General features: G+C 35.2%; 4 protein-coding genes and 1 long non-coding RNA gene across 11 annotated transcripts; 1 reads left to right on the top strand and 4 right to left on the bottom strand.

The window, feature by feature from the left end:
- Nucleotides 1-22,798: 22,798 nt before the first annotated feature.
- LOC123545553 (trans-L-3-hydroxyproline dehydratase-like) lies at nucleotides 22,799-38,642 on the bottom strand. 2 transcript variants are annotated; one of them, XM_053548793.1, is made up of 5 exons: nucleotides 36,224-38,641; nucleotides 30,029-30,181; nucleotides 29,719-29,852; nucleotides 27,953-28,208; nucleotides 22,799-26,111 (listed from the first exon to the last, which is right to left on the bottom strand). In XM_053548793.1, the coding sequence occupies exons 1-5, from the start codon at nucleotides 36,672-36,674 to the stop codon at nucleotides 26,107-26,109; spliced, it is 999 nt and encodes a 332-aa protein (XP_053404768.1). In that variant the 5' UTR covers nucleotides 36,675-38,641; the 3' UTR covers nucleotides 22,799-26,106. The 2 variants fall into 2 exon arrangements, with proteins under 2 accessions (XP_053404768.1, XP_053404759.1); XM_053548784.1 differs by lacking the exon at nucleotides 22,799-26,111 and having other exon boundaries at nucleotides 27,918-28,208; nucleotides 36,224-38,642.
- On the bottom strand, nucleotides 22,799-65,043 carry LOC123536542 (trans-L-3-hydroxyproline dehydratase-like). 6 transcript variants are annotated; one of them, XM_053548808.1, is made up of 5 exons: nucleotides 64,116-65,043; nucleotides 58,119-58,271; nucleotides 57,701-57,834; nucleotides 55,857-56,139; nucleotides 22,799-26,084 (listed from the first exon to the last, which is right to left on the bottom strand). In XM_053548808.1, the coding sequence occupies exons 1-4, from the start codon at nucleotides 64,564-64,566 to the stop codon at nucleotides 55,879-55,881; spliced, it is 999 nt and encodes a 332-aa protein (XP_053404783.1). In that variant the 5' UTR covers nucleotides 64,567-65,043; the 3' UTR covers nucleotides 22,799-26,084; nucleotides 55,857-55,878. The 6 variants fall into 6 exon arrangements, with proteins under 6 accessions (XP_053404783.1, XP_045175739.1, XP_045175749.1 ...); XM_045319804.2 differs by lacking the exon at nucleotides 22,799-26,084 and having other exon boundaries at nucleotides 55,862-56,139; nucleotides 64,116-64,578; nucleotides 64,888-65,043; XM_045319814.2 differs by lacking the exon at nucleotides 22,799-26,084 and having other exon boundaries at nucleotides 55,862-56,139; nucleotides 64,116-64,575; nucleotides 64,888-65,042.
- A 1,529-nt stretch (nucleotides 65,044-66,572) lies between these two features.
- Nucleotides 66,573-68,755, bottom strand: LOC123536559 (uncharacterized). The gene is made up of 3 exons (XR_006683359.2): nucleotides 68,619-68,755; nucleotides 68,167-68,264; nucleotides 66,573-67,674 (listed from the first exon to the last, which is right to left on the bottom strand). It is a non-coding gene; the product is annotated as an uncharacterized LOC123536559 (long non-coding RNA).
- Nucleotides 68,756-82,253: 13,498 nt separating this feature from the next.
- Nucleotides 82,254-87,749, bottom strand: LOC123536541 (trans-L-3-hydroxyproline dehydratase-like). The gene is made up of 4 exons (XM_045319788.2): nucleotides 87,019-87,749; nucleotides 86,042-86,194; nucleotides 83,583-83,722; nucleotides 82,254-82,528 (listed from the first exon to the last, which is right to left on the bottom strand). The coding sequence occupies exons 1-4, from the start codon at nucleotides 87,473-87,475 to the stop codon at nucleotides 82,268-82,270; spliced, it is 1,011 nt and encodes a 336-aa protein (XP_045175723.2). The 5' UTR covers nucleotides 87,476-87,749; the 3' UTR covers nucleotides 82,254-82,267.
- An 11,438-nt stretch (nucleotides 87,750-99,187) lies between these two features.
- On the top strand, nucleotides 99,188-126,026 carry LOC123536561 (uncharacterized). Its single transcript, XM_045319864.2, has 5 exons — nucleotides 99,188-99,857; nucleotides 108,081-108,621; nucleotides 109,247-109,502; nucleotides 110,290-110,415; nucleotides 115,733-126,026. The coding sequence occupies exons 1-5, from the start codon at nucleotides 99,376-99,378 to the stop codon at nucleotides 116,044-116,046; spliced, it is 1,719 nt and encodes a 572-aa protein (XP_045175799.2). The 5' UTR covers nucleotides 99,188-99,375; the 3' UTR covers nucleotides 116,047-126,026.
- Nucleotides 126,027-126,752: the final 726 nt, after the last annotated feature.

The raw sequence follows: 126,752 nt of genomic DNA, 5'->3' as shown, positions 1-126,752 counted from the left end.
TAGCATTTTGTCGTGTCCTCGTGTTGTCATGTGGCGCCCGGCTAATACGTGGACGCGACAAAAATGGACGCCAACACAGAGAAATGTGTCGTGACGTCGCCCTCATGGCGTATCCTCTTGCAGGCGTGAAGACAACGGGCGTGCCATCGTGTTGTCATTCCGGCGGGGGCGATAACACGACAGCAAGACATGGCAGAATCGAGTCACCACTAAACGCATACACTATAAGATTTTTATGAAATAATCAAGGATGAATATCCAGAATGCACAGCCATGTTCCAAAAACGCTGCCTCGCAAAGCACGGGAGTGCACAAGACTATCACACACAGACACACAAAGAAAAAGCAAACGTACGAGGACAAAACGAACAAATAAAAAACACAATGGGACACCGCCGGCAAAAGAAGAATCACTACCCTCCCGTTTATTGTTATTGTTATTATTTATTATTACTTTTTTTGATAGCGTTGTCTTAAAACAGATTCTGGGCGGTCATGTTTCGGGGGACCCGGGTTCTAAACCTTTGCGCTATTTGGAATTTGGAAACGGCAACGATCTTTCATATTTCTTACTCCAGTTAATTCATATCACCGGGTTATGTTTCAATGACGTTATTCAGATCTAAAAAGAATACACATACTGATAAAAATGGTGGAAGTTTTATCCTAGTGTTAAATATGAATACGGTCAAATGCTGAAAAAAGTCTTAGCCATATTTTACCCTAACCATTAACAGATTTTATTTGGCTTCAAGGTTTGATGGAAAAGAATACATGTATATCAGAAAATATATCTAAAGTAGGCAGTAGTTATAGCTACTCCTAGAGTAGATGTTTGAGTGTTTGAATATGAAGAATAAAACTGAATGCGAAATGAAATCTTTAGCATACAAGCTGTTTCGCGTCAACGATTAGAACGCAAAGACGTAGCGTCGTCAGGCGTGATATTTGACGTTCCGTTAGATGGCGCTCTATTACGCCTTCTTCTTCGTGGCGTTTACCTGTGCACCTTCTTGACCATAACGTACTTTACGTACGTCGTCCTCTCTTACTGTTTTTCGGCGACGCCGTCTAAATTCGTTTTCGTTACCTATGCCACGTGACTTCAGTTTGCAAATCAAACTACTTGATAACGCATTATAGATAATTTATCAAAATGGAAGATTTATGCAACACTCTGCCTGATTGGACGAGAGTGTCAATTTCTTTCACTCTGTTGATTGTGCTACGCGGAGTGAAATGTAGACAAAGCGTTTATTCTAAATGACGCTGTTCACAGTTTTAAAGCTAACTTTGGCTCAGTACATTTAGCAAGAATATTGATATATCTCAAAATGATAAGTAAGTTTAATAAATATGATAAAAACCTGTTCAAATACCAACATATATCAAATTAAAGAAAGAGCTGAATACGGTCTGCGTATCACATGAATAAGGGTGTGATAAGAATCTTTTATGTAGAGAAGTGCTTTTTAAAAACATTTCCTTGTTACAGTTGTCGTCTGTATATGAAAAGGTTTCTTGCTTTTATGACTTATTCAGATTGCATATTAAAATGAGTACTTGTTTGCTTTGATATATTTGTTATAAATTATTTAACTGATTTATTATATATGAATATTTTTTTTTAGTATGGTATGCAAATATTGAACTCAGCTGAAATCTGTTTCATTATATATATGCTATATAATGACTGAATCTCATTACACTGAAATGAAGGTACGTTGCCTACAGTTATCTATGTGATATGACTACGGTCAAACTTTGCTTATGAAACAGAAATATTGAAATAATTACAATTGTATGTATTGCTTGACCTTCACTTTTTTATAGGTGTGACGTCATTGTCCAAAGATTCACAAATAGCGAATATGCATTTGTTAAAGCGGAATTAGTTGGCCTATTTTAGAAATAAATAAAAATAATAAATAAAAAAATCTTTTAATTGATTTTTTCTCATGTATTCTAATCAAACTTGATTTGTAGCATCTTTATTAGGCCCGCAGCCAACTTTGTTCAGCTGGGATATTTGGCCCCTTTTAGGGGCTGCTAGAGCTAAAACTAGAAATGCCTTTATACAGCGTCTCATGAACAGCTTGGTGGATCTTTGTCATACTTGGTCTGGAGCATCATTATAAGGTCCTCTTCCAAATTTATTTATATAGGAACTTGGGCCTTATTAGGGACCACTATAGCTAAAAGTAGATATGCCTTTCTTCGCATTAACCATTAAAATGTAATGGATTTTTATCAAACTCGATGTGTAACAATATTGTAAGGTCGCCTGCTATTTTGTTACAAATGGGGATAGGGACCAATTTAGCTAAAAATATAAACACGTTTAATGACCTCTTCTCATGAACCGCTTCATGAATCTTCATCAAACTACTGCTGTAATTATTCGTCTAAGGATAAACGAAACAAAATTGCAACCCTACGAAACCTTTGCGAAAAATTAAAAGAGATCCATTTAGATTGTTAAAGTGCGGTGTTTAGTTTTGCAATTTGAAAAATGTTAGATGAAAGATGAATGTTAGATAAAAAAAATCATAAACTTCTTTCCTTATTACAATTCGCCGACTATCATTTTTAAAAATATTTATTGTTTAATTATAAGTTAAAATGATGTAATATGTTTACGTTTTGTCCAGAATTAGGTTTTAACAGCGCGAAATTTGATCTTAAGATATTAGACCCATAATAAAGTACCTTCTTTGTGAAGAGTATTCAATTCTTACTATAAACCTACTTTGACTGCAATTTTCATGGGGGCGTAGGTTCAAGTCATCACTTTGAACTTTGTCTCTACTTGAGCGTGAGGAAATACCATAAATTATACAAAATTGATAAAAAACGGCACGGTAAAAGTTGTTTTAAAATTGCAACATAGTGCGAGCATGGTCAGCTATAAGAATATACCAAGCAAATGCCATTTTTAAACATTACTATTACATGTATTAGGGGTCTTATACCTTAAAGCTTTGAGTAAACGTAAAAATTCTTATCCAGGAGGAACATTTTGTCATGAATTTGGTGCCGATTTTTCAAGATTTTGACCGCGTTTTCGACTAAATATCGTCGATCGCTGGGACACAATATGCACCAATGTTCCGGAAAAAAAACACAGTTATCATTGTAAAGCCGATAGAAACGAAAAAAGGAAGAATGAACTTCATGAATAATGTTCGTTAATTCCCGGATTCCAAACTTGCAGCCGTGCACTTGGTATTCCCGGCCCAACTTCCCTCACCCCACTCCCACAAACGAAAATGCAACGGATTTACATCGATCTCAATGCTTAACCTTAATAGCGCGCTCTCGTATTCTATAAATAGAACACACCACAGAGATAACATAATGCAACGCGCGAATTGCGGACAAGGGACCGTTGTTTATATATAACGTATATATACTAAACTAATATATTAACCTTTCAGTAAACTTCGAAGAGAATTTAAAAAGTAAAATACGGAAAATTCACTTTGCCTGCACAAAATTCCTTGATAAACCTGCTAAATAAAGGAATCAATAAGCATATATATTGAAATAAATGTAGGAAATATATAGATATATTATTTGAGCGTTTCGTTAGACCGGGGCCATTAAAAAGATGTGTTCAAGTAAAAAAAAATTAAAAAGTACAATACATTGCATACAAATTACTCAATATTCTGCAAATTACATCAATAAAGTATAGCATCAGAAGGACTGGCTTAAAGTCTTTATCACAAATATACAATATTTTTAGATTAGAAACACCGGCGGTCGAAAAAGTAAGTGCAAGATTATAATTTTGATTCATGATTTTCAAAGCATATATCAGCACAATCATTAACACATGTACTTCTTTCTATACATTTAGTTCACACAACACCGCGCTGAGCCTCAATATGAGGTACTTGAAAGCGTGGTCCATTAAATACTGCATAAGTGAAAAAATATATGACAGGACGTAGGTAGAAATGTATGGTGTTGCATTAAATTAGCACCATATTTTATCAGATCACATCTAAATATCATTGCTTAAAGTCAAATATCGACATGTCACACTAAGGTGTCATTTGTAACATATCATTACAGATGCATTTCACAGGGATGTTAATTGTTTCAATGAAGAACTATAGATCTAAGTTGTGAAATATTGCTGACTTTCAGTTATACATATTGTTCATGACATTTCGAAATTTCAATCGGATTACTAGGATGTGATCATGTGATATCGTATATTTACATTTTGCAAAATACGCAGAATAGTGATAAATGTTTGAACACTTGCGAATGAGGTAAATAGCAAATAGATATAATTATATTGATATATGACCGTAACTGGAAATGTGTAAAAAAAATAGTAGAACAACATCATCCTTTCATATACTGATGACAATTCGATGTGTTATTACTGACGTGGATTTTAAAAATTCAAAACTGTGCTGTCAACATTTTTAAGAATTTTATTGCATTGGAAGAACTGTTCAGTATTTAGGCGTAGTATATAGAAATTGAAACACATTCGTTTGATATGCATCAATTTTAAAATACACGAGGAGATAAATGCAAAATCTGTGAATTACTGATGCTAATATACAGGGAAAGCACCGATTGTTTGTCCGCACATTGAGACCTGTGTTATTTTTAGATAGCAGACATTGTCAGTGACATCACAGATCCTTACATACGAGACAGCGCTAACAGCCTGTACAAATAATGTGATAACATAAGATAAGAATAATTAGTATAGTTGCAGTGGTGCTGACTTTATAATCAAGCTAATTGCTAGCAATCATATGCCCTCAGTAAGAATCTAATTAACACCTTGGTGTGAGAAGGAACGAGATTTTGTAGTATTTTTGCTTTTCCTGGGCTTGTTCCATAGACTGTATACTGTTCCATGAATTATTTGAAGATGGGACCTAACTATAAACGGAGAACTAATGATAGAAAGTCGATATCAAAATTTGTATCCACGAATGAGTTTATTACGTTGAACAGCAATTCAAAGCATTATAACGACTTAATGACATATTTTGAATTAAATTTGAGTATGTAAAGGTTCTCCTTAGAGTGAAATTATCATTTGTTTTGTCGTTTTTTGATTTCTTACATCACTAAATCTAGTATATAATTTTCTTAAACAGTCGTTTTTTTTATTACAATTTAAAAGTGTTCTTAAAATTAGCCAATAAATCCAAACTTTTCTGCACGTTTATTGACTACCAGAGGGCTTTTGACACCGTCAATCATGATGCATTGTGGAATAAGTTAATTCATACGAGAATAAGCTGTAAAATGATCAACATGATCAAGTCTATTTATAATAAAGTCCAGTCTTGTGTTAAGCTATCAAACTTTAGTTGTATGCTCCTTTCGGACTTTTTCGATGTAACTATTGGATTGAAACAAGGGGAACCACTCTCACCTCTTTTTTTATTCTATTCATAAATGACATTGTAGATAATATAGATTTTAATCTTTTAACCGATAAAGATCTAGATCTAGATCTATTATCTATGTATCTAATACTTTTTGCAGACGACATTGTTCTGTTCACTATTGATCCTGTAAGCCTTCAGGCGCAAATTGATTGTATATATCAGTATTCCATAAAATGGGGTTTAAACATTAATATCAACAAAACAAAAGTTTTTATTTTCGAAAAACGCAGACAGTTCCACCATGGTAACTTTTTTATCAATGGAGAACAAATAGAAATTGTTGATAGTTTCACATATCTTGGTGTTAGATTTTCGTATACTGGGAATATGAATCATGCCATAAAAAGTCTTCATGATCAAGCATTTAGAGCCTACCATAACTTAATGATACTATTTGATAAAATATTTCTAGATGTAAAAACAAAACTTCGCTTATTTGATACAATGATTGTGCCAATTCTGTTATACGGTTCCGAAGTTTGGGGTGTATACAACCCAAAAGATGTTGACAAATTACATTTAAGATTTTGTAAGTATGTTTTAGGAGTTAAATCTCAAACTTCAAATGCTGCCGTATTTGGAGAATTGGGAAGATTTCCTCTATCTATCATCTGCAAGCAACGGTCTATTAAGTTCTGGTTAAAAATAATGAAGAACGTTGATTCCCCACTCTACAGTATGTATTACGACCTTTTGAATAATGTAAACAATTCATGCTGGTCAACTCGTATTAATTCAATTATTGATCATTTGGGTTTTACAAATATTAGAAATAACTTCGACGAAAACTTTAATTATTTACCCATGTTTATAAACAGATAACAAGATCAATATATTCAAGACTGGTCTGCCTCAGTTAATACTATGCCTAAACTCGAATACTACTGCAAATAAGTTCAAGTTTATTTATTAGATCCATTAGGCTCATAAGCCCATGAGGACAACAGTTCAATACTTGTATGACAAACAGTGAAAAATGCAAATACATAGTACATACATATATCATACATTGCATGTCGGAGAAGGTTACATTCATATCAATAACAAAGTGTTATATACTAATACGTTATTAACATTTTTAGAAAATTATTAAATTAAAAGGAACAGGAAAATACGTAATTCTAATATGACGTAAAAGGTGTATCTAGCGTATAATGGGAATAGTACTCCAAACTACAGTCGACCTTTATCGAAAACGAAACACATAAAGGTTAACATGTTGGCTATTCTCATATGTATCATTAATCTTTAAGGGATGTGTCTCACAGAGACAATGAAGTAATAACATATTTTTAAAACGATATGACTAAGTCTTTGCAACCGGGGTAATATTTCCATACAACCAAAACATCTAACGTAATTACATAACACACAAAATATATATAGATATAAACATGTTTACAACAATTTCTAGCCCTAACGTCTAAACATATATTCATTTCTTACGGTAAATGCATTGTGAACATACATTCCTAACTTCTTTATCACGATTCTATTTTCAGACTTAATCTTCATCATGTTTGGTCTTTTCCAAAAGTAAGACGGTATGAATTGTTTTCGTAAGTCATTGTATAATGGACATTCAATTACAAAATGAAATTCATCTTCAAGCACATTACAAATGCAACATTTTCTTTCATTTACAGGAATACGTATTGGTTTTATCCATCTTCCAGACTCGATTTGTAACCTATGCGAAGAAACTCTTAACCTAGCTAATGCTTGACAAAATTTATTTACTGAAAAGCAGTCTAAATATGTTTGAAAATTGAAAGACGCAATATTTTTGTAAAACAAAGCTCTACTAGAATCATTTAATCTACTATGCCAATTTTGAATAAATTGATCTGTTAATCTTTGTTTAACTAAATTTAAAAATAAATCTACATCACCAACATTTTGTTCCAACCACGCTTCATAAAAACCAAGCGTACATAGTAAATTTTTGACCGGGACTTCCGGTAACATGGCTGCCATGTAAAATAACAAAAAACGGTCAAGCCATTTGAAAATCAACAATCTTTGTAGATACATCTTAAAGAAGTCAAAAAATTGCTACAGATGCGTATAAAAGGGACATTATTGTACTAGCTTGATAAAAACAAATGAAAATATACATAATAGTGTAGTATCGGACGATCAGCCATTCCCTTTGTTTGAGAATCTTCGCGGGTCAGTTGATCCGAAAACAATCAACAAATATCTGTCCTAATATCTACTACGGATAATGTCTGAAACCCTCAGTACTCCAAATCTAAAGAGGGGTCATATGGAGACCGTAAGTCCATCTGAACAGGACCAGGATCACGCTGGAGCTCCAGACCCGACCCGCTCCAGATTGTTGTCCCCCGACATGTACCCTCATGCGCCACAACAAATACCTGTGCCGCTTGATCCAAATCAACAGCCACCTCCAGGTGCCACTATGCTAAACATCGTCGATATAATTACGTCGGTGGTATCAAGCCCTCAGATAACAGAACAAATAAAATTTGCCATGACCCCAGTCATATCAACCATAGTAGAAGCCATAGTTAAACCTGTTGCTGAAAATTTGAACAAATGTTTGTCTGACATAGAAGAAATAAAACAGAAACAATCAAACTTATCTGACCTCCAGTCTAACAAAATAAAAAGCCTAGAAGCAGAAAATAAAAAAATGAAAATACAAATACAAAACCAGCAGGAAGATATCACTGAACTGTCAAATAAACTTTCAGACCAGGAACAATATAGCAGGAGAAATAATCTCAGATTTCACAACGTTAACCTTAATGAAACAGGTGTAAAGTCTGGTGGATCTACTGGGACTAGTAAAAAATCAACAGATGATGCAGTAGTTGAAATCTGCCAAAAAATGGGCCTCACCAATATTAAAAAATCAGACATAGACAGAAGTCATATCATTGGAAAAGTTAACAAGAATGGCAATTACCAAATTATATGTAAATTTGTGAGCTACAGAAGCAAAAATGACATCTACAAAAACAAATCTGAACTTAAGAAAGCAAAAACAGAAGCATTCAGTGTATTTGTCACAGAAGACCTAACAAAATCCAAACAATTCATTGTAAATAGACTGGGGGATCTGAGAAAACTCAAGAAAGTTCACTCCTATTGGACAATAGATGGTAGAATTTTCTACAAAATCACAGAAGATGGTTCAGTCAACATGGTCAGATTCATTGAGGAACTGAACCATCTTATGCCAGATGGAGCTGCCAGACCTGATGAGGAGTCTATGTACTGAATTGTTACTAATTTGTTAATTAAAGTCAGTCTTCCAGATACAATATGTTTTGGTACAATATAAAAAAAATATCAATTTGTATATGAAATTTACCTACCCACATTTGTTTGTTTACATTTGCCTATATACAATTTGTTTGAACTTATTTGGACCATTTGGTTAATGAAAATGTCTGTGTTATTGACATAATATTTTGTGTACTACATGCATAAAATATCAATTTGTATATCAAATTATTCATTTAAATTTACTTAGTATTTTGCCACCACACAACTTGCTTGACACATGAACATATTTAACTATGCTGTTTATGGAAAAAAGTATTTCTTCTTGATACACCATGTTTGGTTTCTACATACATAAATTACCAATCTGTATATCAAATTTATTAATCTAAATCTATTTTAATTTTTGCCATGTTACTAGTTCTTAGAAACATGAATATATTTGGCTATATATGTTATCATTGATAAAGTATGTTTTCTTGACATAATATGTCTTGCACTATCTAATACATTCATTGGTCTTACCTAACTTTGTGCCACAACACAATTAGCTTGACACATATATTTGACAATATATTTTTGCCAATGTTGTTTATAAAAAAAGTATGTCTTCTTGATATACCATGTTGGGTTTAGCTATCTGTAAATCAATTTTACTTGGTTAAATTCATTTATAATTTTTTGCCCAATTACTACTTGTTTGAAACATGAACATATATTTGGTTTTACATGTTGTTTTTGAAAAGTATGTTTTCTTGACATAATATGCTTGGCACAACATACATAACTGAAAAACTTTTATTCAGCTTTATTAATTCAAATCAAATTTTCTTCTTACATTACACAATTTGCTTGATATATGAACCAACCTGACCATGTTGTAATTATTATACAATATCCATGATATATGCACTCACCTGACTATGTTGTTATCATTATACAATATCCATGATATATGCACTCACCTGACTATGTTGTTATTATTATACAATATCCATGATACATGCACTCACCTGACTATGTTGTTATTATTATACAATATCCATGATACATGCACTCACCTGACTATGTTGTTATTATAATTTATTATACAATATCCATGATACATGCACTCACCTGACTATGTTATTATTATTATACAATATCCATGATACATGCACTCAACTGACTATATTGTTATTTTAATACAATTTCCATGATACATGCACTCACCTGACTATGCTGTTATTTTTATACAATATCCATGATACATGCACTCACTTGACTATGTTATTATTATTATACAATATCCATGATACATGTACTCACCTGACTATGCTGTTATTTTTATACAATATCCATGATACATGCACTTACTTGACTATGTTATTATTATTATACAATATCCATGATACATGCACTCACCTGACTATGTTGTTATTCTTATATAATATCCATGATACATGCACTCACCTGATTATGTTGTAATCATTATACAATATCCATGATACATGCACTTACCTGACTATATTGTTATTTTTATACAATTTGCTTGATACATGCACTCACCTTACAATGCTGTTATTGTTAAAAAATCTACTTGTTGCAAAAAACTATCTGACTATGTTGTTATTATTATTCAGTCTGCTTGATAATGTACTGATCTGACTATGTTGTTATTATAACACAATTTGCTTGACACATGCACTCACCTGACTATGCTGTTATTATTGTACAATTTGCTTGATACAAGAAACCATCTGACTATGTTGTTAGTATTATGCAATTTGCTTGTTACATATAATTATCTGACAATGTTGTTATTATTACACAATTTGCTTGATACATATACTCATCTGACAATGTTGTTATTAAATTACACAATTTGCTTGATACATATACTCATCTGACTATGTTGTTATCATTATACAATTTGCTTGAAAAAGGACCTATTTGACTATGTTGTTATTATTATACAAGCTGCTTGATACATGTACTCACCTGACTATGATGTTATTATTATACAATTTGCTTGACAAAAGAACCCATCTGATTATGTTGTTTTTATTATATAATCTGCTTGATACATGTACTCACCTGACTATGCTTTATTATTGTACAATGTGCATGATTCAAGAACTCATCTGACTATGATGTTATTATAATACAGTTTGCTTGATACACAAACCTATCTGACTATGTTATTATTATTTTACAATCTGCTTGATACATGTACTAATCTGACTTTGCTGTTATTATTATACTATATGCATGATACAAGAACCCATCTGACTATGTTGTTATAATTATACAATCTGCTTGATACATGTACTCATCTGACTATGTTATTATTATTATACATTTTGCTTGATACATGCAGTCACCTGACTATGATGTTATTATTATACAGTTTGATTGATACAAGAACCCATCTGACTATGCTGGTACTATTATACAATTTGCTTGATTCATATACTCACCTGACTACGTTATTATTACCATACTATTTGCTTGATACATATACTCACCTGACTATGTTGTCATCATTATAGAATTTGCTTGATATATGTACTCACCTGACTATGTTGTCATCATTATAGAATTTGCTCGATACATGTACTCATCTGACTATGTTGTTATCATTATACTATTTGCTTGATATATGTACTCATTTGACTACGAATATATTTAAAGTCATTTATCTTTATTCACCATACTATTTGTTTTATACATGAATCAGTCGGCCAAATTGTTAATGAATTAGTCTGTTTTATTGATTTATTATTTGAGGCACTACCTACATTAACTATCAATTTATTTATCAAATTTATTTACTTTTCTGCCACCATACAATTTGTTTGATACCTAAACTTATTTGAATTTGTTGTTAATGAAACGATCTATTTAATTGGCTTAACATATTGTGTACTTCATACATGAAAAATCAAATTGTATATATTTCATTACCGAATTCATTTATTTTAAATACATGAGCTAATTTGACCTTTGTACAATTTGTTCATACACAAACTCATTTGGACCTATTGTTAATGAAAATGTCTGTTGATCTGTCTGTTCTATTTATCGTTTATATAACGTGTCAGGTACTACAAACATATAATTTATCAATGTGTATTTTATTATTATTATTACTATTTATTTATTTTACTCAGCTAATTGTCATAATACTTTTTGACAAATTCTTCTTTTTTACCATCAATTAAAATCCAATGTAACTCATCCTGAATGATTACCAGTAGCCTAAACCAAAATGTACATAAATTAGCAAACATACAATAAACAACATCAAAGTTCACTCTAAACTCCATTTTTTCCACTATCTAAAATCCAATATAACGAACACTATATAATACACAATGTAAAACGAAAATTTTTCACTGAAAACAAAAATTCCATTTAAAAGGCAACAACCCAACTGCAAACAACTGAAATACACAAAATATAGTCTCGATCACACGTTGAAAACCTATTTTTCTATACAAACTCTGTAAATTTACCTACAATATATCACGGAAAACATGTGGACGACGTCTGTATTAAACTAATTGTCAAACTTTATGTCATTACTACACCAATACTGACTTCCTACAAAACCATGCATGATTATCATGCGCAAAAACTTTTCAACATTTATCTTCTAATACACATGTAGTATGTATACATTAAATAGCCGTAATGCTAGCGAGCTAATAATTCAAGTTTCTTAAAAAAAAAGTCACCTTTATTTTTAAACATCTCTTGCCTATTTTAAGCAAGGGTCTCTTAAAATTAGCCCGAAATTAAAATAGCGCGATTCACTACATACTTTGAACTGAAAATGTTAATCTAATCTATACAAACATCTACTCGAAGTACGTTAATATTTCCAACGGCAGTCTTGCAATTTCTTTTCGTGCAAGAACTGCAGTGTTTGGAACATTGATTTCGTTGGAATAACTTGCATTATGCCTTTACATGTATCACTACGATCTCAAATTAAAAAGTTATCAATAATGAACGGTTACGTAGCTTTAATCAAACGAAAATTTCTCGTTGTAAGCAAGTGTACAATATAAGGGAGAATACTCGTAACACCGTCTCATTATGCTTGCTGGAGTAATCTCCCATTTTATACTCGTATATAAATTATTGTTGTCTTTTTTTCCTTTTTTTTTTAAACATCTCTAAGGTCTATAAAGTATTTACAGTCTATAACTAGCCAATGAACCATAGGTACCAACACTTCATGTGAGACAACGTATCACATATTCGCAAATGTAAAGATCAGAATCTTATTTCATACATTAAGCAGTTAAGTTTCAATGGCGATGACCAAAACGTTTCGGAAATTAACATGAACTCTCGATTGTACATATTCACTTTTACACGTCTTTCACTAATTAGTTTAAAACTTGTAATTTATGCACGTTCCATTCTCTCGTCGTCGGAGGGGCGGATCCGCCCTATTGCAGCAAAATACCTCTATCGAAGACTGGTGGCTAAACTACAGATATTAATCACATATCAGCCTCCTTGATATCATGGAAATTCATGACTCAAACAAAAAGCGCCATCCAGTCACACTTTTCTTATGCAATCACTTAAACATACATGTACATTCTGTTACGGTCAGTACTTTCATTCGAACATACATATCTTCTCAACTGTTGCCTCTACTTCTCATAATCTCTGGAAATGTACACCCACATCCAGGACCCAATAGTACAATTTCATCAGAAAACTCATCTTTATCCGCATACAGTGAAATATTGCAAAGTGGTCTTTCTGTTATGCATCTAAATATTCAAAGTCTCAAGCCTAAAATTGACATTTTAGAAATAGAAGCTCAGCCTTACGATATTCTTATCTTCACAGAATCCTGGCTATCTCCTGCAATATCAAATGACGATCTTCTTATACCTAACTTTCAAACACCGTTTCGCTGTGATCGTAATGATCGCATAGGTGGAGGAGTCACTATCTACATTCGAGATGGCCTTCTCGCCAAACATCGTGACGACCTTTCCGTTGCTGGAATAGAGGCTCTCTGGCTTGAAATAAATTTCAGACATCGTGTCATCCTTGTAGGAGGCATCTATCGTCCTCCGGATTCAAATAATCAGCAATGGCTTCTTCTTGAACAGTCCATAGACCAAGCTTTTAACCAACCTTGTGATAATATCCTAGTTGCTGGTGACTTTAACATCAACATCCTAAACACTCAGACAAACAAGATATCAAATTTAATTTCCTCTTACCAGGCAGAACAATTAATTTCATCACCAACACATTTCACAGAAAACTCATCCTCTCTTATTGATCTCATTTTTGTTAAAAATAATAATCATGTACTAACAAGCTTTGTTGCCGATCCATTCATTCCTGACATGATTCGATTTCACTGCCCTATTGTTGCTGTTCTTAAACTAGACAAACCTATAAATACTACATTCAAAAGAAAAGTATGGTTGTACGACAAAGGTAACTATGATCAATACAAAACAATACTGCATAATACTACCTGGGACACCATAATAGAAAACACTGACCTTAACAAAGCCACTGAAGACATCACACACGCAATATTAACTGCAGCACAACAATCAATTCCAAATAAAACAGTCACAATAAGACCAAACGACATTCCTTGGCTAAATAACACGATAAGAAAGGCTATTAGGAAGCGCAAGAAGTTACACAAAACAGCAAAACGACTTAACACTGAACAAGCTTGGACAATGTTTAAAACAATACGTAACGAGGTTACAAAACTTATACGAATATCAAAACAAAACTACCAAAATAAACTCATTGAACAAGTAAATTCAAACACAATAACAGCGAAACTCTGGTTCAAAACTGCTAAAAAACTAACAAATAAAACAACAGCTCAAACAATTCCAACGCTACTAGACCAAAATACACAAGCATCTACAGACCAAGAAAAGACAGAACTCCTTAACCATTTCTTTTGCTCACAATCCACCATAGATGACACTAATGAAATTTTGCCACCATGCCCATCCTCTACTACAGCTACCCTAACGAATATTCTTATTACACCAACAGACGTCTCTGATGCTATATCCCTCATTGATCCATCTAAAGCATGTGGTCCTGATCTCATCAGCCCTAAACTTCTTCGAGAAGGTAAGGCAGAACTTTCTGAACCTCTTTCCAAGTTTTTCAATAAGTTATTGTCGCATGCCTTCTTCCCCTCGTCCTGGAAACTAGCAAACGTTACTCCAGTTTTTAAAAAATCAGATCCCTCAAAACCTTCGAACTATCGACCAATCTCCCTTCTAAGCTGCATAGGCAAACTTATGGAACGGTGTATTCACAAATATCTCTACAACTATCTCACTCAAAACAATCTTCTTACTTCTCTTCAATCAGGCTTTATCAAAGGTGACTCTACAGTGAACCAACTGGTATATCTTCATAACGACATCTGCAATGCTCTCGATAACGGCAAAGAAGTTCGAGCCGTGTTCTGTGACGTTTCAAAGGCCTTCGACAGGGTGTGGCATCGCGGACTTCTTCATAAGCTATCCTCTCTAGGTATTAAGGGCTTACTTCTTGACTGGATAACCTCATACCTTTCCACGCGTAAGCAGCGAGTTGTGTACGCAAATGCATTTTCCTCTTGGTCGACAATCAACGCTGGTGTCCCGCAAGGATCTATTCTAGGACCTTTGTTATTCCTAACATACATTAACGACATTGTTTCAAACATCGGTTCTAAAATTCGTCTTTTTGCAGATGATACTAGTCTTTATATCATCGTAGATGATCCAGCTTTAGCCAGTACCACTCTGAACACTGATCTTGAAACTATACACTCTTGGTCCAAAGCATGGCTTGTGACATTCAACCCATCAAAAACAGAATCCATGATCTTTTCAAGAAAACTCTACAAACCCAATCATCCTCAATTATATATGAACAATATACCAATCACTGAAGTGACTGAACACAAACATCTCGGTCTCACCTTTTCCTCGGATCTAAAATGGTCCTCACATATATCTATTACTTTGAAAAAAGCTTGGCAACGAATTGGAATAATGAGATCCCTTAAATTTCTATTAAATCGACAAAGTCTCGAACGAATGTACTTTTCATTTATTCGTCCAATCCTGGAATATTCTGATGTTGTTTGGGACAACTGTACAGAAGCTCTTAAGAATGAAATCGAGGCCGTCCAGAACGAGGCTGCACGTATAGTCACCGGTGCCACTAAACTCTGTAACATCCAGAAACTCTTATTCGATCTCGGTTGGGAACCTCTGACAGAACGACGAAAAAAACATCGCCTTGTTTTGTTCTATAAAATGGTCAATGGTCTATCACCCGCCTACCTGTCTTCACTAATTCCTGAAAACCAACATAATATCAATACTAGATTTAATCAAAGAAACATCAGAAATATCCTTTGCCAGTCACATTCATACAAATCTTCCTTTCTTCCTAAGACAATAAATGACTGGAACTTACTTCCTCAACATATCAAATCATCTCCTTCAGTCAATGCCTTCAAATCAAATCTGAATAAAAACCTACCGAAATCAAATCCTTTATTTAATGCTGGATCCAGAAAAGGCCAAATTCTTCATGCTCGATTACGTCTAGGTTGTAGCTCCCTTAACTATGACCTCAACCGCCGAGGAATCACAAACACCGCTAGATGTGATTGTGGTGAGATAGAAACTGTCGACCATTATCTGCTCCATTGTCGAAAATACCAAAATCTTCGAACTGACATATTTTCCAATCTCCAATGCGCTCTAACTCTTAACAATCTACTGTATGGTGATGAACATCTATCTTATCAACATAATATTTCCCTATTCACTGACGTTCAACGATTTATCATCTCAACAAATAGATTCAGTACATAAGCTGCGACAATCAACATCTCTCCTCTCCCACCCCCAAACGACGACGAGAGACAATAGCATAAAAATGCTCGTTAATTATTCAATCATCATTAAAAACACACACACACACACACACACACACACACACACACACACACAAAAAAACCATAAAAAAACCCACCCCAAAAAAACACACACACACAAAAACTTTGCATTATGCATTTATTTTTCACATTCATATTCCGATTAACACAACATGACACACATACTTACACAGCCTAGTTACTATTCTTCATCTAACCTCTGTTTTTCTTATGGAGCGGAATTCATATAAGTTTTAAGTAGCTTGTTTTCCAATCCATTCGATTGAAAATTTCTTTGTTTGTTTGTTTGTACTATTTTGATTGATGTATGTCTTTTTATCAAACTTTGTTAATTTCAATATAGTACTCATGTTTGTATATACAATTTGTGGAAATAAATACAGTTTTAAACTAAATTTTTGACCATAGAACACCAATTCACATTTCGGTGATCACTTTCAAGATCAGCTTTTAACATATTATATACCATTCTAATATATTTGTTTTCTGGTGTTTGTACAATTTTCAACCAATATTTAATAATTTTATAACTATGTGTAACTTTCACAGATGTTCTGCCCAACTCACCATATACAAAATCATTTTGTGTTGTTTTTTTCACACCTAAAAGACTTTTACAAAATTGTAAATGCACTCAAGGCTTTCTAAAGACAAATCGTTTGCGAAACCACATACTTCACTACAATAGCTTAATATCGGCATTACTAGTTTATCAAATAACTCCAATTTATGTTTAGGCGGTATATATGCAAATTTGTACAAGTATTTGTCCAACTTAAATATGGCCTTCTGTGCCTGACCAGCTAAAGTACTTTGGGCCGCATGTAAATACTACTCCTAGATATGAGAATTTATTAACAATTTCAATTGGTTCACCCTCATAATAAAAACATAAATTTCTTGGTAACATACCACCTTTTCTGAAAATCATAACTTTTGTTTTTGCTGTATTTACTTTAAGTTGCCATGTTCTACAATAATCACTTAAAACAAATAGACTATGTTGTAATTCTTCTGCTGAATTAGAAAAAATAACAATGTCATCTGCATACAGTAGGAGAAATATCTTAAACATATTAACATCAATCCCCTCTGTGCCACTGCGAATAAAGACGTCTTCTAGATCATTTATGAAAAGTGTAAAGAGAAAGGGAGATAAGCACTCCCCTTGTCTGACCCCGAGCATACATGTATATTCTTCACTAAGTTTATTTAAATATTTAACACGTGACTTGACTGATTGGTACATGGATTTTATGATATCTAAAATTTTACCACGAAGTCCTAATTGTATAATTTTATACCATAAATTATCTCTAACAACATAATCAAACGCTTTTGTGTAGTCTATAAACACTGTAAAAAGTTGTTTCCCCTGATTCAAAACATGATTGATCAAACCGTTCAATACAAAGACATTGTCAATGGTACTCATATTAGGTCTAAATCCAGCCTGTGCCTCTACATATACATTGTAATATTCAGCCCAACTTTTCAACCGGTTGTTAATGATACGTGTAAAGAGTTTTCCAAGACAACTCAACAATGTTATACCACGATAATTATCAACAGTATTAATACTACCTTTCTTGTGTAGTGGAATGACATAACCATCTGACCACTTTTCAGGAAAATAACGCATTTCAAAAATCTTATTAAAAAGTATATACAAGACAGGAACAAGTGTGTTTTTACCAACAATAAAAAACTCGTTTAACAATAAATCTGGACCTCCGGACTTATTATTTTTCAGTTGTTTAATAGCTGACAGTATTTCATCAGTAGAAATCGAGTCATTAAGCTCTTCAAACATAATACTAAATTCCTCATTTTGATACCTTTCATTGAAGAATAAAATATCTTCATTCGGACAGAAAAATCTATCATCCGGATTGTTAACCGCTTTAAAATATTTTTCAAAGGTTGACAATGGTATATTTGATTGTTTCACACCTGCCGCATCTTTTAACATAGACCAGTATAATTTCGCATTCTTAACTCTAGCATTTAACAACTTTGAAGTTTTCTCTTTATCACGATTAAATCTACATTTTCTAATATAAGTCTTGTACTCCGTTCTAGCTGTTACCATATTCACTCGGTTAGCGTCCGTTGGATTTTGACGAAACTTATTCAACATCTTAAAAAATACATGTTTTTTCTCGTAGCACTCTTCGTTAAACCAAGGCTGATTTTTTATCAATGTATTAGAAATATTCTGATTCTTTGTACTATTAACATTTTTCATATAATGCGGCATAGCCACCTGACCAACAATACCTTGAAATTCATTCAAACATGTATCTATATCACTATGAGAAATACATGACGATATTTCATTTGATAAGACAACGAGTTTTTCTGTAATATCAGTACTCGCTAATTGTTCAAGAAAATGCTCATTCATATCAGATTTCCATACATATTTTGAATTTACACTTTCACATTCCTCACTACAGTTACCATCTAATAGTGTATTTTCTAAGCTATTCAAACAAAATGAACAAGATACAAGACAATGGTCCGACAAAATATTTGGATCATCGATCTCAAATTTTTCAATACAGTTAAATAATTCTTGTTTGCATAAGACATAATCAATCACACTGCATCCACGGTTATTTATAAAAGTAAATTTACCTATGTCAGAATCTTTTCCTATTCTACCGTTCAAAATTCTTAAACCAGTCTGTTTACAAAAATCCAGCAATAAGAGACCATTATTATTTACATGACCTTGATCTTGTGATTTTCTCTGTATTTCTGTGTCAGAGATATAATCATCCGGTAGCATTTCCATATGGCTAATATTATCATTTGTTACATAATCAGGAAGGCTGGAAGTCCGTGCATTGTAATCACCAAACAAGAAATAATAACAATTACCATCTGATTTATTTTCAACATTTATAACTGAGTCTGTAAGCCTGTCAAAAATATTATTTTCGACCACAGATTGTCTACTGCTGTCATCGGGTAAAACATAACACAATCCTAAGTATAAATCTTTGTTAATATTCAGTTTACTCGCAGACAACTTAACCCATAATATATCATCTTGACTTGTATAGAATAAAGTATCTTCATCTACCAAATTACTTCTCAGATATATTATAATGCCTCCGGAGTTTCTTTTACATGTACTTTTAATCAAAGTTCTATGTAATACAAAATATTCAAAGGAATCTTTATCTAAAACAGAAAACTGGTCCGTCCAACTTTCCGTGAACATCACAATATCATTTTCTCTGAAAATATTGTTCAAAAATTCAGAATTCAATTTATTTGTACGTTTTGTAACAAGACCTTGAGCATTTAATAAGGCGCATCTTAACCGAACCTTCTCCTCAACGTCCTACTTATTATCCTCTGATGCATTTGATCTCGGGTTTTCCCTCTGTCTATTTTTAGAAACAGGGGAATTCATACTTCTTCCACGTGAAATACTCCGATTGTATGGATTTGCTGATTCAGATCTTTTCACGCTGCGGTTATTTGCACGTGATATGTGTACAATTCCCTTTTGTTCACCGGACTGTGTATTAGTTTGTATGGATTTTGATTGAACACTGTTATTTTCATTCAAGTTTAATGTGGGATTTACTTTTGGATTATTATGTAACTGTGACATGTTTTCTGAGGACACATCTGGATTAGCAGTTACTGTAGACAGACATTCTTTATTTCCTCCAATAAGAAGAGCATGCTATTTACAAATAATACAAATATATACATGTACAACGTTACAATTACATTAGAAATACAAATTTACAATATTCACGGGAAAATATATATCACTATGTATATTCTATAAGAGAGTCAAAATAACCAAGCTTACATGTATGTTAACATAAATTATGTCTAATACAAATATGTCATATGGTCACTGTGGTATACATAATTGCATACAATCTTATAAAAGGATATTATAAAGTGGATGCGACACATAATGAGTGAACTTGGATACAATTTTAAAGGTATTTAAGGTGAGAATTTTATTAATATCTTGGTGATCATTACTTTTTGACACTGTATTTAAGCTGGTAATTGCCAGTACTGCCGTTTCAGACAGCGACGTGCCTTGGGAAACAGTCGCACATTCTTTTGTAGCGGTCATTTCAGTTAACGGTTGTATATGGGTGACAGACTTCACTGTTACATCTGGAACACAGGATCCATTTATTGATGAATGACTGAGATTCTGAGTTTTTTCATTACAGTATAAATCATTTGTATATGAAGTGCTTACACTTAGTCCTTGAGATAAAAGTCCTTCAGGTACTGATGGGGTTACATGATCGGTAGGGAAACTTTGAGAATTTTGACACAGAGTGTTTATTCTATCATCCGGGGCACTGACGGTTGTGGGGTATTGGATATCATGTATTGTTCTTTCTAAAAGGGACTGGTCACTGTCTGTGTGAGCATTTCTACTAGATGTGCCCGCAGAATTTTCCGATGAGCCGTTTAAAAACAAAGATCTATTCGTGTCTGGTGCTCCTTTCCATTCGCGGGTGTATTCTGGTCGCTGGGCATTACCTGATGTGGTTCCTGTTTGTTGACTGGCATGAGATCGAGCAGAAGGGTATACATTACTCATTTCAGCTCCGGATGAGAATCCCTGGTGCGTAGCTGGCACCCCTTGAGTGTTTGGAATTGTCGGGTATATATATGACTGGGGCGGGGCATGTATGTCTTTGTTATAGGGAACATATCCGGTACCATATGGGTCCTGATGAATATAAGAAAACATTTTGTTTTGAAAATTATATAGAAATTATACCAAACGATAATTTAAGAAAGTGTTTGACGTCCTTAAGACTATCCTCTCATAAATTAGAAATTGAAGTAGAAAGATATACTGGTGTAGATAGAAATGAAAGAGTATGCAAATTATGTACCCAAAATGTAACTGAATCGGAGTATCAATTTTTAAAGTGTTGTGACAAATATAGAGATATTAGACGTAAATATCTGGGCAATGTTTCTTGGTCCTCTTTAAGTAAATTTGTTTCTGTTATGTCTAGTATGAGAAAGAAACATCTTAAACCTGTGTAAATTTATAAAAGAAGCTATGCTTCAACGCAACAATACCCTGTCAAATATTACTGTTTCCTAGTATTTTTTTTTTGTTATTTATGTGTACATGTATATATTGTTATGATTTTGTAAAATTGTGTCTTTGCCATATTTCTATTACAATGTAAATGGCCAAAGGCAAGTACTTTGCTGATTTGCCAATAAAATTTGAACTTTGAACTTCGAGCTAATATGTTTCCCTGGGAAATGAACATCCCCCTATACTGTTCCATGAATTATTTGAAGATCGGGCCTAACTATAAACGGAGAACTAATGATAGAAAGTCGATATCAAAATTTGTATCCACGAATGTGTTTATTACGTTGAACAGCAATTCAAAGCATTATAACGACTTAATGACATGTTTTGAATTAAATTTGAGTATGTAAAGGTTCTCCTTAGAGTGAAATTATCATTTGTTTTGTCGTTTTTTGATTTCTTACATCACTAAATCTAGTATATAATTTTCTTAAACAGTCGTTTTTTTTTATTACAATTTAAAAGTGTTCTTGAAATTAAGATATTTGAGTTAGGTGTAGCATTTATGGTCATTCGCCATTCTTTCACATACTGATCCCTAAATTCTTTGTACAGACGGAAAATAGCTACATCTAATACCCATACATGTTTGTATTAAAATTATCAAACAAATTACTAAAGCCTAACTGGTTACGTTTATCATTGATACATCTTCATCGCCCAGCAGATTCCAGTTCTATAAATTTAAGTACAGTATCCTAAATATACATGTGAAGCATCTAAGTTTCATTTCGTTTTATTTTGATCCAATAGTAATATGTGGTAAAGTTCAATATTTTATTCTTCCTATTCTTTTATTCTGTCCTCCAGGCTTTTATCAGCAAATACTTCTAAAATTTTGTTTCCCCCAACTTTAGAAGTTCTAGAGTCGTCCGGTACAATTCAAGAATTACTAGAATTCTTATAATGCTGTTTCAGCTTTCCTTGCCAAATCCGACAACATGTTTCTAACCGAAACCAGAAACTGCCCTGCGTTAGAAAAAGCTGGCACATTTCTTCCATTTCTAAAAAAACAACAACAAAAAAAAGACATATTTATATTTAATCTATATTCTGATAACAGATATACAATGCTTCGTGCGATTGAAAATGCCGACTGTATTGGAGTGTAATAACAGAATAAACGATTAGCCAATGAAAACCCGTGGAAAACATAAGTTCTCGACCCAGAACATACCTTTTCCAAGTCAGAACCTATGTTCTCTGAAAAACTTGTGATCTGGAGTGAGAACCTAGGTTCTCACCTGAGAACATATGTTCTTGGATTTACTGTGCAATTCGCATGCCATAAACGCGCATATATAAAAAGGTGTTATAACAGCACGTGAGCGCGAAAATCTCTCTATTTATCGATATGGCATATACAATAAGCATGTATTCTATAGATAAACCAGCTGTGTACGGACAGATATCGGTCTAAATAAGGTGTTTTTTTTTTAAACTGCGTTTTTGTAAGTTTTATATAATTTGAAGGTTTAAATGTTATTATATTAAAAAGTAGGGTATAGATGTAGTTCATGGTCAGTGGCATTTTTCACCTTTGATGTTTTTTTGGGGAACCGCGGGTCTCTTTATAGTCGATTTTGTTACATAATTACTTCGAAAACACAACAATCGTACATAGCATGACTTAATTTATTTATCTTTTGAAAATTTAGACAAAATTAATAGGATAATAACATGAAACATTACCAAATAAATAAATAAAAAAAAAAATTAAAACACCTCCAGGCATCGACCTGTATTTGATATCAGGGGCCATATTCATAAAGCAACTTTAGTATAAGTATAAGAAATTGATTATTTACTTAAGTTTCAATTTCAGTTTCAGTTTTATTTTATTTATTCCATAAGGCTATTAGCCCATCATGGCATAACAAGCATACATACAGATATGACGAACAGTGAAAACATATATATAATTACATACACTTCAATGTGGAGAAGGTCTGACAAATATTTTTTGCAACCATTTCATTTAACATAAATGATTTAGATTATGTTAATACAATATTTCTTTTAATATATCAACTACACTTGTATATAAAATATTGATATAGTAGACACATTCATTCTGATAAAATTTAAGGAATTATACAATCTATAAATTCTGCATTTCTTAGTGAAAATTGACAGTTATGCAGTTGCATAACATTTGTATTGAGTATTACTTAGGTTAGAAATTTATTTTACTTAAGTATATTTGTTATTCATAAAACAACTTAATAAGTATTCTTGTTTTTATTGTGGACGAAAACATTAAAAAAGAACATTAATTTTAGACAGATACAACATGCACAATTATGTTTAAAGTGCTTTTATCTGAAAACAACACGTTAATCGTACTCACCACGCTATTTTATTTTCCGACTTAAGTCATTTCTTACGTATCTTAAGTTTTATCTGTTTTATGACTAGAACTTAAGTTTTTACTTAGACTTAAGTTGAAATGACCACAAACTTAAGTAAAATCTTAAACTTAAGTCAAAACTTATACTTAAGATGCTTTATGAATACGGCCCCTGGTCTCAAAGTTCAAATTTCGCTGAGCCTACGATTGATTAGTTTGGCCGGAAACGGCCGAAACTACGCAGCGCAACGTAATCAAATAAAAATGAATATAACAAAACAAAATCACTATGTCATTTTTCAGCCAAGGGGGTTTTGACTGAGGAGATTTTGAGCGTCTCCCTGTAAACATAACACTTAACAGATTACTCCCCCATTTGAAGTTAAATTAAACTATGGTCATTAAATATGCTGATACGTCACACTTTCGTTTGGTCGGAGACCCCAAAGAACCCAGATATTAACACTAAACTTGTATAAACTATACATATACCGAATGTCGCGTCACATATACCCCACCGGATATAAGCCATAAACCTTTTCAAAGAGCTATAAAAATATTTTATACTTCAGCGGCTTTGACCTGTTGTATAAATAATAGACATATAACGTATCAGCAATTTACCCTAAGGTCATTAGCGCTGACACTTGATTAGGTACGAAATTATGTTAATTGTATATTGGTACTGGTCTACATTTTACTCAATTTCATTCAATTTTGTAGAATTCAGGAAACTTTAAACATGTTAGAAAAAATAACATAATGACTCTACAAGCGTGCAAGCTGGAAATTTGTAAAACCACTGTTTCTCTCGAATTTCAGGGATATTCCTTGCAACCAAGTGTCAAAGAAATCTTGTGTCCAATTCACTAGAACGATCTAATTTACTGTGATTCAAAATTTGCAACGAGTATTCTGAAATGGGAGCACATCTTGCGCTGCATGCCGTCATTGACAATAATTTCAAAATAACAGATAAAGACAATCTCACCGAAAATCACCCAGAACCGCTCCTTTTGATATGAGATTATCCAGCATCTTAAAGGGAAAGGCAACCTTGTTTTTACGTTTATTTCGTCTGCTGAGATTTCTTAAATCATTTAAAGAAGTGAAAGAATTTTCAAAATCTGAGTAAAAATGAGAAAGTTATGAGCACTTAAATATTTGTTCAAATTGGCGGCCATTTTGTTTCCATGGCAACAAAAAAACAAAATGGCGGATTTATGAAATTTTAGACACACATTTGAACTGTATTTACTTATTTTTGTAAAACAATTTCTGTACTTTTTCCAGCTATAATAAAAGAAATTATCATACTTTACACCTTACACTCAAGAAACATATGAAAATTAATCTATTTAAAAGATAATTTGCTAAATAAGAATTCAGCAGTGTGTAAATGACGTCATAAACACACTACAATGGCTGCCTCCATGATTAGCCATTTTCTTAAATTTAAACTTCCATATCTTTTTCAATAGTAATCCGATTTTAAAAATTCTTCCAGCATTATGAATGGCTTGAAGACGGCTTTCATATAAAATTAATTGTCAGGCTTTCCTAACCCTTTAAAGTAACCATTGGACACTGTGGATACTATCATATCATTTCATATTTTAATGACCTAAACCCAGTCTTGAAAAGAAAAGTAAAATAGTGAATGTCCGAAATATACAAACGAGCTGATTTCGTTCCAAGGAAAGCCCATATATCAGATAGGTCTCAAAATATAGTCCCCTCATTCACAGAAACAACATATTCGGCGGGGATATAAATTCACTGAATTTGCTTGTTATTTCTAAATCCAGCTGGATTGCAATATTTTGGGAGTTTCTGTACAGTAACACAGTCCTTTATTTGAGTTTAGAAGATAGGGAGTGTAGTCCTTGCAACTTGTAAGATGAAGTGATGAAAACTTTATTTCATCAAGCATTAGGTGTTCGGCTGCAAAAAAAACCCCAAAGCCTGCATCGAACATTTGCAGATTTTATTAGCCCACCATCATGATGATGGTGGGCTATTAAAATCACTCTGCGTCCGTGGTCCGTCCGTCCGTCATTCCGTCCGTCCGTCCGTCCGTTAACAATTTCTCGTTATCGCATCTCCTCAGAAACTACTGGGGGGATTTTGACCAAACTTTGTCAGAATGATGTATTGGTACCCTAGTTGTGTCCCCCTGAAAAACAGACTGGTTCAACAATTTATGAGTGAGTTATGGCCCTTTGTTTATTTCTATAATTTATATAGATTTATATAGGGAAAAACTTTGAAAACCTTCTTGTCCAAAACCACAGAGCGTAGGGCTTTGATATTTGGTATGAAGCATCATCTAGTGGTCCTCTACCAAGATGATTCAAATTATTTTTCTGGGGTCAAATATGGCCCCGCCCTGGGGGTCACATGGTTTATATAGACTTATATAGGGAAAAACTTTGAATAACCTCTTGTCCAAAACCACAGGGCCTAGGGCTTTGATTTTTTGTATGTGACATCATCTAGTGGTCTTCAACTAAGATTGTTCAAATTATACCCCAAGGGTCAAATATGGCCCCGCCCTGGGGGTCATATGGTTTACATAGACTTATATAGGGAAAAACTTTGAAAATCTTCTTGTCCAAACCACAAAGCCTAGGGCTTTGATACTTGTAATGTAGCATCATCTAGTGGTTCTCTACCAAGTTTCTTCAAATTATCCTCCTAGGGTTAAATATGGCCCCGCCCCGGGGGTCACATGGTTCATATAGACTTATATAGGGAAAAGCTTTTAAAATGTTCTTGTCAGTAACTACAACATTCAAACTTGGACCACATGTATATTTTTGAGTGGCAAGATGAACCTTGACATGAGTTGACCTTGATTTTGACCTAGTGACCTACTTTCACATTTCTGTAGCTACAGCCTTCAAATTTGGACCACATGCATAGTTTTGTGCACTGGAAAAAACTTTGACCTTTATTTTGACCTAGTGACCTACTTTCACATTTTTGAAGGTACAGGCATCAAATTTGGACCATATGCATAGTTTCCTGTTTCAAAATGAAATTTGACATTGATTTTGACCTAGTGACCTACTTTTACATTTCTCAAGCTACAGCCTTCAAATTTAGACTACATGCATAGTTTTGTGTACCGAAAAAAACTTTGACCTTGACATTGACCTAGTGACCTACTTTCACATTTTTGAAGGTACAGGCTTCAAATTTGGACCACATGCATAGTTCTGTATTCTGAAATAAAATTTGACCTTGATTTTGACCTAGTGACCTACTTTTACATTTCTCAAGCTACAGCCTTCAAATTTGGACCACTTGCATAGTTTTGTGTACTGAAATGACCTTTGACCTATACATTGACCTAGTGACCTACTTTCACATTTTTAAGGTACAGGCTTCAAATTTGGACCACATGCATAGTTTTGTATTCCGAAATAAAATTTGACCTTGATTTTAACCTAGTGACCTACTTTTACATTTCTCAAGCTACAGCCTTCAGATTTGGACCACATGCATAGTTTTGTGTACCGAAACAAACTTTGACCTAAAGGACAAAAACATTGACCTAGTAACCTACTTTCACATTTTTGAAGGTACAGGCTTCAAATTTGGACCACATGCATAGTTTGTATTCCAAAGTAAAATTTGACCTTGATTTTGACCTAGTGACCTACTTTTACATTTCTCAAGCTACAGCCTTCAAATTTGGACCACTTGCATAGATTTGTGTTGTGTACGGAAATGAAATTTGACCTTGAGCTAGTCAGTAAGTCTTGAAATTTGGAACACTCAAAAATGGCACATTGGTGGGCGCCAAGATCACTCTGTGATCTCTTGTTTCAACAAATATCCTTTCCCTATTTCGTCGTCCGCTTCGAGTGTAAAGACGCTGGACCCCATGTAGTGTCCTTTGCCGGACACTTCAACAATTACCGCGTCATGTGAGCCAACATTCACTTGTTTAACGACCCTTGCGACAAACTTTGATCCGGCAGGACCTCTGAATGTACGTTTCTGACCGAGTTTGATCAACCCCCGATGAAACTGTAGTGCGATACGTGCTGTAGATCCCGATCCGCACGGTGACCTGTCAACCTGAAAACAATCAATTACAGGCATAAGCATAACAGTAACCTGTGTTTTTAGTTTTGGTACTTTTCCTTAAAGGTTTTTACCAGATTCTGATGTTATTCTGCTATGGCGAAAGGGGCCTCGGTGGCCGAGTGGTTAAGCTCGTTGTCTCCGACTCACATATCATTCGAAGCGAAGGAAACCTCGTGGGTTCGAAACCTCGCTTTGGGTGTATTGAATTCAGTCTTTCAAGTGTGGAAGCCATCCAGTTGGTTTACGGGATATCGGTGGGTCTACCCAGGTTTCCACTCGTGATCAAATGATAGCCGGAAGAACAACTGGGGTCACCTTACCTGCCAACAAAAATCGCCATATGACCTACAATTGTGTTGGTGTGGCGTCAAACTCAACAAACACAAAAAAAGAAGTAAGGTGAGCTTATGTAGTTGATATCAGTGTCCTCTGATGATGAAACTTCTATTGAAGTCTGATAAACCCAACATATGTATCAATCAAATGTGTGACTTTACAAAACAGCTATTTATAAGTTTTTTTCTCGGGTTTATTTGCCGTTCGTATGTACCGTAATAAAATTGTAGATAAACAAGACACAAAGTTCAACTCTATTTACATTTTAATCTACACTAAAGTCATGTTATAAAGAGTATGCACAGCAATTGTTTCAAATTGATAAGTTCTCTTCCTCTCACATATCTGCGCCTTCTTCACTTCAAAGACCCTCCAATCAGCCAGAAAATAATCTAGAAAAAGCACAGAAAACATGCAAACTACCCCCTTAATACCAGTTACAAAATACTGAAAGCTAACCCCCAAGTATGGAATGCTATCTCATAAATTATAACATTAGCCTTTGCAAGCTAGGTACATGTAGCCTAGAATGAGCTACATGTTGAAATACACACTGACCCTAGCTGACCCCGGCATCCCAGAACCTCTGCAGTGAAATACTCTAAGGGAAAATAATAAGACAACATTTAAAGTCTTATTACAACAGTACTTTTAGCTGCTTAATTTTCAGATTCAGAATAAGAACCATATATGCATGTCATTTATTTCATAATGTACTTATAATAAAATAGAACTCGGAAATAAGATAGAGGATGACGTGCGCAACTGGTCTGGAAAAATTTGGACCTCATGCAAGCTTTAAGAATGGCGGTCTATTACTATGGAAAGTCGCAAGTTTGGTGACATTTTTACAAACAGAATTTATTTTGTAATGTAAGTTTTAATGAAACGTTTCACTATCAAACTGTCTCTTATATATGTAATCAAATGAAATGTATACATCCGTGAGATATCTGCCCGCAAGTTTTCCAAGATCAAAGTTTGCAAATTCCATGCGGATTTGATGTCAACATATATTATCAGTTACAAAGAACGTAATTTATAAATGTACAAACCGAATAACATTTATCATTTCCGTATAACGGGTCGCTACATTCTACGATAGACAGTGTTACTTCCTCTTAAATAATATGCTTGCTTAAATGTGCTTACAACTAATACACACCTCTTTATCCGCAAAAACACACAAATGTGAAGCATCGCTGTATTCATCTTTTCCATCTGTCAGCATAGTACCATACAGGAAAGCCAGGTCCGAATTCTCAGGATGGGTCAGTTTCAAAACACCCTTCAATGCCTCTACAATTGAAGTGCAAAGTTTGAGCTGTCTCATCTATTTTAACTACAATGACACGATAGGGTGAATGTTGAACAGAATTTGAATGATTTAGAGTCATGTTCAGGCACAGTAAATTTAAAAGGCAAGAGACGCAAACATTTCAATAATTTGTTAATTACATGAACGTAGTTTGTACCTGTAACTGTGCCTGCGGCATTGCGTAGCTGATCAGTGGGTGTAGTGGACAGATCAAATCCTAGCCGTTCGGCTGGCAGAAAGGCATAGAATGCGCCACCGTAACTGATGTCTACAGTCACAATACCGTAGCCGGGAACATCAACTTCTACATCTACAAATCACAGCGAAAATAGTGATTAGAATCTAGATCAGTTGTAAAAGTCTTCATGATAAAAAGTACAAAAAGGTCATTATCAAGCACGTCAAATATAACCAGAGTAACACATGAAAGTACCATGAGAGTACCTATCACCAACAAACATACTTTTAAAAAGCACCTCATCCGTGTATGTCAATTATTTCACTCTTGCTTCTTATATGCAAATATTTTGATATTCACTTATTGTTATTAAGGGTAAATGTCACGGTAAAATTTTTCGTATGGACAGAATTGCTTTAAACTTTGTGTACTGACTGAGAATCAAGTTTAAAATGGAAATATGTATTAAAAATCATAGGTACCCAGGCATGATAACGAATTATCTGCCCTTGAAAATAGATTTTTCAGTATTTTTCTGACTTTTAAGGGCAATGTCACCCGCGTTGGCGTTTTGCAACGTGGACATCGACTTACTCTTTTATCACTGGATAAACTTGTCAATCTATTTATTTTCACCAGGGAAACGATTCGATTTTCTCTTGCTACAACCGAATACCTAATAAAACCATTGTAACAATGAGCGTCGCTGATAGTAGTCACGTTTCGTGTTACACAGAATAAATAACTACCACCTTAACACCATTATACATTATATGTCATATTTCATAAATATATACATTACGAAATCTTCTAGAGCCGGATTTTTAGTTCCCCATCGGTGAAACACCGGAGGGAACTATAGGAATGCCATCCGTCCGTCTGTCCGTTCGCAAATCTGGATCCTGCAATTACTCAAAAAGTATTCAAGCTAGGTTCATAAAACTTGGTATGTGAATAGAGGACAATATGTAGATTTTGCAAGTATATGACTTATGCCTGTAGGTCAAAGGTCAAAGTCACTATTGAAGGTCAAGTAAAAATTGTTTCTGTTCCAAAACTTTTAGATATGCGTTGATGGATTACGTTAGTGCTACACACAAACGTTTCCTATGATGAGACAACGTGTCAGTGCATGATCTATGCTTGTCGGTTAAAGGCCAAGGTCACTGTAGAAGGTAAAGTAAAAAAAAATTCTGCTCCATAACTTTTAATTGCATTGAAGGATTTTTTTTATTATTACACAGAAATGTTCCCCATGATTAGACTATGTGTCGTGTACATGACTCATGGTTGTCGGTCAAAGGTCAAGGTCACTATTGAAGGTCAAGTAAAATTGTTTTTTCACCGGCAGGGGACTTCTGTATTGCCACTGCAATACTCGGTCATTTGTTCAAATATTTATTTGAAGTGTTTTTAAAGTCTACGAGATTAATTTAAATAATAATTAATCATAAACATAAAAGCAACGAGCATAACTGTTTAACGCAATAGCTGTCACACAACGCACAGGTGTATTAAAAGTTATTTTAATAATACTAGTATCATTAATGTGCAAATGTAAAGGAGATAAATAACGAGACAGAAAGTACATTCTAGCATAAAACTGCTGTTATTGTCACTTTTCTGGGGTGTTTTTTCTCGCGCACAGGTGCTGTTATAACACCTTTTTATATATGCGCCTTCCGTGGCAAAGCGTAAACGTATTACGGCCCAAAAATGGATAATTCAAAACGAAATGACGTCAACGTGTAAAAACAACCTAGACTTTACCGCGCATTTCATGGAAATTTAATGACGTTGAGGGACAATAATTATATTCATTTACTTGGTTTTTACGCGTTTTATGCTAGAAAAGCGTTAGCACGTTTTATTTTCGTGTTATAACATCTTCAGAATCCCTCGGGAATCGTTGGTACCCTCACCCTATCAGGCTCGGGCACAAACAAATCCATCGGGATTCTGCAGACGTTATAACACGAAAAAAAAAACATGCGTTATCCCTACAGTTAAAACACCAAAACCTTACCTGTTAAGGTCATGGCTAAGCAAATGTCTTCTGATGTTGATATAGCACTTAATGTTGTACATATACCGGTATATAAAATGCCTCTTCCCATATACACAGTGTTTAAACATGTATATAAAGAGCTTAACACTGTATAGGCGATGCCTCCATCTGTATTTGTGGCGATTTTAACTGCGTATATGGTTGTTTCAACTGTATATGTGGTGCTTTTAACAGTATATGCGGTGATTCCTTCTGCATTTGTGTTCTTTTCAATTTTATATGCAGTTCTTTCTACTGTATATGTGGTGCATTCAATTGTATATGTGGTGCTTTCTGCTGCTTATGCTGTGCTTATAACTTTGTATCGGAATTACTTTATGTGCTGTGTTTTCAATTTTTTTTTTGTATATAAGGTACCTGCAACTGCGTGTGCATTTCTTTTAAATTTACATGCGGCGATTTTAACTTTATATGTGGCGCATTGTATTGTGTATGTGGTGCTTTCAACTGTATATACGGTCGTTTAATTGTATATGCTGTACCTTTATAATTATATCCGGTCCTTTCAACTTTATATGCGGTAGACACTCATAAAGCAAAAATAAATGATTTTAGTCCAGGAAATATAAAACAGTTTTTGGAATTACTTCCCTTTATACGTAAATTTTACTTTTTAAAAAAAAAATTTATTTTGTCTGATCTAAAACTATTTATTCACTAATTTAATTTTGTTTTTAAGTAATTGCTTGACGGTTGAATACAAAAGTTTGCGGATATGTGTGTTTGTCATCGTCTATTTTTGTACATATAATTGTAGTATATATTCCTACATTATCCGTCAAGGTACATGTGTAGCGGTCTGTACTCTACGTGGCATTTATATGCTTCATTGTGTCTGAAAGGGCGGATGGACCGTAATTAAACTTAAAATAGATAGATAGAATGAAGGTACATGTGTACAGATTGCTTTTCTTTGCCGTGTCACGTGATTAGCATGAGATGCTTTTCGTGCAAATGACATGCATCTGCATTTATAATGTAACTATTCTCAATATATTTCATTCAATATGTAAAACTATACACTTTCATATTTTCAGGATAACTGTTGACATTCCCTGTGAATCAAAAATGTGTTTCGAATTTTAGCGGGACTTGACGGTGACGTTTAACAACTTTACGTCAGTTCTGGCTTTGTATTTCATTTGTTGTTGTATTTAGAGAACGCCATGATGTAGAGAATTACTCGTGATTTGTCATTTTGATAAAGGCCTGAAGGCCGAAACGTTAATAAAACAGAGTGAGAACTATAGAGTATTTGAACATTCGATACTCCTTAGGGTAAAAACAGTGTTATAATTAGGAAATAATAAGCGATTTTAATTAACACACGTCAAATTCGATAACGAATATTACTTTATATATGCGAAAATTAGCTATGTATTTTATTTCTTACATTTTTTAAAAACTGTATTTTCTGTAACTTTACATGTTTGCACATACTTATATACGAAAAATAATTGATTTTGTATCAATAATAACGAAATGAACAGCAAAAATGTATGCTAAAATCGCATAACGAAAATAACATAAGAATGCGAAAATAAACCATATGTTGTTTAAATTCCTATTGTTTTCTTTGCATTTTTTCCCAACTTAAAGACAATGTTGACACATGTTTATAAATAAAAAGTACCGATGTTTTCGGTGATGCTCGTTAATTTTCGTAATAAACTGCATCTTATAATGTTGTTTAACCATAATGAAGTTTGCATAGCATATACACTTGAAATCACCGCAAATAAAGTTGAAAGTACCGAAAATATAATAAAAAGAGGACCAACAAAAGGTGAAACAACCGCTTATACCGTTAAAAACACCGCATACATATTAGAAAGCTAAAACAACCGCATGAAAAATGTAAAACCAATCCATATACCGTTGCAAGTACCACGTATACAATGGAAAGCATATCATATAAAGTTAAAAGGACAGCATATGTAGTTTAAAGCATCGCATATAAAGTCAAAAGCAAAACATATAAAGTGAAAATCACCGTATATACAGATAAGAGCACCCCGTATACAGTTAAATCCGCACATACATGTAGTTAAAAACATATTCTAACATGGCTCGATTTGATTTCCCGTTAAACAAAGAAGAAAATCAAGCTCTATATATTCTGCGATAAACAACGGTTGACGCGCGGACCGGTAAGAGAGCATTATGACGTCAATAATGACGTCATATTGCCGCATGACGTTCTATACATTACTCCTCGCGTAAACGAAGTTCAGTATAATATCTATTAAAATATATCAATGAGCATGTCAGAATGAAAACAATCAAGGCATTCTTGTTATTTATCGTCTAATTTACCACGGTTCATCGTTCAGATGCTGCAGTATTTAACCACTCGGGCTAACGCCCTCGTGGTTCAATTCCTACGCATCTGAACTCTGAACCGTGGTAAATCAGACGATAAACAACTCGAAGGCCTTGATTATTTGCTAATTCTAACATGGCTGGATTTGATTTCCCGTTAAACAAAGAAGAAAATCAAGCTCTGTATATTCTGCGATAAACAACGGTTGACGCGCGGACCGGTAAGAGAGCATTATGACGTCAATTATGACGTCAAATTGCCGCATGACGTCCGATACATTATTCCTCACGTAAATGAAGTCCAGTATAATATTCATTAAAATATATCAATGAGCATGTCAGAATGAAAACAATCAAGGCCTTCTTGTGATTTATCGTCTAATTTACCACGGTTCATCGTTCAGATGCTGCAGTATTCAACCACTCGGGCTAACGCCCTCGTGGTTCAATTCCTACGCATCTGAACTCTGAACCGTGGTAAATCAGACGATAAACAACTCGAAGGCCTTGATTATTTGATAATACTAACATAACTCGGTTTGATATCCAGTTAAACAAAGAAGGAAATCAAGCTCTGTATATTCTGCGATAAACAACGGTTGACGCGCGAGAGCATTATGACGTCAATCATGACCTCAAATTGCCGCATGACGTCTGATACATTACTCCTCGCGTAAATGAAGTCCAGCATAATATTTATTAAAATAAATCAATGATCATGTCAGAATGAAAACAATCTAGGCCTTCTTGTGATTTATCGTCTAATTTACCACGGTTCATCGTTCAGATGCTTCATTATTTAACCACTCGGACTAACGCCCTCGTGGTTCAATTCCTACGCAACTGAACTCTGAAAAGTGGTAAATCAGACGATAAACCACTCGAAGGCCTAGATTATTTGTTAAGTATACACAATTGAATGCACAACATATACAGATAGAGGCGACGCATATAAAGTTGAAAGCACTACATAAACAGTTGAAACGATCGCATACAAAGTTAAATATACCGCACAATCATCTAGATGAAAGCATTGCGTATACACCTGCAATAACCATATATAAAGTTAAAAACACCGCACATACTGATGAAAGCACCCCATATACAGTGTTAAGCGCATCATATACATGTATAAGCACTGCACATACAACTAGGGGCACTTCATATACTGATATATGTACAACATAAAATGCTATATCAACATCAGCAGACAGCTAGACAGCTATGGCTTTCCATACAAATGAATGCAAGGTTAGTCCCACATTCTAAGAAAAAAGTTCTAAACATCCCAAATCATAGAAAGAATGGGTTGTTTTACATGAATATTGAACATCTAATAAAACATGTATGCTACTCTACAAATAATTGTTACTGTTAGATCTATATACATTGAATTCCGGGAAAATGACTGCATAAAGGGGCAATACTTTCGGACAGTTTAACGCCTTTAAAGACTCTCCATTTTCAAAGAACTGTTATGTATCTTCATTTTGATGCATTTGCAATAATGCCCCACTGCTGAAATTTCACATAACCATGTTGAACGTAGTCATCAGCAATTGGTTTTGTTTTTATTTCTTTGCAAATGTCATTCATTTTAAAGGGGGCAACTTTTTAAGAATATTTAAGTATCCAGTGTTATGGGACAGTACAGAAGAACATGTAATGGACAGGTAGATTGTTAGTAAATATATGTTTGTTTACCAAATATTTCTGTGTTTTGATTATATACTTCTAAACCTTAATGTTCACTGGCTATTATTTGCAAGAACATAAAACTTTACCTTTTTGAAACAAAAATGAAGGAACGCTAATAAATCGAACATTTCCCGTTTTTCCGTGTTCGTATTGGACAAATGCTTCAACAGGGCCACATGGACACTGCATCACGATCCTGGTCTCAGGCGATACTGGTTCCCGTACAATACCATGGTCTATGACATATCTCCCGAGTGCGACCACTGCGTGGCCACACATTGTACTATATCCTTCATTGTGAATAAAAATACATCCTATATCTGCACCCTCAACATCAACGAGATACACACCAAACATGTCATAGTGGCCACGCGGTTCAAAGATTATCAATTTCCTCAGACTGTCTAAATTCTCTTTTAAATATCTCATCTTGTCGAAAACCGTTTCTCCCGGAACCATAGGTAATCCAGATTTCACAATCCTCAATGGTTCACCTCCCGTATGCATTTCTATTGTCTCAATTCGTAAATTTTCCATGTTTTCCCTACTGAAAATACGGCGGTTTTAAAGAAATGTATAGACTTTTACCACGGAGCGCACAAATATTAAAAGGTGTTATAACAGCACGTGAGTGCGAGAATCTCTCTGTTAACACACGTTTTCTCTCTTGTTAAAACACCCCAGAAAAGTGACAAGAACAGCAGTTTTATGCTAGAATGTCCATCAACGTCATTAAATTTTCATGAAATGCGCGGGAATGTCTGCGTAAGTTAACGTTTTTCGTGCTGTAATATGTTTACGCTTTGCCACGGAACGCGCATATATAAAAAGTATTTTAAGGCACCGCCAAAGTCACAACTCAATATCAGTTCATATTTTCAGGCCGAGTATTTTTCTCTTAAAAATTGCACTAAAGCCATAACAGTTGGTCAAACTATCATCAACATGGAACATATGAAACATATGATGATTTATAGTACATACGCCACTTGTAAAATGTTTGAGTCTCGTTTAGACCGAAAGTTTACCCCAAAATATTGAAATCTTACGCGCAGTCAAACTCCATTATAACATATTAAAAAGACAAAATTTAGTTCTTTTTAAAGTACAATATGTATACTACAAACTGTTATGGATTTTTTTTTGTCGAAATTATTCCTGGTTATTGCATTTGACGCAAAAAGACAACCCCGAGTAAATTTTATTCAAAATGTACACATCGATGGTTCAACCAGGAAGGTCTAATACGTATCAGTTGTTCCAGGTTCAACGCAACACTACGCTAACCATTAGATTTGCATCGAGAAATATGCACTCGTTCTTTCGCATTCCTAAAGTCGCGCAATATTTCCTCTGCAGAACTCATTCATATTTCTGGATACAAATCTAATAATCTTTAAATATCGAGTAGTGATAACACATATATATTGTTTGACTGCACGTAAAATTGCAATATTATGTCATTTTGAAAGTAGTGATATGCACATCCTTTTACTGGCATATGTTCACATAGATATTTAGAACATAATTATGGCAAAATTATTGACTTTATTGTTACCACTTAGTCATCTATATTTTTTTATGAAAATTTGCATGTAAAATGTTGAGTAAAATGGCCGCTACTGTGGCGATGCCTTAACAGCACTTGAGCGCGAGAGTCTCTCTATTAACATAGCGTTTACTTTCCTGTCACGCACCTCAGAAAAGTGACAAGAACAGAAGTTTTATGCTAGATGAGTTTTCATGTTGGTGGGTATGAATATATCGTGTTGGCGTCCTTGATTTGTCGTGTGGTGGTATTGTCGTAACTTCGTCCCCACGACACTAAAACACGACAAATACCTTACTTGTTAAGTTTTCGTGTTTCGACCCACCGACACGAAAACACGACATATATTTATCGTGTTTCGTTTTGGCGTCTTCCGTTAGACATGCGACAACAATTACACATATGCAAGACGCGCAAAGAGATCTGGATAAATGAAGTCATTATAGCGCACAGTAAGAAATGAGCCACCTAGCGCTCACTATTTGCGTAAGTAACGGTGAATGACTTGAGGGTAGAAATATATCCCGTTACGGCTCTTATTCTTCCAGTAAAAGCACCGCAGGACTAAACAGTTACCACTCGTAGTGACGGACCACGATACAGTCCTAATACATCAAAATTTATTGATATAAATATTGTACTAAAATTAAACTTCTCTATGCTCTGTGACGGAAAGAAAACGTCCTACAGTTTCATCGTTGATGATACGCTCCCACTAAAATGCATGGATATGTTACAAGACAAAAAGTAGCATAAAGCAAAGCAAACATAGAAAATTTTATCTGTGAACCAAACAAATGAATAAGTTTGCCTAAAATACAAAATAGGAGGAAAAATCTTAGGTAAGCAAGATTTCATGATTCACAGGGAATCTGGCAATAATTAAGAGTGCACAGTTTCTAAGGTTACTGTAATACTAAATTAGGAATGGTGCTGCAACCTCTTGTTGTACTAACAATAATACATGATGGACTTAACTAAGTGTTGGTACAACCAGGGTAGTTAGCATCGTTCATGAGTGAGTGGGAAATAAATATCTTTTTCATAATTTGATAAAAATCTTCTTTAATAATAAAGCTTTGAGAATAGTATTCATTGGGAAGTAATTTTATAAAATGTTGGTTTGAATTTTAGCAGGAAATAAATTTAATTAAAAGTGTTAGAAAATATATGAAAAATAAGTTGGGCAATTTTGGATTTACTTTATACAGTCTACTTATATATATATATATATATATATATATATATATATAACTGGTGTAGAATTTGGCAGTAATTCTATATTATGCTAAACAGTATTTGTAGAAGTTAAATCAGCTAATGACAATGCGAAAACATCCTTATTCATTTAACTAACATTTAAAATTGTGACTTTAATACACCTGGTAACTCACAATAAGATTAACTATTTCTCTTTTTGTAGTTTCTTTATTTTGTTTTTGTTTCAAATTACTCGGCAATTTTCTGATTCGGTATAAATCTGATATTATTCCCCGTATTATTTCTGACAGGTATAGTTATACATTTATTATTTCTCTTACACTCAGCATCTAAAACATTAATGCTGTTATTTAAGAAATAATTTATAGCAAAGCAGTGCTTTATCACTATATATACACAATGGGCGGTTATACGTCGGGCGTAATAATTTCACGAGGGCGCAGCAAGTTTCAAGTTTATTTTCCACATCAGTGTATTTAATATGCATGTGATGAAAACATTGATATACATATTGAACCAGTATTTATAAAGACAATGCTAAGTGTGCAAGACACTGTATATCTAACAAGAGGGCCATGATGGCCCTATATCGCTCACCTGTTATCTTTGCACTTGAGGACAAGAAGGTCCTCAGAAAAAATATCTAAGTCCAAAGGACAGTAACAACAAAGGGAAGAAATTTAACCAAATAGAAAAAAGAAATTCTTACAAGGTACAGATATGTCAAAATACACCTACAAATTGGAGGTACCATCCATGTTGTACCACAGAAAAGTGGTCTCGGTTTTTCCCTACGGCCAATAATAAAAAAGTTACTAAAAATAAGCTATTAATAGTAACGTAAAAGGGAAGTAATAAAAAAAAATATTGTAAGTGAAGAAAAGAAGAATCTGCCAAATACATCTGTTGACATAAATGAAATTTCAGATCAGTATCTTCATTAGTTACGGAGATATACCCATTTTAATTTGAAATAAAGGGAGGTAATTTGACATAAAATCAGTCCATAGTTATCTACCCTGATTGGCTCAGTCCAACTAATGACAATAATGAAATTTCAAATAAGTACTATAAGTACTTACTGATATAAATCCTTTGATTACAATCAGGGGAGGTAATCAGATATAAAATAACTCTGAACCTACGCTTGGATCTGATTTGTCATGGAATCCAAGAATTATTGTTGTTGAAGTTATTTTGGAAGTTTGTATCAAATAAAACCATATATGAAGTCTCTATATGGCTGCAAAAGCCAAAATAGCTAATTTTGGACCTTTAAGGGGCCATAACTCTGGAACCCATGAAGAAATCTGGCCAGTTCAAGAAAGAAAACAAAATTTTGTGGTGATACAAGTTGTGTGCAAGTTTGGTTAAAATCAAATCATAAATGAAGCTGCTATTGTGCAGACAAAGTCAAAATAGCTCATTTTGGCCCTTTCAGGGGCCATAACTCTGGAACCCATAATGGAATCTCGCCAGTTCAAGAAAGGAACCAAGATCATATGGTGATACAAGTTTTATGCCAGTTTGGTTAAAATCAAATCATAAATGAAGCTGCTATTGTGCCGACAAAGTCAAAATAGCTAATTTTGGCCCTTTCAGGGGCCATAACTCTGGAACCCATAATGGAATCTAGACAGTTCAAGAAAGGAACCAAGATCTTATGGTGATACAAGTTGTGTGCCAGTTTGGTAAAAATAAAATCATAAATAAAGCTGCTACTGCGCAGACAATGTCAAAATAGCTAATTTTGGCCCTTTCAGGGGCCATAACTCTGGAACCCATAATGGAATCTGACCAGTTCAAGAAAGGAACCGAGACCTTATGGTGATACAAGTTGTGTGCAAGTTTGGTAAAAATCAAATCATAAATGAAGCTGCTATTGTGCAGACAAGTTCAAAATAGCTAATTTTGGCCCTTTCAGGGGCCATAACTCTGGAACCCATGATGAGATCTGGCCAGTTCAAGAAAGGAACCGAGATCTTATGGTGATACAAGTTGTGTGCAAGTTTGGTTAAAATAAAATCATAAATGAAACCTCTATCGTGCAGACAAGAAATTGTGGACGGACGACGGACGACGGACGAAGGGCGATCACAAAAATAGAGCTATATATCATGTAACTGTTTCTAGAAGTTACACTCATGTGCATCCAACTATGAGATCAGTGTATTTTATGGAGAATGAAATTATTTCAACTGAGACAAAATGGTTTTACAAAATAATGCAAGTTTAATAAGTTTGTCTTAATTTTGCAATTCATAAGATCATCATTGAATAACAATGTAAACGGGTGTTTGGCGCTAAGAAATTAGCGCCGAATAATTTTTCTACGTAGAAAAAAGCTGTAATACATTAATTTCAATGAGAAACGATTTTCATCCCGATGCCGTAATTGATGTTATATATATATATATATATATATATATATATATATATATATATATATATATATATATATATATATATATAGTACATCTTATAGAGGAATATGACATCATAGATTCGGTTAGGTGCAAGGTCGGCGGGAGGTCGATCCCTAACAGCGCCAGATTTTTTTTATTTAAATTTCACTAGTATTATTTTTTCATTGTATTTATTATGAATTTTTCAAATATTGTAACAAACATGTCGACCTTGGATCGCTCACCTGAGTAATATGAGCTACATGTTTCAAATGTCAAACTGATGCTAAAATATTAAGAAAGTAGGTCAATAGGTCACATTCATGGTAACTGAAAATCAGTGTTAAGATTGGTGTGCAAAACTGTATATGTCATCCAAATTTCAAGGCTGTATCTTAAAAAAAAGAAAGGTCAGTAGGTCAATGTCACAGTCAAGTGACCCCTAATTACTTGGGGTCATCAGGTAATTATAATTAAAAAGTCTAGGAAATATGATCAGATAATATTTGAAGTATTTTTTCCTATATAACTCTTATACAAGTGACTCCCGGGGCGAGGCCTCTTTTCACCCCAGGGGCATAATTTGAATAATCTTGTTAGAGAACCACAAGGCAATACTACATGCCAAATATCAAAGGCCTAGGTCTTGAACTTTCAGACAAGAAGATTTTAAAACATTTTCCTGTATAAGTCTATGTAAAACTTGGAGCCCCCAGGGCAGGGCCTCTTTTAACCCCAGGTAAATAATTTGAAAAAGTTTGGTAGAGGACCACTAGGAAAGGCAACATACCAAATATCGAAAGCCTTGGCCTTGCAGTTTCAGACAAGAAGAGGTTTAAAGTTTTTTCCCTATAAAAGTCTATGTAAAACTTTGAATCCCCGGGGTAGGGCCTCTTTTTACCCCAGGGTAAAAATTTGAACAGTCTTGGTAGAGGACCGAAAGGCAATGCTACATAAAAAATATCAAAGGCTTAGGTGTTATGGTTTCAGACAAGAAGATTTTTAAAGTTTTTTCCTATCTTGGGATCCCCGGGACGGGGCCTCTTTTCATCCCAGGGGCATAATTTGAACAATCTTCATAGAGGACTATTAGATGATGTCAAACGCCAAATATCAAGACTCTACGCCTTGCGGTTTTGAACAAGAAGATTTAAAAAAAATTCTTTTGTTGCCATGGCAACTAGAGTTATGTGTGGACAGACGGACGCCGGACGGTGAGCGATCACTATAGCATTTTGTGCTCAGGTGAGCTAAAAATCATTCATAAGAAATTTTACCAAATGTTTTAATATCAGGTTCAAATGTAGCCTGGAACCCCATTGCATACTGTCTGTACAGTAGATATAACTTTAATCAAAGTTTTGGGGTCCAAATTAACAGGCAATGAATTTTGGAAATGCACACATTGCTCTTCTCCCCTTCACATATACTGCATCCACGCTCATAAGAATCACTGACTTGGAAATAATCTGTTGACTATACAAATTAGAATAAACATCAAAATGGAGCTAAAAGATTAACCTTAAAAAGCCTTAGAATTTTAGCAGTTCATTATATTAAACAGGGGTTTTCGAGAATTTCTGCGAACAGTCTTTTTCTCTGAGTAAAATTCTAATCAGTAATTTTTAAAAATGCTTTGTCATATGAATTTAGAACAAACACTTTTCATGTAATGAATGTTTGTCATGCTCTCATACCAGGCGTCTACCATAGCAGAATTTTTGGCAGAAATTTGATCCCATTCTTCCTTCCAAAAAGAACATAATTTGACAATAATGACATTAAAAAGAATTACATTAGTCATTGTCTATGATCCCAGGATTACGTAAATTCTTATTTCTATAAGCGTTGGAATTGGAACATAAAATATTTACATTAGGTCTTCATTTCCAAACATTCACCCGAAAAGAGACACAATTACTTTAATTAGGCTATAGGCCTAATGAGATTGTATTAGGTTAAAACATTCACAGGCCAAGCTTTTAAATTTGAAGCATTTATTATACCGGTAAGTGATTGGTTTAGAACTATGATAATAATGTATGTAAAATTGTTGATACCGTATGTTTCAATATGAAGAACAGAAATTATTCAAATACGTTATCCTCTTCATCTTGGTGCAGATGTATATCTATACCGTACTTTTGTTTTTTTTAGAATATTTGTCAAGTGTTTACATGTCGAGATTTGATTTTAAAGCAGTCTAAGATATATACATCATGTATTGCATTCAGAAATTATGGATTATCATTAATACAGTTAATTGTAATAATAGAACATAAACTTCCTAAAAACGGATCCATAATTTGAGATATTAGCAGCCAAAGAAGTATAAAATTCATTTATTTTATAGCTCTTTGTAGCCTTACTTATTTGGCTCCTTGGCATGACTTATTTTATGGTATGTTATTTTATAGTTGTCATCCCTCAGCGACAGTCAAAAGTTATCACGCTGTCCCAAACGTCCTCTTATTTGGACTAAGTCGCAGTCATTGCAATAACACCACTTCTTTAGTTTTTATGGGGCACTGGTGATTTTAGGTAGCACCTAAGTTCATATTAAATTTTAAATAGTTTCTTAGAAAATGGATTTAAGGTTATAGGTTTTGCCACTTGTTACACATGTGTTTTGGTTTGGAAATACTATAGTATGCTCCTGGAAATTTATGAAAGCTCTTTGCTCATATAACAAAATCAATTCCAAGATTAACATTCTGTGATAAATTTGGAATGATATAAAAACTTTAACTTATTTTTATATTTTCAACCAAGATGTCTAATATAACGAAACTTTTTACTTGATATTCATTCGTAAATATATCAATTAGAATATTTGTAATATCAGCCGGTTGAATATATTTCTCATAATTTGATATACTTTTGAAAAATGTATCACATAAGCATGAAAGTGTTGATCCTGTGTCAATAAGAACCCTCGCAGTTTTATTACCCATGTTTATATTATTCAAATTTCTTTTTATTTTCGTTCTAATAGAAAATCTATTTACTACTTCAATTGCCTTGGATATGCCTTTAGAGACAATACTATAATTATAATGTTTCTTTTTAGAGATATATGAGAAATCATTCTCAAAATTAAAATTGTCATTTTTAAGTCACCGTTTTTGAAAACCATTTCAACAACAAGAAGCAAAGTGCCCAAATTTTGGACAAATATTACATTGTTTTTCGCCCTACATGAAAAAGGAGCACAACCACTTGTTAATCCGCATTTGTTACATCTAGATAAAACAGCTCTCCTTGGTGTAGCTACATTTTGTTCTATTATTTTCGGTTCAATATTTTCAGGCCTTTGGTATAATTCTCTGTTCATACTTTCAACATTGGAATTATTACGGTAATTTGCTGGAAAATTTGGTTTATATTTATACACTTGATGTACTCCTACTGGAGGCATTTGTGAATTAGGATAGTTACCTGTATGCTTTTGTTGAGCATTTTCTGGCATGCGTTCATATCTAGAAATAAATCTTTCATTCTGTGTATTACAACTTACTGGCACTCTTTCATAAATTATTTCAGAATCTGCATTAAACCGTCCCTGAATATACTGCGTTTCTCTGTTAATCTTGATTAACATTCATGGATTGTATCCTTTGTTCACCTGGCGCATTGTTTCAACCGATTTTAGTTCTTTAATGTCTTCTACTAAACTTTTACAATTTTCTTTTATTAAATTTATTGTTTGATTATTGTCATATGATTGAGAAGACCCTGCTAATTTCGCTAATTTCAGTAATTCATTTAATGAGCTGGGTTGTGTAATAATTACACTTTTCGTAAGATCTGGTTTTAATCCACTTAAAAAATAGACTTAATAGTACTTGCTCAGGTAAATTTCTATCTAATGTTTGTTTAATAAATCTAGTAAAAATGTATTTACAGATTCCATTTCTACTTGTTTCAAATTAAACAAATTGTAGTCTACAAATATACTCTGTCTTCTAAAATTCTCTCCTTAAAAGCTTTAATTAATTTATCATAATCTTCCTTTATTTCTGAAGATAACTGATTGTAAAACAATAATGCTGCATCTTTAAGATAAAATACTAAGAGTTCAGTGTATTGTTCTGTTGGTGCACGATTTCATTTACAACATTTTTCATATTTATAGATAAAATTTTCTAAGTTTGCTTTATGCTACTGTTTGTCTTGTAAAACTATGCTTCCCCGCACCGCCCCCTCCCCTCCCCCCATTTTCTAAAATTACATGTCCTCATGTAAAACTACATAAACCAACAGATTCAGTTTCAGGACTTTTTATATAATTATAACTATTTCTATTCTATGTAATACCATTCTTTTAATATTTATTAAATGATATGATGAAAATTAATGATAAACAAAACACTGCAACGCATACTCATACCAAAATATCCTTTCATTCAAGTATAAAAGAGACCTCTAGGTGATATGGAGTTACTTCTCTTATCAATTTGTTTGTTCCTCAATTATATTCTATGAAAACAATTTTTGCATTTGTGACTGGATTACACAAATCAATGACGCATCTATAGGCTCTAGTCTAGTACATGTATCAAAGTTTTCCAAAAAATGACCTATAAAGTGCTGCTTTAGATCTTATAATATTCGGCAATAGGTGTAAGACTTGCCAACTGAGTCCTTTGTATCAATTATATAACACCAATCATAAACGGTTTCATCATCCACATTTTCTTTTATCATATAAAATTCATTCTCAGAAATCTCTTCAGTTACACCCATATGATACATTATGAATATATTATGAATACAAAGCCCGCCCGCTTAGCTCAGTATAGGGAGAGCGTTGGTCTGCGAATCGCGTGGTCGCGAATTCGATCCCCGGGCGGGGCGTATGTTCTCCGTAACGATTTGATAAAAGACATTGTGTCTGAAATCATTCATCCTCCACCTCTGATAATTCATGTGGGGAAGATGGCAGTTACTTGCGGAGAACAGGTTTGTACTGGTACAGAATCCAGGAACACTGGTTAGGCAAACTGCCCGCCGTTACATGACTGAAATACTGTTGAAAAACGGCGTTACAAACAAACATTATGAATATATTTTAATGAACACTTTCTTACCTTTCTCGTAGTTAACTTCCCTAACCAGGAGCATAGTCGGGAATTTCTTAAGGTTTAGGAGTATATCACCAAAACACAGAAATATTTTATAAACGAACAGCATCGTTACCAATATTTTACCTGACTATTACATGTTCTGCTGTACTGCCCCGTACTTTAAATATTCTGAAAAAGTTGTCCCCCTTTGAAAATAAATGCCATTTGTAAAGAAATAAAAATAAACAATTGCTGAAAACTGTCTTCTACCTAGTGATGTGAAATTTCAACACTCGCACGCTATTGCAACTGCATCAAAACGAACATGTGTAACAGTTCCTTGAAAATGGTGAGTTTTTAAAGGTAAACTGACACTTGTTTTGTAGAATAATATACACGCTATCATTACAAAATTTACAAAAACTGATTGGCTAATATAATTAGATAAATTCTATTATCAGTTTGCAATTTTCGGGATTTAACAGCATTCCATAAAATTCTTTTTCAAACAAAGCTCTTGTTTTAATAAGATATTTCTTTTTAGTTACATAAGCAGAATCAACTGAAAAATTCGGATATGTTTTACCATGTGGTTTTGTTATCGGGCTGTTTGTTATCTGGCGTATATTCATGAGTTATTGTACTGCCCCTCTTCCTGTTGCGACCGATCAAAACAAACAACTGGCAGGCCGAAGGTAAGAAATCGTCTTCAAATTAATTATTTTGCTTTACATCGTGTGTATTTAAGTAATACGATAAGTTGAACAAAGATATGTGTATGTGGTGATATAACAGATGAAACAGACAAGTAATGCATTGTATGGTAATTCACTCGACCAAGTCACGAAACTGGCGAATAACATGTCAAATTGATTTGCAATCCAATAATCCATGTTGTTTTCTGAAATAAGCATGCATATTCCATATATATGTAAATAAGATGTTGCAAAGTTATTGCGTTATTGAAAGAAATTACTTTTTATCTAGACCTTAAAATACATTCACTGTATACCGACTTGCCAATTTTGATACACCGTATTCTATGGAAGCGCTGGTGGGACATTTATGAGTTAACATTTAGCAGTTAATACTAATACGAGTTATGACTTATTTATTGCTTAACACTTAAAACTAAAGTTTCGCGCCAAAAGTCGATCTACAACCAAGAAGTACAAACCTGTTCTCCGCAAGTAACTGCCAACTTCACCACATGAATCAGAGGTGGAGGACAAATGATTTCAGACACAATGTATTTTATCAAATCGTCACGGAGAACATACGCCTCGCCCAGGGCTCTAACTCACTACCCTGAAATCCGTATATCTGCCCTCTCCCTACTGAACTAAGCGAGCCTGCTTACAACCAAGATGGACGATAGAAAAGAAGCGGGTCACGTAAGTCAAATATTTATTATTTGACCTCGCCCAATCGAAGGTGTGAGAGATATTCTTTATTCATGGCGTTTGTCTGTCCGTTTGTGCTGCTACTAATCACATCTAAAAGGAGTTTGGCGATTCTCTGCCAAGACAGTATAAGCCTGCTCTATTCGTAAAACATTGCCGCCAGGTGAATCTAGTCAAAACATTTTGACGCTGTAAGTTGATTCTGGCATATTTTCGTCAATAGTTCATCTGGGTAGAGAAATTATGTCGACTTGAAGAATTATTTGTAATGAAATGTAACATTATGGCAAGTACATGTATATTTTTGTATATGAAAGGGACAGGTATAGGCTAGTGTGGATTCATTGAACATTATGTTTTTTCATTTGACGTTTTTAAATCAAGTAATACTAATCAAAATAAAGCAAATACAACGGAAAAGAAAATATCACAAACTCGTTTATATTAAAATTACTGTAATTTTCAATAAATCCGCATAAACTGACGCTTTCATATCTTTGCAGCAATTTCATATCAATGAATAGTTCGAGTAATAACTTGGAATTGCTTGATGAAACTTAACAAACTTGATCCGTAGCGTCATTATAAGGTCCATATTTATATTTTAGATGTCATATTTGGCATATAGGTACTAGTAGATGGCTATAAAATGATACAAAGAACACATGGACCTGGTCAATAGGACAAAGACAATTTCATAGCAAGGTCAAATCTGTCTGTAATTATTTTTTGTCCAGAGCATAAATTTATAACTAATCTAGGTATTGATAAATAGCTAGGTGTGCAGAGCATATGAACTTCATTGGTAGGTCAATTTCAAAGTCACAGACTCAGTTTTTAAGTATTGAGTACAGTGTACTATAGAAGTTGAAACGTTTCAATATTCTGTCAATAGATGTATATACCAGTGGATGGGTGAACATGTGTCGTTTTGACATCTCTTGTCGTCAGTCATTTGTATAAAGATGAGAGTTATAGGGCCGTGAACCGATACAATGTAGTTATTTTTACTGGGTTAGTCAAAGGTCTCAGGTTTGACCTTGTATCATATCAGGTATGTTGTGGGAATGTAGGGTGAGGGCATCATTGTGACTGGTATTGGTATTCGGCAAAGTTTACCAATTATTACAATAGCATTTTGCAGTATCCATATCAATACGTTTTGTCAATTTCAGTGTGATCCTGCCAATACCATCCAACAGAAGAAGAGGAGGAAATATGACACGCTTCACAAAGCTATAAAGGAGAAGCTATCGTGTATTCTAACACGACCAGCAAATAAGCTACATACATGTAGAGCAAAGTTTATCTCTGGTTATTCTGTAATAACCCACGCGCGTGCAATGACGTCATCCGATCCAGATGCGTAGCACGGTCGTAAAAAGTAGTTACCATTTTTTCCAACACTGTTGATACTAGTATGTCGTGTTAGAATCGAAATAACAAGTTCCCAAGTGTGATTTATCGTAGAATAACCCGAGTTTTTCGTTCCTGTGCGAAACAATATATCACGAAGGCCTACGGCCTTCGTGATATATTCTTACACATAAGAACTCAAAACACGGGTTATTCTACGATAAACCACACTTGGGAACTTATTATTTCCTTTGTAACAAGTGCAAACAATGGATGGATTAGAACATCCACCTATATCAAAGAACAACTTATGTCAGTAAATTTTGGACAGAAAAGTTCGGACATAGTCAAAAGTTGATGCATCGACGGGAAAATGGTTCATCAGTTATCTGTTGATACAAATTTAAGATTCTTCCGGAAAAGTCCATGAGTCAAAAGATACTGTCTATATTATGCTGAGGATTTGGTAAATAAATTGTCACGACAGGACATTGTCAAAGGTCAGGGATGAAACTACATGTATATGGCGATTCCTTGAAGTGTACTGAAAGTGCACTTATTAACAGTGCCACATTGCTGTACTTCTTTCACACATCGAACAACACCGTTTATATTTTATGCTTTTAATACGGGTAAAACAAGTATCAGAGAGGCAAACAGCATGGTAGTAATGTAATATGATATAGCATATCCGTCACATTCATGTGAATACTACAATTGTTTAAATGTTTAATTTGTCCAAATTGAATATTAATACATGCATTCTGTGGAACCGTTCATGAATCAATGATATGTGTGTTCTCGTGTACTTTCACTTTGATTGTTATTCAATGTTGAATTTCCTGAATATTTTTATGAAGTACTAAATGATAAGTCTTAATTGATAAGTCTTTAACTGCTAAGTCCTAACACTTAACTAACAAGTCTTAATTGATAAGTCCTAACACTTAACACTTAACTGACAAGTCTTAATTGAAAAGTCCTTACACTTAACTTAACTGATAAGTCTTTTAAAAATGAATAACATAGTCTTTTCAGTTTTAGTTTTTTGTTTCAGGTTTTACACAGTTAATGTAGCTTATTTTGATGCATTATTAATAATCTGTTTACTGATGAATACAAGTGGTATATAAAAGACTTAAGTATCTGTGTTTCATGATTTTGTTAGGGCATGTCAAAATGTTCTGAATAAAAGGTGTTTACAGGTATGTTTTGCTCTTATGCTTGCATATTTACATTGTCCAATAAATATCCATCAGTATTTCGTGCAGTACTATTTCTTTTTATTTTTGTTGAACTGTCATATGATTTGCCACAACGTGCATAAAATTTAGAAAAAAGGAAATAGCTGCAAGTGAAAATTTTCGAGTGCTTGGATCAATGAAAAGACTCGGAATTATGAGAAAGAGGCATAAATGAGTACCAGCAATTTCTTTTTCTTTTTGGAACCATTAGACATGAATTATCAGAGGTGCAGGACGAATGATTTCAGATACAATGTCTTTTATCAAATCGTCACTGAGAACATACGCCCCGCCCGGGGATCGAACTCGCGACCCCGCTTTAGATGTTGTTTTATGGTTTATTTGCGTTATATAATTTTCAAAACTTGTGCGTTTTGCCTTTTTAATGAACTCTACTGCCTTATTACGTAGTGACCTGTATTTCTGAAGGTTTTCTTCGTTTTTATTTCTACTATAATTTTTTTTTGCATTCTCCCTTTGTTTAACCGCATTTGCACATTCCTCAGTCCACCAGGGTATAACCTTTTTCCTTTGTTATTATTTTTGACCATTGGAATACTCTTTTTACTAATGCTATAGACATCATTAATAGATTGTGTGTGATTTCCGTCCACTGTCTTTTCCTCAGTGCTATAATGAAAATGCCTAATTGCAAAATCATGATATTGGTCCCAGTTTGCTTTACCTATTTTATATTTACGGGTGGTATGAATCGCCTCTGTTCTTATTACACACTCTAATCCGCCAATAATATGGGAAAATGAAATCGCATTCTGTGTCATCCATCTACCTACTAGTATTTATACCTTAGCAGAAATGAGCTTTGATTGGTGCTATTTATAGAATTTATTTCTGACTGGTCCAAATTCCAACTAAGTGTTTTACAACGAGTATTTGCTCTATCAAATACTTGGTTACCTTTTACTATTGTACATAACATAATGTCTAATGCTGGGATCCAGCTAACACTGTAATTAACCCAAATCGTCCATAAATGACCAAAATCCTATTATTTACAGCAATTCAACTATAATTATAACAATGATACAATGAAAACGGAGTCAAGCTCTGTCTCACTTATTTGTTACATTAGTAATATATTAAATATACAAATTATTCTGACAGCCATGAATAAATTATATAAACTCTTAAAGTCCCACTTGTGTCATTTTATGCAATAAATTGTCCGAGCAACAAGTTATGATTTAAATCTACTTTGCAAATCGAAAAAAAGAAACAATCGTAAACTCAGTGGCATTTTCTTGTCGAATTTAATTACGTGCATTGAAATAAAGTGTCATTTATCAGTATTGTTTTGCACTTTTCTTCAGGTTTGGTTAGTTTGAAATTCTATACATATATTAACAGGTTTATCTGTTAACAGCTGTAGTTGATGTATCTGAGGAATTCATTAAGGATGGCTTGCGAAATGTAGGTGGTTCTACCAAGGTGTGAACAGGCACAAAGACAAATTGCTCAAGTGAAGCAAATATATAATTATAAATCATTCTATAGAGCATTGCACGAGGGAAACGATCACAGCACAGGGAACCCCGTGGTATGTCCACTGTGTGCACAGGGAACCCCGTGGTATGTCCACTGTGTGCACAGGGAACCCCGTGGTCCGTGGTATGTCCACTGTGAGGAGCGCTTCTTCAAGGCCAAATTTACACAGTTATTTAAAGTATGTACACATTTATAAATCAGCACTGCTATCACAATCTATCCAATTTTCATCCTCCTGAATTATGTAGCAACATATATGGTGGGCGATAACTTCAAACATCTTTTTGATGGTGTTGCTCTTTGGGTTTGCGACTTCTTATCACTGTTTTTGGTCGGAAGTGTGTGAGGTTGGCGAGAAGTTCGACATTGGACATTGGATAAGAGAACGCTATTGGACATTTAAAGCGTGAAGTTGGTGAGAAGTTCGACATCCGACATTGGACATTGGATAAGAGAACGCCATTGGACATTTAAAGCGTGAAGTTGGCGAGAAGTTCGACATTGGACATTGGATAAGAGAACGCCATTGGACATTTAAAGCGTGAAGTTGGTGAGAAGTTCGACATCCGACATTGGACATTGGATAAGAGAACGCCATTGGACATTTAAAGCGTGAAGTTGGTTAGAAGTTCGACATCCGACATTGGACATCGGATAAGAGAACGACATTGGACATTTAAAGCGTGAAGTTCGCGAGAAGTTCGACATCCGACATTGGACATTGGATAAGAGAACGCCATTGGACATTTAAAGCGTGAAGTTGGCGAGGAGAACGCCATTGGACATTTAAAGCGTGAAGTTTGCGAGAAGTTCGACATCCGACATTGGACATTGGATAAGAGAACGCCGTTGGACATCTAAAGCTTGAAGTTGATGAGAAGTTCGACATCCGACATTGGACATTGGATAAGAGAAAGCCATTGGACATTTAAAGCGTGAGGTTTGCGAGAAGTTCGACATCCGACATTGGACATTGGATAAGAGAATTATTATTATTATTATTATTATTATTATTATTATTATACCAGATTTATATAGCGCCCTTTTCATGATAAACACGTTCATATAGCAAACGCAGCCACACAGGGCGCGGAATCATCCTCTATTAGTACAGACACAGAGCGATCTGACCAGAGGAACAGAGTGAGATAAAGCCCCCAGAACAGATAGAGAGAAATCCTTTTTTTTAGATACAGACTTGTCTGGCTAACTTAGCCTAGCTCTTTGCGAACAGACAGTCTGGTTCTTTAACGTGCCCGGTGTATAGCACCGATACACGCGAAGCCGTCTTTCCTGGGAAGAACCAGTACAGGCCTCTAAGTTAGGTGGGATACACTCAAGAGCATCTCAAAAATTTCCAGTGTCTGGAGCGGGATTCGAACCCCGGACCTCTGGATTGACAGTCAAGCGTGTTACCACTAGACCACCGGCCCAAGAGAACGCCAGTGGACATTTAAAGCGTGAAGTTGGTGATAAGTTAAACATTTGGCATTGAACATTCGAATCCAGAACGACATTGGACATTCAAACCCAGATCGACATTAAGTGAATAAAGATCTGTTTCCTCTGAAAATGGATGAAAACGATAATAGAAGGAACAGTCGAAACTCCTACGTGACTGCATTTTGCAGTCGCTGATCTTTTAGCTCATGCGTTATAATAATAATAATAATAATAATAATAATAACTTTATTTTCTGAAGGTTACATACTAAGTGTAAAATACAGATATTATACAATTTATTTCCAGTATGGCCTTCAACTGATATGCATTCACACATACATACAATCATACAGTCAATTTATAATTAAACATTTATACAAAAATACACATATCAGAATTACTTAAATTTTCTCGACAAACACGTCTCAAATTAACGAAGTCTTAAATAAACGTAATACAAATGTATAACAATAACTATGTTTTAAAAGAATTACCATGCGTCACAAAGATTATACATGACAATTAAGATGTACAAAAAAGAGAGTCTGTCCCATAAAATACTAGTAATAAATAGTTCCAGATTTGAATAATAAGATACATGTAATATGAATATTATTATAATTGGAAACGAATACAGTAACATCAGTTCAACAAAATTCTTGTATTTACAAGTAATTAATTGCTAAAAACTATTGTAACAAGAAAAAATTCTTTAAATCATGCTTGAACGCAGTTATATTATTATTATGAAGTTTAATGTAAGAAGGAAGTGAATTCCATATGTGTGCAGCTAAATGTTTGTTTCAAGTAGTTCGTTTTAGGTTTAACAATAGAAAGATCCGTTTTCGGTTGAGCGCAGACTGTAATGGTCATTATGAACAAAATAAAAATCTCTGCAAAGATGTAATTTTATCAATGTCCGATTTGTGACAAAGTCTCCAGACATTGCAACAATATTCCATGGTTGACATAATATATGCATTGTGATACAATAGTTTCATCTCATCTGTTAAGAAAAATGCATTTCTTCTAAGTAGAGCAATTTTTGAGTTTAGTTTATTGGCCACGGTACTGACGTGGGATTGCCAAGACAGAGTTTCATCGATATATACACCTAGAACTTTCTGACACTTCACGTTTTCAATGACCGAACCGTCTAAAATTAACTCAAGTTTTTTAGTATGTTTTATTTTGACTCTAGTGCTCAATACCATACATTTTGTTTTTGAAGGATGAAGTGACATGTTATTTATTTTACACCAATTATGAACACTATTTAGGCTATACTGAAGTTCAGACTGAATTTTTGTAATACTGTTGGCAGATTTATGTAAGGTGGAGTCATCGGCATATAGATCAATGCTGGTAGTATTTGAAATTAACGCCATGTCATTGATATATATCAGAAAAAGAAGGGGTCCTAGTATGGATACTTGCGGGACACCGGTTTGTACTGTTATTCTTTTGGAATGCAGCTTCTTTACTTCTAGAGTCTGTGTTCGATTAGCTAAATAAGATTTAAATATATCCATGTTCTTATTTCAATGCACATAATTAAATTCGACAAGAAAATGCCAATGTTCTGTCTGTAAAATGGTAAAGTTTCAATTTATAAATCAGTATTTCATGATCCACCATATCAAAAGCTTTCCTAAAGTCAAGAAAGATAGTTCGATCATGAATGGCTTCCAAGAAATCTAATTCATCATTAATGACAAAAACATATTGCAAGAATGTATCAGTGATATCATGGAAATGGTAATGTATTTTTGGTGGAAGAACATAATGGAAATCATGCTTTTACATTGTTTACCTGCTATTTTCGCATGGTTTTCCAAAGTTATTGAGAAAAGTGTTTAGAATTGCTTGAAAACAAATAGCAACGAGTATTCTGAAATGGGAGAACATCTTGCGCTGTATGCCGTCATTGACAATAATTTCTAAATAACAGATAAAGACAATTTTCTCCCCAAAATCACCCAAAACCGCTCCTTTTGATATGAGATAGTCCGGCATCTTAAAGTAACCATTGGACGCTGTGGATACTTTCATATCGTTTTATTTTTTATTGACCTAAACCCAGTCTTGAAAAGTAAAATCATAAATGTCTGAAGTATACAAATGGGCTGATTTCGTTCCAAGGAAAGACCATATATCAGATATGTCTCAAAATTTAATAACAGCAATTAATCTCACATTTTTTCGCATACCCACATGTTATCCTTATCCTGTATATATACCGAGCAGCTTTTATCTTTGATTTTCGTTATTGCTTAAAAATTGAATATCTTTCAAAATATAGTCCCCTCATTCACAGAAACAACATATTCGGCGGGGATATAAATTCACTGAATTTGCTTGTTATTTCTAAATCCAGCTGGATTGCAGTATTTTGGGAGTTGTCTGTAAACAGTCCGGTATTTTAGTTTAGAAGATAGGGAGTCACGGTAGTCATTGCAACTTGTAAGGTGAATTGAGAAAAACTTTACTTCAAGCATTAGGTGTTCGGCAGGGAAAAACCAAAGCCTGCATCGAACATTTGCAGATTTTATTTCAACAAAAATCCTTTCCCTATTTCGTCGTCCGCTTCGAGTGTAAAAACGCTGGACCCCATGTAGTGTCCTTTGCCGGACACTTCAACAATTACCGCGTCCTGTGAGCCAATTTTCACTTGTTTAACGACCCTTGCGACAAACTTTGATCCGGCAGGACCTCTGAATGTACGTTTCTGACCGAGTTTGATCAACCCACGATGAAACTGTTGTGCCATACGTGCTGTAGTTCCCGATCCGCACGGTGACCTGTCAACCTGAAAACAATGAATTACAGGCATAACAGTAACCTGTGTTTTAGTACTTTTCCTGCAAGGTTTTTACCAGATTCTGATGTATTTCAGCCACTGTAAAAATACATTTATTATACGTTTCAAATGTATAAAATGTCTGTAATCCAGAAATTAATTCTGCTAAAGCGAAAGGGGCCTCCGTGGCCGAGTGGTTAAGCTCGTTGTCTCCGGCTCGCATATCATTTGAAGCGGAGGAAACCTCGTGGGTTCGAAACCTCGCTTTGGGTGTATTAAATTCTTTCAAGTCAGGAAGCCATCCAGTTGGTTTTAGGAAGATCGATGGGTCTCTCCAGGTCTATCCAGGTTTCCACTCGTGATCAGAACATCTGGGGTCTCCAACAAAAATCGCCAAAATTATAATCTACAGTTGTATCGGTGTGACGTCAAACTCAACAAAAACAAAAAAGAAGTATGGTTAGCTTATGTAGTTGATATCCGGTGCCTTTTGATGATGAAACTTCTAATGAAATCTGATAAACCAAACATATGTATAAACCAAATGTGTGACTTTACAATACAGGTATTTATAAGTTTTTTTCTCGGGTTTATATGCCGTTCGTATGTACTGTAATAAAATTGTAGATATACAAGACACAAAGTTCAACTCTATTTACATTTTAATCTACACAAAATTCATGATATAAAGTGTATGTACAGCAATTGTTTCAATTTGATAGGTTCTCTTCCTCTCACATATCTGCGACTCCTTCACTTCAAAGACCCTCCAATCAGCCAGAAAATAATCTAGAAAAAGCCCAGAAAATATGCAAACGACCCCTTTTATACCAGTTACAAAACACTGAAAGCTATCCCCCAAATATAGAATGCTATCTCATAAATTATAACATTAGCCTTTGCAAGCTAGGTACATGTAGCCTAGAATGAGCTACATGTTGAAATACACACTGACCCTAGCTGACCCTAGCTGACACCAGCATCCGAGAATCTCTGCAATGAAATACTCTAAGGGAAAATAATAAGACAACATTTAAAGTCTTATTACAACAGTACTTTTAGCTGCTTAATTTTCAGATTCAGAATAAGAACCATATATGCACGTCATTTAGTTCATAATGTACTTATAACAAAATAGAACTCGGAAATCAGAAAGAGGATGCCGTGTCCTTGAAATTTTGTGAAACTGGTTTGGAAAAATTTAGACCTCATGCAATCTTTTAGAATGGCGGTATATTACTATAGAAAATCGCAAGTTTGGTGACATTTTTACAAACAGAATTTATTCTGTAATGTAAGTTTTAATGAAACTTTTCACAATCAAACTGTCATTTATATATTCAAATGAAATGTATACGTCCGTGAGGTATCTGCTCGCAAGTTTTCCCAGACCAAAGTTTGCAGATTCCATGCGGATTTGATATGTCAACATATTTTATCGTGATTTATAAATGTACACACCGAATAACATTGATCATTCGCTATATTCTACGATAGACACAGTGTTACTTCCCCTTAAACAATATTCTTTTTAAATGTGCTTCCATGACCTATAACAACTAATACACACCTCTTTATCCGCAAAAACACACGTATGTGAAGCATCGCTGTATTCATCTTTTCCATCTGTCAGTATAGTACCATACAGGAAAGCCAGGTCCGAATTCTCAGGATGGGTCAGTTTCAAAACACCCTTCAATGTCTCTACAATTGAAGTGCAAAGTTTGAGCTGTCTCATCTATTTTAACTATAATGTCACGATAGGGTGAATGTTGAACAGAATTTAAATGTTTTAGAGTCATGTTTTACGATGATAAAATTCAACAACAACCCGTGAATATTTATCTTTTATCAACGTTTCCCTTACGCCTTCATCAGGATAAATACATATTTTTTAAGAGTCATGTTTTGGCACAGTAAATTTAAAAGGCAAGAAACTCAATTTTTTCAATAATTTGATAATTACATGAACGTAGTTTGTACTTTACCTGTAACTGTGCCTGCGGCATTGCGTAGCTGATCAGTGGGTGTAGTGGACAGATCAAATCCTAGCCGTTCGGCTGGCAGAAACGCAAAGAATGCACCACCGTAACTGACGTCTACAGTCACAATACCGTAGCCGGGAACATCAACTTCTATATCTACAAATCACAGCGAAAATAGTGATTAGAATCTCTGGTAAACAACAGAGCTACCTCTTTCAGAGGTATACGGTAAATCGCTCTGTCGCAACTTCCGAGCTAGTATATGTATATATAAAAGAACGTCATTTATTTTAGGTCGATTGTGAAGGAAGTTCTACAACTTATAATTTCCCACAGTAGTGGTCGCTGATAAGCGTACTAATGTAAGTCTATATCTGCATGTACTTCTCGTCTGGCTATCAGCGTGTAACATTATCGCTTTCGCATTAACCGTTAATAAATAAACTTAACTTTTAACCATCAGTATTCAAATGTAACAATGTCAGTGGAATATATCTGATTTTATCTCTGGGTGGAGGCCTTCGCACCCTTGAAAGCTTCTTCCATTGCCCTTTTTCTTTTGGTTCTTTGGCTGTGTTTAATTCAAAATACCTCCTTTTCTTACGTTTTTGTTCTGCCGGCTATGGCAGCGTCCTGGTTCCAGCACAGAGATTTAAATTTGTCTTACGTACGACTTAGTATCTCCTACGTAGGATTTAGTATCTCCTACGTAGGACATAGTATCTCCTACGTAGGACTTAGCATCTCCTACGTAGGACATAGTATCTCCTACGTAGGACTTAGCATCTCCTACGTAGGACATAGTATCTCCTACGTAGAAGCTAGTATCTCCTACGTAGGACTTAGTATCTCCTACGTAAGATACACTATCTCCTATGTATGACTTAGTATTTCCTACGTAGGAGATATTAAGTACTACGTAGGAGTTAGTATCTCCTACGTAGGATATAGTATCTCCTACGTAGGACTTAGTATCTCCAACATAGGACTTAGTATCTCCTACGTAGGAGATATTAAATACAACGTAGGAGTTAGTATCTCCTACGTAGGACATACTATCTCCTACATAGGACATAGTATATCTAAGAGATACTAACCCCTATGCAGGAGATACTAAGCACTACGTAGGAGATACTAACTCCTACGTAGTACTTAATATCTCCTACTTAGGAGATACTAAGTCCTACGTAGGAGATACTAAGTCCTACGTAGGAGATACTAAGTCCTACGTAGGAGATACTAAGTCTTATGTAGGAGATATTAACTCCTACGTAGGAGTTACCTAGTGCTACGTAGCAGATAGTATGTCCTGCGTAGGAGATAGTAAATTCTACATAGGAGATACTAAGTCCCACGTAGGAGATGCCAAGTCCAACGTAGGAGATACTAACTCCTACGTAGGAAATACAAAGTCCTACGTAGGAAATACAAAGTCCTACGTAGGAGATAATTAGTCCTACTTAGGAGATAATATGTCCTACATAGGAGATACTACGTCCTACGAAGGAGATACTAACTCCTATGTAGGAGACATTTTAAAAGTCCTACTATACGTAGGAGATACTAAGTTCTACGTAGGAGATAGTAAATCATACGTAAGACAAATTTAAATCTCTCTATATACTGGCACCAGGACGCTGCCATATAAAGCCGCATTAGCTCTAGTGGGTTTAATTTGTACACTAGTCAGTATGTATTTACAACTATGCTATGCAGCGATATTATATTGCGGAATGTCATGGGTCAGAAAGATAACAAAGCAACCGATAGGTAGACGGGTAGGTAGACTGGCTGTACTTAACAGTACTTGTCGTGATTACCCGCTAACAAACTGTAGGGAATCTAAAGTGATAGTATATTCATGGCATGAAAAGTAAAAAAGGGTCATTATCAAGCACGTCAAATATAACCAGAGTAACACAGGAGAGTACCATGAGAGATAAATACTTTTTTAAAGTTTTAAGCACCTCATCCATATATGTCAATTATTTCACTCTTGCTTCTTATATGCAAATATTTTGATATTCACTTATTGTTATTAATCAATTCTGATCCAATATTGTGGTTTCCTTTATAATACATGAATTGTGACCGTTGTCACGTGGATCTGGTGTGATTCGTGTCATATAAAATTCACAAAATTCTCAGTTAAAACGTTAAAGGCGCACCAAAGAATTACTGATTATTTGTGTTTCATATGGAAACCGACCGTGGACGGGAAAATGTACTAGCCCATTTCAATATGTAGGTGTAGGGTATATCATGTACAGTGGCATTTTCTTCCTGGTCTAGCGCCAGTGCAAGTACCTACTTACAAAGTAACAACAGTGACATATACTACACCAAGACAATGTGTTTATGTCTAAACATTTAATTGAATTGATATAGCAATATGCACAGTAATCGGTGTATTTAGGTAAACTAGATCACACTTTGTTTTTACAAAGGAAGATAGTTACTTATCTATGTTTTGAAACTATGCTGAAAAGACATTGACTGAATAACACATTTACTAAGGAAGGACCTAACATCAACGTTAGAAACCTAAGATTTCCGCCTCACCTGACAACTTGTTGTATCATATCTGTATTTTGAGAATGATTTTCATGAACTTTTTGTGGGAGAAAACAGTAGGTCAATAGATTGTGGTGGGTCTTTAAAGGTTCTTACACGTTAAAGACAATTACAAACTCATGAACAACCATTTTTGTCCAAAGTTTCATTTCTTTTTGGCGAATCAAAAATCATTATCAATTTTTATTCTTATCAAAAGCAGGCTCTTTTCTATTCGTGTATTGAAACACACAAGCTCAAAAACCACCCAGTTATTTCGGCATAGGATAGTCACCGAAATTATATAGCTCAGGCTGCAATATATGGCTGCAGATCTGACACCACTGCGTGAATATCTTTAATAGCCGCGTTAACGTTCTGCAACGTTGACATCGACTTAACTCTTTTATCACTGGATAAACTTGTCAATCTATTTATTTTCACCAGGGAAACGATTCGATTTTCTCTTGCTACAACCGAATACCTAATAAAAGCATTGTAACAATGAGCTTCGCTGGTAGTAGTCACGTTTCGCGTCTCACAGAATAAATAATTACCACCTTAACACCATTATTCATTATGTCATATTTCATAAATATATACATTACGAAATCTTCTAGAGCCGGATTTTTAGTTCCCCATCGGTGGAACACCGGAGGGAACTATAGGAATGCCATCCGTCCGTCTGTCCGTTCGCAAATCTGGATCCTGCAATTACTCAAAAAGTATTCAAGCTAGGTTCATAAAACTTGGTATGTGAATAGAGGACAATATGTAGATTTTGCAAGTACATGACTTATGCCTGTAGGTCAAAGGTCTAAGTCACTATTGAAGGTCAAGTAAAAATTGTTTCTGCTCCATAACTTTTATATGCATTGATGGATTTTTGAAACAATGTGTCAACGCATGAGCTATGCTTGTCGGTTAAAGGTCAATGTCACTGTAAAAATTTGTTTCTGCTCCATCACTTTTAATTGCATTGAAGGATTTTTTTTTATTATTATACAGAAATGTTCCCCATGATTAGACTATATGTCGCGCACTTGACCCCCACGGTTGTCGGTCAAAGGTCAAGGTCACTACTGAATGTCAAGTAAAATTGTTTTTTCACCGGTAGAGGACTTCTGTACTGCAATACTCGGTCATATGTTCAAATTTTCTTTGAAGCGTTTTTAAGTCCACGAGAGTATTTTAAATAATAATAAATCATAAACATAAAAGGAGTGAACATAATTGTTTGACGCAATAGCTGTCACACAACGCACAGGTGTATTAAAAGTTATTTGAATGATATCATTAATATGCAAATGTAAAGGAGATACATAACGAGACAGAAAAATACAGTTAAACACCAAAACCTTACCTGTTAAGGAGGTAGGTTACCTTGATATTTGTAAGTGCGCATGTCCAACCGGAAGCTAACGTGACGATTTACGACGATGTTTACGACAAACTAAATGTGTTTGTATATCCATTCTTCTGGAAATAAATCTTGAACCTGCCTCCAATCTTATGTTTAATGGTTTAATAATGCAGAAATAATGAATGAATTGCCGCAGAAACGCTTCAAAACATTGTTGCCTTAAAATGACGTCATTGACGTCATGACGTTACGTGTCAGTTACCGCGCAAAATTAATGGCTTTTATTTTGAAAGTACGTTATTCTGTGCTTTTTCTTTATTTGAACTATTTTTAAACAGTCATTATTTGCTGAAATACTTTTTATTAGTCTTTTGCTCTGAAAAATGATCAATATTTTGCTTCTTTTATGTAATTATATTGAAATGTTATGCGGAATGTAAGAAAATGTGTGATAGTAACTGCTGTGATTGGGAATATAGTTGGCTGAAAGGTAACTTATTACGGTCATTTACAAATAAAAATTGGAGGGTTTGATTTGTTATACCTATTTCCCAATTTCCGTTGATAATTTGTTACTTAAATACTAAAACTAAGCTCTAAAATTGTTCAAATTTCAGTATAAAATTGTGGTGTCTTGAATTAAATTGATGTTACCATGGAAACGAAGCCCGTGACCTTATGTCTAATTGTAAAATTCAAAAGCGTTGACACTGGTCTATTTAAGGAACACAGCTTCGGCTTTTTATTTTCATTTCAACAATATCCATGAGAATAATAGCAGCATGCAGAACGATTTTTCAATAAAAATGTCAGACGACGGGCACTGCTGTAAGTATTTTAAGCTGTGAAATTTGTTAAATTAACTGCAATTCATACGAAAATATTGCTAACGTTAGAAATAAGATGTTTTAAAGCTACATTAACAAGAAAGATAATTTTATATAATTTTTTATAAGAAATTACGATAAAAAGCAACATATAAGCTATTTTAAACATCTCTGTTGCCATGGTTACTCTAAACTTTAAGAAAAACACAGTACCATGTAAAGTTCTTGGTATTTTGCTAATCATATTACCCAAATATTCCATGTTGGTCAATAACAGAATGGCACTGAAGCCGTCGAAAACCCCGTTTTCATACATAATTCTTGAAAAAATGAGAGAAAATGCGTTACCATGGAAACACGAGCCCCGCGACATATACATTTTAAGCTTTTATTAGAAAGCTAATGCGCATACTAGTAAAACTATTAATTATGCAGACTTCTACGGATAACAATGAAACCAAAATACACTGAAAAGTGTTAAATATCCGCATTTTCCTTCTTCTTTCTATATAAAATACCCTAAGAGGGTCATGTACTTCAAACCTGGCTAAAAACTGTACTTGAAGGGACAGAGATAAACGGAGCTGAGATTGTAGCAGCTAAAACATTTAATTACACGAAATACAAAAAATCACTGCGGTTCAACTAATTTGAATTTACCCTGGTAACAAGGTAACCTACCTCCTTAAGGTCATGGCTAAGCAAATGAATGCTAAATGTAAGTTTAACGGTTAGCCCCAAATTCTAAGAAAAAATTCAAACAACACCATATCATAGAAAGAAAGGGTTGTTTTACATGAATATTGAACATCTAATAAAACATGTATGTTACTCTACAAATAATTGTTACTGTTTTATACATTGAATTTCGGGAAAATGACTGCATAAAGGTGCAACACTTCCGGACAGTTCAACGCCTTTAAAAACTCTCCATTTTCAAAGAACTGTTATATATCTTCATTTTGATGCATTTGCAATAGTGCCCCACTGCTGAAATTTCACATAACTATGTTGAACGTAGTCTTCAGTAATTGGTTTTTTATTATTTCTTTGCAAATGTCATTCATTTTAAAGGGGGTCAACTTTTTGAGAATATTTAAGTATCCAGTGTTATGGGACAGTACAGTAGAACACGTAATGGACAGGTAGATTGTTGGTATATATTATGTTTGTTTACCAAATATTTCTGTGTTCTGATTATATACCCCTAAACCTAAATGTTCACTGGCTATTATTTGCAAGAAGATAAAATTATACCTTTTTGAAACAAAAATGAAGGAACGCTATTAAATCGAACGTTTCCCGTTTTCCCGTGTTCGTATTGGACAAATGCTTCAACAGGGCCACATGGACACTGCATCACGATCCTGGTCTCAGGCGATACTGGTTCCCGTACAATACCATGGTCTACGACATACCTCCCGAGTGCGAGCACTGCGTGGCCACACATTGTACTATATCCTTCATTGTGAATAAAAATACATCCTATATCTGCACCCTCAACATCAACAAGATACACGCCAAACATGTCATAGTGGCCACGCGGTTCAAAGATTATCAATTTCCTCAGACTGTCTAAATTCTCTTTTAAATATCTCATCTTGTCCAAAATCGTTTCTCCTGGAACCATAGGTAATCCAGATTTCACAATCCTCAATGGTTCACCTCCCGTATGCATTTCTATTGTCTCAATTCGTAAATTTTCCATGTTTTTTTTCTACTGAAAATACGGCGGTTTTAAGTAATAGAAAGAGCATTGAAACTCGAGGGTAAACGATTTGTACAAGGAGGTGTAGCCCCCGAGTAAAAATCGTTTACCCGAGAGTTTTAATGTTCTTTCTGTTTTGTATCATAGCCATCCATATATTGTAGTTGTAGGCGTTCCACATTGCCATATACAGCAGTTCAAGTGAGTACTTAAAATCCTTGCTTTACAAATATGTAAAGCCCAGGTAAAATAAACCAATGCGAGAGCAGAAAATCAATAAAATACACTTCGCTGTCTACAATTCCAGACACGCTGGCATACTTTCCTATCCAACAGTGCGGTAACTAGCACGGGGTATTAAATTCCTGCACGCTTTTAGTTACCGCACCCTGTACTCAGTGTATACGATTTACATGCACCAAATTTGTTAAGAAAAAACACCGAGCTATGATACAAAGAAATGTTATTTGCATGTATAAACTTTTATATATAACTATAGATAACAACTAGTGGGTGATAACGTATGTCGTGACCGTTTCAAGCGGTAAAACCACAAAGCCGAAAATTTATATACTGTATGCATGATACGCTTGTATATTTATTTTGTGTCACGATCGTCTATTTGTTATGGTGGCTGATTCCCGCCATTTCGTGTTGGCGAGGCGAAAACACGACAACACGAAAACTCGACATTTTTACACGAAAACATGACGTTTACAGGGCGCCGACATTACATATTTATTGTAGGCATGTATTCTCGTGTTATAACATCTTCAAAATCTCGAGGGATTGGTTGGTGCCCGAGAGCAAGATGCAAGGGTACCAACGTATCCTGAGGGATTCTGCAGATGTTATGACACGAAATGAACATGCGCTAACGCTATTCTACCTTAAACGACGTAAAAGCTATTAAATGAATAATTATACTGTCCATCAACGTCATTAAATTTTCATGAAATGCGCGGGAATGTCTGCGTCATTTACCGTTTTCGGACGCTTTGCCACGGAACGCGCATATATAAAAAGTGTTTAAACAAAACTTGAGCGCGAGAATCTCTCTGTTAACACAACGTTTACGAAGATGCGAAAAGTGTAGTCTAGAGCCGCGATTTAATACATCTAAATAATTTTCATAAGTAAATTCCTTCTTAAAATACTTATATGTATGTTTAAGTAGGGTGATATGTGGTTAATATCCGTAGTTTAGCCATCAGTCTTGGATCAAGGTACTTTGCTGCGATATGGCGGATCCGCCCCTCGTCCGTTATCAAACTGTAGAGTTTGTGGCGGATAGGGTACTTATGTGAGCTCCTATCTCACCAGTTGTTTTCAGTCAAATTTGGGGTATAATCCTGGAGGAAAGCTTCTTTGGAAAGAATTCGGCGCAAGGGGTGAGACGGGGCGAGGCGAGGCAGTGTTGGTCTTATAAGACCCTTACAACGTCCAACCGGTCCAATCCCAAACTTACAGAGGTGTGATAAAAAAGACTGAAGAATAGGGAAGTTGACCAGTTGCTGTAACATTCAGATATTGTACATGTGACCTTCGGCTTCGTGTCACTACTCGAGACAAGACACCGACAGCACTGGCCGAAGGTATTAAAGCAACTGCATCCGATGCGCAACTACGGTCAAAGTCTATCAGTCATAGAGTTTAATCAGCATTTGTATGAACTTCCTCCACAAATGATGTAACATGAACAAAAATAACTTGATCATTCAAAATTTTAGACCTGCATGTTCTAAAATAACAAAATTATAGCATTTTTTTTGTACAATAACGCCCCATCGCAAACTTGCACTTTTTGTTTAATAATAATGACAAATACTAAAATCATTTATTTTTATCATATATTTCAATTTCATATTTTGCCATCAATATCAAAAGTATTTAACATGATTAGCACAGTTGATAATGCCTTCTTGCTATAAATATGCTATTTTATATTCAAAAAATGTCACAATTCATGTTTCCATAGCAACAAAATACAAGAATTGCAGAAAAATATGTAAGTTTATAAAATATATATAAGTTCTCTAGAAGAACAAGAATTTGTGATTTTTCTGATTTATATTCATCTCAAAAATATCTAAAAGCAATTCCATAAATATCTAATATTTGTAATGTGTCATTCAACTTCAAATGTAAGATGCATTGCTAAATGACAGTGTCAATTGAAAATTAAAAGTATCAGTGATGATTATATAACATTAAATTGTTTACATAATTATAATTAAAAGTCATATTACTCTGGTATGAAAGCAGATAAACTTAATACTCAAGTTCTGTTTCCATGGCAACAACATTTTTTTTATAAAAAAACGAATTCATTTTAACATCTACTTCCTTCATTTTTCACATAAATTTTCAAGTAAAAGTATCATTTCAAAATATTCTTCCTGGAGGGTAGCTTTTTTCAACTTATATAATTGCATAAAATATATCTTCACTAAAATATTTAATATTTAGGTAATTACTTCAAATGTAGAAACTCATCTTTAAATATATTTAACTTTGCTTATGTATAAATCAACTGTGTATGTTCAGCTCCATTCATAATTTTATGTCATGCAGTACTAAACAGTAGATTGTTGAAAAATCTTCCAGTGTCTTAGAGGAATTTCACATTTTTACCTTGTTCAGCCTTACATACATACAGTGTGTCTATATTTAACCAATGCATAGTACTGCTGACACCATAAACTTGTTAATTCAATGTTTACATAACTATATGTAGCATTTGTTCATATGTAAATATATTGAATTTGGGTCAAATACATCTTTAAAAAATCAAAAACACTTCCAAATTAATTAAAATTTCAGAAAATACCAAAAGAGCTGAGCTCTTTCTCTGTATTAATTTAAATGTTAAACACTTTTTTCCATTCATTCTTGAGTTCTCAATTTTAATGGCTTTGACACTGCTGGTTTTGAGCATACATTGCTGTTGGGGCGCTATTTCATTATACAGGTGCCACTGTCGACTGGCATCCAGCGGTTGGAGAATTTGCCTGTCATGTCAATCCACTGTCTAAAATATTAATCTCCGTCTCTTTGTTGAAGATATAATCCTTCAAGCATACTATACTAGGTCATGCAGAAGACATTCTGTAATGATAAATATATCAAATATTTAAGACAAAGAACACTAATAACCCTTTTTTTTAATCCTGAACAACAGGTGTCCATAAGACAGCCCACACATAATTATATTAAATTACATTTTAGAATTTTATTATAGTAATGACAACCTCTTTTCTTCAAAAATTTCAACCATCGCACATATTTTACATCAAGTAAGGGCCATGATTTCGATCTCGTTTTAACAAACACTTCTTTAACCTGGTTAAGAAAAAACAGTTACTGTATTACAATTATGTTATTTCTGTTGAACTGGCTTGCAGTGAGCTAGACACTCTTTAACAACATAAAAAGAAACAGAAAATGTGGCATCTTAATATATGTGGCCTATTTACAGACATGAACTCTGCAGCAAGTTTTATCAATACTTGATTACAAAATGTATTTTCGTGTTATAACATTTATACATGTATTACAAAAAAAACTTAACTGCTTAAAGAGGTGACAAGCCAAATATACCTAAACATGTTCAGGACTGAAATCTGCAAGCCCGGCCTCCATCAGGTTGTACTCCAAGTCAATCATGTAGACCCATCATAACCAGCCACATTCCAGAACTGAAATAAGGGTATATTTAAACAATGAATTCTTAGACAATAACTTTTAAGTAGCAATAGTGTAGTCCTTAGAATATAACATAGCATCACTTTATTACAACAATTAAATGCCAGCTACACAGTTGAATTTTTTAATACAGTATGTTATATAAGTATGCAATATTCAAATTGTAAATCAATGTTTATCAGTGGAGATATGATGTTTCATTTACATAAACGTATGCACATATATATATAAACTGGAAACCAGTGACTTTCCAAACTGAAGTATATGATCATACTCTGAAATTAAATATTTCAGCATCAAGTTCTGTGTGCTTAATAAATATTTCTTTATTTATTGGGAATTCTTACCTTATTAGAACACTTTTCTTATTTTGTCCAATATAACTGTCCATATGTAATGAAACCTTCTTTTATCCATAGCCATGATGCTTGAAGTGATGGTGGACCATAGATACTCTTCTTCCAACAGCAGTACTGTACTTTTGATACACTAGGTAGAAAATCTGAGAGCCTTAAAAACAAGAACAGTTTATGAGAAATGTATTAAAGTCCTCATCAAAATGGAGTGAATCAACACTTACCAAAACAGTCCCTCATTTCTTATAGATAATGCTTGACAACAATTTGCATTTATCAAAATTTAATTGAATTCCAATTTGCTTATTATACAGCATCTTTATTATAAAGCAATGCAGCATTTTCAATCCCATTTCACTATGATTTCAGGGATTTACATAAAGTTCAGTGAAAAAAACAAGCAAAGAAATTAATAGTAAATTCAAATCTTAACAAAACACAACTTCCTTTAGATAATTTCACTTAACCAAATTTCTGTTATTAAGGTGTCATTGTAAATTCCAATGTAAAATGTGCACTGTAGGCTTGTAGCTTTTATCTATAGGGTCATGATTTTTTTAAGACTGTGGGATTTAATTTAGTGATACTGTAGTATATGGAGTTTCATAGTTAAAATTGATATTGAAAAAAAAATGCATTTGAGGATACTGACACTGATATGAATGTAAACACTAACTTTAAATATTAAACCTGCATGAGAATTCACAGCAACTCCACTTGCTGAGCATAGTATGTGTACAATACTTGTTGAGCATAGTCAAAACTGCAGTGAACCTTTATATCTCTTACTGCTGGAGGTTGTCCTGAAAAAATATAAACAAAGAATTTTTCAATTTTTTAGTAGCCTACAGTACATGCAGGTCATAGATTCTACTGTATGTGCATAATGACCATGTAACTATTCACCAGTTCACATCTGTGACAGTTAAAAAAAGTAAAATATTCCTATTTATTTGACCGTGCCAACAACCTGACATCCAGGAAAAAGTGTGCTAAGGGGGACGCATGATATGGCTTACAGACACCCGGTCTACCGGTTTTATGACACAAACCTGTGACCTGACATAGGCGTCTTTTAATATTTTTGTATTATTACCACGTTTGACAAAGATATATGGATCTTGACTCCGGGATTAGAGAATTTGCTCGTAATTTGTCGATATATTTTAAATCTGAGAACACTTGTGGCGTTCTGTTCTCAAAAGGAGACCAGTTCCATATGAATTTTTCATTACCCTACCCATTGTAGCTGTATTTGACTACCGTTAATGAAGTATGAACCCTATATGGCGTACTTTCTGAGAGCGGGGCATGTTAATATGGATAAGACTACGCTATGACTGACGCTATGACGTAATAATTGTGACGTCAAAACAGTGAATTGTTGTGTAATAATTCACTGTTTTCATCCTTTGTTTAAGGATGACTACCCGTAATAGGCCTCAATTTCACCAAAAGCATACATACAACTTGATAATGTAAGCTTTGAATTAGTCAAACGATAGAAATAAGGTGCATATTGACAAGTTATATAGTGACAGAAGTTCTCGAAAATTTCCTTTAGATTACCTCCCCTGATAATTTTGATTTATCATGAGTTATCTCCCCTGAAAACTGGAAAAAATTAGTTTTCTTCTTTTCCCTACGGGCAATTTCAGCTTTCTTTTTGATATTTGTATCAGAATCATATAATGCAGCTTTCTACCGCAAAATTTTCTCAAAACTCAAGTTCAGATTCTTATAATCAAAGAAATTATATATTTCCCATAGGTATCAATGTTAACTTCAATATCGATTATCTCCCCAAAATATGATAAAATTCGAAAAATCTCTCGGTGAAACGTTTTTAATTTTGAATGTCTTTAAAGTGACCAAATTTCATTTAAATATTACCATCCAGTTACAAGATATGAAATATGGCTATTACACCATGTTATCCTTAATAGGAAAATGAATCAGATCATGTTAGAATTAAGAAATAATATTTATTTATTTATTTATTTATTTGGGTTTTACGGCGCACCAACACAGTATAGGTTATATGGCGCCAAACAGGACTACAAATTTTGGTTCCACATCCCATTTAGGCCTAATCTAGATCGAAATAAAAAAAACATGAGGTATGGAATCAAAATCTGCATACCTGCTGGAATCACAAAGTTACTGCAAAACCAAGTGTTAAGACCCTATTAGTCGCCTCTTACGATCATGCAAGGGTATTAAGGCAGTGGTACCAATTCTTTTCATACACAGATCGTCCCAAAACCACATGGGACAAGAAATAATATATCTCATTTAGCCTAGTGATTTGTCGCTGAATAAATCATTGTTTGGAATTCAGATGCGAAGGAATTATATCACGTGGGCGCAGCCCGAGTGATATAATAATACGCATCTGAACGACAAACAATGATTTTATTCAAGAGTAAATCACTAAATGAGATATATTATTTCGATTCTAACACGTTACCAAGGACTTTAAAGTACATCCTTGACGGCATTCATTAAATATTTGCCCGTTTTCAGTCGGTTTCTTTTCCAGCGCGCCGCTATGCCGTTTGACGCTATGACGTAATAATTGTGACGTCAGAATAGTGAATTGTTTAAGAAATAATATATCTCATCGGTGATTTGTCGCTGAATAAATCACTGTTTGGAGTTCAGATGCGAAGGAATTATATCACGAGGGCGCATCTGAACGACAAACAGTGATTTATTCAAGAGCAAATCACTAAATGAGATATAGAATCTAGATTCTATTATTTCGATTCTCACATGTTACCAAGGATTTTGAAGTACATCCTTGTCGGCATTCACATAGGCGTAGGAGCAGGGGGGCCAGCGGGGGCCAGCCCCCCCCCCCCCCCAAAGCTAGGAGAGGGGGGGCCAAAGTATAGTTTGGCCCCCCGAATATTTTGGAAAAGAGATATAAATTGCAGTCTAATATAACATTTACTTAGCATCATATAATTCTTTTCAACCTGATTTCTGATTTGCATTTGGCCTTCCCTTGTATTCTGACTAAAAATGTCTCTTTCCGTAGTGTGAGTACTGAAATCTGTACGCGCCACGCCAAGAATCGTTTACATTTTATAAAAATAATATATCATTGAGCGCAATCACTACAGTTCCGGTTTGAGCGTCTGCAAAATCAATGTAGGCCTAACTATTAAGCCTGTTTACGCATGTAAACGTTATGTTTTTTTTTGTTTTTCATTGTCCATTCAAGGGAAATGATATTTCCACAACTTTATACCACAATTAGACAAATGCAGTGCTAACTGATTGTATGTCCAGGGCTTCAACAGAAGAATGTAAAAAAATGGCACACTTAATTAGAACAATACATAATATGACTGATTATGACAGTTCAGTGCCTAGTCGTATGTGTATCATCAGAATAACTCCATGATTGCTAAAACATAAAGGCTTGAGGGGCCTATGGCCCAATTAATCCCTGTACAAGGCTTTGAGGCTTTGTCACAAATAATGTACTGAGGATACCTTGCCGCTAACCCCCCCCCCCCCCCCCCCCCCCCCCCCCACACACACATAAACCGCCCGTCGAAAAGGTTTGGCCCCCCCCAAAGTTAAACTCGCTCCTACGCCCATGATTCATTAAATATTTGCCCGTTTTCAATCGGTTTCTTTTCCAGCGCGCCGCTACGCCGTTTGACGCTGTGACGTAATAATTGTGACGTCAGAACAGTGAGTTGTTGTTTAATAATTCGCTGTTTCCAGCCTTCTTCGTTTAATAGGAACATGAATCGGATCGTGTTAGAATAAATAATAATTCACTATTTTCAGCCTTCTTTGTTTAATAGGAAAATGAATCGGATCGTGTTAGAATATCACATAAAAAGTATCCAGTTAACCAGTCTATGATCAAACGTGCTGAAAAATAAAAAGAACTACCTCATTTTCTTATTGAACTTCATTTCATACCAGTAATTTCTCGACTTATTTGTCTGTAAAGTTAATATTTTGAAACACTTACTAGGAAAGCAATACTGTTCGATAAGGACTTTTTTAATTCTTAAAAATGCATGTGTCTAATCTGTGCAACTATAAAATTAAGGGTCGGGGCAAATTTTTAGTGTACTTCGGGAAACCTGAAACACCTTAGTTTGAAATAAAAATCAAGGAATTCTTAACTAATACGTGTAGATCTAATCTAAAAGTTATCTTATCTTATCTTATCTTATCTAATTAAGAAATAATATATCTCATTTAGTGATTTGTCGCTGAATAAATCACTGTTTGGAGTTCAGATGCGAAGGAATTATATCACGAGGGCGCAGCCCGAGTGATATAATAATACGCATCTGAAGGGCAAACACTGATTTTTTTCAAGAGGATGTAGATTTTATTTTCGATCTCTGCACTACATAGAGAACAAAATTTTTGACCTTAAAGGGAATTCTTATAGTTTTTTATGCGCATATTTCTGCGCAGCCGACACTTTCTATGGAAAACTGAAGTGAAGTCAACATTTGTTGAAACATGTGACAGACAATCTTAAATACGATGAATCTTGAATGAAATAACATTTTTGATAAGTTTTATCAGTAATCAAATGTTGATACTGGTTTATGTTGTATTGACAAGTACCCTGCCTGACAGGTATCTTGCCATTTTTGTGGTTGTGTTTTCACATCGCATTTTAGTACAAAGACAGTGTCGTTCATATAATGTAAGACAATTGACTTAGTACTGTTAAGACAATATCACCTTTCAGATTATTTAGCATTCAATTATAGAAAGAATTTAGAATTTTTAACTTCTAGCAGATATATATGTAATAAATTTGGTCAGGTTTGCGCCATTTTTCGTCCGAGCAGGTGTTGTATTCAAGCGGTCTTAACATAAAATTTAGCCTGGTGACCCATACATTTTTAGCCATTTTTATGCTCACAATACAATTATTCATACACAAGAAAAACAGGAAAAAAATCTATGAAACAGTTTTTTCAAAATTGAAAAAAATATTCTTCACTATGGGTATTTTTCATTCATTCATTCATATAACAGAAGTCGCTCATCTTACTTTAACTGTTTGACCTGGAATATAATTATGTATGACACGCTGGATCATGAATGGTTACATCTGTGTTAAGTATAAACTAGTGACCCCTAAAAGGGGCCAAGAGCCACCATTTGGACAAATTTGGGAGAAGATCCTACCAATTTTACAATGCCACAGATCAAGTTTGATGAAGTTCCTAGAAGTGGTTCATCAGAAGAACGTTTTCAAGGTATTTCTAATTTTAACTCTAGTGGCCGCTGAAAGAGACCAACATCCCTATTTTGAACATACTTTAGAGAGGATCTTAAAATGACGCTACGGAGCAAGTTTTATGAAAATCTATCAAGCAGTTCAAGAGAAAAAGGAGTTTAAAGGTAATTCTATTTTTAGCTCTGGCGGCATCTAAAATGTGGCGAGCGCCACCATTTGAATTACTTTTGCAGAAGACCTTATAATAATGCTTTAAACCAAGCTCCCACATTTGTACAAATTTCAAAGACAATATTATAAAGTTGCTGCAGAACAGGTTTGATGAAGATCAATGAAGAGGTTCATGAGAATATGTTGTATAAAGATTTTCCTATTTTTAGCTGTAACTGCCCCTAAAAGCAGTAATAAAAAAAATAGACCCATTTGAATTCCCTTGAAAAAGGAACTTGCAAGAGCACTGTAGACCAAGTTTAGTGTACTTTTGGCCTAGTTTCAAAGAAGATGTTTATGAAACTTCTGGACGATAGACTACAAGTCATAACTCGGGACCATCCACTATACTAATAACTCCACCTTACGCTTTAGTTCGGATGAGCTAAGAAATGATTTTAAAGGCACTTACCCCCAACTATACCACCAAAAAAAAAAGAGTGTTTTTAAGATATCAGGAAATTATTGCTGTATATTTCTTAAGAAGGCTTTGAAACTTAGTTATTGACAGATCATAAATTATGGAAACACATAAGAATTAGTTGTTTTTACTGATATTTCCATTCAAAATTGAAAAAGCGCTTGAAATGGGGTATTTTAGGTAAACTGCCTTAATTATAAAACTTTATATTTATCGACCGTTAAGTATATATTTATTCCAGTCCGTGGTGTAATGGTCAAGACTGCAAGAAAATATTCATTGCCCGGGTTCGATTCACTACTAGGGCTTGACTTTTTTATTTTCTTGATTTGGCATTTTTAAGTCAGTTTAGAAACAAAAAATTATGTTCTAATGTTCAAAATATCACCAAACTTCAATTTTAAAGATTGATAATTTTTAGCCGAATTCTGAAGGTCAGTGCCTTTAATACTTTTTTTAAATAAATGAACCTGAAACACTGTTAAAATTAGATTGGCTTTCTCAAGGAGACTCGGCTCCAGATTTTGGCTAAAATGAGTTTCCTTTAAATCTGAAGGTTTTGTCATATTATGAACATTATAACATGAATGTTTATTTCTATTTTAAAAAGTTCCACATGATGCTGTATGCATGGTCTTGACCATGCAGTTTAATAAGGAAACAGAATATGGAAATTCATGTAAATAGTATTCTTTATATTTTCAGATGATATAGAATATCGAACTCAGTGCTTAGTTAGAAACTACAAAGTGCATAAGATAAATAATTATTTTACTTTAGTTAGAAACTACAAAGTGCATAAGATAAATAATTATTTTACTTCAAGTTTTCATTTGCCACAATTTTGAAACTAGAAACAACCACTTATTTTTTTTTTAAATAAATTTGCACAATGTAGAATTATAAACAACAACTTCTTTCTGTAATAGATCCAAGCTGTAACAATACATGTACAGATCAAAATGACCCAGATACAAATACATCACAATATATCACTATTGTGATGACCTGTGGCCCCATAACTCTAAAGTTGCCAGTAATTTTACTGCTATGGTGATAAGGTTAATTGCTTCACAAGTATGCAGGAGCCCTAGAAGTTTCTACTAGGAAAACTGGGCAAAAAGAGCATACTGTAACGGTAGTCAAATACAGCTGACATGGGTAGGGTAATGATTACCTGCGGCCAGGTATATCGGAATGCAACAAGTAGTGTAGCACATGGAGACTGGATGATTTCACGTGATTTTTTACCGATATGCGATTGGCTTATCGCATTTATGGAACGCCGTTTTTGCAATATAGCTGGCACTCTATATGATATATAGAGACATGCTTGTGACCTGAATTCCTTTTTCACCAAAGCCAGAAACTGTATGCGCATTCCTAAGCTTTTGAATTACTCTGGGAGAAAAAACTATTCGATGAGAAACTAAAACTATCTGACGATTAACCCGAACTATCCGACGTCAAGCAACTTCCTGGACCTTACAATTAAGGACTTATATAGGCGTGGTTCGAATCTGCGATCATGGGAGTGTTAGTTTGAGACCTGTTTTATTGTGCCTTCTCTTGAGAAGGAATACTTAGGATTGGTAAGTTACACTTGACTGAGCAACTGACCTCGAATTTTTTAAAGCTGTTGTCATTAAAGCTGGCCAGTCAAACTCCGTGACCTTAGAAATAACCCCTGACGTAAAAATTATTCTTTCCTAATTGAGGCGACTCTGACTGAACGCGCTCCACGGATTACATATTACTAAACCCGAGGATGGAAAAGTGACTTTGTGAAACATGCCAAACATCTTATTTGTCATAAAAGTTAACATACGTTGTTACCTTCGAATGCATGGTCAATTATGTAAAAACAAACCACATTGCGACCCTCTAATTATGCGCGACAAATCCACGCATCGAATGGTACACTACATGTGGAAATGGTCAATGTGTATAGCCAGTGTATTCTTAATTGCCGTATTTACTCAAATGAAAGTGGTAACGGATTTGTTGTTGGATTTAACAATTTATGTTACCGTAAATATTTACTTGACATTTTTAGGCAGTAGAAAACAACATAGTTCTTTTTCAAAATGTATATAGTTTATTTTTTGTATTTTGGTACCCTTAGTGCAAAATGTAACGCCCCAGGAATGCTTAAAAAATAAAGGTAAAGTTTCTTGTTTAACGTTGGTAGTCGACGAAAGTCCCCACCTGGGGATTGGATGGAACAACTTATTTCCAGCCGAGCGCACGGCAGGCGTGATATTTTCCTCCCCAGCATCCTGTCTAGACCGAGACTGCAGGAAACAGAACCAATTAAAATAAATCACCCAGCACTGAACACAAGTCGGGATATCAGCCGCAACCGGGAATCGAACCCGGATCGCTGGCGTTGTAGTTCAACCTGCTAACCACTGCGTAACTGACTCCCTGATTAAACGGTGGGGGATACGGAATGTCAATAAGGCAGAATGGTCTTGTCATTGTGTCCAATCCTGGGGTTCCACACACTGATGACCAACATTTAAAACAGACATTGTGACCGAATTTTTACAAGATGATCACTATATATTTATACAGATTTGCCCTAGAAGGAACTTTTGCTATGCTTTAACTTGTCAAACGTACGAAATCTTATTTTATATGTCAGTAAAAATTAAATAGAGATAAAAGTGTCTTTACATTTTTAAAGAAGGTTGAAATTCTCAGCTTTCCGTACGTGATTTTGGTGTAAGTGAGTAATGGTGAGAAACCCAGGAAAAACAATATTGGCTATTTATTTCATTGTAATAGAGATTTTCAACTTACTTCTACGCGGACTGCGGACAGCGGACTGCGTGACTGCGTACTTACAGTAGGGGTTTTCTCAAAATATTTAAAGGTTCACAAGAAAAAAGATACCTATGGTATATATGTTTCTTTTACCTATATGTATAGTTACTTTTGCCCACATTGTAGAAATTAGTGTATTGTGATATAATTATCTGCTAATACAATACATACGTTTAAACAGGCTACATTTAACCCATGTAATCGCAATTTTCAGATGTCATACTCGTTCATGTCACATTTAAATGAGTCGGCTACATAAATGTCTACTTGTACGATGCCCCTAGATTCAGCTTAATACTCTGTCGCACACTACTTGCCTTTAGCATGTTCTTCAAATATCCGTACTTTAACATTTTGTTTTCATTTCTTCCGCGCGACTCTAACGGCTTCGAACCCACAGTGCAACGATAATACTTCACCTTAATATGTTCATGCATTAAAAAAGTGCAACTTGAAACATGGATTTGAAGATAACGGCGATTCCTATAAAAACAGTTTGGCTTTAATTTGTGTCCGTCCGTACAATTCCTAGACTTGTATTTCCTAGCAACAACATAAGAAAAAAAGCAGTACAAAATATTATTGTGAAAAAAAATGGATACATTCTGAATAAAACAAAGGTAGCAAGGTACACTTAGATGCGAAAATTTTGGGCACGGACGGTCTTACATGTAGCGAGTCGCAATATTGCACTTCCCCTATGAGCAAAATTTGGGTGGCTATTTTATGAATTGCGTGCATGTTTTGTGCTTTTAATTAATGGCAAGATCAGGATTCTCATACAAGAATAAAGAAAGCTATCAAAGCAAAAGGTTTACATCATCCATGAAAAATAGCGTGCCAAAATCATCAATTTTGCACCTTTTGAACAGTCTACAATGATCCCGCTGCAAGAACACTGTCCAATTTTATTGCATTTCTTAATTTAATAGTCCTTACTGAACGTCAGGACATAAACGGAATGGGGGCCCATCCAGTTCGTTTTTTCGGAAAATAACGAAAATGTTCCTGAGTATCAATCAACAAGCACAGAACCCTTCCGTGAATTGAATTTTTCCGCGAAATGGTGTCTCATTGATCATACAAAGCTATCAGCAGTTAGTTTTCCAACTGACATCAGAATTTTACATGTATCGGCTGTATAAATTTTCTAAAGAATTAATAATCATTATCTCTCACCTTAATTTACAGGCATCCAAAATCACGATGTTCTCTTTATAACAAATATTGACGGGGGCCAAAATTCGAAAGTGTACCCTGCTACCTTAAGATTTTTCAGTTAATGAACAAAAGAGGGTTTTACTTGTTCTGAACTTTTATATGTCTTTCGCCAATTCAACCAAATAAAAATGTTTTCAATAGCATGAAAAAAGTCTGTATGAGAGACTTTAAACTTGCCCACCCCTAATGCACAAATTTAGCCAAAATTTACAAATCGTCGCTACGAGACGAAGAACGTACAATACATCCGTTTTTACCATTTTCTGACATGATTTAACGTATTTTGTCATTAGGAATGATATAAGGGCAATTCTGCAGCATTTTGCGAAAATAAAATGTCTCCACCCCTTATTTTCTTATTTCATGGGGTCCCCACCGTCCGACCATCCCCCTGATTGACGAACTGCATAGCTGGTGGGCCAAATATGCGCTGTGTGGGTTAATAACGATAAAAATGGTGTGTTTACTGTGCCAGAACCTTGTTACTGGAGATAGAATCCAAAAAAATCGTATGCGTGTATATTGACTTTTATGCTTTTATGTGTCCTCACTGTAACATTTTTGAGCTGCTGTGCCGTCAGGAAGCATTTTAAGTGCCCAGAAAGTTTAGAATATCGAAGAAGAGGTTCTAAACTATTTGAAACCGCACAAATTTAAGAGTTCTTTCAAAATTTAATTTTGGCAGATTTTCCTTAAGGTAGCAAGGTACACTTAGATGCGAAAATTTTGGGCACGGACGGTCTTACATGTAGCGAGTCGCAATATTGCACTTCCCCTATGAGCAAAATTTGGGTGGCTATTTTATAAATTGCGTGCATGTTTTGTGCTTTTAATGGCAAGATCAGGATTCTCATACAAGAATAAAGAAAGCTATCAAAGCGAAAGGTTTACATCATCCATGAAAAATAGCGTGCCAAAATCATCAATTTTGCACCTTTTGAACAGTCTACAATGATCCCGCTGCAAGAACACTGTCCAGTTTTATTACATTTCTTAATTTAATAGTCCTTACTGAACGTCAGGACATAAACGGAATGGGGTCCCCATTCAGTTCGTTTTTTTCGGAAAATAACGAAAATGTTCCTGAGTATCAATCAACAAGCACAGAACCCTTCCGTGAATTGAATTTTTCCGCGAAATGGTGTCTCATTGATCATACAAAGCTACCAGCAGTTAGTTTTCCAACTGACATCAGAATTTTACATGTATTATATTTTTGACTTAGTCAACTCCTATGACGTCATTTGAGCAATTAGGTGTGGTCATTTGATACAAGCTTAGAAGTCGAGACTGGCCTTTTATCATTATTTACAAAGCCTTTTTAGTCGAACACATGCAAAAAAAGGGTATGTGTAGATACTTGTTTTCAGCGAACTTGAACAAAGATTTAAACTGATGAAAACACAAGGTCTATATTAGTTTAAAAATTCATTATGTAGCCATCACGTATATCATGATAGGGTGACCGGGAATACTGAATGAATTCAGTATTGTATAAAACTGAATTTGTAGGGTTTGAAATGGTTAAGAATATATAATATCACGCGCGGCATTTTTGTACCATGATGCATTACAATGTCACGCATCGTACCATGCATATTCAAAATTGTTCGTCGTACAATAGCATTTTGACAGCGTCGCGCGTGCTATAATACTAGACTCTTCCACGCGTTAGATACTACTTATGTATTCGATAAGACAGATCAGTGAAACAGACTAGCTATAATACGAAACCCCATGCTCCATATACACTTTATACATTTTTGATACCAAAAATGTTGTTGTGATCCCCTACGCATAAGGGTCGGGTGAACCTCTTCGGCGCAGGGGTCTGCCTGTGTAAGACTATAAGGATCTTACATGCCTGCCTGTGTAAGACGGGGTTTTCCCTACCCGAGGGACAGTGTGGAATGGAAAACCGAGCGTTAGCGAGGTTTTTTATCCATGCTGTCCCAAGGGTAGGGAAAACAGCTGTCTTACACAGGCAGACATGTTAGATCATTTTTCTTGCCTATCATGTTCAAAATAGATCATGGAGACAAATAGGTTCGGGTATTTCCTGACATTATTTATAAAGTTTATGACGTCACAATGGTACCAGTACTATGTGACGTCACCTTAGTGCACGCTATTTTAGACAAGGTTTTTCCCTAGGGAAAGACAGGAATATCTATCCCCGGCGCGTGCTCGGATAAATGTATACTTTCCCCGCTAGGTAGGCAAGAAAGCTGTTTTCCCTACCCTCGGGACAACATGGATAAAAAACCTCGCTAACGCTCGGTTTTCCATTCCACACTGTCCCTCGGGTAGGGAAAACCCCGTCTTATGCACCTGTCAATATTTTGCCCCTCCGTGGGGGGGGAGTGGGGGAGGCGGCGGGCTGACCCAGGGGAATTTGACCTTTCAAAAATTTTGTTGTCTAAATCCCCACCCTAGAGACAACCTTTTTTGTCTAAATCCCACCCTAGAGCCTGGTTGGTACATCAAATGTTTGTCAAATTCCCGCCTGTCGGGAATGGTCTTCTGTCTAAAGTCCCGTGTATACCCGCCGCTCCCCCGGGCGGGCAAAATATTGACAGGTGCATTACATAGGCAGGCATGTAAGATCCTTATAAACTTTACTTTGCATGGACGGATATTCAAGTAACTTGACGCAAACAGTCAGCATAATAAATTGATTTATTGCATGTAAGACTAAGATCTCTAGCTCAAGCTCAAGGTCACCTAAGAACATATTTGGGTTTTTTTTCTGGTCACTCTACTGTAACTTTTTTTATTATACCTCACATAAATGTCAAATGCAAATTTCCCATTAGTTTAACTTGAATAATATTTATATCATATTCCCCAGTGATTTTATATCACATGCGCAAAATCGTTATTTTCAATTTCTACGCAGATGATATGATCCATAATTTCATATCACATGCGCAACAGCGTTATTTTGTTTTTCTGCGCATGTGATATTATTGTTTCATATCACCCGTTGAGAGATTGATACTTTCGCATTGATTATTTTCTTTTTTATGCTAGGTACAAAGTATTTCGAAAACAATTTTTCATCAAATATTGAATCGAAACTACAACAATAAGTTTGGAAATGATCTAACTAAGAAAACGAGTACTCACACTTATATGTTTCATTTAGAAAAAGGAATGTTATCGCCGTTTTTCGAATGCTACTGTTTTACGCAATGTTGAAATATTAGAATAAATATAGGGGTCAACGATATGTAAACGTCTCGACTAAATCTATCAAAAAAGTCTTATTACAGCAAAGTCGCCACAAATTATTAGTGCTAACAAGTAAAGACTCTTTAATTCTGTCTTCATTATTTGGTTAGTAATTACTTTTTAATGTTAAATAAATTATTATGTTGATTTTCCAGTAATTGCTTTGACCCTTATAAGCTTTCGGTATAATAAAATAAATATTGCATTCTTGAGAGGGTGGTATGAAAAATGTTCACCCCTCGAAATATAAATATAGACCTCGGCTGGCGCCTCGGTCAATTTTCATATATCTCGCGGTGAACATTTTTCATATCACCCTCTCAGAAATGCAATATTTATATAATGCGTAGGTATGTTTTTTTTAAATAATTTGGCATAAATATTCAACATTACAAGATAGCATGCCATGTGCAAAGGCCCTGTGCTTACAGTAGATGTACTGAAATAAATACTGTTTAAACCAACAAAATCTAGAAAGATTTATAAACTTTATTTCAACAAAAATCCTTTTCCAATTTCATCGTCCGCTTCGAGAGTAAAGACGCTGGTACCCATGTAATGTCCTTTACCGGACACTTCAACAATTACCGCATCATGTGGGCCAAATTTCACTTGTTTAACGGCTTTTGCGACAAACTTTGATCCGGCAGGACCTCTGAACGTACGTTTTTGATCTAGTTTGATCAACTCCCGATGAAACTGTTGTGCGATACGTGCTGTTACCCCAGATCCACATGGTGACCTGTCCACCTAGAACAATCAAATATATTATACAGGCAATAAATAATAAGCTGAACAGGGAAAAATCACTTTAAAATTATCTTTTTATTTATTTAACTTCATATCCAAGTTTAGCTGATGTTGAAGAACATTTAAATACGAGCAGTAAGTATTAGTAATGTAACACGTTTATAAAATAAGACTGCAAAAATAACTTTTATGCACTTCTTGTTAAGACGGGTAATACAGGCGTTTCTATTATTTTGTTGGCTATGTTACAATAATTTTTTTTTTTCTGAACATTAAAATTCAGCAGATGATTTGAACATTTCATAACACATATCAGTTTTGTGTGACAATAACAGATTACATTGTATTTTATTTTGAATCCATCTAACCGTAAAAATGAAGTACCATAGACAAGTTTGGCCTGCAATTCGAAATGATGAATGCAGTTTCCACGAAGTATAAAATATTATGCAGTTTGATATTGTTAACTGCTTATTAAATGACATCAGAAAATTTCATAAGTTTCATTTTTAAATTTCGCAAAATGGTGTGGTTGTGCGTGCGTGTGTGCGTGTGCGTGTGTGTGTGTGTGTGTGTGTGTTTGTGTGTTCGGGTTTAGCGTCTTTTTGAACAACTTTTCAGTCATATAAATGACGGTGTCTACTTGTAGCAGTAAACACAATGCCCAACTTTACTGGAATATTACGCCGTAGACATGTGACATGATACCCCACCCATTCACATTATACTGAAACCGAGCTGACCTGTCCAAGAACTATCTTCTTAATGCCGAGCGCCAAGCGAGAATACTACTAGTACCATTTACATGTCATTGGTATGACGCAGTCTGGGAGCGAAGCCACCACAAGGCTACCAAGGCGGTGTGTTGAATATAGACCAGTCATAAAGTACAAACTATGGACCGGCGATTTTTTTTTAAGGAAACATGTTATTATATTGGATATTACATTTTTTTCATTTTGTTCTAAGTCATTTTAGTCCGGGCAATATATACGTATTAGTGTCTTGAGCTTCCTTGACACAACCGTGACTTAACCATACAGTGGGGACATACCTCTTTATCTGCAAACACGCACATATTTGCAGTTTCAGCATCGCTGTATTCATCTTTACCATCTGTCAGTATAGTGCCATACAGGAAAGCAAGGTCCGCATTCTTAGGATGGGTAAGTTTCAAAATATTCTTCAACGTCTCTGAAATTAATATGTTCAGTTGAAATAAGTTTCGTGTGATTCACCCTTTCTCTTATGTGGAAGACAAAATCTTAAATATGACATACATCGTAGTTACCAGCCAATGCAGCGAATAGGTTGTGAATACATATACGTTCACTTGTTAAATAGGCTACGTGTCAGTGTAAAGTTCTAATAAATGGGAGACATGTAAAAACAAGTGAATGAAGTATTGCCATGCAATACAAAGTCCCCTACTGGAAGGCAACTAATTTTGTCTACTGCAGTATATCATAATGAACTGATATCTGTCAACGATGTATAAACAATATTGTACTATATATACAATATGTTATAACAAAACACTTGAATTAAAATTTGTATGTATAAAACCCTATAGTTTTCATATAGCATTTTTGGCCAATTATCAAAAAGGTATCATATAAGTTATTTATAGTAAAAAAAAAAAAAAGAGTGCCAGAATGTCACAATATACACCCGTCATAGCAAATTTCTTTACACTAGCACCTGTATTTGCAAATGGAATTTTAATTCTGTGGTTGTGTAGTAATTATTTTAATTCATTTGTTTTTCTGAATCCACAAAAAAACTCCTTACCAGGCAGAATTACCTTAAAATACACCTAAAATTTGAAAGTAACATCTATGTTGTACCACAGAAAAGTGGTCTTGGTTTTTCCCTATGGTCAATTATAAAAGAAGATAATCTTTAAAAAAAAAAAAGAAAAAAAAAAATCCTGAAAAAAATTCTAAGTCCAGACAAAAATCCTTACCTGAGGTAGAGATAGGTCAAAATACACCTCAAAATTGGATGTAACATGCATGTACCACAGAAAAGTGGTCTCGAATTTTTTCCTATGACTAGTAATAAAAAGTTACAATATAAACTATTTTTAGTAACAACAAAGGGAAGTAATTCTAAAGAAGGGACCTGCGTATGACACTTCGTCTCATGATGGTGTACAATTGTGCCTAGCTACATCAAAATCCCTCTATGCACGAAGAATAAATGCTCCGGACAAAGTCATACTTGAATTTGGCATTTGACCTTTAAGTATGACCTTGACCTTAGACCTAGGGACCTGGTTCTTACTCACAACAATCCGTTTCATGGTAGTGAACATTTATGCCAAGTTACATAAAAATCCCTCTATCAATTAAGAAGAAATATTCCAGACAAAGTCATTCTTGTATCTGACCTTTGGCCTCCATGTGTGACCTTGACCTTCGATCTAGGGACCAGGTTCTTGTGCACGACACTCCGTCTCAAAGTGGTGAACATTTGTGCCAAGTAATATTCAAATCCTGTTTTGCATGACAAAGTTATACACCAGACAGGAAAAATGTCTCACTGACCTTTGATCTCCAGTTGTGACCTTGACCTTTGAGCTAGGGTTCTGGGTTTGTGCATGACACGTCCTCTCATCATGGGGAACATTTATGCCAAGTAATATTAAAATCCCTTGATGAATGACAGAGTTCTGGACCGAACAGGAAGAAAAACCTATTGACATTTGACCTCAAATTGTGATCTTGACCTTTGAGCTAGGGGTCCGGGTTTTGCGCAGGACATATCGTCTCATCATGGGGAACATTTGTGCCAAGTAATATTAAAATCCCGTCATGGATGGTAGAGTTATGGTCCGGACAGGAAAAAACCCGGTTGACCTTTGACCTCCAATTCTGACCTTGACCTTTGAGCCAGGGGCTAAGGATTTCCGCACGACACGTCATCTCATCATGTGGAACATTTGTGCCAAGTGATATTAAAATCCCTTAATGAATGACAGAGTTATTGACCGGACACGAAAAAAGCCCTGTTGACCTTTGACCTCCAACTGTAACCTTGACCTTTAAGCTAAGGGTCCGGGGTTTGCGCATGACACGTCGTCTCATCATGGGGAACATTTGTGCCAAGTAATATATTAAAATCCCTTCATGGATGACAGAGTTATGGACCGGACACGAAATTGTGGACGGACGGAAAGGCGGACGGACGAAAGGACGGACGTTCTAACGAAACGGTATTTATGTGACACCCCCATTGTTCTCTCTATTGTTCTAACAGTCACATAAAAATAAAAAATGTCACATAAACAGAACGGAATGAATGACATCAAAGAGAAAGTACCGTTATGCAGTCACTTAACCATCATTTCGCGGGCACGGAATGACAGAATGACGGACGGAAAAACGCATTCCTATAGTCCCCGAAACTGGTTTTCAACCAGTAGGGGACTAATAAACCGGTAATACTTGGCAAAAGAAACTGTTTTTCAATACTAGAATTTACATTCGATTTAGGTTTACACGTACTAACCGGTAACTATGCCTGCGGCACTGGTTAGCTGTGCAGTGGACGAAGTGGACAGATCAAGTCCTAAACGTTCTGCTGGCACTAAGGCGTAGAAAGCGCCACCGTAACTGATGTCTAACGTCATATGTCCGTAATCCGGGATGTCAACTTCCAGATCTACAAATTAAAAGTGAAACAGTGATTAGAATGCAATATAATGGCTGAATAAAAAGCACTGAGCATATCGGATAAAACCAGAGCCAGACACCACAAATCAATCCACCCACGGCCAACTGATTTATAGAAACATTAAAAACAAGAAGTATCTTTAAAAAAGATACACGGCCGCATTAATCAATGCACACTTTAAGCTAAGAAACGTGCATGCACCCTGCAGTTGAAACATACGATAGGGTATTTATAAAGCAAAATACAAAACAAAATGTAGTTTCAAGTTAAAGTAAAATTTTCATGTTTTTTTATGTAGAACATATTTTATAGATCACATATTTTACATCGTAATTATATTAATCACAATCTAGGAAACTTTGGCAAAAAATAATACTAAAAAGGAGATGCCGAAAAATGTGCGTGCGTGCGTGCGTGTGTGTGTGTGTGTGTGTGCGGGGGGGGGGACTATTTTTGAAATCGTCAAGGGATACGAAATTGGAAATGGCAAATACTTGGACGAGTTGACTGGTGGACGGTTTGACTAGGGGACGAGCTGACTGTAAATGTGCAGAGTCTAACTCCGCCGCAGGGGGATTCAGGTTCCCTTAAGAAAATATATCTATTCCATTCGGAAACCTGTGGAATTTTTCATCAACTGTTTTAATCAGTTCTTAAATGACCTTCACCCCGGATATAAACAGGAAGTAAAGATGAAATCAAAACCTGGCCTGCGGCAAGAAAAAATAATAAATATGATACTCGGAGGGATAACAACCATCGTATAACTGTTATAACACGCAACATAATATAAAAACGATACAAAAATTCACCTTTTTGAAACAAAAATGAAGGAACGCTATTAAATCGAACGTTTCCCGTTTTTCCGTGTTCGTATTGGACAAATGCTTCAACAGGGCCACATGGACACTGCATCACGATTCTGGTCTCAGGCGATACTGGCTCCCGTACAATACCATGGTCTACGACATATCTCCCGAGTGCGAGCACTGCGTGGCCACACATTGTACTATATCCTTCATTGTGAATAAAAATACATCCTATATCTGCACCGATCACATCGGGTTCTACCAGATACACACCATACATGTCATAATGTCCACGTGGTTCAAAGATTAACAGTTTTCTAAGGTTGTCTATATTGTCCTTTAAATACCTTCTCTTGTCCAGAATTGTTTTCCCCTTGATCGCCGGTAATCCAGATTTCACGATTCTCAGCGGTTCGCCTCCCGTGTGCATTTCTATTGTCTCAATACGTAAATTTTCCATGTTGATTTAATAGACAAGCGTGTTATTCCTGCGAGATATGCGACCGTTAAATGCAGGCCCGTAGTGTACTGTAGGCACAGATCTAGGGCTTACCGCTGGAAAAGTGTTGCAGCTCTAGGTATGTACTTAATTATGTATTTAGGATCTGCCTAATGCAGATCTTGGTGCCATAATCAGGCATACCACAGCTTAGAAAATATTTCATTCACATATTAATAACAGTTACTGCAGACGTGAATTTTATTTCACTGTAAATGTTCACCTGGCAAAATGTAGATGAATAAACCCCCTAATCGTAAATTATCAGCAAATGTTTTTACCACTATTACAATAAACGGATGTCAGGTTAGCATATTTTGATATCATTTCATGATTCAGACATGCAAGTAAAGAAATTTTAGTAATCTTCAAAAGATTTACCAGATATAATACTGAATCTAGTTTTGCAGACAAAAATTGTTACTCATTAAGTTACACTTGCACCGTAATCTAAACACTGCTAAACAAAAAATATCTACCATACTGTGGGAAAATTACCTTAACGCGGCAAAGTAAGTCTTTATGCCTTTTTTGTTTCTGGGACCTCATTACTTGGCAATATGGGCATAAATTGCAGTGTCATTGAATTTGTAAAATAAAATGGAAATAAAAAAAGCTTGATTACTCCGTTCGAATAATAGAAACAGACAGTAGCCTAATACTGTAAATGTAATGGATTAATTCAGATCTATATAAAATTCAAAAGATTGCCGGAAGACAGCGTCTTGTAGAAATGGGAAACGCATTTAGCTACTTTTATACCACGAAGAGTAGCGAAACAAGTTTCCAATCAAATTTCTTCGATGTAAATTATAGACCTAAACTACTCAAATTTGAAATTTAAACTAACTTTCGATCAGAGTGTTGAATCCAATTATGACTTTTTGTTACACTGTATTGTTCAAGATTGTACGATTATTTTATACAAATACAAATTCGTAAATTTATCATACTAGAAAAAATATATACGTGTATTGCACTTTAAGTTTTAGGACAAAAACAGGCCAAATGTTAGTTTCTTATATACTATATTTCGATAATTAAAACCCGTTCTATTTTCATATTGTTGCGTGATGATATATAACGTAATATTTGTGAATCTTTTTGTCTCATGTATTTGTAAATGTGCAAACTGAGATTATTTTAAATAAACTTTGAAACTTTGAAGTTTTCATAGCTTTAAATATATCCATAATGTCTGTGTAAACCAAATTAAGTAATTCATTGTAGATACCAAATTCAAACTTTGATCTTCCCCATTCAGTTTCAAATAAGCTCCCGTATTGTAGTATCAAAGCAGAGCCAATGACGAAGGTCAAAGTGTTGCCCATATATTTACGGCGTTCCGTTAGGGCCATCGTGGTTTCGCGCTGTCGTCCTAAGGGCGAAATCACGAAAACACCATGCATTGACGCGAAAACACGATGTGATTAAGCGAAAACACGATGTGATAAAGCGAAAACACGATGTCAAAAATATCGCATTTTCGCGCTATTAATATCGTGTTTTCGCGTTTCCGCCCTCGATCTCCAATCGTGTTTTCGCCTTCGCGGTGAGTAGGGCGAAAACGCGAAAACACAATATTAATAGCGCGAAAACGCGATATTTTTCGCATCGTGATTTCGCGATTTGTATCGTGTTTTCCCGTTTTCGCCTCTCAACCGAGAAGGAGAAACCGCGAAAACACGATGTTTTAATATATATGTTAGAACTTTACAGCCATCCTAAAGGTATGATCTGATATGCAAAGTGATTGCCGATTTGTCGTAGGTAGTAAGAATTATGGCTTATAGTGTAAGTCTCCTGTATGCCTGAGTATGATAATAGAAATCACGTATTGTCGTACCTTAGTTAAAAGGCACATGTATACCTTCTTTTGACACATATCATTTATAATAATAATAATAATAATAACATTTTTCGGCGACGCCGTCTAAATTCGTTTTCGTTACCTATGCCACGTGACTTCAGTTTGCAAATCAAACTACTTGATAACGCATTATAGATAATTTATCAAAATGGAAGATTTATGCAACACTCTGCCTGATTGGACGAGAGTGTCAATTTCTTTCACTCTGTTGATTGTGCTACGCTGAGTGAAATGTAGACAAAGCGTTTATCCTAAACGACGCTGTTCACAGTTTTAAAGCTAACTTTGGCTTTTATGTAGAGAAGTGCTTTTTAAAAGATTTTCCTTGTTACAATTGTCGTCTGTATATGAAAAGGTTTCTTGCTTTTGTGACTTATTCAGATTGCATATTAAAATGAGTACTTGTTTGCTTTGACATATTTGTTATAAATTATTTAACTGATTTATTATATATGAATATTTTTCTTTAGTATGGTATGCAAATATTGAAATCAGTTGAAATCTGTTTTATTATATATATGCTATATAATGACTGAATCTCATTACTCTGAAATGAAGGTACGCTGCATACAGTTTATCTTTGTGATATGACTATGGTTAAACTTTGCTTATGCAACAGAAATATTGAAATAATTACACTTGTATGTTTTGCTTGACCCTCACTTTTTTTATAGGTGTGACGTCATTGTCCAAAGATTCATGAATAGCGAATATGCATTTGTTAAAGCGGGATCAGTTGGCCTATTTTAGAAATAAATAAAAATAATAAATAAAAAAATCCTTTAATTGATTTTTTCTCATGTATTCTAATCAAACTTGATTTGTAGCATCCTTATTAGGCCCGCAGCCAACTTTGTTCAGCTGGGACATTTAACCCCTTTTAGGGGCTGATAGAGCTAAAACTAGAAATGCCTTTATACAGCGTCTCATGAACAGCTTGGTGGATCTTTGTCATACTTGGTCTGGAGCATCATTATAAGGTCCTCTTCCAAATTTATTTACAAAGGAACTTGGGCCCTATAACGGACCACTATAGCTAAAAGTAGATATGCCTTTCTTCGCATTAACCACTAAAATGTAATGGATTTTTATCAAACTCGATGTGTAACAATATCGTAAGGTCTCCTGCTATTTTGTTACAAATGGGGATAGGGACCAATTTAGCTAAAAATATAAACACGTTTAATGACCTCTTCTCATGAACCGCTTCGTGAATCTTCATCAAACTACTGCTGTAATTATTCGTCTAAGGATAAACGAAACAAAATTGCAACCCCACATAACCTTTGCGAAAAATTAAAAGAGAACCATTTAAATTGTTTAAGTGCGGTATTTAGTTCTGCAATTTGAAAAATGTTAGATATAAGATGAATGTTAGATGAAAAATTCATAAACTTCTTTCCTTATTACAATTCGCCGACCATCATTTTAAAAGATATTTCTTGTTATTTATAGACGGTGGTTAATCGAGCCTCACTCGGAGCGTTGAATTATTCAAGTGAGGAAGCCAGGAAGGTCGGTGGTTTCACACAGGCAGCCGCCAGTGACGAAATAATGCACGGAAGGGCACCTGGGGTCTTCCTCCACCATCAAAGTTCGAAAGTCGCCATATGACCGATAAATATATCGGTGCGACGTTAAACCCAACATAAAACAAACAAACAAATATTTCTACCAATATATAAAGATTAGCATAGTTGTCAAGCTGCAACACACCATGCCATCGGGGGTCACTTTTCCCAGATATCTAGGCAGACAATAATGAATATGTCAATAAGCACAGACATATCTTTTCTTGATACTTTTATCAATTTTATTAATAAAATACTTAAATGCATTGGAAAACAATATCTAAAACCAATCTATGGGTTTAAACGAAAGTAGTGCACAGCGGCATAGTTTATCGGTATGCGCCCATTTGACCTTTGACCTCATTATACTGTAGTTAAAAAGCCTAAAAGGCGTGTCCGTTTTAAATTTTATGTTTGGCCGTAAGGACCACTTTTATACTAATATCCGAGCGCCATCAGGAATCACATTTTCCTCAGATATTGGCAGACTATTAATAATGTCGACATGAGTTTGTTGTGCAGGCTGTTTAAAGCGTGCTATACATATCTGCCGACTACGCTGCATTAAAGAGATTTAAAAAATACTTATTTCAATTGGATTCAAATAGGAATATATGTTGTTTGTCCGGTTACCGGACGGGTAGCATTAACACTATCGGTACAGTTCATGTGTTTCCGTGTTTCAGTACAAGGGAGTTATCTCTATTTAAACAAGAATTCGAGAATGTATTTTAAATCAAAATTAATGTATGTTGTCACTACGCACCATAACCCACAGCTAAATGTACATGTAAGCATCAAAGCTCCTTTTCATCAATAAGTATACACCATTGACGCCCAAATTCTTTAAAACTGAATATACATGTATTATGAACATTAGAACATGAGTTTTTTTTGTTTCTTAACTATCTTAAAAATGCCAGATCAAGAAAGAAAACAAGATGCCCAAGTCCGGAATATTTTTCTAATATCTTAAAAAAAATCCTTTTTTTTTTATTGTCGTACGATCTGGAGGTCAGCCTCGCGAGCCTATTTTGATTATCTCATAATTATACCATCGCTTATAATTTTAGCTCACCTGAGCCAAAGGCTCATGGTAAGCTTTTGTGACCGCTCAATGTCCGTCGTCAGTCGTCCGGCAACATTTTCTAAAAAAAAAAATACTACTTGAAAACCACTGGGTAGAATTACACCAAACTTCACAGGAATGATCCTTGGGTGGCCCCTTTCAAAATTGTTCAAAGAATTGAATTCCATGCAGAACTTTAAAAAGGAAAAACTTTAAAAATCTTCTTGTCCGAAACCGCAAGGCATTGAGCCTTGATATTTGGCATGTGACATCATCTAATGGTCCTCTATGAAGATTGTTCAAATTGTGTCCCTGAGGTGAAAAGAGGCCTTGCCCTGGGGGTCACAAGTTTTACAAAGACTTATATAAGAAAAAACTTTAAAAATCTTTTTGTGTAAAACCACAAGACCTAGGCCTTTGATATTGCCTTGTGGTTCTCTACCCAAATTGTTCAATTAAAACCCTGGGGTGGAAAGAGGCCCTGCCCCGGGGTCTCAAGTTTTTCATAGACTTATATAGGAAAAAGCTTTAAAAATCTTCTTGCCTGAAACTTCAAGGCCTAGGTTTTTGATATTTGGTATGTTGCATTGCCTTCTGATCCTCGACTAAAATTGTTCAAATTATGCCCCTGGGTTGGAAAGAGGCCTTGTCCTGGGGGTCCAAAATTTAACATAGACTTATATAGGGAAAAATATAAAAATCTTCTTTTCTGAAAGTTGAAGGCATAGGACTTTGATATTTGGTATGTGGCATTGCCTAGTGGATCTCTAACAAGATTGTTCAAATTATGCCCCTGGGGTGAAAAGGGGCCCCTCCCTGGGGGTCCCTTGTTATATGAGTTATATAGGAATAAATACTTCAAAAATTATCAGATCATATTTCCTAGACTGTTTAATTACAATTACCTGATGACCCCAAGCGATTAGGGGTCACTTGACTTTGACCTTGACCTCCTGGCCTACTTTCTTGTTTTTTAAGATACAGCCTTGAAATTTGGATGACATGTACAGTTTTGCACATCGATCTTAAAACTGTATTTCAGTGACCATGAATGTGACCTACTGATCTACTTTCTAATATTTTAGCATCAGTTTGCCATTTTAAACATGTGGCTGATATTACTCAGGTAAGCGATTCATGACCCTCTTGTTAATTATGTTTGTAGAAATAATGGCAGAAGGAACGAATATAACTATCGGCATATAAATACAAAATACATGTATTGCGTTCAGAGTAAGGACACTTAAATTAAACATGAAAAAGAAAGCGTTTTAAACCAACAGTATTTAAAACAATAAATGATGAAACTTATTTTATTGTGTACAAAAACTAGAAGTGATAAACCTTCATTTTTTCACACAGTTTATGTGCTTTTAGCAATCAAAAACAGAAAAAGAAGAATTATTCATATTCAGTTTTGATAGAAGAGAATGCATTTTTTACAAATAAGGAAAAGGAGGCATGTAGAAAACGTGTTTTAAACAAGCATCAACAAGAAGAAATGTTAATATTTAGTTATTTTAGTTATAGCAAAAATAAAATGTAAGAGATGAAAAGCATCCTCCTCTATCATTGGTCTCGTTAGTGCCTTGATGATTGTGGCTTTCTCCTTGTAGCTCACATGTGTTGTTGATTGTTCTGACTAAGCTCTTAGCTTAGCCAGTTGGTCTACCTCTTCATTGCCTGCAACTCCACAATGGGATGGAATCCACTGAAGTGCTACTTTGCAGGTTATACTCAGGCTCTTCTGCATTCTCCTGTGGCTAGCTGTAGAGCTTTATTGTTGATCAGAGCTTCCATGTCAGACATCTGTGAGAAAAACCACTGAGGAGCTTTCTTCTGTCGATCCTTCAATCATTGAAACGGCCTTCAGTCTCCGCCTTGTAATTGCTGCAGTGTTTTCCTGTGGCTGCTTGTAGTGCTTCTCTCTTGCCAGATGGGTATAGAATGAAAACTCATGTTCCTCTATCTTTGATGGCGCATTTGGCTGATATATATGTATAGACATGAGTCCATGTTTCCGGAGGATAGTCTCCATTGATCATAGCCAGTGTGATGTTCTTCCAAGTACCTTCATCCTCTTGTTTCCCGCAGTCAAGATGAGGAACAGCTAGTCTCACATTCACTAAAGACAGATCATTCGCTAGAGGGTTTATGTCTTCTCCACCTAGTGGAGTCGTTGGTATGTTCAGCTCAGTTTCGAACTCTCGACTGAGTTGCCTCGTGAAGAAGCTGCTACGTTTGAGCCGATTTTTGGTGTAACCATCCAACTTGGCTTTCATGGGATGGACTTGAAAAGACCTGAACTTCTCTGCTTGAAGCAGGACCTTTGCATGTCTCCTGTCTTTTAACGGCTGTGTACCTGTTAGCTTCTCCATGAAGGAGATTAGTGTAGATTTGTAGCACCTGTCATGATCCGCTATGCTTGGTTTTGAACCTTGTCTAGAGCCTGTTGGTTAATTTTGGCAGTAGTGGACCAGGCATTTGAACTATAATCTAAATGGGGTCTCACTGTTCCCTGATATACAGTCTTGAGTATGTGCTCGTTTGCTCCCCACATTGTTCCAGCAAGTTTAGGCATCATGGCAAGCTTCCTACTGGCCTTCCCTTCTGCTTGACTAATATGGGGTCTCCAGATTAGCCGTTTGTCAAAGGTCACCCCAAGGTATCATACCTCGTCTACTTCAGTCAGCGAAGTATTTCCCATCTTGATCTTACCCGCCCTCTGCTTTGACGACAGGGAGAATAGTGTGGTGGACGATTTCTTTATATTGATCGAGACACACCAATCCTCAGCCCAAGCTGAAAGCTTGTTGATGGCTTCTTGCATCATGTATGTGGCTGTTGAGGCATGTTCTTACCAGGTCGTCAGCGTAAAGTGCAGCCTTAACTCATTTCGGTAGTTCAGACACAAGGTCATTGATGAAAAGCAGGAAGGGTGTAGGGGATAAGACTCCGCCTTGCAGGTCACCATGGCGCAATAGGAACTTCCTACTGCTGGCACGTACTAAGCTGACTCTTGCTCTCCTGTTGTAGAGGTATGACTTAATCCACCTCAGCATGTGACCTACTCCGCTCTTCATCATTTTGACAAGGAGTCCATCAGTCCAGACTTTGTCGAACGCTCGCTGCAGATCAATCCTTGCTGCCAGCACGACTTTCTGCTCTTGGAAGTCGACCTCTATCTCTTGTGATAGGTAAGTGGTCTGGTCCTCAGTGGAGTGGAATTGTCTGAAGCCAGTTTGTTGTGTTGCGGGTAGGTTGTTAAGTCTCCATGTACCACTTCAGACGTGCATTTACAATCCTCTCCATAATCTTTCCAACACAACTGGTAAGACTGATTGGATGATAGCTTGTGGCCTTCTTTGGATCCTTCCCTTTTTTATGGATGGGGATAAGTGCCTAAGTGGATCAGCATTTCATTTTTCACGAAACCTTGAACTTTAAAGATCATGTAAATCGCAAATGTCGTACAGCCATGTTGAATTACCTACGAATTAAGAACATCCAAAAGTACTTAACAAAAGCAGCCACTGAAATTTTAGTTTTGTCACTAGTTATTTCACATCTGGATTATTGCAATGTCATACTGTATGGTGTAGCTAACTGTGAGGTGCGTAAGATGCAACGTAGTCAAAACATGTGCGCAAAACTTGTCCTTAACAGGAGGAACTTTGACATTTCTAAACAAGCATTGTATCACTTCCATTGGTTGCCGGTGAAAGCAAGAATTGAGTTCAAGATACTTTCTTTCATGTATAGCTGTCACACTGGCAGAGCACCTCTGTATTTTAACAGAATTGCTTACAGAGTATATTCCTAGTAGACCAGGTTTGAGATCGTCTGAAAATTCTGAATGTCGTTATGCTGTTCCATACAACAAGTGCAAAACATTCAATGATATAAATTTCTGTACTATTGGTCCAAAACTTTGGAATGAACTGCCGTTAGAACTACGCAAAAGTAAATTACTTGACACATTCAAAAAAAATCTTAAGATACTGTATTTCAGAGATTTCGCGGCATTGTTTTAAATTTTTTGATAAATGTTTATTATGCAAAAACAGCAGGTGATAGTTCTTAAATTTTTGTAAAAGGTTTTACATTTCAACATTTATATTTCCAAAGTTTGTTTAATTAAACGCACTTGCTGGTAAGGCTCTATGGGTAGGGTAGTTTGTAGTATTTCTTTCTTAAATAGTATATGATGGCACCATTACCCGGGGTTTGAACCTCTATATGCAGCTCGTCTGGGCGTACCATGTGATGCTTTAAGCACTGGTATTTGCAATCGGGGTAAAATGACCTCAAGGGGAGGGGTGCGGTCATGACTTTATTACAATAAGGCTGTTATTATTATTATTGTCATTATTAATATTGTTATAATAATAATTATTATTATTATGTACAACGCCATTGAATATATCATTATATAAATTAGGCGTTTAATCAAATTATTCAGTTTCAGTTTCAGTGTGTGACTCCATCTGGTCCAGGAGAATTCTTTGTCTTCAACTGCCTCAGAGCTGTCTGTAGCTCATGTAGTTTAAGACTCTGTTTCATACATTCTGATGTCACTTTACTTGTCTGCATTTCCCTTTTTCTCTTCGGGCTTCCCTTTGCTGTTCCCTGTTGATGGGAATGTTGGAATTATCTTTGTAGTTGGAGGCAAAAGTGTTTGCTGCTTGTTTACCCGTCCACAGTTCACTATTCTCTTCCAAAGTTGTTGAGCCTGTCCCTATGTCTTCATCGTTCAGCTGTCTTGTCAATCTCTATAACTTTTGACCATCTCGCTCTAGGTTGAGCGAGGCTGTTTTGATTCTCTAGGTTACATTCTTGTTAGGGATTGATTTCTGCTTCCTCCCTGGCTTCTGATAGCTTTGCCTGAGGATTCTCTAACTCATCACCCCAGTAGGGCTTATAGTTCTTTCTTGCTCCCCTTGAAATGGCGATGTAAGCAGCCTTTAGTATACTGGCGTTGAAGTCTTTGACAACCCGGTTGATGTCTCTACCTTCCACTCTGATGTCTTTACAGAGCTCATCGCTCAGACTTTGTTAAAAGGTCCATCTGGCCTTCTTGTAGTTCCATCTGGGGATGTTGGGTGAAGTAGAGGCTACACGGTCCATAGTAAGATGGACTAGGCGATGGTCGCTACCTCCTAGTTGCTCATCAACTTCCCGTTTGACATGTCCGTGTATGTCATCAGTACATAAAGCAAGGTTAGGTGTTGACGTTGTTCGCCAGCTTCTGGGGTAAAAAGTTGGGGGACCGGATCGTCCGGCTTGTTGATGAGGTTAAGCTTGTTATCATCTTGTCAGGTCTCCACTTCCTCTCCACGTTTATCCAGGTGGTCATATCCCCAGCTTTGTGAGTGTCTGTTAAAGTCTCCTACAATGATGAACCTGGTTCCATCAGTTACAACTTTGTCCAGGGACAGAGCTTTGTCACTTGGAGAGTATATATTCACAAGTTTTAAGTTGAACTTATTCTTTCTGAGGCTCAGAACTTGGAACTCGGAGTCATCCATATGCACGTTGGTCTTGACAGCACTGATGTTGTTCCTGACCAATGTCATGATGCCTCTTTTTCGTCTGTCAATTCTGTCACAGCGATAACACTGGTATCCTCTGACTTTGAAGGATTTCTCTGGTTGCAGGTGAGTTTCCTGAATGCAACAGACATTGATGTCTTTCTCATGGAGGATATGCTCAAGTTCAGCCTTCTTGTTGAAGGCACCTTCCCCATTCCAATGAATCAACCTGAAAGGCTGATGCTGATGCTGATGCTGATTGGTTCTCCTCCTCGGTATATATGTTCCTCCTTCTATTTTTTGCATGTTGTGGATTGAAGGAGGGACCCCCAGTAGCTGTGGGTGGACTCTGTCGTGGCTCAGAGCCCGGCACTGAATCTCACAGAGGGACCTCAGAGATTCAGCACCACATTGCTCTATACCGGATGGCTGTGTAGTCATAGCGATATTGCATAGTGCTGTGGTTCGTTAATAGAGTGCCAATGGCCCAGCACCTCTGTCTTCAACTCTCTAGGTTTCTGTCGGGGTTACCTCACCCTTAGTTCCGAGTTCATATCCTACCCTGGGAACGCAGGGGCTATTTGTCTCATAGCTGGGGGTCTGTTCATAGGCATCAGGGCGTGTCCACACACTGGTGGGCCTGGCATGCCACATGTCTGGGGGCAGACCTCCTCCGAGTCCCCTGCAGTTCAGCCTGAGGCCGCAAGGTGCTCAGTTACCGTGTGGCGCCATCTTGGAGGCACTGCAAAAATCCAAACCGACAACAGTTCTTCATTAACTTGTATCCAAACCATTTCACACATGCTATTATACATGCGGTTGACTTCTGATGGTAATTTTTCTTGTGATCTAGATTATAACCCAGGCATTCCATTTTCTTACTTGGTCTGTATTTTTTGTACAGAAACATTCTAAACAGGTTTCATATCCATATAGAGTGTTATCAAGGTTTTTCTATAATTTGACCAAGGACCAAATTTCAAACTCATCTGAGATTTTTAGACAAACACTCTGACCAAATTATAGTTCGATTGGGTCTACTATATGAATAATGGAATTGTAACGACGGGCGATGGACATGGGACAATCACAAAACCTTCAGCTCGGCTAAAACAAAAACCTGATATATGCACAACTTCTAATGTTGAATAACATTCCTATAGAGTTTCAGGACAAATAAAACATTTAGAAAATCATTTTTATAAGTCATGCCAATCGGATTGTCAACAAATACGCTTTTAAGTCTAAAATTGCTAAGTGTAGAAAAACTTCGCATTCAATTATGCTATTATATATAATAGCACATGACCTGCTTCAGGTATCCATTCCAAAAATATATAACATTAACATTTCGATGCCTGGTAACCCCATGTTTTTGAATCATTTGAAAGAGTTGTGTGTGCTGAACAAGAATAAATAAATAAATAAGATGACCATAATTTTATGCACGAATCACAACAGTCATGTTTTTTTGACTGCGAGAAGATCCAAATTTACACTGTACTGTAACTGGATTTTCTGTTCAAGTATCATTGAAAACTAGAAAGTAAAAAATAAAAACTCTGTAACATATTTTTGTCATGTTATTTATATTTTCTTTTTCAGTAAGCAAAACAAATTCAAATGATTTGATACCAAAATTATAGGCATCAACTTTCCGCTATTTTATCATTTTATAAGAAGAAAAACAACCCATCTTTCCGGGTTTTTCACCGGAAGTTGTAATGTAGTCAAGCTGACCCGGAAGCGAGTAGATTTTGTCAACATTTCCCGTGTAGAGAGAAAATGCTACTTCAAACATATTTTTCAAACTAAGCAGAATGAAAACTGTAGTTTATTTTACAAGGATAGTTTTAATTTCGTTTTCGCTGGTTGTTCAAACTGGTAAATGTCTCCATATAAAAGGAACATGGCACACATCGGAGTTCTTTCTGTTCCTTGCCAGATTTGGATTTCAGAAAACCGACCCTGGGATGCTGGATGATACACAAGGCTTTGTGTATGGCAATATCACTTCATCATCGAAACTTGACAGCTATTTCAATTTGGTTTTAGTAGACAGTGAATATTTTATGGAATATTATGGCAATAGTACTCTGATGAACTCCGCAGGTTGTCGGAATATGTTCAAGAAAATTGATAGGACAGCATTTGACAATGAGTGCCAGAGGCACGGAACAGAAGATTTCTTGCGAAAGATTCCATGCCCCAAAAATAAGTTGTGTGTTGATGAAGACAATCCTAATAATGTACAATCTAAATACCAGTTTACATACAAAGTACAGAACTCGGCTCAGCCAAGGTAAGATCGTGCATTTAAGAATGAATCCAGGGGTCCGGTTACTGGACTTCTAGGATCATATTTCCCGGGAATTCCCAATATTTTCTGCCATCCTGGGAAATAATCTTATTTCTATTTTAAATTCTAGGATGGATACTTTGTACATGCAGGGTTTCTGCTGCAATTCGCAAATGGCGAAAAAATTGGCGAAAAAAAGTTTTGCCGTAATTGCATTTTTATAATGTGTATTACTTTGTCAAAAGGACTCTCTGTTTAGCCTAAAAATCAATATTACCCGTGGCCGTTTCCGTTCGTAATACAAAATACACAGCATATCATCAACCAACGGATTAGCAGGTCTCGTTGCATACACGAATGTCTATTGTAACATAATTATAGTTATATAATTACCCGACGATGTATAGATAATTGAATTACTGACACGAGCCGGTGGTGTTAGATCTAGAAGCTATTCAAAAGAAATAAAACTATATCGCACCTTTGATGTTTTCAATAAATTTGATCAAACAAAATTTAAAACTTTAATTTATGAATGTAAAATATTTGTAAGAAAAACAGTAATTTGGGTGTTTTCCAGTTTGAATGCAAGACAAAACATAATTATGCCGCAAAAACATTATTTAAATAATTAGCGATGTTGTCAGTTTGAACGTAAGATGAATATTAGGAAAACAACCACACCTATATAAGCTCATCCTCGAACAGTACTTAATATTCAGACAAACTTTTCATTTTAAGAATAGAATTAGGTCAATCATGGGTAGAAAACGTAAGCTCGAAAATGTGCCAAAAACAGAAAAAGTGCGTAAAATTTCAGAGTTTATGTGTGTTTCTCAAATTAGACAATCAGAGGATATAAATGTTAGCGAGGATTTAATTACGGACTTTGAGTGTAGAGACATTGTTACTGAATCTCAAAGTCAGGTGAGTGAGAGGGCAAAAGCTAGCGCAAAAAGGAAATTTAGATAGGACTGGAAACTCAATAGGCCCTGGTTAAGTTACAATCCGCAGACGTGATCTATGTACTGTTCTGTGTGTAGTTCGGCAAATGTTACAAATTCGTTCAATACTGGATGTGATATTATGAAAAAAGAGAATACATGTGACAAACCATGAAAAAGCAAAAGGTAAGTCAAAATTATTCATTTCTTTCCTGACATCAACAGTTACTGCTGTTGATAGATCGTATACGCATTTCGTACACGCAAAACTGGTATTTTACACTCGAGGAATGGCTCGTTCTACGTAAAGTCGGAGAAAATAAATGTTGTTTAGATTCTGAAACGTTTTTCAGTTTAATGCACTTGCAAACATAACATATTTTAGTCATATATCCAAATCTATGAAACAAATAGCACAGAAGTGCCGCTTGCTTTGCATGTGAAAATGGTTTTTCGGGCTTCCTGACAGACGTAAAATGCCAGTGTTGCACACGATTGAAATTGAAATTAAAACAAGATATCTAATTTTTAATCAATAAACATCAATCACATTCGAATTTAAAAAAGAAAATATATTGACTTTACCATTTGCCAATTTGTTTTTTTTTTAAATCGAAAGTAATTTTGTCAGAATGTCTTCACGATGTCAAACATCAGAGTTTCCGAAAACATTTCTCTTAAAAAGGTAATGTCATGGAAAACTTTAATATCGGATGCTGTCAAATGCTGTTAGACTATCTTTACATCATCTTAACTTGTAAAACATAAATATTCTTTAAAATGGAGATTTGGGCTATGATTACAAAATTGTATCAGTATCCAGACATAAATTTTCGGATATCCTGATTTTTACCAGTACTTTCAAAATATATTTTTCTAGGAAAAAATGGTCACCTCGCTGCCCTCCAGATTATTGAGGCTAGTAAAAACTATAAGAAGTCTGCTGAAGCTCAGCTTTCCAAATTCGAGGCAGCAGTGATAAAGATAAACAAAATATGCAGGAATTATTTCAGACGATGCAGCGGTCATGACAGGAAAGAAAAGTGGGTTGGTGCAGAAATAAAAGACTGAAAACCCGAGCATTCTTGCCACCCACTGTATTTCACACCGCCAAGCTCTTGCTAGTGGCCAGGCTGCAGATTCTGTTCCATATTTTTTGAAATACCAAGAAATCATCAATGCTATTTACAAGTACTTTGATAACTCCCCAAAGAACATGGCCCGTCTTGACAAAATAAATGCTGTCATGATGAGTGCAAGTAACTCTTTGAGATTCAAGCAGGTTTTTCATACCAGGTGGTTGAGCTTTGAGGGCAGTGTAAGGGCAGTATGTGATAATTATACTTCTTTGTTGAGTGTTTTGAGCGAGGACAAGGGTGCAAGAGCTCAAGGTTTGTTGAAAAGTGTTTCAAATGTTAAGTTTTTATATGTTTCTTTCTTTCTGGCAGATGTATTGAAGCCCTTGAGCATCTTGTGCAAGGGATTTCAGTCAAGCAGCATTGACTGCACTAGTGTATCTGCGTCTCTGGAATCCACCACTAGTGAAGTCCTGAGGCTGACTGAGTCTAGACAAGACAAGATGATGAAGGATGTCAAGACATCTGTATCAGATTCTGTCTGTGAGAATGGCTATTTTTTCTCACTGTCTTAATCATATGCCCATGGAACTCTGGAATCCACCACTAGTGAAGTCCTGAGGCTGACTGAGTCTAGACAAGACAAGATGATGAAGGATGTCAAGACATCTGTACCAGATTCTGTCTGTGAGAATGGCTATTTTGAGTTCCATGGGCATATGATTAAGACAGTGAGAAACAGAGAGAGGAAGCTGAGAGATGTTGTGGGCAGTTTGGGGAGAAAGTGGTTGAAAATTTGAAGGACAGGTTTGCTGATGTGGGAGACAGTAAGGTGTTGAGAGCATTCTGTGGTTTGTTTGACCCTGCTGTTTGTGACTGAGGGAGAAGTATTGAATGAGTGTGTAGACATTGTCAGTGATCATGTGCATGAGGAGGAGTTCAGAGATGAGTATGAATGCTTCAGGAAGGATGTAATGTCAAACTATGGTAAAGGTTGCTAATGATGCGAACAGTGTATGTCAGATTGCATTAAGAAAGAGAGAGATGTATGGGATTGTTGCTGATGTTGCTTACAAGCTTTTGTGTGTACCTGTGTCAAGTGTAGAGTGTGAGCGAGGGTTTAGTGTGCAAAATCCTGTCAAGACTAAACTGAGAAACAGATTGGACACAAACTCACTGTACTTAATAATGAAATTGAACATTGATGGTGGTGACCAGAAGTCATTTGATTTTGCTTCTGCATATAGAAAATGGAAAAGTGTGAAAAGCTGGAGAATTTGAGGGTATTAGTCTCAGCAGTCAGTATGTCTGTATTAATAAATAAAAAAAGAAACAGAATGTTTTGTAGCCAATTGCTGGTATTACTTTTATTAGTATTATGGCTTACTATGTTTAAATCTTGTGTTGACAATGTTTATACTTGTAAAACATATTGAAAAATTTAGAAAAAATAAAAGTTTTAAAATGTTTTAAGTTATTATTTATCAAGAATGATATAAACAGTCTTGAAGAAATTACGGCTGGGAACACCCATAAATTTTAGAAATAAACTGATGAAATAAACTATTAAAATGAGAATACCCCCCACACCCCATATACACGCAAACACCTCCCAATGTGTAAGTGACGTCGAAACTTTGTGGCCAAAAAAAATTAGGGCCTGGTGGAAACCCTGACATTGATACTGAATATAGTAGTAACTAAATTCATATCATAATTCTAAGATGAATGCTATAAGTTAAAATAATTTCTTGAAGGAAATCAGGTGGCATGACCACAAAGACAGTTTGTTTGAAATATCTTATCTGTTAACCCGAATTTGAAATTATTTTTTTAAAAATTGATTTTCATGATGTATTCACCAGTGTGCATGATCACTTTTTGCTCATACATGTGAACTCTCCTGATTTAGGCGAGAGTCTCTCGATTTGGACTATAAAACCCGACTCTCACAATCGGGAAATACAATCTCCCGATTTTTAACATTTTCATCTATAGGACTTTTTAACGTGATATAATCAACTGTAACACCGGTTCAGATCACGCATGACTGACTGGTGTACATAATTTGCGGATTGTTGCAGACTGGAAATTGGGATATCGGGAAAAATGAACCAGTCTGTGTTCAATTGACCATGTCAAAACATAAACTGTGACATACCGTGTATTGTAACTTTTGTTTTTAACACATATTAAACTGGTCATTAGCAATTGTTGCGAATGACACGGATGCCTTTGAAGATCAAAGGACCAACTGATTCGAAGTGTCGCGGAAATGGTAAGCAATTATGAGATTAATAAGAGTCGAACGGTACCTTGCTTGAAATGAGCCCAAATCTTGCAGAAACATAAATCATCAGATATGTAATAAAACAAAGTCTTGTAAATATGCAAGGCAATAGACATGTGTACATTATCTACTTGAAATTAATCAAATCTTGTAAAAGATAATTCATGAATGTAGAAGATTGTCAACTTGTGTTATTTGCATTTTTTAGACATCTATATTATAGAGACCGTACCATAGCTCTTTGCATACTTTGATTTTTCAAACTAAAGTGATTTTTACAAGTGCACCGATTTCGATACAAAAAGTAAACAACGGACTCTGTCTATGAAACTTTGAAATGAATGAATGACAGTCGATCTTAGTCATAATACTGATTGACAGTGAATGCTAATGACTCCATGTGTTGCAGAAAGGTATTTAGTTTGTAACTGTAATTCTGTAATTTCCCATCAATTGAAATCCTCTCAAAACTGGTAAAATAATTACTTATATTTGGACAAAACTCACTGTCTTTGCCGTTCGACAGCTGTAAAAAGGGCAAATATAAAAGATTCAGTGTAAGTAATATTTCACTGGTACTACCAGTTAGTAAGTTCATACTCTGAATAACACGTCAGAGAAATTTGGGCAGATTTGACCAATTATGACGTTGGCAGTATTAGATTATATTTTTTCTTTACACAAAAATTGCCTTTAGGTAACAAAGCGAATACGCCGATAATCCGGAGTTCACTGATTATTGTTCCAGTTAACGCAATGTAATCCAGCAATTAAACTGCATAGCTATTAGCTACTGCTGTTATAGGGAAGTGGTAGAGTGTCTGCCTTAGGTGTGAGAGGTCCTGGGTTCGAGTCCCAGTTAGAGCTTAACTATTTAAATTCTGCTAAAGCATAGTTTTGCTGTTAATAGACTGTTCCAGATGTTCTAAATTTTTAGCACATAGTATCATATATCATTATTTAGCAATCCAGATCAAAGTTGAATGTTAAATCAAATGCACCCAATTAGAAAATATTGACTATATTATGTCCCTTTGATGTGTATGCTCTCCATGTTCAAGAAGAGTTACATTTCCTTGATCACAAAATTTTCGTTAACATGAAAATATTAAATGCTCATAACTCCACACTTCTGGTTAAAATATTGTCTATATTTCTGTTTTTGAGAAATATATGGACATTTGTCTTCATTTCAAAGCTTTTTAACTTCAAACCTATGATTTGAAAAACTTAGGTACTATCTCTATATATTATAATGTTTATTCTTCTAGTAATTTCCATAAAAACATCTTATTTCAGTTGTGGCTCTCGCCAGACAGTTTACCTCCCTTGTGACCCGCTTGTAGAAGAGTACTCCGATTACCAACTTAGTCCAGAAGCAGAACTACCAACTTCAGTCATGGGGTAATGCCACTGGATTCCTTCTGGCTCGATATGGAAGTCATCAAACTTGTCAACGGGAACAACAGATTCCAGCACCTTCCAGCCGTTGCCTTGGCCAGTCTTTCCTTGCCACATGGCAATGCTGAAACAGAGAGGTGCTTCTCAGTTGAGAAAAATACAGACTGATCAAAGAGGAAATCTGACAAACAGAACATTGAACTCTTTGTTGACATTGAAATTAGATAGTGACAAAGAGTGTTTCAGGTTGAACATTTCAAAGGAATTAGTGAAATCGGCCAAGAAGGCATGCTTGTCAAGTTGACATACCAGAAAAAGTAAAGTGATACTAACTGCTACATGATGATTGATTCAAAACCAGTGATATAAAGAACTATGTGTGTCAATGAGACTGATAATAGACAATATGTTTTGTTGTTTAACTGTGTATAAAACAAATAATATATTTATTAAAGTAATATAAATAATTAAATAAAGTGCTAAATTAAGTTAAATTGTGTATTGTTCATCGAAATTGAAGTGTTTTTATGTACTCTTTTTGCTCCGTACAAAATCACCCACTTTTCCACCCCAATCTCCCACTTTTGAAATGTCAATCTCCCACTTTGCTGTCTAAAAGGTTCACATCATGTATGTTTGCTTTTAAAATAATGTTGTTGAAACCTCATTGCAAATTTAGTAGAAATAAAACATGATCCCCACCCTCCTTGGTAAGTTGTCATCCCTATATGGCCATTACCAAAACATTTGAGAAGCTTCCGTTTTGCTAGGTGCTGTCACTTGTTTCAATATCGAATAGTATCCTTATGTATCCCCACTCCCCACTGGGGGAGACATATTGTTTTTGCCCTGTCTGTTCGTCCGTCTGTCACACTTCATTTCCGATCAATAACTAGAGAACCATTTGACCTAGAACCTTCAAACTTCATAGGATGGCAGGGCTTATTGAGTAGGGACCCCAATGTTTTGGGGTCACTCCACCAACAAGAATAGTAGGGATCATCTTCTCTGTAAGCCCTATCACCTATGAAGTTTGAAGGCTGTAGGTCAAATAGTTCTCCAGTTATTGATTGAAATTAAAGTATGAAGGACAGATGGACCCTGTGACCTTGACCTTTCATGGAGTGCCTGAACATGGAAAACCATTTCCGGTCAGTAACTTGAGAACCACTTGACCTAGAATGTTGAAACTTCATAGGATGATTTGTCATGCAAAGTAGATAACCACCATTGATTTTGGGGTCACTCAATTAAAGGTCAAGGTCATAGGACTTGAACATGGAAATCCATTTCCGGTCAATAACTTCAGAACCATTTGACCTAGAACCTTCAAAGATCATAGGGTGATAGGACTTACAGAGTAGATGACCCATATCGTTCTTGGGGTCACTCCATGAAAGGTCAAGGTCACAGGGTCCATCTGTCCTTCATACTTTAATTTCAATCAATAACTGGAGAACTATTTGACCTACAGCCTTCAAACTTCATAGGTGATAGGGCTTACAGAGAAGATGATCCCTACTATTCTTGTTTTTACTAGATCAAAGGTCAAGGTCACAGGGGCCTGAACATGGAAAACCGTTTCTGATCAATAACTTCAGAACCATCTGACCTAGAATGTTGAAACTTCATAGGATGATTTAACATGTAGAGTAGATGACCCCTATTGCTTATTTTGGTCACTTGATCAAAAGTCAAATTCACAGGGACCAGATGGAAAATGGTGTCCGGTCAATAACTTTAGAACCATTTGACCCAGAACCTTCAAACTTCATAGGAAGATAGGGCTTAAAGAGTAGATGACCCTTATCGTTTTTGGAGTCACATAAGCTAAGGTCAAGGTCACAGGGGCCTGAACATAGAAAACTCTTTCCAATTAATAACTTGAGAACCACTTGACCCAGAATGTTGAAACTTAGTGGGATGATTGGACATGCATAGTAGATGACCCCTACTGATTTTGGGGTCACTCGATCAAAGATCAGGGTCACAGGGGCCTAAACATGGAAAACTGTTTTCAATTCATAACTTGAGAACCACTAGGCCCAGAATGTTAAAATTTAGTGGGATGATTGGACATGCCAAGTAGATTATCCCTATTGCGGCCAACCATCAGTGTCTCCAGATGACTTTCTGTCCCCTATTGACTTCTTGCCTGTACGACCAAGCAGTGGGGGAGACGTGCTTTTCTACAAAAGCATCTTCTAGTTGCTCCAGCTTTTTATATGAATGAATACTGTTTAATAGAACAAAATAAATCAATTTATACAATGGCTATTAAAATGAATAAAAACACGTTATAGATTTTGGAGAAATAATATGCATAAATCTTTTAGCAATTGGCATCCTGCTTTTAATCAGTATCCTTAAACTTTAGTTCATATGGTCCAGGCTGTAACTGCCATCAAACTGTCCTGTATAAATTATAAATGAAAGTTTTAAATCAGTTTGCACTTTGCCTTTATCATGTTAATTCAGTGCCATTTCTAATAATTTTGAATATTATTCATTTCAGGTTCTGGTACTTAAGCATGGTAGCCTGTCACCGGGAGAGACAAAAGTGTAACTGGGCAGCCAATCATTCAGTGAACATAGAAATAGACTATGACATCTGGCTTGTAAATGGAGACCCAGCATCCAAACATCTCAATCCATTCGAACATCAGTTTTCTTTTGAAATGCATGATGTCTTTGAAATTTATGCTTTATTCTCGGTGCTTTATACAATTACTTTGCCTATATGGATATATGCCTACAAACAACAAGTACATCCAATAACAAAGTTATTAACTGTGTGTATTTCAACAGAATATGCTGGTGTTGTGCTAAATTTTCTACATGTGCTTATATTTTGCATCAATGGAGTCGGAGCGGAATGGCTGAAGGTGTTGGGTAATTTGTTGGGGACATTTTCGGAATGCATGTTTATGTTGATACTGTTGTTAATTGCCAAAGGCTGGACCATTACCAGTATGAAACTAACAGCAAAAAGATTTCTTGTCTTCTTTTGGGGAAATTATACAGCATTAAATGCGTTGTTCTTCATTGTCAACTTAGTAAGTAAAGTCTTTTTCGATATACTTTTGCGCTTAAAGCACAAAGATATCATTTTAGAAATGTTGTGTATGAAAAAAAATCTGATATATATATTAAAGAAAAGTATGTTCCCTGAAGTCTATTTAAAAATCATTTGCAAAAGACCACTTGTGAACAAAGACCACCATTTTCATTTCTAATTTAATTTACAGTGTAATTTACCTGTGAATAAATACCACTTTTGGCTCTCAAAAGCATTTTAGACAAGTTCAGATGTATCTCAAGGAAAACAGTTTTAGGTACTTTATTATTTTTGTGCTCTTCAACACAGTTTTTTTTTTTCTTGTTCAGATAATTATGATGTAGTTATAGGACTTAGCTTTCAGATACAGTTGTACAGTTGTAACTGCCTTGTAGGCCACCTGTGTTATGCAGTCACTTGCCTTAAATAGTCAGTCAGCTGAAATAGACAGCTGAAATGGTCAGACAGCTGAAATAGTCAGACAGCTGGCTTGCCAACTTGACAATTCCTTTTAATTGCAAGTTGTCCTAAGCAGCCACCTATCTTAAGCATCCATACTTTTTTACTCACTCAATGTCTGCTTAAGTTAGGCTTGACTGTATTTAATATTATTATCTTTTCAGACCAAAGTTGATATTATAGTCAACATAGATGAGTGGAACTCGTGGCCAGGATACCTTATAGTCTCTTTCCGTATTGTTGTCATGGTCTGGTTCTTCCTTACATTACGAGGCACATTTCAAAAGAGTCAACATCAAAATAGACTGGAATTCTTCCAGCAGTTTGGGGCATATTATCTTGTGTGGTTCATTTACTTGCCTATCCTGGTCATTATAGCATCACAGATTTCACATTTATGGAGATACAAAACAATTCTAAGTGAGTCTAAACTTTAAGCATTAAAATTTCAGTTTAATCAATTTACCCTGATTATAGAACAAAGTAGTATTACATAACAGGCAGCTTCTGATAAACAAATACCTCTTAATAATTACAGTATACCTAGAAAAGCAACATGTCAAGTTTATAATTCATATACTTTCATTCTCATTAATAGAATTTTCAAGTAAATTTGGGGGCCTCTGTGGCCGAGTGGTTAAGGTATCTGACTTCAAATCACTTCGAGCCTTATTCGGGGCGTTTAATTCTTCATGTGAGGAAGCCATCCAGCTGGCTTATGGAAGGTCAGTGGTTCTACCCAGGTGCCCGCTCGTGATGAAATAATGCACAGAGGGGCACATGGGGTCTTCCCCCACCATCAAAGCTGGAAGGTCGCCATATGACCTATAATTGTGTCGGTGCAACATTAAACCCAACAACGCATTCAAGTAAATTAACTAATACAAAGCAACATGCTTTATACAGCAAACACATTTAACCTTTGGTGTTCACTGTAAAGAAGCTGCTCTGTATTTCGACGCTATTAAGTGTAGAAAATATCTGACAAGATTATTTTATACCTTTGTGATCTTTTTTTTTGTGTTAACACAGATATATTCCACAAGTGTAGGAACGAGATATTTTATTGATTTATGCTGTAATATTTTGGTATTAAATTATGCAACTCTTGTTTTTCATTTTGAATATGTTTACATGAAAATAACTTTTATGTGACGTGTTCACTACCTTAGGATTATATGAATTCTATCACTCTCTTCATTTACAGGCATTACATATTCAGCAGATTTGTTATCTTATATCGTGTTGATACATTTGTTGTGGCCAACAAGATCTGTGCTGTATTTAATAAAAGGAGACACACCACTTCCGCAGTACGATTTAGAAGCAGCAGGTATACAAACTTTCTTCAGTTAAGTAATTCTCAGCTAGTACCCAAGTGTGTATTATATAGTGGCACTAGTACTGGGCAAGCAGAGTTCATATCTTAAACCAGTTGAGTCAAGGAAAAATACAAAAAAAGATACAAGCAGAACATAAAATTTATTTAACTAAAATTGACTACTGTCTTCATAACATTATAACAAGCAATAGATGTTGCATTTAATAATTAAGAAAACACTGGATGAAAATCTGTTTTGCCACATTATCATTGAGCTGCACACCTTTCTTTTGTGTTGATGTCTGTAATACTGTGAAATAATTTAATTTCGTGGGCTTTAAATGTAAAGGTTTAGGCAGCTCTTTCATGTGAGCATGATTTTGTGGATTTTAATATTTACATTCATCCTGATCTTTTTCAATGAAAATTATGATGTTTATTTTGTATGAACAGCAAAAGGAAAGGTGCCAAAGTTTCAACAACGTCTGCATATAGTCAGGGAGAATGTTCCTTAGATGATGTCGCAGTTGTTCTGTCTGGGGAACAAAATGGATGGGAAGCTGATTTTAATGTTAAATGCAACAAAATATGTGCAGTTTATAACATAACCTTGTTTACAAATGGAAAGGAAATATATTGTAAATGTAAGAAATGATTTTTTTTTTTCGGAGTTCATGCAAAATGTCTCAATGACAGCATGGTTCGCACAGGCCATGAAAAGTCCTTGAATTTGATGCCTACTCCTTGAAAACTACTTTAATTTTGTAACAGTCAGAAACTACTTGAATTTAGGAAAAAACGTACAAAAGATGGCAAATAGTCCTTAAATTCGTCAGGTGCGAAGTGAAAACGGACAAACATTATAAACAGACCAAAATAAACTAAAAAACGATGGAAAAAAACAACCGTTACCGCCATTAGGGCCTGCCACGGAGTCGGCGATAATACAGTATGATACTGTACTTTACGGGTTTTATGCTCTTTCCAGTGATTTTCACACTGTGTAATTTATCCGCGATGCGTTGAAGGTAAATCTTATGTTACATTGTTTAATTTTGTCCTAAATTGGATTTAAATTGGTTAATTCATGTCTCAGCAACAGTGACATTGCTCCCATTTTAGTCCTTGAAAATGGAGGAAAACTACTTGAAAACTACTTGAATTTTTTTTGGGAAGGTCTGTATGAACCATGGACAGAATAAGATTGGCATATTAAACATGAGTCGCTAGCACAATTCATGGATTTGCTGATCCTGTTCCGTCATTCATTTCGCATGAACTCAGAAAAAAATATTTCATTTCTTTAAAAATTCAATGATTGTGAATTTTGTTTGTTCCGTGGGATTGACTAATCAGTGAAAATAGTTCCCTGTGAATATTACTTACTTATTTCACAGTATATATAGTGGATATTTATTTGTTAATCCCCCGCTCGTGGGGGGTTATAGGAATGGTCTCTGTCCGTCCTTCCGTCCTTCCATCCGTAATACTTTCATGTCCGCTCCATATCTCCTAAACCTCTTGAAGGATTTTCATGAAACTTGATCACCTCATCAAGATGATGTGCAGAACACATGAGTCAGCCTTGTCGGCTCAAGGTCAATGTAACAACTCAAGGTCAAAGGTTTGAGCCTGCCATTTTGTGTCCGCTCCGTATCTCCTAAACCCCTTGAAGGAATTTTATAAAACTTGGGTCAAATGATCACCTCATCAAGACGATGTGCAGAACCCATGAGTCAGCCATGCCGGCTCAAGGTCAAGGTCACAACTTAGGGTCAAAGGTTTGAGCCTTCCATTTTGTGTCCGCTCTATATCTCCTAAACCCCTTGAAGGATTTTTATCAAACTTGGGTCAAACGATCACCTCATCAAGACAATGTGCAGAACCCATGAGTCAGCCATGTCGGCTCAAGGTCAAGGTCACAACTGAAGGTCAAAGGTTTGAGCCTTCCATTTTGTGTCCGCTCTATATCTCCTAAACCCCTTGAAGGAATTTTATAAAACTTGGGTCAAATGATCACCTTATCAAGACGATGTGCAGAACCCATGAGTCAGCCATGCCGGCTCAATGTCAAGGTCACAACTTAGGGTCAACAGCTTGTCGGCTCAAGGTCAAGGTCACAACTCAAGGTCAAAGCTTTGAGCCTGCCATTTTGTGTCCGCTCAATATCTCCTAAACCCCTTGAAGGAATTTTATACAACTTGGGTCAAATGATCACCTCATCAAGACAATGTGCAGAACCCATGAGTCAGCCATGCTGGCTCAAGGTCAAGGTCACAACTATGGGTCAAAGGTTTGAGCCTTCCATTTTGTGTCTGCTCTATATCTCCTAAACCCCTTGAAGGATTTTCATCTAACTTGGGTCAAACCATCACCTCATCAAGACGATGTGCAGAATTTATGAGTCAGCCATGTCAGCTTAAAGTCAAGGTCACAACTGAAGGTCAAAGGTTTGAGCCTTCCATTTTGTGTAAGCTCTATATCTCCTAAACCCCTTGAAGGAATTTTATAAAACTTGGGTCAAATGATCACCTCATCAAGAAGATATGCAGAATTTATGAGTCAGCCATGCCGGCTCAATGTCAAGGTCACAACTTGGGGTCAAAGGTTTGAGTCTTCCATTTTGTGTCTGCTGTGTATCTCCTAAACCCCTTGAGGGATTTTTTTATCAAACTTGGGTCAAACGATCACCTCATCAAGACGATGTGCAGAATTATGAGTCAGCCATGTCAGCTTAAGGTCAAGGTCACAACTGAAGGTCAAAGGTTTGAGCCTTCCATTTTGTGTCCGCTCTATATCTCCTAAACCCCTTGAAGGAATTTTATAAAACTTGGGTCAAATGATCACCTCATCAAGAAGATATGCAGAATTTATGAGTCAGCCATGCCGGCTCAATGTCAAGGTCACAACTTGGGGTCAAAGGTTTGAGTCTTCCATTTTGTGTCTGCTGTGTATCTCCTAAACCCCTTGAGGGATTTTTTTATCAAACTTGGGTCAAACGATCACCTCATCAAGACGATGTGCGGAATTATGAGTCAGCCATGTCAGCTTAAGGTCAAGGTCACAACTGAAGGTCAAAGGTTTGAGCCTTCCATTTTGTGTCCGCTCTATATCTCCTAAACCCCTTGAAGGAATTTTATAAAACTTGGGTCAAATGATTACTCATCAAAACGATGTGCAGAAATTATGCCAGCTCAAAGTCAAGGTCACAACTAAAGGTCGAAGGTTTGAGCCTTCCATTTTGTGTCCACTCTGTATCTCCTAAACCCCTTGAAGGATTTTCATCAAACTTGGGTCAACTGATCACCTCATCAAGAACTCATGAGTCAGCCATGTCAACTCAAGGTCAAGGTCACAGCTGAAGGTCAAAGGTTTCAGATCTGTATCTCCTAAACCCCTTGAAGGATTTTTATGAAACTTGGGTCAAATGATCACCTCATCAAGACGTTGTGCAGAATTCATGAGTCAGCCATGTCAGTTCAAGGTCAAGGTCACAGCTAAAATCAAAGGTTTACCCTTTCACTATCCTTAGCAATGGCGGGGGATTTAGCTGTCTTTCAGACTGCCTTGTTTAAGATTGAAATATCTTTCACAAGTGAACACCAAATGCAGTTTTTTCACAAGTGGCATAACCACGAGTGAAAATAGAATATATGGTGTTCAAGAGTGAAAGATATTTTGATCCTGTAAAACAAACAAATTTTCTTTGTGTTTCATGTTAGACTTGAATAACCTATTTTGAGCTCACCTGAACTTTGTTCAAGATGAGCTATTAGTATAGGTGGTTGGTCCGTCGTCCTGCATCCTGCATCAACATTTTTACTTAAACATCTTCTCCTCTGAAACTACTTGTCAGAATTACACCTTGGTCAGTAGCATCTTGGGCATGAACCTCTATCAAATTTGTTCAAATGGTTCACCTAGGCCCGAGCTATAAATAGAGAAACCTTTAAAGAACTTCTTCTCATGAACCGCTTGATGGATCTTCATCACATTTGGTCTGTAGCGTCATTATAAGAAATTTTCTTCAAATGGGGGCACTTGGCACCTTTTAAGGGCTGCTAGAGCTAAAATTAGAAATACCTTTAAACAACTTCTTCTCATGAATCTTCAGATGAATCTTCATCAAACTTGGTCTGTAGCATCATTATAATGTCCTCTCCCAATATTGATTAAATGGGGACAATTGGTCCCTTTTAACGGCTACCAGAGCTAAAAATAGAAATGCCTTTAAAAGACTTCTTCTCATGAACTGCTTGATAGATCTTCATCAAACGTGATTTGTAGCATCATTATAAGGTCCTTCGTCAATATTGTTCAATTGGGGGCATTTGTGCCCCTTTTAGGGACTGCTAGAGTTACAAATAGAAATACCTTTAAATAACATCTCCTCATGAATTGCTCGATGGATCTTCATCAAACCTGAGGTCCTTTCTCAAATTTGTTCAATTGTGGGCACTTTGCCCGTTCTAGGGGCCACTAGAGCTAAAAGTAGAAATACTGTTAATGTACTTCTTCTCATGAACCGCTTGATGAGGCTTTCCAAAATTTGTTCAGTTTGGGGGGCGCTTAGCCCCTTTTCTTTTAGGGGCTGCTATAGTTAAAAATAGAAATGACTTTAAATGATTTCTTCTTATGAACTGCTTAACAGATCTTCATCAGACTTGATTTGTGGTATCATTATAAGGTCCTCTTAACAAATTTGTTCAGTTAGAGATACTTGGCCCTTTAAGGGGCTGCTAGAGTTAAAAATAGAAACACTTTTAAATAACTTATTCTTATGAACTGTTTAATGGGTCTTCATCAAATCTTGTCTGGAGTATCATTATACGATCCTTTACCAAGCATGTTCAGTTGGGGGCACTTGGCCCTTTTGGGGCCACTAGAGCTTTAAATAGAAATACCTTTAAAGTACTTTTCCTCATGAACCACTTGACTGATCTTCATCAAACTTGGTCTGTAACATTATTATAAGATCATATGCTAAATATGTTCAAATGGGGGCACTTGGGCCCTTTTAGAGGCTACTAGAGTTAAAATAAGAAAACCTTTCAATGATTTCTTCTGATGGTTATGCGTTTTTGGTGCGTGACAGCAAAATACAGAAGAAAACCTTTAAATAACTTTTTTTACAGCTTAAAGGATTTTCACCAAACCTAGTTAGGGTTAAGGTTCTCTTCAGATGAGTGACTTCTGTCCATATTGGCCTCTTGTATAGTGTCTTACTAGTGAAAAAGTATATTTGATATTTTTCACCTAGAAAATACCAAATGTATTTCACTCTGATATTTCGATTATCCACTGAAAAGCATGTATTTTTGTCTTTCAGGATTGATAGATATGGATGACACTGAAGAGACTGTGTTTCAGGCACCAGTTACAAACCTAGTACAACAGAATGGGACAATCATACCAAATGGTACCACCCGATTACTTGGGAAAAAATCCAAACTGAAATCTGTGCCTGAAGAAAATGAAATAGAAACCAGTCCAGTGGGTAAAAAGAAAACCAGTTCAAGGGTAAATAAAGATATCAGTCTGAGGGATAATAGAGAAACCAGCCCAATAGAAATGAGGAACAATGGAAATGTTTACACAAACATAAGTCTGGATGATAGTGATTATGAGTTTGTGAATGAATGAACAGTGTATCCTATTAATAACACTGGTTTAAGTATGCATTAACTACCTACTCAGTACTGGTTTCATTCTATGTTTTAGATGTATCAGGTTGTCTAGATCAGTACAAACGTGTATAATTGTCAGAACTAACGTGTATAATTGTAATTTCCACTGTAAATTCCACAGGTCACCAAATTTCAATAAGAGTGACAAGTTGGTCTATAATGATTTTTGTACCTGTAAATTGTAAGACCAAAAGATTATCCCTAACATAACGATAGTTTATCCCTAACATAATGGTGGATTACCCCTATCATAACAGTGGATTATCCCAAACATAATAATGGTTTATCCCAAACATAATAGTGGTTTATCCCTAACATAAGAGTGAATTATCCCTAACATAACAGTGGTTTATCCTTAACATAACAGTAGTTTATCCCTAACATGAGTGAATTATCCCTGACATAAAAGTGAATTATCCCTAACATTACAGTGGTTTATCCCTAACTTCATAACAGCAGTTTATTCCTAACAACAATGGACTATCCCTTACATAACAATGGTTTATCCAAAACATAATGGATTATCCCTAACATAACAGTGGATTATCCTAGTCTTATAGTGGTTGTCAGTATCGGTAACACTGACACTTGAAAGCTTTTTTAGAGCAGAGGTTGTGATATGTATGCTAAAGAAAATTGTGTAGAAATTTAGGGAGAAAGCGAGAAATCATCTTGCCAATTTGACCAGAATATTGTTATAGCTGATATCTTCATGGTGTCAAAATTTCGGAAAATTTTAAAACTGTCTTTGGTATTTGATGTTTTATCTTCATGCAAGCTAGAATGTTTTGCCAAAAATATAATTGGAATCTGAGTTTTCATAAAACAATAAAAAAAACGCAAAATTAGTGAAAATAAATCACACATATCTGTTCTTGTTTTTCTGGTATTTTTATGCTTTAATTTCTGTGTTATCAACATTTTATACTTAATACCATTAAAAATGCAAGTTTTTGGTATGCGACACATATACAGGTGTGCTTTAGTGCATGTGCTACTGTTGATTCCTGTATCAGAAATAGTAATCTTTTTCCACATCTCTTTCATACAAGATGTTAATTAGTGGATAAAATGAGGCACAGTTTACTGTCATCTCAAACATAAGCTATTTTTGCAATATTCTTGTGTTAATTGATACTGATGCAGGTAAAACTTGTATTTTTAATTGCATTTAATATACATGTATATACTTTGTTATTCTCAGCTCTGTGATACCATTTTATGTTAGTATATGAATTAGTATTTATACACCAGAAATTGAAATACCAATGGTGTGAGTAGAACAGCATGATGAATTGTTATGAACTTCCCAAAGGTTTTATTGTTAACTAATATTTTTTCCATATCTCTACATATTAGAAAAGATCTTATATTCCTGACTCATTAAAGGTTCATGCTTCCAGATGAACAGTTGCAGCGCCCATACAAAATTGTGTATCACCTATATCTAAGTCAATGCTGAATGTGTATGAGACAAAGTTTAGCTAAATCTAAGATTTTACCTAAATTGTTTACTAAAGAAACAAGTTATAGCAAAACAGTGCTTTATCACTATTTATACACGATGGGCGGTTATATGTTGGGCATAATAATTTCACGAGGGCACAGCCCAAGTGAAATTATTTCGGGCGACGTATAACCGCCTGAATGTATAAATAGTGATAAAACACTGTTTTGCTATAAATTATTTCGATTCTAATATGTTCTTTATTGAATAATTTATATCAAATATGATGGAACTGTTTCTTCGCGCAGGCATGGCGCCAATAGTAGGTCTTTGTTTATACACGCCAGGACCAGAAATGGTAATACGTCTTGCGGCAGAGTTCAGATCGGGCGAAAATTATTGCGAATTATTCAGCAAAGCGAATAACTAACTCAGTATGTGTGTAAATTAATCAACACATTTGTGCAATGTGACATTTTGTTTAAAACATGTGATTAAGTAAAATATTTCATGAAATTAGAAAGCGCAATTTCTTGATGCATACATGGCGCTAAATATCACATTGAGGTGACGTCAACATAAATATCGTTGTGATGATTAAAGCATTGTTAGTCATATTAGAATATGTTTTACAGTAATGTCTTCTGTATACATTGTGATTGTCCTAAATGCATTGGGTATTGTCTGCTTTAAGTTTGATTTATGATTACTAGCAAGTGAAGTACTTTCTAAATATTGATTTTTTAGCTTGACTTTTCGAAGAAAAAGTAGTCTTAAGAGCTATTGGACTCGCCCAAGCATTGGTGCCAGCGTCGGCGTTGGTTAAAGTTTTTGATAAAGTCAAATATCTCTGTTACTATCAAAGCTTTTGACTTGAAACTTAAAATAGTTATTTACTATCAAAGTCTACACCAGGAGAAATAACCCCCATAACTCTGTTTTTGAGTTCCTACAGAGTTATGCCCCTTTTTAACTTAGAATTTTTTTGGTTAAAGTTTTATAAAGTTTTTACTGGCAAAGCTCTAATTAAGAGTCAAGCACTGAGAAAAGTCGAGCGTGCCGTCTTACGGACAGCCCTTGTTTTTGCAAACATTGGATGTGTGCCCCTTTAAACAGTATATTGACTGCATGTGGGGAATGTTGTAAAACAAAGAAATCAGGGTCAAGGTTTTTGTATTTTATTTATTATTGTTTTTGTTTGTTATGTTATATGGTCTAAAACAAGTTTACTAAGTTGTGAACAAAAAATATATGAACAAAATTTATTTGTTATATGAAATACTTGTTATATTGTTCTTTATTGATCTGGAATTTTGTAATTCAATATTGTTATGTGTACTTAAGCTGCATCTGTGTATTTAACATGTATTTAACAGTAACAGATGGCCATACAGCATTATCAGAGACATCATCTAATTATAGTATTTTTTCTACTCACCTGAACCAAAGCTTTGGTATGTAAGTAGGCGGAGTTTTGTCTGTCAGTACTTTGGAAAAGTTCACTTTATTTGAAAAGTATTGTTAAAAGTATATGTTCATAAAAGTTCATGTTTTATTTATAATTTTTTAGCTCACCTGAGCACAAAGTGCTCAAAGGTGAGCTTTAGTGATCGCCCTGTGTCCGTCGTCAGTCGTCAACAATTTGACTGTTAACACTCTAGAGGTCACAATTTTGGCCCAAACTTAAAAAAAACTTGGTCAGAATGTTACCCTCAATAAAATCGTGGACGAGTTCGATATTGGGTCATCCGGGGTCAGAAACTAGGTCACCAGGTCAAATCAAAGGAAAAGCTTGTTAATGCTCTAGAGGTCACATTTTTGGCCCGATCTTAATGAAACTCGGTCAGAATGTTACCCTCAATAAAATCTTGGACGAGTTCGATATTGGGTCATTTGGGGGCAAAAACCAGGTCACCAGGTCAAAACAAAGGAAAAGCTTGATAACACTGTAGAGGTCACAATTTGGGCCCAATCTTAATGAAACTTGGTCAGAATGTTACCCTCAATAAAGTCTTGCATGAGTCCGATATTGGGTCATCCAGGGTCAAAAACTAAGTCACCAAGTAAAATCAAAGGAAAAGCTTGTTAACACTGTAGAGGCCAGATTTATTACTGTATCTTCATGCAACTTGGTCAGATTGTTAATCTTGATGATCTCAAGGTCCAGTTTGAATCTGGGTCATGTAGGATCAAAAACTAGGCCACCAGGTCAGTTGAAAGGAAAAGCTAGTTTACACTGTAGAGGCCACATTAAATTTGTGACCATATCATAATGAAACTTGGTCAGAATGTTAATCTTGATGATCTATAAGTCAAGTTAAAATCTGGGTCAGGTAAGGTCAAAAATTAGGTCACTAGGTCAAATCAAAGGAAAAGCTTGTCAACACTCTAGAGACCTCAGTTATGACTGTATCTTCACGAAACTTAGTCAGAATGTTAATCTTGGTGATCTTTAGGTCAATTTAGAATCTGGGTAATGTGTAGTCAAAAAACTAGGTCACTGGGTCAAATTGAAGGAAAAGCTATTTAACACTTTAGAGGCCGCATTTATGACCATATCTTAATGAAACTTGGTCAGAATGTTAATCATGATGATCTTTAGGTCAATAGGTCAGGTGAGCAATACAGGGCCTTCATGGCCCTCTTGTTTTATTAAATGGTCTTGTCATGAAGTGTTTGTTGAAGTTGTGAACATTGGAAAAGAAACTGATGAGGGTATTTGGTCACAACACTATTTTACCCCTTAGGTTACGAGAAAACTAAGTTTGGACTTATACATTACCATGTATGCCATAGTTGCTGTATATTTAATCTGCTCAGTAACACCTTGATTTTATGTGTCATTCTAAACTGAAATCTGTATGTAATATACTTCATTTTCAATGCCAGAAGTATGTAACAGAATGCTTTTATTCAGGAACTAGCTGAAAGTTCAAGTAGAATGAAATAATTTTCTTTGGCTCAGGTGAGCAACTTCAGTCTCCTTGACACTCTATGTTAGTAATAGTAGTAATGCTGGTAGTGTAAGAATTGTGGTATAATGTATATAGGTATAAATCATCGAATCAGTATATCTTGCCAGTTGTTTGTGGTGCATACAGTCAGCTACATGTATCAACATGTACATTTTGCTCATCACTATTGTATTCCAATTGTGTTGTTGCTATTTTTCTCATATTTTTCTTCTCATTATCAGATCAAAGTTGGGTGTGTTGGGGTGGGGCTAGAGTGTGGGGTTAGGGGTAGGGAGGATCTGGAAATGGGGATGACTTTCCTCCCAGTGAACATTTCCTCCAAAGATGGCAGGAAAAAAGACGTTTTAGTAGGCATCCCTGTCAACATATATCATAAAATTGTAGTACTGTTGTATATAGGCTTATGATAGAGAGGTTGTGATTTCAGTACTTGTATATGTACATGTAGTAAATCACTGACCAGATAATGATATGGGTCTGCTGAAATTTGTTCGATAAACTTAATTGACTTGCTACAGATATATGTGCAAGTTTAAAACTTAAGATTTTTGTTTTACAAGTAAATTTTGAATGTGTACGACTATTAATTTGCAGCATTCTGAAACTGAAACCTTCAATGCTTATTGTGATAAGGAACTAAGTCCTATAATTATATACTGTACCAATACAAGGAGATGGCAACCTCGTATGTCTTTGTACTTCATCTCTCTGTTCTGGCCTTCATATTTTTTATGTTAATATTTTTATTATCTTGAAGGATCTCTGAAACCTTTACAATAATAATTTTCAGCTTTTTGCAAATATTGTTAGATTTGGTAAGGTTAAGTGAGTTTTTAGTGTTTTGTTATCAACCAGTGGGTACCAGCTGCAAATCAAGCATTTCACTTTAATTGATACAAGGGTTGATCAAGAAGTAATGTTACTGGAACCAAAATTACATTTATTATGAAATGACAACAACAGTAACAAACGTCAGCACTATAACAAACTTTAGGATGGTGTCACTTAAATTTTAATGACAAGACGGCAGAAGGATGTTACTTCATGTCAATAATATTTCATATGATTTGATGTGTTTTTAAATTTTAATGGAGCACTATCTGTTTATTCTTTTTTTCATGGAACAGACAGGTTTTTTTTGTGTTTGGTAGTATGCTTCCTCAGTTTAACAGTCCTAGAAAATAACATGCATGGATATAATCAGAATTGATTGATGTAAACTTAATTTTTATACAACAGTGAATAGATTTGCCATGGATGCAATGACATTACTTCTTGATCAACCCTTTGTACATTTATATCAGATTTGAAAACTATAGCTTGGTTTACACAGCCTCTGTCAGTCATATCTGTCACCAAGCAAATCACTTGATGTTGGCAAAACTGTGATAATATTTGAAATGGCAACAGACTGGGAACACCTGGTTAATCAAACTCTTTCCATAAGTTGGCATTTTTGCAACAACCTTTAAAACAGCATCTGTAAAGGATTTTCTTGTAATTGATTCATCAGACTTAATTCCATTGTTTACATTTAACCAGTGTGCATCACAATGCAAGAAAATGTAATTATATCTATACAAAATGTATTACTTTTCAGTTTTTCATTTGTGTTACAAGCCAAATATGTACTATTTAACTACTGAGATATAAATTTTGCACACAAATTGAAAAATAAAACTGTTGTTTGTCTGAAATTCAACCCAGTTTATACATTTTGGAAGTGTATACTGTAGCAATAAGAGGAAGTAGCACTGTAATGGACTCGGAGGCTTACCAAGCAATAAATTTACATTCAGTGCAGGTATCAGAGTTTAAAACCCTGTCACACTACTATTCACTTGATGAAAGAGATTTTGAGCAAGAGTAATCCCCTACATTATAGTGAACCGTCATTTTCTTGTATGTTACATGTTTGATGTTACAGGGTTTCTCATGAGAGTTCTGCTGTCTGCATATAACTGAGTAATAACTATATAAAAACAGGTGTAAGCAAGAGTCTAACTGTAGGTCCCCAGCTCCTCCAACTAAAGTAAAATACTTAACAACTAGCTTAAATACAAACAAACAATTTACTTAGAAACCTCTGTGCCTGTAGATTATGACAACCAATATAAGAATGAACCAGGAAGACTTTTGCTGTTTTTGACAATTAATATAGTAAGATGTTTTCTATATTATTTGCTCCAGCTGTTTTTATATAGGGGTCTGTCAATTATTTGAAGATTGCAAAACTATTTATCCTGTAAACTGAAGGGATGTGTATGGTAAGCCGGAAAAAAAAATCAAATAACATTTACACAAAAACAGCTCTGTTGAAGCTACTTAAATTGTGTTTTTCATGAACAAATATTTTTACATTTAATATTTACTTTGTGTGAAAAGAAATATACTCAATACATTCTGATTTTTATGTGTTATTGGCCTACTGATTTTAAAACTATATTATTGATATTTTGACATTCTATCCATTGTTTTCATTCCATATCACTTTGCTCAAGACTTTATATAGTTCACTATGTTTAATTAACAGTTTTCGTGATTTAATAGCAAGTCTGTCAGTAATTGTTTGAGGGTAACAATACAAAGTAATATAATATTTGTACACAAGTATATATCTTCTGCTGTTTTTAGCTCATCCGATTTAAAAATAAAATGATTAGTTATTGTCATCACTTGATCAGCGTTGGCACTGCCTGGTTAAGTTTTATGTTTAGGTCAGCTTTTCTCCTAAACTGTCAAACTTATTGCTTTGAAACTTGCAACACTTGTTCACCATCAAAAGCTGACACTGTACAGCAAGAAATATAACTCCATCCTCCTTTTTGCAAGAATTATTGCCCCTTTTGGACTTAGAAAATCAGATTTCTTGGTTAAGTTTTGTGTTTATGTCAGCTTTTCTCCTAAACTATCACAGCTATTGCTTTAAAACTTGCAACACTTGAAACATAACTCCATCCTGCTTTTTGCAAGAATTATGGCTCCTTTTGGACTTAGAAAATATCAGATTTCTTGGTTAAGTTTTGCGTTTAGGTAAACTTTTCTCCTTAACGGTCTATTGCTTTAAAACTTGGAGCACTTATTCACCATTAAAAGCTGACTCTGCACAGCAAGTACCGTAACTCTACATCACTTTTTTGCAAGAATTATGGCTCCTTTTAGACTTAGTAAATCAGATTTCTTGGTTAAGTTTTGTGTTTATGTCAGCTTTTCTCCTAAACTATCAAAGCTATTGCTTTAAAACTTGCAACACTTGTTCACCATCAAAAGCTGTCTCTGTACAGCAAGAAACATAACTCCATCCTGCTTTTTGCAAGAATTATGGCTCCTTTTGGACTTAGAAAATATCAGATTTCTTGGTTAAGTTTTGCGTTTAGGTAAACTTTTCTCCTTAACGGTCTGTTGCTTTAAAACTTGGAGCACTTATTCACCATTAAAAGCTGACTCTGCACAGCAAGTACCGTAACTCTACATCCCTTTTTTGCAAGAATTATGGCCCCTTTTGGATTAGGTCAATATTTCTATTATACAAGAGACAAAAAAATCAGATGAGCGTCTGCACCCACAAGACAGTGCTCTTGTTTCCAGTTTGATATCATGCTTAAAAAATTGCACAAGAACTTCTATAACTGACATTATAAAATTTTCATTTTTACGATTGTTGCATAATTTCTACCAAAATGTTGTGTAATGGCTTAAAGAGATTTTTAATTTAGTACAACAACAAAGAAATCCTTAAAATTCTGGTATCCTGACTGTTTAGATGTTAATACTTGATTGCCCTCGGCAGTTATAGGATAATTTCCTAAGGAAGTAGATACTGGCAGGAGGGCTGTAGACCTGTAGGTAAATGTCACATTAAATAGTTAAGCTGGTTGATAGGTCTAAATAAATACCAGGGACATACTGGCAAAAATTACTAAATGTTACTCATAATGAGACCAAAACACTTAAATTTTGTACTACAAGTGTTAGTTAGGTACAGTGTATGGACAGGGTTTTTTTTTTTTCTTAAAAAACAATAATACTTTGATTGGACTAATTAAACATGTCAAATCCATTTACATTATTCAGTACAATTTTTGTTTTTCAATGATTTTTAGAAATGTATCATTATCAAATGTTACTTGTGTAAATAAGATTAACATCGGTATAGAGATAATCTCATAAACATTATTTTATATCTGAATCCTGCCAAATTGCATAATTCTATACATTTTTGACTTTAATTTCATTATTTATATTCAAACTATTTTTGGCTTTTCCCTTGTACAAACATGCATCTGTAATTTCTTGCATTAATTTGCATCTTTAATTTCTTGAATTAATAATGCATGTACAACTCATAAACATGCAACTGCTACTCTTGCACAAACATGTTGTAATTTCTTGCATTAACATGCATCTGTAATTTCTTGAATTAATAATGCATGTACAACTCATAAACATGCAACTGCTACTCTTGCACAAACATGTTGTAATTTCTTGCATTAACATGCATCTGTAATTTCTTGAATTAATAATGCATGTACAACTCATAAACAGTAACTGCTACTCTTGCACAAACATGTTGTAATTTCTTGCGTGAATAGTGTAATGCTACAAGGGTTATTTCACACATTTTCTGCAATAGGTCGAAATTCATTAACATTTTAAGTCTGTAATTGAGACTACAAATTCAATGGTTTTTTGCATCTGAAAATTTGCAGAAACTTTCTTTAAGCAAAATTACATAAAAAATGATGTTATTCAGTATAAATACAAAAGGGAGCGCATGGAAAGGATAGAATTTTTGAAGTCTTAAGTAAAATTTATACTTAAAAGTGTAGAATATGGAGTGAGATATTCTTATCCAACTACTGCTCATTTTCACTTAAGCCAGCAAGTCGAATTTTTTACTGTACAACAATTAGACATTTTAATTGAAATACATTTATAACTGCACATCAGGTGGTAATATTTCTCCACAAGTAGACTTAATTAATTGAAAGTTAGCATGTTTTGCAACATCTATGAATTAATGACTAATTGTACACCTGAGTGAGGTATATTTCCATTTTGTGGTGTGTGACAGACTTCGTTCTGCTGAATGACAGGTGAAAGTTTTCAGTCAAGTTTATAGTATTGGAAAGGCCTTTCATTAATTGCCCTTTTTTGAGAAAAGGATTTTTGTACTAAAAAAAAATAACATTTAATTAACACTGCTTGTTTAGATACATGCAGTAGATATTGGGGATGCATTTTAGAATAGTGTACTTCGAGACACTGATTACAGAACTGTGTTACAATGTAATAACTTCCATTTAATCATTTTCCTTTGTAATTGTAACTTCAGGTTGACACATCAAACCATTAAAATGTGGCTTATATATACATGTACATTTTGCTGTGTTGTTTTTTATCATCTGTATACTCATATACTTACTGTGTTAAATACTTTACCAAGGTTTGCTAGATTTGTTTTAAACTAGGGGTAACCTTTTTCCATCTGGAATAAACTATTTTGCCAAACTATGTGAACACTTTTGTTCTTTTATTCTGTAAACAAAAGCCAGAGGTCCATTTTGGCTGTATCTGCCTGAATCACTAGCTAGCTAAATTCACAGTAATTAACTCCCCAATTGACAATGCTGCAAGTTTATACCGGTAATATAAAACCAAGCAAGTAGCCTCCTTGTACCAACAATCGAACGCTACCATCTCTCAATCGATTTCAATATATCACTGGATTACCGCTTTCTGCAAAGGTACTTTTACAATCTACTGGCATTTTCATTGGTCTTTTGTCAGTTTTGAGCAAAGAATTGGTAAGTGTTTTATAGAATATTTTATTCATATCCTTTTCTAACTGACAAAGTACATCGACCTCATAAATTTTCAAGAAAATCTAATTGTTTATGTTTTGATATGTTTCCCATCTGTCAGATCTAACACATACATAAGTTCAAATGTTCTCACTTTGATGAGACTATATATAAACTTAAAGACTATTCAAATAAATGCATAAAATTTTATTCTGAAAAATTTGTCTGATTTGGTGTCATGACACGGTAAAGACAGTACTGGTGAAAGGTCGAGAATTGGTTCTCTGTAGAATGTGATTATCGATCAAACCTACCTACATCTACATACCTGTATTACGTCATGTATTTGAAGTGAACATCCACAAATAAAATACACAGCTTTGAAAAAGGTCAGTCTACCAGTCAATATCGGTATCTTATATTTGATTATTTTTCA

Source organism: Mercenaria mercenaria, chromosome 1, assembly GCF_021730395.1.
Source record: "Mercenaria mercenaria strain notata chromosome 1, MADL_Memer_1, whole genome shotgun sequence".
Lineage (NCBI taxonomy): Eukaryota > Metazoa > Mollusca > Bivalvia > Venerida > Veneridae > Mercenaria > Mercenaria mercenaria.
Note: the sequence above shows the minus strand (reverse complement) of the source record. Positions and strands in the feature narration are given on the sequence as shown.

Excerpts from the sequence above, each read along its gene's own strand:
- LOC123545553 (XM_053548784.1), bottom strand. The coding sequence starts at position 36,674 with ATGGAAAATTTACGAATTGAGACAATAGAAATGCATACGGGAGGTGAA. Across the intron at positions 30,182-36,223 it reads TTCATTTTTGTTTCAAAAAG|ATGTAGAAGTTGATGTTCCC; the intron begins GTAAAGTTTTAT and ends TGTGATTTGTAG. Across the intron at positions 29,853-30,028 it reads TGCCGCAGGCACAGTTACAG|AGGCATTGAAGGGTGTTTTG; the intron begins GTACAAACTACG and ends CTTCAATTGTAG.
- LOC123536542 (XM_053548808.1), bottom strand. The coding sequence starts at position 64,566 with ATGGAAAATTTACGAATTGAGACAATAGAAATGCATACGGGAGGTGAA. Across the intron at positions 58,272-64,115 it reads TTCATTTTTGTTTCAAAAAG|ATATAGAAGTTGATGTTCCC; the intron begins GTATAATTTTAT and ends TGTGATTTGTAG. Across the intron at positions 57,835-58,118 it reads TGCCGCAGGCACAGTTACAG|AGACATTGAAGGGTGTTTTG; the intron begins GTAAAGTACAAA and ends CTTCAATTGTAG.
- LOC123536541 (XM_045319788.2), bottom strand. The coding sequence starts at position 87,475 with ATGGAAAATTTACGTATTGAGACAATAGAAATGCACACGGGAGGCGAA. Across the intron at positions 86,195-87,018 it reads TTCATTTTTGTTTCAAAAAG|ATCTGGAAGTTGACATCCCG; the intron begins GTGAATTTTTGT and ends TTTAATTTGTAG. Across the intron at positions 82,529-83,582 it reads GCGTGTTTGCAGATAAAGAG|GTGGACAGGTCACCATGTGG; the intron begins GTATGTCCCCAC and ends TGATTGTTCTAG.
- LOC123536561 (XM_045319864.2), top strand. The coding sequence starts at position 99,376 with ATGAAAACTGTAGTTTATTTTACAAGGATAGTTTTAATTTCGTTTTCG. Across the intron at positions 108,622-109,246 it reads TGTTCTTCATTGTCAACTTA|ACCAAAGTTGATATTATAGT; the intron begins GTAAGTAAAGTC and ends TTATCTTTTCAG. Across the intron at positions 109,503-110,289 it reads GAGATACAAAACAATTCTAA|GCATTACATATTCAGCAGAT; the intron begins GTGAGTCTAAAC and ends CTTCATTTACAG.